A 144179-nucleotide genomic window follows, 5' to 3' on the forward strand; every position below is an offset into this window, starting at 1 on the left:
GACATCTTTCAGAGCCTGCAGTGACCATAGGTGCAAATCAAGACCTGGTTATTTTTCACTTCCCTTCAAGGCCTGTCAAGACACAATCTCTACCTGTCCTCAGGAACTCTGATTGGCTGACAGAGCAGCCTACATCTTCTAGTTTCACAAAGTAAAGCAGGCCGCTTAGTAGGAGCTGTGAATATGTTCGCAATTAATTATGCATACAGAACTAAGTCACTAAATCAGATCTACGGACCACTTTAGGGTAATGCCAAAGAATTTAAAACTCCTGTCCTTGCCTTAAAGCCCCACTAGAGAAGGGCTGTTATTTCACTTTTCCAAAGATGTACAAATCTTCATGGGTAATGGAAAGATAGCGGCAAGAAACAGGTGCAAGAATCATGATTTGGAAGCCAAGGGGTAATATGTTAATAATTAAGATGCACCACTGTCACTGACTAAAGTCAAAAAATGAAGGAATCATTTTTAGAAATGTAGGCTCCCTAATCATACAGCCACACAAACCCACACATGTCAGCCTTGTGCCCTGTGACAAGATACCTCTGGATTCTTGGCTCAGATGCAGTGCAATTGTCTGCAGCCTGGAGCATTCCAGAACTGCGATGGATCCTGAAGTGACTCCAGCCACAGGTGATGAGAAATCACAGCACCCTGGCCTCTGTCAGAGCTGCTGGAGGTGGGACAGGTCACATTACCCATGCTCAGTCAGCTGAGATGTGTTGTATGGTTGAGCATGCCAAGCACTGGCCACAGGCTATAGTTTGGAAATTACTACATTGTTTAATGTTTGCTAATTCCAATACATGGATTGAATGACTGATATACTGTTTGTCAATTTAATAAATTTGCCTGGGGAATTTTTGTCTAAGTGTTTGGGTTTCATGTGTACAATGCTTAAAGCACTAGGACTCCTTGGGGAAGGGGGAGGGGGAGGGGGGTGGGAAACTGCAGAATTAGGTGAATTCTGAGCCCCTAGAATTGCTTAATGAGCAATTCTCATTAGAGGGAATCATTGGCAAGCACAATCTCTTTGGAGAAAGGAGGACCATCATGTTGGGTTTTTTTTTTTTTTCCCAATATGGAAAATATAAATCAGGGAACAGACCCATGCATTCCAGCAGAAATAGTGCGCATAATGTACCTGCCCCCCTGGGTCCCCACTCCTGTGTCTTTCCAAACCCCTATATGGGGCCACTCTGCCCTTCCTCAGGTCCTGGGGCATATCTGTGGCCTACAAATGAGAAGGAACACTGGAGCCCATGGATTTGCATCCATTGGGTCTGGGGCCATTCCTGTCCCCTACTGTAGATCCCAGACCCAAGGCTGGGAATCCTTGCCTTGCTTCCTGCAGCAAAATCCTGCCTCATCTACCAGCATTTGTATCATTTTCATTGCTCCTGAACTCTTGCCTTCATGGCCTCCAGTTCCTCTGGGAGCTGGAATCAGCCTTGCTTGACCATCTATACTTGTTCCCCTAGAAACTAGTGTCTCATCCTTCAAACGTACTGCCAATAACAAGGTCAGATGCTGTGATGTGGCCAGATTGAATGCCTGCCTTGGCTGTCCTGTGGCTCCCAAGGCCACCGCTAGGGCTGGCACCCGTTGCCTCTGCTGAAACTCCTCAGGGTCTGTTTTGTCCCCTTTCCTTCTACAGGGCTGGCCCAGCCTCACAACAGCCTCCCAGATCTGGTAACTACACATTGTAGTTTTCCCTCTGCTCCATCCAACAAGCCTGATTGACAGCTTTTGGGGGACTTCTGACTTCCCCAGCTGCTAAGCCTGCTCCTCACCCAACTCTGTACTCTCCTGCTCAGATTAATCTAGGCAGGAGCTGATTTGGCTTGTAATGTGACATTAATTACAGAAGTGATAACATTTCTAAATAAAAAGGAGTGCCTCCATTTTCAAAAGTTGAAATTAAAATAAAACCAGAAGGAATCATTTTTGGGTACAAACAACAACCCGAGTTCCCGACTCTTATGAGCACTTCTGCCAGCAGGGCTTGTCCTTTCTAGCAATGCCAGCTTCATGGACATACAAACGGAGCAATTACACAGGGCCCTGGCCTCAGAAGGGCCCTGCAATTGGTTTAATGCTCTGTTCTTTCTGCCTAGAAATTCTTAATTTTAATTGTTTTGCTTGTGAAACCCCATGGGACAATGGAGCACAGATGTAAGCAGAGGAAATGTGCTTGACACACATGTTCTCTGTCGTTCCTACTGCCCCATTGGCACAGAGCATTCCCAATGCCCCATGAGCCTAGAATTTCTGTGGACCCATGATATGGCCCAAAGTGACAAGGGCACATGTGACATCTACAACTGAGTGTGCAGAGGGACACTCACAGTCCCAAGAAGCCACACTTTCTGTTCAAATTAGAAAACATTGGTGCTAATGACACAAGTGGGATGTCCCGCTCCAGAAGGGTTTATGAGGATAGGTACTCCAATGCATGTGACAAAGCTTCTGTGTCCCCAGAGTGAGCCACAACTGCCTCCCACCTCTGCAGAAGACCGTCCAAGATCATTGGGAAACACCTTATATTAGGACAGTTGTTCTCAAAAGCATGACCCCTGGCCCAGTACCATCAGCATCACCCAGATCTACTAGCTGAATAAGCCTTCCTGGTGACTCTGATATATGCTAAAGTTTGAGAACCACGCTAGCAGTTGCTGGCAGTGTGGACCCTGAATTTTGGTTCTGTTGTTTGTTTGTTTTTGCTTTTTAGGGCCACACCTGCAGCATATGGAAATTCCCAGGCTAGGGGTCAAACTGGAACTGCAGCTGAGGCCTATGCCACAGCCACAGCAATACCAGATCTGAGTCACATCCACAACCTACACCACAGTAAGGACAGGGATGGAACCTGAATCCTCATGGATGCTATGTCAGATTCTTAACCTGCTGAGCCACAACAGGAACTCCTGCCTCTGTTATTAAAAGCCTGTATGACTCACTCTAAAATAAATAAATAAATAAATAGCTCACTCATTTCAAATGCAGAAAGAAGGCAGCGGTATTCAAAGAAACACGAACGTCCAAGGAACCCTATCATATCCTTTCTTCCTGGTGTGACTTTTACCCACATCATCAATGAAAATGATGATGGAAAAAAACAGGAAAAGAGAGCAAGGCCTAGTTCTCCTCCTTTCAGCCCTTTCTCACTCCTCAGCAAGACAGAGGTAGAGAGTGCTGGTTGAATGTGCACATATCAAGAAGTGAGATTAAAAAAAAAACAGTTGAGTTCATTTTGTGCAGTGTTACCACTGTTCTGGCCAGAACAAAATACAAATGCATTATTTTTCATGCAATACAAACTGTAATTCTGGCAATTTGCCATATGAGTTGAATACCCCTGTATTTGCATTGAAAACTGGCATTGCACAATATAAATATGAACAGTCAAATTCATGCTGATAATCTAAATTTTCAATTTGTCTTTACTTAGAAATTATCTGTAGAGCAAGTAAAAATCACCATGACAAATGGTAAGAGAGACCATGGGAGAAAGGAAAAAGCTTTGGATTTTAGTAGTTTAAACATCATTATTTTTTTCTGTTTTTTGGGCAAGGGGTCCCACATTTTCTTTCTGCATTGGACATTATATGGCTAGGAGCAGGCTGGTCAGACAAGGAGAGTAACCTCCATGCACAGCCCAGACTGGTGGGGGTGGTCTGGGTGGACTGCTTCTCCAAGTGTGTGTGTTCCTCTCTGTGTTTGAATCTTCCTTCTGAGACCCCAGTGCTGTGGCTCCTCTGCCCTGGAGTTGGACAGTTCTAACCTGATGGACTGACTGTGAGCCTTACACGGCTGATGCCAGTGTGGCACAATTTTGGCCACTACATCCTAACTCTCAGACCACTGCTGCCTGAGGCCCAAGCCCCACACCATCTCTCCACTTCTGCTCACCTCCATCTCCCTGTTCACCCACTTAACACCACTCTTCTGCATCCTCCAGCTTGCCAAACTTACTCTGGAGTTCTGCTTCCTCCAACAGTCCTGTCTTATCTCAAGGGGTAGGGGGGAGTCCTCTAAGCAGCAGGGAGAGTTCTGACCCTTATTGGCTCAACTCCTCTCTTGGGTTTCTTGTCACCATGGATCTGCTACTTGGTACCGCATGGCTCTCTATCAAACTACTGACCCCTGCAGATGATCAGATTGAGGGGACAAGAGGGCATTGGTAGCTAGGATCAGTTACCATGGCAGGGGAAAGAAGCCCTGCCCAGGGAAAGCAGCCTCATAGCTCCCTCAAATGTTACTGGGTTGTCTTTGACAGAACAAAACTCCAACCATTCAAGATGGCTTACATCAGAGGTTCTCCACCTCAGTTCATTAGAACCCTTCCGGAGGAGTTTTTAATAAAATCCAACAGCGGGCTCCCATCCCCAGAGTTCTGGTTGAATTGACATGGGGTCAATCCCAACATTGGTTATTTTTTTTCACACCTTTCCCAAAGAATTCTAGTGCACAGCCAATGCAGTGACCCCACCTAACAGAAACAGTCAAGCTGGTTCTAAGGAGCAGAACTAAAGACGGAGGACAGGACCAACATTGTTACCTCAAGAGCACTGCCTGGTTCCACCTGCCAAGTGGCTCTGGTGAATCACGTATGGCATGAACATCACTTTCTTCCTGTGAAGAAGAGAAATAATTTTATATAATCCTACCCTCTGTGCTATAAAATAGGACTAGAACAGGGAGTTCCCATCATGGCCCAACAGAAATGAATCCAACTAGGAACCAAGAGGTTGAGGGTTCGATCCCTGGCCTCACTCAGTGGGTTAAGGATCTGGCATTGCCGTGAGCTGTAGTGTAGGTCATAGAGATGGCTCAGATCTGGCATTGCTGTGGCTTGGCATATGCTGGCAGCTTCAGCTCCAATTAGACCCCTAGCCTAGGAACCTCCATATGCCGTGGGTGTGGCCCTAAAAGACAAAAAAGACAAAAAAAAAAAAAAAGACTAGAACAATAATACACTCCTTACAAGATTTGCCTATTAATTTACAATTTCTAATGCTCTTCCGCAGTTACCAGACCCTAAGAGACATTGGGTGGTACTATAGACTGAATGTTCTTGCCCCCCCCCAAAAAAAACAAAAATTCTTGTGGAAACATAATCCCCAAATGTGATGGCATTTAGAGGCTGGACCCTTGGGAGGTTATTAAGTCGTGAGGGCTCTACTCATAAAAGAGACTCCAAAAAGTTCTCTTATCCCTTCTGCCATAAGAGAGCTGTCTGTGTTACAGGAATCTGGGGCCCTCACAAGACATCAAATTTGCCAGTGCCTTAATCTTGGACTTCCAGCCTCCAGAACTGGGAGAAACAAATTTCTGTTCTTTTTTTTTTTTTTTCAAATTGAAGTATAGGTGATTTTAAATGTTGTGTTACTTTCAGGTGTACAACAAAGAGATTTGGTTATATGTATATATATATATATATATATGTGTGTATGTGTATCTGTATATGTGTGAATATGATATATATGCATGTGATATATATATATGTATATGTGTATACATATACACACATTTTTTTCAGATTCTTTTCTATTATAGCTTATTACAACATATTGGATATAGTTCCCTACGCTATACAGTTGGCCCCTGTTGGTTATCTACTTTATATATAGTAATGTGCATATGTTAATCCCCCCAAAATGTCTGTTCTTTATAAACCACACAGTCTATGGCATTCTGTTATACCAGCCCAAGAAGATTAAGGCAGGAGGGGAGGTGGGAAATGGGTACATAAGCACAGACTACCTGGTTAGTGTCATGAACACACCTGGCTGGTGGACTCTGCTCCTGTGAAAACAAACGTGACAGATTTTTTTTTTTTTGTCTTTTGTCTTTTTAGGGCTGTACCCATGGCATAGGGAGGTTCGAAGGCTAGGGTCAAACAGAGCTATGGCTGCTGGCCTACACCACAGCCACAGCAACTCAGGATCTGAGCCTCGTCTGCAACCTACACCACAGCTCACAGCAACACCAGATCCTTAACCCACTGAGCGAGGCCAGGGATCGAATCCACGTCCTCATAGATATTAGGCTTGTTAACCACAGAGCCGCAACAGGGACTCTGTGACAGATATTTTGATCAATGAATATGTTAGTAAGGTGCAAACCCAAACTTACCATCAATGTTCTGTTATTATTATTTACCCAAATTTTTATCTACTTACTTATTCATAGTAATTTCTTTAATTTTTTTTAAAGTATGGTTGATTTACAATGTTGTGTCAATTTCTGGTGTACAGCAAAGTGACCCAGTCATACATATATATATTCATTTTCTCCTATTATCTTCCATCATGTTCTATCCCAAGAGATTGGATATAGCTCCCTGTGCTGTATAGTAGGACCTCATTGCTTATCCATTCTAAATATAATACTTTGCATCTACCAACCCCGAACTCCCAGTCCATCCCATTCCCTCACCCTCCCCCTCCCCCTTGGCAACCACAAGTCCATTCTCTATTTCTGTGAGTCTGTTTCCATTTTGTAGATAGATTCATTTGTGCCCTATTTTAGATTCCACGTATAAGTGATATCATATGGTATTTTCCTTTCATAGAGAGATATTTCTATCAAAGCATAACGATCTCTTGCCCGATCCTATCCTTTAAAATGTCCTAGTCAAGAACTTTAATGAGACTGTGAAATAGAAATGCCTTCTATCTTGTCATAGGGTTCTCACTTTTTTCCCCTTTTCCTCTTCCTCCCTCCCCTATTTTTCTCTGACTTCAGCTTCCTTCCCCTCCTCTTTCATCTTCTCTGAGTGACACACATGAAAAAGATCTTCTCTCAAGGTATCTATTCCAATTTCTTTGCTGATTCTGCTATTAAGCGATCTTTGGAAGGCATCAGTTGGCACCTCCAGGCAATATTATCTCTCAGCCTCTCATACGACCTGAGAAGCTTCAGACTCCACAACACAAAAATTTCCCTGCAGCATCTAATAGGTTGGCTTCTCTTTCGTCCATGAGGATAACTCATTTCCAGGCTGCTTATAATATCTCATTGGAAATCTAGAGGAGGTTTTCCCATTTCCTTCCACCCTCCTCTTACCCCTGAACCTCATGTCTTTGAAACACATACAGTTTTTCTCAGTGTCCTCACCTGTAGTTTTCTTATGGGCAGCACATGAGTGGTTGAGGGTATTGGCCAATACCTAGCCACCAATCGCTATCTGCAGGTGGCCTGAGCCCTGCCTACCTCCTGAAGTTGCCTGCTGGTGAGGTAGGCATTGTCCTGCAAATCAAAAACACTTACAATAAACAGACCTCAGGGCAGGCTTGGGCCTTGGCAGGCAGTTAATGGGATCAGAAAGAACCTTTTACTCTGATAGGCACCACATCCCTAGCCCAGACTGCGCTTAGGGCAAGAATAAAAGAGTGATTCTTTCCCTTTTATACTTGCAGTTGAAAATGCAGAATGTTGTTATCAGACAAGGCCACAGGAAGGGTATTTGTTTTTCTTGTGGTGCTTTCTTCCTAATTCACACACACACACACAGTATCTCTTTATAATTTTCCCTCCTCAGCTTCCTCTATTCCTTTTCCTTCCCATGTCTCTATGCCCTTTAGAAATAAACACTGACTTTTTAAAACTAAAGTATATACATCTTCATCAAGTAATTGGCGAGACATCTTAAGATAATGAACTGCAGTCACTGAGGAAAATAAAGACATTTAACTTTATCAGGATCCACTCTTTATTCTAACAGACTGTTTTTAATATATTTTTTAGGACCGCACCTGCAGCATATGGAGCTTCCCAAGCTAGGGGTTGAGTTGGAGCTGCAGCTACCGGCCTAAACCACAGCCACAGCATCGCTGGATACAAGCCGCATCTGCAACCTACGCTACAGCTCGTGGCAATGCCAGATTTTTACCCACTAAGTGAGGCCAGGGATGGAACATACATCCTCACAGATACTATGTCTGCTAAGCCACAATAGGAACTCCAGACTTTGTTTTTTAGAACAGTTTTAGGTTTACGGAAAAATCAAGTGAAATGTATAGAGTTTCTATGTACCTCCAGCCCCACCTCCACACACAGACTCCAGCACTAGCAACATACCCCCACCAGAGCAGTACATTTGTAACCACTGATGAATTTACACTGATACATCATAACCACCCAAAGTCCACAGATAAGATTAGGACTCACTGTTGGTGGTGCATGTTTTATAGGTTTGGGAAAATGAATAATAACATGTATCTACCATTATGGAATCTACAGAATAGTTTCACTGCCCTAAACATCCTATTCATCCCTCCATCTATTCATCCCTCCCTTCCTGTCCACCCCTGGCAACCACTGATCTCTTTACTGTCTCCACAAGTTCTGCCTTTTCCAAAGAGTATTTAACACCCCTCCATATCTTGACAAGGCTTGATATCTCATTTTTCAAGCTCTTTCTTTTTAGTGGAATAATATTCCATCATCTAGATGTACCACGGTTTATCCATTCGCCTACTGAAGGATATCTCCATTGCTTCCAAGTTTTAGCAATTATGAATAAAACTGCTACAAACATCCGTGGGTGTTTGTGTGAACATAAGTTTTCAGTTCCTTTGGGTAAATACCAAGGAGCACAATTGCTGGAGCTTATGGTAAGAGCACATTTAGTTCTGTAAGAATATACAAATACCTCTTGCAGCTCATTATCAAAAAAAAAAAAAAACCCAATCAGAAAATGGGAAGATCTAAATAGGCATTTCTCCAAAGAAGACATACTGATGGCCAAAAAACACATGAAAAGATGTTCAACATTGCTAATTATTAGAGAAACGCAAATTAAAACTATAGTGAGGTATCACCTCATACCAGTCAGAATGGCCATCTTGAAAGAGTCTACAAAGAATAAATGCTAAAGAGGCTGTGGAGAAAAGGGAACCCTCCTACACTGTTGGTGGGAATATAAACCTCCTACAATGTGGGTTCAAACATTGTGGAGAACAGTATGAAGATTCTTAAAAAATTAAATATAGAACAACCATGTGATCCAGCAATCTCACTCCTGGGCATATATCGAGAGAAAACAATAATTTGAAATGATATATACACCTCAGTGTTCATTGCACTATTTACAACAGCCAAGACATGAAAGCAACCTTAACATACATCAACAGAGGAATGGATAAAGAAAATGTGGTACATAAATATACATAAAAAAATAATATATGTGGTACATACATAAAAAATAATAAAACAATGCCATTTGCAGCAACATGAATGGAACTAAAATCATCATACTAAGTGAAGGAAGTCAGCCAGAGAAAGACAAATATCATATGAGAGTTCTAATATGTGAAATCTAATAAAAAATGATAAAAAAGAACTTATTCACAAAGCGGAAATAGACTCAAAGATTTTGGAACCAAATTTATGGTTACCAAAGGAGAAACATGGGGAGGGTGTGGATAAATTAGGAGATTGGGATTAACATATACACACTAATATATAAAAAACAGATAAGAAAAATTTCCCTACAATGACAGGGAAATCTACTCAATACTGTGTAATAATCTATATGGGAAAAGAATCTGAAAAGGATTGGATATATGCATAACTGATCCATTTTGCTGTACACCTGAAACTAACGCAACATTTAAGTCAAATACCTGCCCATAAAATTTAATTTAAAAAAAGATACCTTGGGATTTTGATTGGGATTCCATTTAAACTATAGGTCAAGTTGGGAAGAACAGACATCTTGTCATATCGAGTCCTCTTATCCATCTATTTCATTCCTCTTTGATAACTGTCATCAGAGTTTTGTAGACTTCCTCATGTAGATCTTGTACATATTTTGTTAGATTTATACCTAAGTTTTTCATTTTGGGGTGCTAACATAAGTGGTGTTGTGGCATTTGTTTTAGTAGTTCTTAACCTTTCTTATTTAGTTTTTATTGAAGTATAGTTGATTTACGATATATTAATTTCAAAGTTATAGCACAGTGATTCAGTATTTTTACAGATTATGCTCCACTAAAAGTTATTATAAGGTAATGGCTATAATTCCCCATGCTATACATTATATCCTTATTGCTTATCTATTTTATATATAGCAGTTTGTATCTTTTAGTCCCATATGCCAAACTTGCCCTTCCACTCTTCCCTCTCCCCACTGGTAACCCCTAGTTTGTTTTCTATCTATGAGTCTGTTTCTGTTTTGCTATATACATTTTTGTATTATTTTTTAGATTCCATGTATAAGTGATAACATAGAGTATTTGTCTTTTTCTGTCTCACATATTTCACTAAGCATAATATCCTCTAGGACTGGCCATGTTGCTGAAAATGGCAGAATTTCATTCTTTTTACGTCTGAGTAATATTCCATATATACCTCATCTTCTTTATTCATTTGTCTCTTGATGGACCCTTGGGTTACTTCCATTCTTGGCTACTGTAAACAGTGTTGCTATGAATATTGGGGTGCATGTATCATTTCAAATTAGTGTTTCTATTTTTTCAGGATATATACCCAGGAGTGGGATTGTTTCTATTTTCAGTTTTTTAAGGAATGTCCATTCTGTTTTCCATAGTGACTGTACCGATTTACATCCCCACTGACAGTGTGCAAGGGTTCCCTTTTCTCTACACCCTCTTCAACATTTGCTATATGTAAACTTTTTGATGCTAGCCATTTTGACAAGTGTGAGATGATATTTCACTCTGGTTTTGATTTGCATTTCTCTAATAATTAACAATGTTGAGAATCTTTTCACATGCCTGTTAGCCATCTGTATGTCTTCTTTGAAGGAAGGAAGTAACGTATAATTGAATCACTTCATTGTAGAGCATAAATTATCACAACACTGTAAATCAACTATAATTCAATAAAACTTTTTTTAAAATCATAGAGGAAATAAATAAAATAGAGATCAAGAACAATTTAAAAAATCAATAAAACCCAGTGTGGTTTTTTGAAAGAATAAACAAAATGACAGACTTTTAGCCAAGCTCACCAAGAAGAAAAGAGAGAGAATCCAAATAAACAAAATAAGAAGTGGGAGTTCTCATCATGGCTCAGCAGTAACAAACCCAACTGGTATCCATGAGGATGTGGGTTCAATCCCTTGCCCCACTGGAGTGGGTTAAAGCTCCAGTGTTGCCATGAGCTGCAGTGTAGGTTGCAGACATGGTTCAGACCTGTATTGCTGTGGCTGTGGTGTAGGCCAGCGACTGCAGCTTTGATTCAGCCTCTAACCTGGGAACTTCCATACGCTGTTGGTGCAGTCCTAAAGAGACAAAAAGAAAAAAGAAATGGGAGAGGGGGAAATAACAACTGATAACACAGAGCTATAAATAAATCATAAGAGAATATTATGAACCACTATATGCCAACAAATTGGACAACCTAGAAGAAATGAACGAATTTCTAGAAATACACAACCTGCCAAGACTGAATAAAAAAGAGATAAAATAAATAGACCAATCACTAGCAATGAAATTGAATTTATAATAATTTAAAAAAAAAAACCTTCCAGCAAACAAAAGTCCAGGAGCAGAGACCTTCACAAGGGAATTCTACCAAACATACAAATAATTAATACCTATACTTTTCAAACTATTCCAAAAAATTGAGAGGAAGGAACACGCCCAAATTCACTCTATGAGGCTATCATTACCCTGATACCAAAACCAAAGACACTGTAAAAAAAAAAATTACAGGCTAATATATCTTTGATGAGAGTAGATGAAACAAGTCTCAACATAGTATTGGCAGACTGAATCTAACAATATATAAAAAGGATCATACACCATGATCAAGTTGGATTCATTTCAGGGCATAAAAGTGTTCAACATTTGCAAATCAATCAGTGTGATACACCACATTAATGTAAGGCAAGAATAGAAATCACATGATCATCTCAATAGATGCAAAAAAAGCATTTGACAAAATTCAACATCTTTTCATGATAAAACCTCTCATCAAAGTGGGTATAGAGGGAACATATCTAAACATAATAAAGACCATGTTTGACAAACACACAGCTAACATAATACTCAATGGTGAAAATGTGAAAGCCTGTCCTCTAAATTCAGGAAAAAGACAAAGATACTCTTGCCGTTTTTATTTAATATACTATTGGAAGTCCTAAGCATAGCAATCAGACAAGGAAAAGAAATAAAAGGCATCCAAATTGGAAGAGGTAAAACTGTCACTATTTAAAGAAGACATGATATATTATGTACAAAACCATGAAATCTGTATCCCAAAACTATTGGAACTAACAAAATTTCCCCCCCACACTCACACCATGTGGAAGTTCCTGGGTCAAGGATCGAACTTGCGCCGCAGTTGCAACCTGCGCCACAACTGCAGTAACACCAGATCCTTAATGCACTTTGCCACAAGGGAACTTCCTAGAACAATAAATTAATTCAGCAAAGTTTCAGAAAAGAATATTAATATACAGAAAGCTTACTTTTTAGAAATTCCCTTGTGACACAGTGAATTAAAGATCCAGTGTTGCTGTAAGCTGTGGCATAGGCTGCAACTATGTTTGGGGTTGAATCCCTGGTCTGGGAACTTCCACATGCCACAGGCAGAGCTAAAAAGAAAAACAAAACAAAAAAAAAGAACTCTGCTACTTTTCTGCACACTAATAATTAACTATTATAAAGAGAAAGTAAGAAAACAATCCCATTCACGACTGAATCAAAAAGAATAAAATAACTAAGAATTAATTAAACCAAGGAGGTGAAAGACCTCTATCATGAAAACTATAAAACATTGATGAAGGAAATTGGATATAATACAAAGAACTGGAAGGATACTCAATACTCTTGGATTGGAAGAATTACCATTATTAAAATATCCCTACTACCCAAAGCAATCTACAGACTTAATGCAATCTCTGCAAAAATGCCCATGACATTTTTCACAGAACTAGAGCAGATAATCCTAAAATTCATATGGAACCACAAAAGACCCTGAATTGCCAAAGCAATCTTGAAAAAAAAAACACTTGAGTCCACTAATCATGGAGAATAATCAGGACTTGCACACACACTCCATGGTATAAAAAGTCAGCTTCAGTTTGTAAATCATAGATTAATGTATGTGATAAATACATATGGACAGATCTGAGTCTGTTAACCAACACAGTCTATTCTTATCTGTGTGACCAGAGCAAGGATTTTGTGTTCCTTCAACCCCTCCCCATCTTACTTTAGGAAACATCATGGCATGGTCTACTAGCTCCTGCTGAGGACTCAGGTTTACCTAGAGTGGGTGATAGGCTCTGTCTGGCCACCAAGAATTCTGGATGTTTGGCTGTTCCTAGGAGACACTGGATGAGTGAACCAAGATGAAGTCACAAGCCTATTGCAGGCTTTAGACAAGCCTCCATTTTCTCATCCATAAAATGAGAAAGGAGGAGAAAGCGGGGAATAAAAAACTTCATAGTTTGTTATGAGGATTAACTACAGTATTATAAAGTACTTTGTACAGCCTGGTACTTAGTAAATGCTCAAAGTGGCAGGGAAGTGTCTCCCTAAAACTGCTCATTAATTACAAAGGAGAAAATAGTAACTTAATGGGAAAAACCTGAAAGATGCTGCCTTAACCAAGTGATCAACATTAATGTCACCAGTAATGAGACAATCTGACATCAGGTGCCTCCTGATGTGGTGTTCTTTTATTATATTCCTGCCCAAAATGCACAAGAATCTAACTATGAAGAAACAGCAGACAAATCCAAACCCAGGGACATTCTACAAAACAATTAGCCTGTATGCTTCAAAAATGTCAGTGTCATAAAAGACAGACTGAAGGACTGTCCCAGATTAAAAGACTAAAGAGACATGACAACTAAATGCAATGTTGATCCTGTATGAAATCCTGGACCAGAGAAAACAACAGCTATAAAAAAACATTATTGGACATTTGGGGAAATTTGAATATGGGATGTTTATTAGGTTATGTATTATTGCAGAGTTAAATTTTATGAATGTGATAATTGTGCTGTGGTTATATAAAAGAATATCCTTGTTCTTGAGAAATCTATGCCATATTGTTTAGAGAGAAAGAGGCATCATATCTACAGCTTATTATCAAATGGCTTAGAAAAAATAATTATCTTATGTAGATGAGCAATTGAAAGTGAAAGCCCAATGTAGCAAAATACTAACAACTGGCAAATCTGGATACAAGATATCCAGGAGGATTTGGTGCAATTTTCTGTTTTGTACATTACAAATTTTCTGTATGTTTGAAATTATTTCAAAATAAAAAGGTATTAAATGGCAGAAAAGATAACTTTTCAGTGCTATTTGGAAAGAGAAATCAAGGTACACTGCCACACTGCTGAAAAAGAGAGGGAATCCCATGGAGAAGAGCTTTTAACTTTTGTAACCGTGTTCCCAGACCCACAGCATCTGAGCAACCCCATCCAAGGAAACAATGAGATTTCTGCTGGAGAAGCACTTTCCTGAGGAGCAGTGTTCCTGCATGCATGTACACACACAAACACAACACACACAGACCCAAACATACACTAAGATACACTAACAAGTATACACATAATATAAACTCAGAGAGACAAGCTGAATATAACTGGCAGTTGACCCTTAAGATTACTCTTCTCCTTAAATTTCAATTTATATGTTCTATCTCCAAGTTGAAACCTTATACTATCATCCTAACTGGTCTATCTTCAATCTTTACCACCTCCAATTTATCCTTTACACTATCTCCAGAGTACCAGTAAAGCATAAATGTGATCATGTGAATGCACTTGCTTAAAAAACTTCAATGCTCCCAAATGCTGAGTAAATCCCTTCTCCTTACTTTCATCAAAACAACTTTATTGTTTTTCTTTTTTATGGCCACAGCTACAGCATATGGAAGTTCCCGGAATAGAGGTCAAGTGGGAACTGCGGCCATGGCAGCATGGTATAGGAGTCGAATCTGTAACCTACACCACAGCTTGCAGCAACACTGGATCCTTAACCCAATGAGCAAGGCCAGGGATAGAACACACATCCTCACAGAGAAAACATCTGGTCCATAACCCACTGAGCCACAACGGGAACTCCTCATCCAAACACCTTAGCTCAAACACCAGGCAGCTGGGTGTAGAAAACTCCCTTGGAAGACTGGAGGTAATTGGAGGGGCATTACATCACATCACAGCAAACCATGTAAAATTTAAATATGGTACCATTTATCTTTCTCTTTCTGTTGTTTACATACTTTAATGTAGACAAAGAGATTAAAGAAAAATTATCAGAAAATGCAATAGGGTAGAAGTCCTCAGATATTTTTTAGAGTCACTGAAGCTTGAACATACCTAAGATAAAATAAAATTTAAATCCAGTTACAACACTGAGATTTACCATTTGTTTTTCTTAAAGCAGAAAAATTCAATTTTTTGTCCCTTGACCACAACTACCTTGGGACACCATAATTCAGAGTTTCTATCCTTTCTGCAGTGACTGTCACCCCAGCTGTGCATATGAATGAGCTGGGGAGCAGCAACCACACCCCAAACCAGATTTGGAATCAGAACAATGGACAGGGCCCCTCCCTCATCTGCACACACTATGAGTGCCTATAAATGCCAGGAAAACAACATAAAGATGCATTGTCCTCCAGAGCAAGCAGCATGGGCTGTGGTGATGTTATGCATTCTCGCTTTGGCCTATCAGCATCTGGAGAACCAGAGTTCTGGGCTATCTTTCTGGGTTTTTTTTTTTTACTTAATGAATTGTACTACATTTATAGGTGTACAACAATCATCACAACCTAATTTTACAGCATTACCATCCCAAACCCTCAGTGCATCCCCTCACCCCCAACCTGTCTCCTTTGGAAACCGTAAGTTTTTCAAAATCTGTGAGTCAGTATCTGTTCTACAAAGAAGTTCATTGTGTCCTTTTTTAAGATTCCACATGTAAGTGATAGCATTTGATGTTGGTGTCTCATTGTCGGACTAAATTCACTTAGCATGATAATTTCTAGGTGCATTCATTTTGCTGCAAGTGCCGTTATTTCTTTCCTTTTAATGGCTGAGTAATATTCCATTTTTACTGTCTTTATCAGGTATCATGTTGGACTTTAGGAGACTTGCAGTGGGACCTCAAAATGTAACATTAGGAGTTACACTTTTTTGAGTAACACATATAGAGTAGGCATTTTATGTCTTATTAAATTATAACCCTTCAAGTTAGGGGTTTTTTTTTTTAGATTTTATTTGTAAGTTAAGTATGAAATTGGTTCTGTAGTTCCAACTGTTATGAATTTGTAAATATAAATAATCCTTGTTTTTCTTCATGCTGGTAAAGTTAGGTATTTTTATCCCCATTTTATAGATGATGAAACTGAGGCTCGAGATAATAAATGATGTGTTCCAATTCACAGGCTAGTAAGTGATGCCAAAAGTTGAATTCAAATCCATCTAATTCTCAAACCTTTGCTCTTTCTACCAGCCTCTCCCATGATGTCTCATGTTTATCTCAAAGAAGGTAAAATCTTTGACATCTCTTCTGTTATGAAATTCCCAGCTCTTTCAAGTGATGAACAAGTTCTGGTTGGAGTTTGTATATTTCCTCAGAACTAACAGCATAGGGAGTTTCCTGATAGTCTACTGGTTAGAAGTCAGTACTTTAACCTCTGTGGCCTGTGTTCAATCCTTAGGCTGGGAACTGAGATCCCACATCAAGTTGCTGCACACTGCAGCCAGGAAAAAAAAAAAAAGAGAGAGAACAGACATCAGAAAAAATCCTGGCATGTGGACACTACTCTCTGCAGCTCTGGCCACCAAGCCTGAGTGTCCCAGTGCATCATCCTTGTCCAAACCCGCATTTCATATGACTGGGCAAAAGAAGGTCTGGGGTAGATCACTTCTGAATGTCTAAGTGAAAATATCTCAAATAGCATGGGATGGTGAATGTCCTAAAATGCCCATTACCATGCAGAAATTCACAAGTTCTCACATAGAATTGTATATGCTCCAAATCTTAACTGTGAGCCATAATGGTGAAAGTAACCTGTTAATATTGGAAGCTTTGGGGAAAAAATTATTATTCTCAATGTGCTTCAGAAGCTTATCTATAAACATTTTATCACCTCAGAACTCAGGCAACACAAGGTCATGGCTGATGCTGTGAAGGTTGTCAACTACCAGAATCTCATGAGCACTAAACATAAAACTGTAAATCTGTCCAAAGATTAATTCGTACCTGTGGCAAAGGATAGCCTTGCAATAGGTGATAGCTTACAGTTCTAAAATCACTAATGTGGAGAGAAAAAATGGAACATTCCACTCCATTAAAGAGTTACAATAAACATTCTTCAGTGGGGGTGAGCAAGTGCTTCTGCATTAGTCACCTACTGCTGAGTAACAAATTACCCCGATATGGAGTTCCCGTCGTGGCGCAGTGGTTAACGAATCCAACTAGGAACCATGAGGTTGCGGGTTCGGTCCCTCCCCTTGCTCAGTGGGTTAACGATCGATCCGGCGTTGCCGTGAGCTGTGGTGTAGGTTGCAGACGCGCCTCGGATCCCGCGTTGCTGTGGCTCTGGCGTAGGCCGGTGGCTACAGCTCCGATTCAACCCCTAGCCTGGAAACCTCCATATGCCGTGGGAGCGGCCCAAGAAATAGCAACAACAACAACAACAACAACAACAAAAAGACAAAAAGACAAATTACCCCAATGTTTATCCATTCAAAAAACACACATCTATTATGTCACAATTTCCTTGGGTCAGGAATCCAGGAGAGGCTTAGCCAGGTCCCCTTTCTCAGGGTCTCTCACAGTCTAGAGTGATCTTGAGGCTTCCCTAGAGGAAGAAGAACATCCAGGCTCACTCATGTGGGTGCTGGCAGGATTTTGTTCCTTGAGGGCTGTTGGACTGAGGGCCTTGGTTCCTCCCTGATGTTGACTGGAGGCCTCTCTTAGTTATTTGTTTTGTGGGTCTCCCCAGGGACAACTCACAGCATGGCATCTGGCTTCTCTGAGAATGAGCAAGCAAGAGAGCAAGGAAGAAGGAGCAAAATGGAAACCAGAGTCTTTTTGTAACTTCAGAAGTGACAGCCTTTCCTCAGAAAACTAAAAATAGAATTACTATTTGATCCACCCATCCCACACCTGGGCATCTATCCAGAGAAAACCATACTCGAAAAGATACATGTACTCCAAAGTTCATTGCAGAACTGTATACAATAGCCAAGACATGGAAACAACCTGAATGTCCATTGACAGAGGAGTGGATAAAGAAGATGTGGTACACATACACAAGAGAACATTACTCAGCCATTAAAAGGAAAGAAATAACGGCACTTGCAGCAAAATGAATGGAATTAGAAATTATCATGCTAAATTAAATTAGTCAGACAGTGAGACACCAACATCAAATGCTATCACTTACATGTGGAATCTTAAAAAAGGACACAATGAACTTCTTTGTAGAACAAATACTGACTCACAGACTTTGAAAAACTTACGGTTTCCAAAGGAGACAGGTTGGGGGTGGGAGGATGGGCTGAGGGTTTAGAATGGAAATGCTCTAAAATTGGGTTGTGATGATCATTGTACAACTATAAAAGTAATAAAATTCATTGAATAATTTAAAAAAAGAGAAGTGACAGCCTATTACTCTCACTCATCTATCAGCATTTTACTCTTTAGAAGCAAGTCACTAGGTTTAGCCCACACTCAAGTGGAGGAAATTACTGAAAGTCTTTAACACCAGGGATCAGAGCTTACTGGGAGCCAACATAGAAGCTGCCTGGCCCAGTATCACTGGACTTGGTACCACAGAAGCATCCAGGTCAGGCCTAACAATGACCCTCCCACTCTTGCTACATAAACAGTAGCTCCCACTCAGTTCTGGATGATGCACAGGTGTTCCAGTGAGATCTGTTCCTGAAGAGGTGGGCTTTTGTTTCCCTTGGGTTGATTCTACTTTGCAATATTCCCCAACAACCTCTGCTTCAGCCTAATAGAGAATACTATGGAAAAGCACACATTTGGAGCAAGCACACACAGACACCCACACACACAACAGCTTTTTCTCAGTTTTTTGAATGCAGACTGAGGATCATCTCTAAAGAGGTGAAAGTGGTGAAAAAGAAAAGGCCCTTTAAATAGCAGACCAGACATCTGAGTTCAAGTGGTGCCTTCAACAGGAAATAATTGTATGATATTAACACATTATTTAACTTTTCCTCACCTACCATAAAAGAGAGAGAGGGAGAAAAAAGGGGGAACAAAGATGATTCTAGTCTAACTCCCTCAAAAGCCCCATTCAGCTTCTTCCCAAAGAGAATTCTCACAACCCCTCCCTTAGGGACCCTAGGTCAAAAGTTGCCATTTGCCCTATTTTCTTTTTTGTTTGTTTTTGTTTTTGGCCATGCCCCTGGCATGCAGAAATTCCCAACTTGTGGAGTTTCCCAGGCTAAGGATCAAACCCGTGCCATAGTAGCAACTCGAGCCACTGCAGTGACAGCACCTGAGCCTTAATGCACCAAGCCACATGAGAACTCCGTCTTTTGCCCTATTATCGCTCCCCCCAACCCAGGCACCCCGGAATCCTGGTCACTTAGTTGCTTCTCTCAGTGCATTTACATTCCCTCAGTAGCCACAGGATTTTTCAGTTTACATGAATTTTACTGATGATGAAATTGAAGCACTGAGCGATTCAATACTTTATAGGACTACTCAGTAGCAGAAGCCAGACTACGATAACCCCAGGAATTGTGCTACGAAGCGTCAGGCCTCCTGTAAAATGACAGTTACAGATGACATAATTGCACATGTGGATATAGAACAACCTCATTATCAATGAATAGTCTGAAACGAAAGCTGTTTTCTAAAGAAGCTCGGTCTATTTTTTAAATAATGCATTGTACACAATCAGCACAATACCATTTAGCTTACGTGTGACTTTGGGCAAGTTACTTACCTCTCTGAGGCTCAATTTGCTCATGGTAAAATGAGGAAAAGAAATATTTGTTGTGAGTACCGAATTAGATATAATATCTAAAGTGCCCATTATAAAACACTGTACCTATAATTATATATATTTTATAATTATATTTTTATTGTAATTATTCATTCTCTTGACTGGCTCTGAAAAAAAAATCACATACTATGTTTAAGGTGATGATATTAAAATTTGAGGCCAGGAAATCTCGTTGTGGCTCAGTGTAACAAACCCGATAGAATCCATGAAGACATGGGTTCAATCCCTGGCCTCACTCAGTGGGGTGGCTCAGACATAGCGTTGCTGTGGCTGAAGTGTAGGCCAGCAGCTGTAGTTCCATTACTCCCCTAGCCTGGGAACTTCCATATTCCACAGGTGCAGCCCTAAAAAGCAAATGAAATAAATAAATACAATTTGAGGCCATAATGAAAAGGCTTTAAATAATTTCTCTCCTCAAATGATCACCTATCAGTTCCTATTTCAAGGATGAGTCAGAGAGTTAACCTAGAAACATCTGTGATCAGTTCCCAAGAACTTCTGAGGGCTAAGGAGTCTGGGACCCCATTAAGCACAGGAGTTTTGTAAAACCTAGATTTCTCTTTCCTTAGTACAGGCCACCTTCATAAATTTGTATTTCTCTAAATTCTTTAAATTCTTTTCTTCTTTCTATTTGTCATCAAACTTCTGAATGCATATTTTACATTTTTCAATTGTAGGTTAACATAATTTCAGTCAGCCCTTAATAATTAGCTCTTTTTCCCAAATCTTTCTATGTAATACCTTGGAATGTATCACCAGGTCTTCTGTATCATTTTTATTTTATGACAAGGAACCTTCTGCTAATGAATAAATGAAATGTGGTTATAACAGTGCCTGGCACAAAGTTCCCAATGAATGTTAGTGTTAGTATGGCTGAACAAATAGGCAGCTAATATTTATTGAGAACTAACTTGGTGCAGCACTGCTGGCCAAAGACTTTTTTGTTGGGGCCAGATTATTCAGGATCAATGCATTTACCAAGATATCTTTAGCCATTTAATCGGTATTTAAATTGATGGTCCAGATTCTTTCTCAAAAAAAACACAGACACTGGGAGTTCCTATTGTGGTTCAGTGGGTTAAGGATCCAGTGTTGCCAAATTGTGCAGATGTCACTCGGATCTGGTATTGCTGTGGCTATAACGTAGGCCTCACCTGCAACTCCAATTCAACTCCTAGCCCAGGAACTTCCATATGCTGCAGATATGACCGTAAAAACAAAACAAAAGACAAAAATTAAACAGATTCTGGATGATGCCCAGAATGCCAAGGTAGTCTTGTGGAGGGTGTGCTTTGAAAAAGTCCTTTCAATCTCTTCACTCCCAGCAGTCTCAGACACTACCACAAGTTTTCAATAGCTGGCAAGGTTACACATCCAACCAGAAACAAATCATTGTTGTTAAGCATCACTGATTGGCCATCGCCTAAGCAGATGCTTAAGGATTTGGGTTATACTTACCTACAGAAAAGTTGCCAGCAGCTCTTTCTCCAGAAAAAAAAAAAAAAATTAAGCACACAATAGAATTTCATATAAGGAGTTCCCATTGTGGCCCAGCAGAAACGAATCCCACTAGTATCCATGAGTAATTTAACCATATGGATTCAATCCCTGGCCTCACTCAGTGGGTCAGGGATCCAGTATTGCCATGAGCTGTGGTGCAGGTTGCAGACAAGGCTAGGATACTACATTGCTGTGGCTGTGGTGTAGGCCAGCTATTACAGCTCTGATTCAACCCCTCACCTGGGAACTTCCATATGCTGCAGATACAGCCCTAAAAAACAAAAAAGAAAAAGAAAAGACAAGAAAAAGAGTATTTTATATCTATTGTCTAATATGCCAGAAATCAAAGATATTTTAGCAGCAGTATTTTAGCAATCCAACTATCTGTAATAACTTCTTTGTGCCCTGGGTCTCAAACCAGTCCTCTTCGAAATTACTCTCAAGTCCTAAAACTTCACAGCTCATCTTTTGTTGCAACTGTATTTCTGATCCATCAAAACTTGTGTAGTGAATATTAAATGGTCCACTTCCCTACCTCTAGTGGTAGCACCCCATCTCATAAAAAAATATCAATAAAAGTTCTGCCCTTGTATTACCAGTGTATGTAGAATCCTTCGGACCCATGCTGAAACCCTAGAATGGGATAAATTATATTAATTTGTCCAATGGTAAGTAGGCAAACTCCTCTCCATGTTGCCCACATTTTTACCACTGCTACCTGGCACAGCTATCCAGCCTCTTTGCCCCAGTGACATACAATGATGATCCTAGACTCAAGTCACTGCACATTCTTCTTTCAGACTCCATTCATCCCTATCTAGCTCTACTTTCCCCCTCTCCAGACTGAATGAAGCCTTCCCTTCTCTGCACCATGTTCAAATCAGAAGAAGGATTCTTTGACTCAATTTGCTTCTCATCCCCACATCTTCCCCCTTTTCACTTTGTCTCTTTCATTGAAACCCATTTTCCTCCTTCACCATGTTCTCCAGTAAAGACCATTGCTTCTCTTTCTTACTCTGACCCAAGGACACAAAAGGAGGGATTTGTGTGTATTTCTCTTTCATTAGTCCACTGCACCAGTTTCACTCATGTCCTCATGAGTCAATTATTCCACCTTCTCCTCTTTCCCATCACCACTGTATACTGACCTTCAGAACTCTCTGCTGCTTTCCCCAACCTCATTGGCATCCCTATGGCCAGTAGCCCCTTCCATTATCCGCAGAGTTGTGAACATCACCCATGGCCTTTAAACACCCAATGGCCACCTCTTCTCCCTCAAAATCAAAACCTCAATGGAATGAGGAACCCCTGTACTGTTTTCCACAGTGGCTACACCAATTTACATCCCCGTCAGCAGTGCACAAGAGTTCCCTTTCCTCCACATTCTTGTCAAAACTTTTTATTACTTGCTATTTTGATAACAGCCATTCTAGGGGTGAGGTGATGTCTCATTGTCATTTGATTTGCATCTCCCTGGGGATTCGTGATGCTGAGCCCCTTCTCATGCACCTGGTGACTATATCAACATAAAGCTACTTTTAATTCCCCTCCCCATCCACCCCCATCTCCCTCCACCCCACCACCTGTGGAATTACTTCCCTGTGTGGTATTTTTCCAAGACAACTACATAGTTTGAACTGGCCCTGCTTGTGCCTCTCCCTAGCCCTAGCTGGTTGAGTTACAGAGCAAGTGCCAAGGTCATTGCTGCAAAAGAAAGACTTGAAAGAAGAGAGTGCACACTTCTGGGTAAAATGTAAGGAGCATCTCCTACCAGACCTGTCTTTTTCATCTCGCCCTATACACCACTGCCACCACAACAGAGGATCTTCCAAAGCAGAGACTAGACCTACCTTGGGATATGGTAAGAGATAGATGTTGTTTTGTGGTTATTGTGTATTTGTTGACCAGGGAAACATCCTGGGTTTATTACATAGATTTTTAGTTTATTCTTTGTTATTATTGCTGAGAATTTGCTGTCTGGTTTGTGCAAGTTTGTTCCTCTTTGACTCTTGTTTTATTTTACTGTCTATCCCTCTCAGTTCAATCTTTAATTTCTTTTCAGAATATTTTTCTCTTAATCCTCTTTGTTAAAGTATTACCACTCAAAGGAGCATTCTTAATTCCTTAATCTTGTACTTAAGCTTCAAATCCATCTACTTCTATATTTTTTGCATTTTTTTCCATAGGTTTTAGTCCATTATTCTCTTAATATTTTATCTCTTTTAACTCTGATGTGTTTAACCTTCACCTTGTTGATTTGTGCTATTGTATCTTTCATCTTAAATCTGATTTATTACCTTGTTATTAATTGTAGGTTCTTCATTTTAATTTATTAATTTTATTATTAGCTAGTTTTATTTTTCAACTCTCATTTGACTTTCGCTTTATTTTTTAATGATTTTTATTTTTTTCCATCATAGCTGGTTTACAGTATTCTGTCAATTTTCTACTGTACAGCAAGGTGACCCAGTCACACATACCTATACACATTCTTTTTCTCACATTATCATGCTCCATCATAAGTGGCCAGATATAGTTCCCAGTGCTACACAGCAGGATCTCATTGCCTATCCATTCTATAAAAAAGAACAAAATAATGCCGTTCACTTTTTTTAACTCCTCACTTTCTTTCAATGGTCCATTCTCCTAGTTCCTTTATCTTAAAACTTATTTATTTCTCATGATTATTTTAAGTCTTAACCTTTTATCTGTATTGGGCTTTTATTCTACTGTTATAACATTTATTCTACTCATTTTCTTTCAACTTTCTCTTATCCAGCCTCAAAGTTTTCATTTTAATGTTCTCTTAGCCTTCTACCTTTCTTTTTTTTTTTTTTTACATAAGTTTTCCGTCCTTTCTTTCTTCTCCTACATTTTTATCTATTTTATAACCTGGTTGAAAATCATCAGTAGGAGTAGGTGTGTGAAAGAAAATCCCACCTTCCTCAGGCAGTGATTAGAAAGCTTCTGCCTGAAGCTGCTGGGCAATGCCCCCTTCCATGGATCCCCAACCCTTTTAAAGACCCTGATATAACTCTATCCAAGGCTAACATTCTCTGGGGGGTTGGGGTGTCACAGTAGACAAGATGTGTTTACTAAAGGGCATTACTTCCTGACATCTCATGTTATTCATATATATTTGGGGGGGGGTATATTTTTAAGGCCACACCCTTGGTGTATGGAAGTTCCCAGGCTAGGGGTCAAATCTGAACTATAGCTGCCGACCTACATCACAGCCACAGCAAATGCCAGATTTGAGCTGTGTCTGTGAACTATACCACAGCTCTAAGGAATGCTGGATCCTTAACTCACTGAGCAAGCCCAGGGATCAAACTCATGTCCTCTTGGATACTAGTTGGGTTCGTTACTGCTGAGCCACAGTGGGAACTCCTATTTATATTTTTTAAAATCCTTGTTTGGATTTGGGGACTTCCCAAGCCTCAGCCTACACTGAGGCATATTAAAAGAGACGGACCTATGGACTCAAACCCACAGGGACCTCTGAAGATGAAGCTTGCTACATTTTTGAGGACCCAAGAGAGGAACAGTTTCCTGAGCTTGGCATTAGGAATAAGGAGAGTGACACAGGTTCCTCTTTCTCTCTCCCTCTGTCTCTCTCTGTCTCTGTTTCTCTCCATCTCTCCCTCAGTCTCTCTCTCTTTGTCTCTCTCTCTGTCTCTCTGTCTCCATGTCTCTCCTGCCTGTCTCTGTCTGTCTCTGTCTCTCTGTCCCTGTCTCTCTTTGTCTCTTTCTCTCTTGTCTCCTTGCCTCTCGCTCTATCTCTCCCTTTCCCACCTTCTCTCTGTCTCTGTGTCTCTCTCTTTCTCTCCCTCTCTCTCACTTCACTCTCTTTCTCATATGAACTACTCCCAGCTCCCTCCCTGTGTTGGCTACCAGCTGTCTTAATACCAAACGTGGAGCTTACCCCAGGCAAGTCCATGGACCTGAGGGCAGGTACTGTGTGCTCTAACCTCCCTATAACTTCACCTACATTTTTCCCATCTGCACCTTCCTAGTCCACTTATTTTATGCTATCGTGTGTTCTGTGTATCTTTAAGTGTCATAAATCCTTTCTGAAACAAGGCCAATATGAGTTACTACCTGGCAGACCTCAGGCAAGGTAATTCACTGTTCTCCAGGTACTTCATTTTCCTCATCAGTGAAACGGAGATGATAAAATCTACCTCCTGGGTGGTTGTGAGGAGTCAGTGACCAAGTACTTAACAAATTGTAGCTAAAATCAAGAGAGGAGCCCTGAGAAAGAATTGGAACCATCTAACAAGTTGAATAAAGGGCTACTAGAATGATTTGCAACAGGTTGTATTTTCCAAAGTTGGCAGCAACACTATTTTCCATCTGACCTGCTCTTCTGCAGTGTGAACTTGAGGTGTAGTCTGTGTCCCCACCACTTGAATATGAACTGCTATGAGTTGCTTTGACCAATAAAATACAGCAGAAGGGACTTTTTAGACAGAGGCTTTCACTTCCTGGCAGCTTCTGCTTCATGCCTTTAGGGAGCCAACCACCATTAAAAAGTGCTACTACCCTGACTCCAAAACACTATGAAGACCCCCAAGACATGTGGAGAGGCCCTGGGGATGAAGCCATGCAGAGAAAGAGAGGCCATGGACCTCCAAGGCCCCAGACATCTGAGTGAAGGGACTGTCTTGCAAATGGATCCTTCCAGACCCCAGCCAGCCAACCCCCCAAATTCCTGACCCACAAATTGTGAGCAAAATGAAATGGTTGTTTTAAGCCACTGAGCTTTGGGGTGACCTGTCATATGGCTATAGATAAACAAACAGAAATGGGAGTTCTTGTCTTTTTTTTTTTTCAGGGCCACACCCATGGCATATGGAGGTTCCTAGGCTAGGGGTTGAATAGGAACTACAGCTGCCGGCCTACACCACAGCTACAGCAGTGCAGGATCCAAGCCACATCTGCTACCTACACCACAGCTTACGGCCACATTGGATCCTTAACCCACTGAGCGAGGCCAGGGATTGGACCTGTGTCCTCATGGATGCTAGTCAGATTTGTTTCCACTGAGCCATGATGGGAACTCTGGAAGTTCCTTTTTAAAATATGTAAATCTCATTGGATCCTCAAACCAACTCTTAATAAATGAGTAACATCAAACTGAACATATTGTTTTGGTCGTATGCTAAAAGTCAATCTCCCCATGGACAAAGACCCCAACTAACATGCCTTTAGGCATCTTTACAATTCCTAAATTCAGAGTAGGGCATTTTGTTATACAAGCTTGATGTCCAGTTATTCATTCATTCAACAGACATGTATTGAATACTTATTATGTTTCCAGTGCTGCTCCAGATGTTGGAGATACAGTGATAAACAGTTAGATGAAGTCCCTGGCCTGGTACAGACACTTCTCTGTGCTAGTTACTCTTTGTCCCACCCACCAGACCCATCCTTCTCCCTTCCCTTCCTGGCAGTCAACCTCTGTGGCCTGCATCACCTGCGCTCCTTATCCTCTGGCTTCCTTATTAACCAGCAGATACTTCACTGCAGGGGCTGCTCAGTACATAGAGCTCAGACACTGGAAGGTACCGAGAGATTGAGTGGTAGAAGGAAAAAAGGGTCAGGCAGTTAACTGCCCCAGCTCCCTCCTTGCCTTCACCTGCCTTGGGGGTGTCCCTTAGCCTAAGGCCACAGTTCCTACATAGTGAGCCCCCAGGTCTCCAGTTCCCCCCAGGATTCCATGTGCTGCCCATTCAGGCCAAGGGATGAGAAAGGCTTCTCTCTTTTGCTAGTACCTGGATGCTTCACCATGCCTTTTAGGTACCCTTGGCCTTCCCTGACTCTGTCCATGGCCCCTTCAATAAATTCTCTGCAGTTCCATAACTTTAGGTATGCTATCTGTTACCAGCCAGGATCTTGACAGGTACATTCTCATTTCAAACACTCAACCACATTAGGCCTTTTTTATGGAACGCATTTCTAATTTTGGTCTGAAAAGTGTAGTCAACATGGGCATCGTGGGCTTCCAGAAGTACTGGCCACTCAGTAACCAACTTTACCACAGCTTTAAAACCCAACTTTGAATCCCAGTCATTATTGATTGTGCATAACGATGATAAAAGAGGTCTCATTTCATATACCAACACCAATTAGTTGGAAGAAGCTGCCTAGAGCACTGTATTGAGAATTGTAGAATCTGGGCTCTATAGAAACGAGTTCTGTGATCAATTAGCAACGTCTATTGTGAGCACAGGATGGGGAATGGCAGCTTCTGAAACAAATATATGCCATTTCAGGCCATGGTTTTAGTACCGCTGCTATATCCATGCATGCCACTGGTGTCTTCCATAAATACAACTTATAAACAAAAATTAATAAATGAAAACACACAATAAGTAAATCCTATACTTTGTACAAATATATTTCTTTTTTTTTTTTTCCTGGCTTTTTAGGGCCACACCCACGGCATACGGAGGTTCCCAAGCTAGAGGTCTAATCGGAGCTACAGCTGCCAGACTATACCACAGTCACAGCAATGCCAGATTCTTAACCCACTGAGCAAGGCCAGGGATCAAACCCACAACCTCATTGTCCTAGCAAGTCTCCACTGCACCACAACAGGAACTCCCACTTTGTACAAATACATTTCCACGCATCAGAGATTTATTTTTTCCTAGTCACCTGAGGATCAAGGAACTGAGCTGAATTGAGGCCTATGGCCTTGAATACATAAATATAGAGATCTGGCTAGATCAAACTAAGCTTCAACCTACAAAGACTTCATATACTCATAAAACCTGTATTTCTTTGACCTTGACCATGGAACTATCACAGTGATTTTTTAAATTTCTTTAGCAACAGAACACTTCATTTAAATTATATTTCACACAGAACACTAAACAAATATAAGTACAGTGGCTCTGAATAAAGATAGAAAACCCAAAGGCCCCCTTGCTCTTGACCACCTCAAACATCTAAGCATATCTCTGAGACCAGCAGGTCACAGCTTGAAGAAAGAGGCAATCTCCATACCAAGAGGAAATCCTGTAGGTCCCTTGGGCCCTATGTAATCATGGCAGTATCATATTTGATGTATTAACCCGCTGTTTTCACTTTGATATTCTCAGTTACCCTGTGAGTCAATCCCACTCATTCATCCAGACTCGAAGCATGCACACCTCAAGGAGGGGTCATCCCATGGAGCTGCAGAACCAAAGGGTCCTGTGCTTAGCTTTTGTTTGTAAAAGCCAAGGTCCAGATTGAATGAGCCTGCCTGATTAACATGAGGTTATCCCACAGCAAAAATGGAACCAGGAATATCAGTGGCTTGGCATAAGAAAACTTGTTTGGATTGAGCCTTCCTCCTTTATCTTTTAGCAACATCATCTGGAATGCATGACCTTGAAAGTCAGTGCAACAGAGGAAGAAGGAGAATGAAGAGTCCACACTCAATCTAAAACTCTTCAGCTTATGCATTTTTCTGCTCAGGCTACCATTACAAAATACCACGAACTGGGTAGCTCGAACAACAGAAATTCATTTCTCAGAGCTTGAGAGGCTAGAAGTCCAAAATCAAGGTGTCAACAGATTTGGTTTCTCCTGAGGCCTCTTTCCTAGGCTTGCAGGTAGCTGCTTTCTCTATCCTCACATGGTCTTTCCTCTACGCACACATCCCTGTTGTCTCTTCCTCCTCATAAGGACACATTTTGGATTAGGGCCCCACACTTTCTGACCCCAACTAACCTTAATGATCTCTTTAAAGTTTCTTTCTCCACAGACAGATGGCCAAAAAGCACATGAAAAGAGACTCAACATCACTAATTATTAGAGAAATGCAAATCAAAACTACAATGAGGTATCACCTCATACCTGTCAGAATGGCCATCATTAATAAGTCTACAAATAACAAATGCTGGAGAGGGTGTGGAGAAAAGGGAACCTGCCTGCACTGTTGGTGGGAATGTAAATTGGTACAACCACTACAGAGAACAGTGTGGTGATTCCTTAAAAAACTAAACTAGGAGTTCCCGTCGTGGCGCAGTGGTTAACGAATCCGACTAGGAACCATGAAGTTGTGGGTTCGGTCCCTGCCCTTGCTCAGTGGGTTAATGATCCGGCGTTGCCGTGAGCTGTGGTGTAGGTTGCAGACGCAGCTCGGATCCCGCGTTGCTGTGGCTCTGGCGTAGGCCAGTGGTTACAGCTCTGATTCGACCCCTAGCCTGGGAACCTCCATATGCCGCGGGTACGGCCCAAAGAAATAGCAAAAAAGCAAAAAAATTAAAAAAAAATAAAAATAAAATCCCACCAATGAGTGGTTACTGCTAATATTAAAAAAAAAAAAACTAAACTAGAACTATTATATGGTCCAACAATTCCACTCCTGGGCATAAATCCAGAGAAATCCATAATTTAAAAGGATGCATGCACCCTTATGTTCATTGCAGCACTATTCACAATAGCTAAGACATGGAAACAACCTAAATGTCCATCAACAGAGGAATAGATAAAGATGTGGTACATATATACATTGGAATACTATTCAGCCATAAAAAGAGTGAAATAACGCCATTTGCAGCAACATGGATGGACCTAGAGATTATCATATTTAGTGAAGTAAGTCAGAAAGACAAATATCATATATCACTTATATCATGGAGTGGAATATAATTTAAAATGATACAAAATAACTTATTCACAAAACAGAGACAAACTCAAATATTTTGAAACCAAACTTATGGTTACCGAAGGGGAAATGCTGGGGGAAGGGATAAATTAGAAGGTTGGGATTAACATACACACACTACTATACATAAAATAGATAATTAACAAGGACCTACTATAGAGCACAGGGAAATTTACTCAATTCTGTCTAATAACCTATATGGGAAAAGAATCTGAAAAAGAATGGATAAACATATATATATATACATACATATGTATATATATATATGTATGTATATATATATATATATATATAACTGATTCCCTTTGCTGTACACCTGAAGCTAACACAACATTGTAAGTCATTTATACTCCAATAAATTTAGTTTACCTTTAAAAAATAAAATAAAGTCTCTCTCTCCAAATATAGTCACTTTGGAGGTTAGGGCTTTAACACGTGAATTTGGGAAGGTTGGAGGTGGGGGAGGAGACACGGTACAGTCATAACCACCTAGAATCAGAAAATGCCACTTCCATTCACATTGCGTGGAATAGAACAATTCAAACGGCCCACCTAACTACAAGGGAGACTGGAAAGCTGCATCTTCACAGGTGCCCAAGAAGAAAAGGAGAACCAGATGTGGGTGAGCACCAGCAATCTCTAGCTCACAGAGGTAAAACCAAAAGATTTAGAAAAATCTGTGATTGGGGACAGTCTCCCCCATCCCTAGTGTGAATGATGCAGAAGGAGGAGGGGAGGGTGAGGAAAGGGGAGTAGTAAGGGAATCAACAAAGGACCTCACTTGGAGAGACAGTGTAGACAGCACAGGAGCCATCCAGAGACACGCCCCTCACTTCCCCTGCATTCAGGCGACAACGCCCATCACCAGGAAGACAAATGGAAGCCCACCTCTAGCTTACAGATGGTCCTACTCCATTCCATGGTGGAGGCACTTTACACCCCCAGGGCTGAGCAGCCATGCTAGTCCTCATGCCCTGTGACATCTGGCGAGGGTCTTTTATCAACAGACGGACTGCCCACTGACCATCCAGATAGACTGCTCCCCTTGTGCCCCAGACTTAGTATCTGACTGTCCCATTATCAGACTACTCCAGTGGACAATCCCCTACACACACAAACACACTGAGGCTCTCAAAAGATCCAGGCACCGAGGGTCGAGATGATGATGGGGGCCAGTGGAAGAACCTTTATTCGTTATTCTCCTCACCTGTGGGACTGAACGAAGCAGCTCAATATCCCCTGCCCAGCCCCATCCTCAAGCCAGGGGAAAAGTGAATGAACTTCATAAAGTGGCACCAAACTAATGTGTCAGATCAAGGAACGTCATAGAGCCATCTACTGGTGACAAGTGAAAAGGGACATCATCTGAAAACGGGGAAAAATAAAAATAATCAAATTTGACTCGAACAACTTCATTATAGAAATGTGATGGGAAGTGTCATCTCGTTCCCTTCAATGCAACAAACTGTAAGAGACAGTAAGGAAGTTAGATATGCCTTGAGTAAATGTGTTTAGGGAATTAGAATTGTAATATACTAGCGGGTCCTCCAGCACACAGTTCTAAGGTGCTTTTCAATTCTTTCAATACTACGTGTTCGAATTCCATAAAAATAAGACAGGGGTTCATTTTATGAAATCTGAAACCTCCATGTTTAATTAAGGAATTTGCAATTCTGCAGCTCCGCAGACAAATGATACGTCACCCTGCTATTAGGTGCTCTGCAGTACATCATCACAGCCTCCATAACACTGCAGATGGACTCTCCTGAACAGCCTGGAAGGTTTTTAACAAAAAAGAGCTCCGAAGACTTGGGTCTGGATGCGGGCAACTAAGGCTTCATTCAAGTAGGTCCCACTTTAAAAGGCAATCTTGGGTATAGAAATTGAGCTTTGTCAGCTCAAACACTAAGTAGACTTGCTGCTTAAAAAGGAAGCCTGTTCCCTATTTTCACAAGCTTAGAGTGTAACTCTAATGTAGTCCCTGCTTCCACGTACAAAACCCAGAAAAGACTGCCCAGGCGAAGACTCGGAAGAAACACCTCAGGGTCATTTTCACAGCCTATGGCATAATTCCAAAGCCCAGCCCAGGATATGATCCAGCCTATGGTGAATGCTACATCTGAGCACAGAACGGCTGACCTTCCGTTTAGGGTCAGAAATTGGCTAATCTGTTTCTCAGATTTGCTCCACAGAAGCTGAGCAGATAGATCAAGTTTAACTAAAAAGATGCCAGACACCATGTCTTCTCCAAAAGGAAATCTTAGTGCTACTCGGACCACGGAGCACTGGGTACACAGCGCCACCTACAGTACTACTAGTGCAATTCATCACAGCCCTCTTCAAAGCAGCATTGGAATGAATAGTAGAGCTCCTCGGGAACCTGCACAGGGCAGAAAGAATCTAACCCAGACTTCAAATTTGGCAGATATTATGTTTATTTGGGGGTGGAAAAAATATACAAGTTTGATAACAGGGAGGAGGTTGGACTTATTGGTTATAGGGTTGTCTGTTTTTTTGTTGGCATTATGCTAAGAGCATTGTATCCTGCATGAGGATACTTTTTTCTAAAATGTGTTGCAAGAATCCACCAAGGCATAAAATCAATCAGAGGTAATTGTCAAGAACAGTTGACATTGAAATCTGATGTGAAACAGCCAGTCAATCATCTGCCAGCTCTGAATTTAGAAAATATAACCCTAGAAGAAGTGCTCAAACTTACAGAAGCTGGTGTGGATGAGATCACAGTTGAGCATCCTGAAAGGGGTTGCCACAATCATCCTCCCAAAATAATTCGTGAAAGGGCGAGGACAGAGTGGGGGGGGTGTCTCTTGAATGACAGGTGAGAAGCTTGGATTTTTTTCCTGCTTCTTCAAAGCTGCCAGCTTGATCAAAAGATAATGACAGTAGCTAAGATTTTAGAAGATTAATCTGGTGAAAGTAGAGGATGAATCTGAGGGGAAAGAGATTGGAGGTGAAATGAGCAGTTACTTTTAAATAAATAGTGATAGTGGTGGATTACAAACATTGAATAAAATGGAAATCTATAAGGCCTTAAAGATATAAATAAGTAAATGAGTACAAGCAACAGTCTAGAATATCTTGTTGTGTCAGAAAGTAAGGAATCAATGCAATCCTTATCAAGATTACAATGGCATTTTTTTATAGAAGTAGAAAAAACACTCCTAAATCTATATGGAACCACAAAAGACCCTGAATAGCCAAAGAAATTCTGAGAAAGAAAAGCCAGCAGAAAGAAAAGTCACTCTTCCTAATTTCAAGTTATACTATAAAGCATTCATTCAAAAAGATACATGCACCCCTATGTTCACTGCAGTACTATTCACAATAGCCAAGACATGGAAACAACCTAAATGTCCACCGACAGATGAATGGATTAAGAAGATGTGGTACGTGTACACAATGGAATACTACTCGGCCATAAAAAAGAATGAAATAATGCCATTTAGAGCAACTGGATGCAACTAGGGAGTCTAATACCATGTGAAGTAAGTCAGAAAGAGAAAGACAAATACCATATGATATCACTTATATGTGTTATATATGTGAAATCTATAATATGGCACAAATGAGCCTATCTATAAAATATAAACAGACTCACAGACATAGAGAGCAAACTTGTAGTTGACAAGGAGTAGGGGGAGGAAGTGAGATGGGCAGGAAGTTTTGGGTTGGTAGATGCAAACTATTACATTTAGAATGGATAAGCAATGAAGTCCTATTGTACAGCACTAGGGAACTACATCCAATCTCTTGGAATAGAACATGATGGAAGATAGAATGAGAAAAAGAATGTATTTATATGTATGACTGGGTCACTATGCTGTACAGCAGAAATTGACATAACGCTATTAAATAAACTATACTCTAAAAAATAATAAAATGCTAGGAATGTAATGTACAATTTTATGACTATAGTTAACACTGCTGTGGAGTATATATGAAAGCTGTTAAGAGAGTAAATTTAAGAGTTCTCGGAGTTCCCATCGTGGCGCAGTGGTTAACGAATCCGACTAGGAACCATGAGGTTGCGGGTTCAGTCCCTGCCCTTGCTCAGTGGGTTAGCGATCCGGCGTTGCCGTGAGCTGTGGTGTAGGTTGCAGACGCGGCTCGGATCCCGCGTTGCTGTGGCTCTGGCGTAGGCCAGTGGCTACAGCTCCGATTAGACCCCTAGCCTGGGAACCTCCATATGCCACGGGAGCGGCCAAGAGATAGCAAAAAGACAAAAAAAAAGAAAGAAAAGAGTTCTCACAACAAGGGAAAAAATTTTTTCTCTGCATTGTATCTATATGAGATGATAGATGCTAACTCAACTTTTTGCAGTTATCATTTCACAATAAATGTTCAAACCATTATGCTATACACAAACTTGTATAGTAATATATGTCAATTTTATCTCAATAAAATTGAGGGGGAAAAAACAGCATGGGACTGGCATAAAAACAGATAATAGAGCAATAGAATAGAATCAAAGAGCCCAGAAATAAACCCAAGTACACATGGTTAACTAATATTTGATAAGAGAGCTGAGAATACTCAATAGGGGAAAAAAGTCTCTTCCATAAATGGTGCTAGAATAATAGAATATTCACATGTAAAAGAATAAACCTGGACCCAAATCTTACACCACTCACAAAAATTAACTGAAATGTATTAAATACTTAAATATAAGACTTGAAACCATGAAATTCCTAGAAGAAAACATGGGAATAAATCTCCTGGGCATGGGTCTTGGTAATGATTTTTTTGGGTATGACATCTAAAGCATAAGCAACAAAATTAAAAACAAAGTGAGACTCCATCAGACTAAGACTTCTGTACAGCTTTTTAAAATCATTGACAAAATGAAAAGACAACCTATGCAGTGGGAAAAAATATTTGCAAACCATATCACTGATAAAGGTCAAAATATATTTTAAAAACTCGTACAACTCAATAGAAAAAAAAGTCCAAATAAACCAATTTTTAAAATGGCAAAGAACTTGAATAGACACTTCTTCAAAGAAGATATGCAAAAGGCCAACAGGTACATGAAAAGATGCTCAACCTCACTAGTCATTAAGGAAATGCAAATTAAAACCAAAATGAGATACCACCTCGTGTCTGCTGGAATGGCCATTGTCAAAAAGGCAGAAGATAACAAAAGCTGATCTGGAAGTAGAGAAAAGGGAATTCTTGTACATTGTTGGTAGGAATGTAAATTGGTGCTGCCACTATGAAAAACAGTACAAAGATTCCCCAAAAAAGTAAAAATAAAATTACCAGACTTGCCATGAGACTCACCACATAACCACTCAGCGTTGCTTCTACAGTGGTTGTGGCTGATCCCCTGGCTCAGGAACTTCCATATGCTGCAGGTGTGGCCAGTTAAAAGAAAAAATTAGAATTATCATATGACCCAACAATTATGAGACTATATCCAAAGGAAATGAAAACACTTAGCTGGAAAAGATATCTGCACCCCCATGTTTATAGCAGCACTATTTATAATAGCCAAGACATGAAAACCACCTAAGTGTCCCTCAATACTTGTATATTTCAATGAAATATTATTATTATTGTATTAATATTATCATTGTATTAATATCATTATTATTATTATTCAGCCATTAAAAAACAGCAACAAGGAAATTCTACCATTTGCAATAATATGAATGAACCCTGAATGCATTATAAGTCAGAAAAGACAAATAGATAAATATCGTCTCACCCATATGTGGAATCTTAAAAAAACAAAAACAAAACAAAAACACCAAACTCATAGAATAAGAGGTGGTTGCCAGAGGCAGTGGGTGTGGGGAAAGGGAATTGGAGGAAGGTGGTCAAAAATTGCAAAGTTCTAGTTATAGGCATATCTTTTTTATTGTCCTTCACTTTATTGCACTTCAAAAATACTATGTTTTTTACACACTGAAGGTTTGTAAGCAACCCTGAAGTCGACAAGTCTATCATCTCAGTTTATCCAGCAGCATTTGCTTGCATCATGTCTCTGTGTTACATTTTGATAATTCACACAATATTTCAAACATGTATGTTATTACTCTATTTGTTAGAGTGATCTGTGATCAGTGACCTTGATGTGACTATCCTAATTGTCTTCAGGCACCATGAACCATGCCCATATAAAAGGGCAAACTTAACTGATATATGTGTGTTCTGACTGCTCCACCAGCCAGTCATTCCTTCCTCTCTTTCCCTCCCCTCAGGCTTCTCTGAGATACAACATTGTTGCAATTAGGCCAATTAATAACCCTACAAATAGCCTCTAAGTGTTCAAGTGAAAGAAAGAGATGTGCATCTCTCATTTTACATCAAAAGCTATAAATAATTAAGTTTGGTGAGGAAGGCTTGTCAAAAGCCAAGATGTACCAAAAGCAAGGCCTCTTGCTCCAAACAGCCAAGTTTTGAACGCAAAGAAAATATTCTTGAAGGAAACTGAAAGCACTACTCCAGTGAACACACGAATGATAAGAAAGTGAAACAGCCTTATTGCTGATAATGGAGAAAGTTATGGTGGTCTGGATAGAAGATCAAATCAGCCACAACATTCCCTTAAGCCAAATCCTAATTCAGAGCAAGGCCCTAACTCGTCAATTCTACAAAGATTGAGAGAGATGAGGAAGCTGCTGAAAAAGTTTTGAAGTCAGCAGAAGTTTGTTTATGAGGTTTAAGAAAAGAAGACACCATCTCCATAATATCCAAGTGCAAGGTGAAGAAGCAAGTGCTAATGTAGAAGGTTCAGCAAGTTATCCAGAAGATCTAGCTAAGATCACGAGTGAAGGTGACTCTACTAAACCACAGATTTTTGGTGTGGGTGAAACAGCCTTATATTGGAAGAAGATGACATCTAGGACTTGCATAGCTAGAGAGGAGAAGCCAATGCCTGGCTTCAAAGAGTCAAAGGACCAACTGACTCTTTTGTTAGGGGTTGATACTACTGCTTATTGACAATGCACCTGTTCACCCAAGAGCTCTGGTAGAGATGGAGGACAAGATTTATGTCTTTCTCATGCCTGTTAACACAATATCCATTCTGTAGCCCATGGATCAAGGAGTTATTTCGATTTCCAGATCTTATTATTTAAGAAATACATTTTGTTGGCCAAAAAAGCACATGAAAAGATGTTCAGCATCACTAATTACTAGAGAAGTGCAAATCAAAACCACTATGAGGTACTACCTTATACCAGCCAGAATGGCCATCATCAAAATGTCTGCAAACAATAAATGCTGGAGAGGGTGTGGAGAAAAGGGAACCTTCTTACACTGTTGGTGAGAATGTAAATTGGTGAAACCACTATGGAAAACAGTATGGAGGATCCTCAAAAAACTAAAAATAGAATGGCCATATAATCCAGCAATCCTCCCATTCCTGGGTGTATGTCGAGAAAACCATGACTCAAAAAGATACAGGTAATTCCAGTGTTCTTTGCAGCACTATATACAATAGCCAAGATATGGAAGCCACCTAAATATCCATCAACAGAGGAGTAGATAAAGAAAATATGGTACATATATACAATGGGATATTACTCAGCCATAAAAAGGAATGAAATAATGGCATTTGCAGCAATATGGATGGACCTAGAAATTATCATGCTAAGTGAAGTTAGACAGTGAGACACAAACATCACATACCACCACTTATATGTAGAATCTAAAATAAGGGTACAATGAACTTGTTTGCAGAACAGAAACAGCCTGACAGTCTTTGAAAAACTTAAGTTTACCAAAGGAGACAGGTTGTGGGGGGAGGGATGGGCTGGATGTTTGGATGGAAATGTTCTAAAAATAGGTTGTGAGATAGTTGTAGAACTATAAATATAACACAATTCATTGAATTTAAAAAAGAAATATGTATCATAAAGTTATATCTGTCATAGATTCCTCTGATGGATCTAGATAAAGTAAATCAAAAGCCCTTTGGAAAGGATTCACCATTTTACATGCCATAATGAACACTCATGATTCATGGGAAGAGGTCAAAATAGGCGCATTAATTTGAGTTTGGAAGAAGCTGATTCCAACCCTCAAAGACGACTTTGAGGGCTTCAAGACTTCAGTAGAAAATGTAACTACAGATGTACTGACAATGGCAAGAGAACTAGAATTAGAAGTGAAGCCTGAAGATGTGACAATTGCTGCAATCTAATGATAAAACTCAAATGGATGAGGAGTTACTTCTTATGTATGAGCAAAGAAAGTGGTTTCTTGAGATTGAATCTACTCCTGGTAAAGACGCTGTGAAAATTGTTGAAATGACAGCAAAGGATTTAGCCTATTACATAAACTTAGTTGATAAAGCAGTGGCAGGGTTTGAGGGAACTGACTGCAATTTTGAAAGTTCTACTGTAGGTAAAATGCTATCAAATATCAAACAGCATTTTGTGCTACAGAGAAATTATTCATGAAGAGGCAACTGTTACAGTGAACTTCACTGTTGTCTTATTCTAAGGAATAGCCACAATCATTCCAGTCTCCAGCAACCACCACCCTGATCAGTCAGCAGCCATCGAAACAGAGGCAGAAGCCTCCACCAGCAAAAAGATTACAACTCACTCGAAGATCAGATGCTGGTTAGCATTTTTCAGCAATAAAACATTTTTAAATTAAGGTATATACACTAGATCTTTTAGACATATTACTATTGCACACTTAATAGATTATAGTAGAGAGTAAATAAAGCTTTTATATGCCCTGGGAAACCAAAAAAAAAAAATCATATGACTTGCTTTACTGCAATATTTGCTTTATTATTGTGGTCTAGAACTCAACCTGCGCTAGTTCCAAGGTTTGCTGCATAACATAAAGGGGTACAAAGGAAGAGCAATAGAATCACAATAGAAAACACTGCTATATGATGTATAGAAAAGTTGTAAGAGAGTAAATCCTAAGAGTTCTAATCACAAGGTGAACATTTTCCCCTTTTTTTTCTTCTGTTTTTATTGTATCTATATGAGAAGACAGATGTTGGATGAACCTGTTGTGGTTTTCATTTCATGATATAAAAATCAAACTATCATGCTGTACACCTTAAATTTATACAGTTATGTACATCAATTATTTCTTAATAAAACTGGAGAGGGAAGAAAGAAGCAGATTTGAGCTCTAAAAAAAGTAAGGAAGTGCTCAGAAGTTAATGAAGACATGTTGAAAGAGCTCAGGATTCCTTGGTATATATCTAGACAAAACTATAATTCAAAAAGATACATTTGGGAGTTCCTGTCATGGCTCGGTGGTAATGAATCCAACTAGGGATTCATTAGTTATGGGTTCCATCCCTGGACTCATTCAGTGGGTTAAGGATCCAGCATTGCTGTGAGATGTGGTGCAGTTCACAGATGTGGCTCAGATCTGGCATGGCTGTGGCTGTGGTCTAGGCTCGCAGCTACAGCTCCCATTTAACCCCTAGCCTGGGAACTTCCACATGCCACAGATGCAGCCCTACAAAGAAAAAAAAAAAAGATACATGCACCTCAATGTTCATAACAGCACTATTCAAATAACCAAAACATGCAAACAATATAAATGTTTGACAGATGAATGGATTAAAAAGATGTGGTACATATACACAATGGAATACTACTCAGCCATTAAAAACGAATGAAATAATGCTATTTGCAGCAACATGGATGCAACTAGAATTTATCATGCTAAGTGAAGTAAGTCGGACAGAGAAAGGCAAGTACAATATATCACTTATGTGTGGAATCTAAAAATATGGTACAAATGGACCTATCTATAAAACATAACAGATTCACAGACACAGAGAACAGACTTGTGGTTTCCACGGCAGAGGGAGGAGGGAGTGGGATGGACTGGTAGTTTGGGGTTAGTAGATACAAACAATTACATTTAGAATAGATAAGCAATGAGGTCCTTTGTATAGCACAGGCAAGCATACCCAATCTCTTATGATGGAAGATAGTATGAGAAAACGAATGTATTTATATGTATGACTGGGTCACTCTGTAGTAAGCAGAAATTGGCACAACATCATAAATCAACTATAATTTTAAAAAGAAAAGAGAGAACAGCTTGAAGGGGGTCCCACTAGCCAAACCTGGAAAATTTGAACTTCATACAAGTAAAATGATGATAATTGTTTAGAGTCCACTGAATAAAATGAGAATCCATGAGACCCTAAAGATCTAAATTAATAAATAAATGAGCAGGGAATAAGGGAAAGCTCTGCCTTAGAGTAGAATGCCAACTAGGAAATGCAGATGGAATAATGAAAATAGAAACTCACCACTTGGCAACCATCACAAAGAAAGTGATCAGTAACTGCTGTGGCTGTAAAGGCTTGATGAAAAAGAGGATATTTCAAAATATCTCCCCACAAAAATAATAACAAATCACAATGGGGGGAATGGTGGCTTTATAGTAGAGAAATCTGACAGAAGCTTTCTGACAGGTGGTCACAGTGAATATCACTAGCAGTGGGAAGAGTTATCATCAGGAGTCTGCAAAGGCGATGCAGGGAGAGGAACAGAACCTCCTGTCTGCAGAATTCCTGCCAAGACTGCACAGCCTGCATCTGGCCCTGAGAACACATCAGACAGACCCAGATTGAAGGTCAGCCCCCAAAATGGAAGGTCACTGCTCTATAAATCTTTCTAGGTCATGCCAGACCAGGGAATATCGAGGAAATATTCCAGACTGAAGGAGACCAGAGAAACATGCTAACTAAGTTCAATGTCATCCTGGGCTGGGTCCCAGGCCAGAAAAGTAAATATGAGATTATTGGGACAGTTGGAAAAACTTGGATGGAAGTGTATCAAGGTTGATGTTTTTCATTTTGAGGCTGATATGGTGGTTATTCAGGAAAGTGCTGTTTTGGGTGGGAAGATCCACTGTAGTATTTGAAGGTGTTGAGGCATCCTATCCACAGCTTGCTCTTAAGTAGTTCAAAAAAAAGGGAGGAATAATCATGACTCTATATAATAACAATTTTTTTAATTACAATAAGATGATGTGTGTAAAGCACCTGGCACGTGGTAGACCTTCATTTCAAGTTAGTTGTCTCCCCCAAGAAATTCGGAGGAAATGATAAGGCTGTGTTTATGCACTATCTGAAATAAAGGCTGACATCACATAAATTCTCCCCTTAACATACCAAGGGGAGGCCCTGAAGAAGATGGCTGTGATAATACCTGGTATTTAGCAACGCACTGTATAATAATAGCTTCTTTTGGATTACAAAGCGCTTTTGAGTTCATTATCTTATTTTGTCCTCACAGTACCCCAGAGGGCCAGGCAATTATCATCATTGTTGCTGTTTTTTATAGTATTATTACAGTTTTTATTATGAAGAAATGACAGTTCAGAGGCCTCAGAGTGAGGCTAAATAATATTTTAAATGATGGTTTACCTTTTCGAGGAAAAAGAAAATTGTACTCATAACTTCCGTATACACAAACACACGCACAACCACAAGCCTAATATCCTGTGGACCACAGAGTCACCTCTCAGTGCACTTACTACAAAGCTGTTCCAGCCTGACTTAATATTCCTGAGAAGGGGCTCAATGACCCTCCACGGAGAACTCTCCCACGCTCATGCCTCCTGCCATGCACCATTTTCCCACACAGCTCACTTGCTCTAGGCCTTTAGTTCTTGAGCTTAGGTTGAAGAATTGCATCTACAGAGGCCAGAGGGGACACAAATAGAAAAATCAAGTAATTAAGTCCAAGACTGTATGACATCGCTTATATCTGGCATCTAAAATGGCAGAACTCAGGCGTTCCTGCCATGGCTCAGCAGATTACAAACCCAACTAGTATCCATGAGGATGCAGGCATAACCTCTGGCCTCGATCAGTGAGTTAAGGATGTGGCACTGCCACAAGCTGTGGCATAGATTGTAGATGTGGCTCAGATCCCGCATAGTGTGGTACAGACTGGCAGCTGCAGTTCCAATTCGACCCCTAGCCTGGGAACTTCCATATGCTGCAGGTGTGGCCCTAAAAAGCAAAAAATAAAAATTTAATAAAAATTTAAAAAGCCAAACTCATAGAAACAGAGACCTAGGATGACAGGTACCAGGGGCTGGAGTGTGGGGAGGAAGGAGAGACAATGTTTGAAGGATACAAACTACCAGTTGGAAGGTGAATAATTTCTGACCTAATGCAGAGCATGGTGATTCTAGTCACCAAGGCTCTGGTCTAGAATTGAAAGTTGCTAACACAGTAAATCTTAAATGTTCTCACCGCAAAACAGAAATGGTAATTATGTGACAATGCCAGAGTTAGCTAACGCTATGGTGGTAATCATTTTGCACTATATGAGTGTATCAAATCAATACTCTTGTACCTCAAACTTACATCACATTCATCACATTATGTCCATTATATTTCAATAAAGCTGGGGGGAAAAAGTCAATGTTACAAAAGACACAAGCTGTGGAAACGTTCCAGATTAATGAACACTTAACAGACAGGACAGCTAAATAGAATACTTGACACTAGACTAGATTCTATACTAGAGGGAAAAAAGTGCTGGAAAGCACAGCTATCAGAATTGGAATATGGACAGGAGACTGATAAAACAGTGTATCACTGTAAATATGTGAGGGCAATAACTGTACTGTGGTTCTGTAAGAAACTATCCCTATTGCCCTACTCAGTACTCTTGGTATTGTGGTTCAGTATTTAGTGTAATGTAGTATTTACGGTTAAAGGCAGGATGAGTAGCTTACCCTTAAATTATTCAGAAATATACACACACATATATAAACTAAGTATAAATATATATATAAGAACATGTATTTACAAAGATTCTATATATTTGGAGAGAGAGGAAGAAAGATAAAGGCCACAAACGATAATGCAAATGAGAGTAAAATGTTCCAACAGGTGACTCTGAGTGAAGGGTATAAAGGGCTACTTGCATTATAGTATGTTTGCAACTTTTTGTAAGTTTGAAATTATTTCCAAACAAAAACTGGAAGAAAGAAAAGGAAAAACGGGGTCATCCTGGCCCCAGGCCTGGATTCCGGAAGAGCTAAAGGGCAGGAAGAATTCAGGTATGTCTTTGGCCTTCATCAGAGCCTTTTCTGTGCCCCAAATATTTTAACAACAACACTCATTTACACTGAAATGGCTAAGGCTTTAATAGTGCTCTTGTGCTTATCAGACACTGTTTTACATGCCTTATGTATATCAACTCCTGTAATAATGGTTCACACACTCTTCCTATTTGATGTCATAAGCCCATGGGAAAAGAATACAAACAAGTAAGCCTGCAACTCTCTGTGACAGGAGGTCACCGTGGGCAAGTGGTAAAACCAGGACTCACATCATCTTTCTGCACCATGATCCATCCTTTTTCTACCCGTATATGATTTCCAAACCATATGTTCCCCAAAGGAACGGGTTCCCTAGTCCTTCCTCAAATTCACTGGACAGAGCCATCAGGGAGAGAATCCAGAGACCTGTTTCTGGGTTTTGTTTGTGTGTTTGCCACCCTCCTCTGCCCCCGGCGAGCTCCCCCATCACCCCTGCTCCTGTACATCCTGTGCCCCCCTGAACACACCCTCTCACATCCGCTCCTACTCAGCTGGCCTCTGGCCTCCTCTATGGAAACACCAGCCCCACAGACCCCGGGTGCCTTGGAGGGCCCTGTCTCAAGGACGTCTGAGGCCAGTTGATTACAGCTGAAGGGTAAAAGGCCCCAGGGGCCATTCCAGCCTTCTACGTGGCTCCCAGGGGCTGTGGTACATGGTAAGCCCAAAGAATTCTGCGCTCATATGCCCATCATCACACCTCCTTCACTGTAAATTGAGGCCTCTGGTCCAAAAAGCCCTTGTATGGGATCTCAGGTCAGTAAGCAGGCACATGGTGAAATTTTGAATGATACTAAAGAGGTACAGGAAAGGCCAATGAATATCTGGCGGAGTCAATTCCAAAAAGGATGAATCACTGTAGAAGGGGAAAAAGGCCCAATGGCCTCAACTTGGCAACAAATGTCTCCCTGGCCTTCTTGAGCAATGGTGCTGAAGCAGAGTAATGAATAATGATTTAGGTAGTTAGACACATGTGCTTCGATGTATTCTTTGATATAGCCATTGATTGATATCTGCGATTTGGGAGTTCCAAGAAATAATATCCTCAGGTCTTGTTTTCTGTGGAGAGTATATGTGCTTTACATCTAGGTGGACATTAATCTCTAACTCACCCCTTGACTGATGGGGAGGGAATGAGAGGAATGGTAACTCCCAGTCTAGGGGAAAGAAGAACAAAATAGCCATAAAATTTATGGGGCATAGCCATCTCTAAGTCCTCTATTGGACAAGGCCTGATATAGATGCCTGGACAAGGCCAACGGGAAAAAGGAAAGATATCTGGACCCCATGTTGGTATCCCCATCCTTAAGAAATAAAAACCTCCATAAAACAATAGGAAAGGGGGACTCCCCCTCCCCCTCCCAGTGTCTGTGCTGGGAGCTCTTTGCTTTCCTGTAATAAAGATCTTTACTTGCTTGCTGCCTGTGTGTTCCTGAAGTTCATTCTTCGGCTCCGTGAACAAGAACCCGAATTCCAATAACATTTTTCCAGTAGCAGTGCCATATCAAAGGATCATCTTTTGTCTCTGCATTAACATATTGGGCATTCACCATGACGATATCTGGACTAGCTCTGGTCAGAGGGAACCCAGGCAGAGCCTTCATCCCCACTCCTCCATGCACAGGCCTGTTGTGTGAGCACCAGGGTGACCAATAGCAGAGGCTGACAGACATCTACCAGACGAGTCATCTTGCCTACCTGGTTGCTGAGTGACCCCTCTTCTGGGTATTGATCATCAGCAGAAAGATCTACCCATTCCTGCAGGTTCCATCACATGCTTCTTCCCCAGACTCCTGGAAACTATCATAGGCCACCTCTCCCCCCATGCAAAATGGACAAACAGGGGTACCACTTACAGCTCTGCCCACTGGGGGTATTTTCCTTACCGCTGTCCTTAAGGCCACCCTTGAGTGGTGGTAATAGTGTGACAGCAGTCCATTTCCAACCCCTGCCAACAGACCCAAGCTCTTTTCCCAGTGTCATAAAGAACCCACACCCCACCACACCACACCCCACAGAACCATGATGAGAGCTGAGGGAGATGTCAGTGCAACAGAGGCAGATGTCACAGGAATGAGGGTCCCCTGTTCATGTAACACAGATTGCCAAGCTTTGGCCCAAAGTAGTTTAGACAGAATCCCCAGGCAAAAGCTTTTACAAGAAAAAAAACTTTTGTTCATTGTAATGTACCATCAGCTTTGGGAACCCAGCGTCAAGACCCAACACAGGTACCTAGTAAGGCTTCAACACACAAAATGGAGAGGACTTGCCCTCCAGAAGCTGAAAGCCTGGTGGAGGTAATCAATGGATACAAACTTCTTTTTCTTTTTTTACAGCCATCCCAGGCCGAGCGTTGAAGTGGAGCTGCAGCTGTGGCCAGTGCAATGGCCACGGCAACACCAGATCCAAGCTGCATCTGTGACCTATGCCACAGCTGGCAGCAACGCCGGATCCTTAACCTTTGGGGAGAGGCTAGGGATTGAACCCACATCCTCACAGAGACAGCATTGGATCCTTAACCCCTGAGCCACAACGGACACTCCAGATACAAACTTCTTTAATGAAGGTTTAAAAACTATCGCTTTAAATTGATCGATAATTAGAATCTAGAGTGGTTACTTACAATTAGAAACAGCCTGTTGAAATAAATCAATCAGAAATGGCCTATTCCGGTACCAATATTCCCCTCTATAAAGAATAAGCAGAATTTGGATGTGCAAAACCCTCAATCAGACCAAGAGTCAGGAACAAGGAGAAATTGGGAGAGGGAAATGGAAAAAGGAAGACTGGTGCCTTCAGGTTATCTTAAAGGAATGCAGCTGCTACAGACTTTAATCCTAAGTGTTGTCAGGGCAAGGGAGCACCTAGGACTGGCCTGCGAAGAAGCTCAAGCTAAGTGTACAGCTTGCATACATATGCACATGATGTGGATTGCCAGCCATAACTCACATAGGCCTCTCCCACCTTTAGTGTTTCTGGTATCGATAACCATACATCCTAAATTGTACAAGACTCCTAAATTGACAATTTCTGCCTCCTGTCACACCAGATGTAGCCTAATGTAAGATTCCAGAAATGTACTCATCCTACCTACAGTTTATATCTCAATGTCATCCATTTCCTCAAATACATCCATACATACATATATACATATATATGTACGTTGTGTATGTGGGTTTTTACATTTGTCAACATATAATGTGGGTTTCCCCCAAGGAAAAGCATAACTCATAGAAAAAGCAGGAGCTCCCTCTTGTGGTTCTGGCCTGACCTTGTCACGTCTCAACTACAGAGTTACCTCTAAAACCCAGTCCTTTGTAAAACACAAGTAAATTGCCTTCCCATACGGTGATCATGAAGATTAAATAAAAAATTGGGGAGTTACTTTCATGACTCAGTGGAAACAAATCTGACTACCATCCATGAGGAACGCAGGTTCTATCCCTGGCCTTGCTCAGTGGGTTAAGGATCTGGCTTTGCAGAGAGCTGAAGTGTACATCGCAGACACTGCTCAGACCCAGGGTTTCTGTGGCTGTGGCGTAGGCTGGTAACTACAGCTCCGATTTGACCCCTAGTCTGGGAACCTCCATATGCTGCTGGTGCAGCCCTAAAAAGACAAAAAAGTAACAGAAAAGAAATTGGATGCAAAGCCCTATCCTCATGCCTGCCTCAAATTACTCAAAACTGTAGCAATTAATTTATTTTGATTATGATTACAATCATGGCTGAGCTGACTCACTTCTCAGGAAAGAGAGATAGCACGGCCCCTGTGTGTTGTCAGGTTGTGGGGAAGGCTGCTGGACAGAGGGCAGGAGCATCCTGTGATACAGAGCTTGGGCTCCTTTGCTCAGAGCTTACCTTGCTGCCAGTTTATCAGGTGTCACCAATAAATACACACAGCTTGGCATCACTTCAAACCAAGCACTTGAAGTCCCAGTCTGTAAAAGAATCACAGGCCTCCAGGGCTTGCAGGGATGCCCACAGCCCAGCTCCAGGATGGAGCCATGCACACTCTCCCCTTCCCCATGGCCTCTCTGCAGCCAGTTTGCTCTGCCCCAGAGCCCACTGAGAGGCCCTGAGAAGTTGAGACAGACCTTGTTGGCAGGTCCCGGCAGGAATCCTTGGTGTCAGCCAGCATCCCAGAGAAGCTGCAATTCCCCTTCCTGGTCAGGAGGATGCTTTGCAAGTTGTCAAAAAGACCCTTCCTGAAAACTCAGGCTCCCTTGGGGTCTAAACTCCTCCTGCAGAGGAACTCAATTTACACACCTGAGGATCCTCAGCAGCCAGCCAGAGAATGAATGAGTGAAGATTAATGTTGATAATGGAGAAGGTAGGATGAGGTATTTAACCTCATCTCACTGGAGAATCACACCATCCATCACCCCAACTCTCAAGTCCAAATGGCTCCCACAGGGCCAACTCAATCCTCTCCCCCACGAGTGGTCACATGATGGGTTCAACAAAAGTCACAAACAGTGTGGACCATCAAATACTTTCCCAGATTTTAAAAAAGAAGGAGTGTGGGAGTTCCCTTGTGGTGCAGCAGGTCGAGGATCCTGTGTTGTCACTGCAACAGCTCTAGTTGCTGCTGTGGTACAGATTCTATCCCTGACCTGGGAACTTCCACATGCCATGGGCAAGGCCAAAAAAAAGAAAAGAAGGACTGAGCGCTCTAAAGTGGTATGCCTGACTCAACCTGGGGCAACTTTGTCAGCAAGTGAAGTGGTATACCTGAGGAAAAAATCCAACACAAAGAAAGATAGAGCAACACCAAGAGAGGAAGAAATTGGGCCCCTGGGTCCAGCCATGCCTGATCTTCCACAACTGCTAAGTGCAAAAGCCAATCAATTGCTTTTTTGCTACTTGGAAAATGAGAGTACTTGGACTAATACATTCTTCCTTTTTATTTTATTCCTGAGCAGAAATATGATACCACTAAACAAAGAGAAACCTTCCAAAGTAATCCTGATATCAACAGTTTTTCTAAGACACTGTGAGAACAGACTGAGATTCAAATCCCAGCTCTGCTTCTCATTTGCTATGTGATCTTGAAAATCTTTTGGAACTTTTGACAATGAAAAGATACCTCCTGGTCACAAATAACAGCTATTTTCTAGACATATAAATTGGATTTTAGAAAAATTTCATTTTAATCACAACCATTCAAATTACTGTTATTTGTAGTTATTGATGTTTAGGCACATACAGTATTGTATTTGCACATAAAAACCATAAGGAGGTATCACTTATTCAGAAGGGACCACTAATTTAGTCAGATATTCAGTGGGTTAACAGGATGGATGGATGAATTTACAACCTGGCCTATTACCAATTTGGAGGAGGGGCCCCCATCAACAGTAGGGCACATACTCTGGGAGGAAAGGCCCTGAGTGACCGCAGAGATAGTAAACAGGTGGGGGCAGAGGCCTAGGGCTGGTCAGAACTGGTCCCTTTCCCCATGTCCTCCCATTGCCGTTGTGCAGGGATTAAGGGACCTCGCACCTTTGTAAGGAAGCCCTCCCAGATGCACCCCTTTCTCTCCTCTCCACTCTCTGCTCCTCACCACCTCTCCCTCCAGTCTGCTCTTTTCCCCTCATTGCTTTACTTCAGGCCTCCCTCTGCCATTTAAAGGACTACACATGCCAATAGGATCCTTGGGCCAAAGAGATAGCCAGCATTTTCCAACTCCCAGAAGGTCTCCTTTAAAAGGAATACTTAAGGAGTTTCCATTGTGGCTCAGAGGTAATGAACCCAATTAGAATCCATGAGGAAGAGGGTTCGATCCCTGGCCTTGCTCAATGGGTCAAAAACCCGGTGTTGCCATGAGCTGTGGTGCAGGCCAAAGACACAGCTCAGATCTGGCGTTGCTGTGACTGTGGTGTACGCCGCCCTTCAATTTGACCCTTAGCCTGGGAACTTCCATGTGCCACAAGTGCAGTCCTAAAAAGACAAAAAATAAAATAAAATAAAAGGAATATTTCCAGCTGCTTTAGCCTGTAAGCTTGGAAAGATATGTTAATCCCAGGCTTGGAAATCCAATATTCTTACATCCAAACAATTTTATGGTTTCATTCCATGAAGCCTCATTGTGGAAGGTGGCTGAGACTCCACAGTGGGCAGGAGTTTATGGAGTCTAACCACGTGGCAATACCTCTCTTCCTGTCCAGAATCTTCTCTGCTGCTCCCCTCCCTCTCCCTGGCAGCACCGCCATCCATTACTGTCACCCCAAGGCTGGGAGTTGTCCCAACCCCCAAGCCCTTACCCACTGTAGTCCTCCCAAAGCCCTGGGCTTGTGTATGCTTGCTGTTGCTATACGCACCTCGGTATCAAGGAGGAAAGCCAGCCGGGAAAGGATGACCAGTTTCATCTAGAGTGTGCCAGTGAGGGAGGGGCACCTGCAGCAAATTGAAGATAGAAGAGAAGCCCTTTCCCTTTGGCAATGGCCTGCATATCAGTCTGTAGACACAGGTGTGCATAGCTTGCAAGCAATCACCTGCTTTGTGGTTTTGGTTTTGGTTTTTTTGGCCACAGCTGGTACGTGGAGGTTCCCAAGCCAAGAATCAAACCCACACTACAGCAATGACCAGAGCTACTGCAGTGACAACACCAGATCCTTAACCCACTGTGCCACACAGGAACTCCTCTTGCTTTGTCGGATCTAGTATTCCTACAATTTCTGCAAGCCTCTTGACCCTCTGAAAACCAGCAGTATTTGTCCATGTTGTTTGTTTCCCCACCCAATCCTACAGTCCTGTATGTACCAACCTCTGAGTTTTCCAAGAGTTTGTAAATCTTTTCTGTAAAGGGCCAGCTAGTGAATATCTGCGCCTTTGAGAGCCGCATGCAGTCTCTGTCACAAAGGCTCCATTCTGCCACTGTAGTGGCAAAAGCAGGCCTAGACAATGCAGAAATGGAGGAGCAAGGCTGTGCTCCAATCAAACTTTATTTCAAAACACAGGCAGTGGGCTCAGTCTGGCTCATAGGTCAGAGTGTGCCAAACTCTGCAATTTTCCTTACTGCCTAAACTATGCCATGCCTTCTGCTTGCCTGCCTTATACGGTTTCCTAAATATCCATTAATGCCCCCCCCCTTCCCTCCTTCCTTAGCACCTTAATTCAAGCCCCCGCCATCCCTTGCTGAAGCTAGTTGGCCCGGCTTTGGCCAGTCCATTTGGAGACTTTTCAATCCATAGCTCCCCCACACTGTGAAGGTCTCCTGTCATATCCCCCTTTAGGTTACCTGGTATCAGCCCCCAACAGGAAGCAGATGACACAGTTAAGTCAGGATAATTCACGATGTGTTTATGAACCAAGTGGACCAGGTTAGGGGAACCACAGGCACAGTGAGGTCCCTCAGGGTTTGTATCCAGGGGCCTGTTTCCACCCTTGTGCCCGTCCAGGTGGGTGCAGGGAGAGGCCATCAGAATCTAAAAGGGGAGCAGGGGTTCGCCAGCCATCTGTGTTGAAGGGCCAGATTTGTGGGGTTTGTTTTCATTTTGTTTGATTTTTTTTTCTAAATCAAATTTTTCTCCAACTAGGACTTTCATAAAATACAATAAAAATTATTAGAAAAACTCCAAAGAAGATATACAGATGGCCAACAAACATGAAAAAATGCTCAACATCGCTGGTTATAAGAGAAATGCAAATCAAAACTACCATGAGATACCACCTCACACCAGTCAGAATGGCCATCATTAATAAATCCACAAATAACAAGTGCTGGAGGGGCTGTGGAGAAAAGGGAACCCTCCTACACTGTTGGTGGGAATGTAAACTGGTACAGCCACTACGGAGAACAGTTTGGAGATACCTTAGAAATCTATACATAGAACTTCCATATGACCCTGCAATCCCACTCTTGGGCATCTATCCGGACAAAACTCTACTTAAAAGAGACACATGCACCCGCATGTTCATTGCAGCACTATTCACAATAGCCAGGACATGGAAACAACCCAAATGTCCATCGACAGATGATTGGATTCGGAAGAGGTGGTATATATACACAATGGAATACTACTCAGCCATCAAAAAGAATGACATAATGCCATTTGCAGCAACATGGATGGAGCTAGAGAATCTCATACTGAGTGAAATGAGCCAGAAAGACAAAGACAAATACCGTAGGATATCACTTATAACTGGAATCTAATATCCAGCACAAATGAACATCTCCTTAGAAAAGAAAATCATGGACTTGGAGAAGAGACTTGTGGCTGCCTGATGGGAGGGGGAGGGAGTGGGAGGGATTGGGAGCTTGGGCTTATCAGACACACCTTAGAATAGATTTACAAGGAGATCCTGCTGAGTAGCATTGAGAACTTTGTCTAGATACTCATGTTGCAACAGAAGAAAGGGTGGGGGGAAAATGTAATTGTAATGTATACATGTAAGGATAACCTGACCCCCTTGCTGTACAGTGGGAAAATAAAAAAAAAATTATTAGAAAAAAATGAAATTTGAAAACACACATAAAATACAAGCCCCAGTTTTTTATTATTAGATTCAACAGCTAACAGATATAAAATATCTCTGCCAAATTGCTATAAAAATTTATAAACTCTTACTTTTAATGTCTTTTCTTACCTCTTTCTAGGGACAAAACAGCCCCGCAAGGACAGAGTCAGAGGAGTGAACGCCCCAAGCTTCCTCTCCTCCCTCCTTCCCTCCATCTCCTACCAATCCCCACCATCCAGACCCAATCAGAAACCAGACAGCAGAGGAGACTGGTCACAGAGCCCCTGCTGGGCAGCAGCCCAGGGCAGTGAGCAGAATGCAGAAGGGAGAGGGGCGCAGGAGGACAAAAAGTGACATCGGAGGTCCCAACCCAAGATCCTCCAGAAGCCCATTTTCCACCCTGTCCTCCTGTCCTCCAATATCCTTCCTATCCAGACCAAATTACACATAGTCCTCAACCCACCCAACCCCACTGCATCCCTTTACACATACTGTCCTCCATGCCCGAGAAGTTTCCACTCCTCTGCTCAAGGCTAAATCTTCCTCGTGTTTCATGACCACAGAAGTCATCACGATTTGGGGTGCTCAGAACATCTGTCTACCAATCTCCTTCTTTCGGTAGCAAATCCCACTCCTGTAAATAGGAAGTGGGCACATGGCCAAAATGTAGCTGGTTCATTCAGTTAACAAATATTTACTGAGAATTTACAATGTTATGTTCTAGGTCATACTGTTCTAGGTACTACTAAAATGGCACTGAACAAAGAGCACTGGTTCGGACAGGGGAAACACAGTTATTTGTTTATCTCCTGATAATCATAATCCTTCCCCTAGAACTGGTCTCTGGACATTGAGAAAGCCAAGTTCTCTTTTCCACTAGGGAGGCCAAGCCAGGAGGACATGCATGAAGCCCTCTCCCCTGGCCACAGTGACAAAGCTTGTTTGTGACAGAGAGTGACTCAGAGGGGGAAAGAATTGAGAGAAATGATAGAAAAAGGAAAGCCCCTAGATTATATCATTGGATTCCTAGATCTGGCCACACCTGAAGCGTACACCTGAATTTCCCAGTTACATGAGCCAATAAGTTCCCCTTTTTTCCATTAGGCTTATTTGGGTTGGATTTCTGTCACTCAGAACCAAATGAGACCTGGCTGATACAGAGACTCAACTCAAACTTTACCTTCTGGATATTTTCCCTGAGTGCCTGGTATAAATCAACGGCATATTCTGAATGCTATAACCACTTACAGATGAGACGTCTATCTTGGCTTCTCATATAAATAACCAAACAGTGAAACTAACACAACTTTTTAAGTCAACTATATTCCAATAAAGTTTTTAAAAATTAAAAATTAAAAAAGAATCAAACAGAACCCATTGAACACAATAGCTTTCAACTCAGAATCCCCAGGGCCTGTGTACCTTAGATGCCCCAAAATGTTTGTGGGAGTGATAATGAATTCTTACAGCTAGTGAAGCTCTAAAAACAAGTGTATATCTAGGAGTGCACACCTAACATTTGTGCGGTGAGGGACTGATTGAGATCAAGAGAGACTGAATACAAACGGCCTTCTAGGATCTAAATTGACCAGGGGGCCCAAGAGAGTGTCAGTGACTTGCCCTCAGTCACACAGCCAGTGGGAGGCAGACCGAGAGTTCAAACCCAAGCAGGCTGGGTCCATATCTGTCCTTTTAGCTACTTCCCTACATGGGCTAATCTGTTATGCTGGCAATTTCCCACTGCTGAAATGGGGCAGGGAGATGAGTGGTGTCAAGTAATGAAATCTACCTGCCCTCTTAGAACAAAGATATTGGAAAGTCTTGTCATGACCCCATGTCTCCCAGACAAGCAGGAATTTCTAGTCTAAAGGAAAGTGTGTTTCTGAGCGATCATTCAACTACTGGGAGTTAAGGACAACAATCACAGCCAGTCTATGTGCCAAACTGCTAAAAGCTGTATGTGGATTCATTTCATGCTTGCCTTAACTCTGTGAAGCAGGTATTGTCACACACTCTACAAGTGACAAAATGGTGATGAAAATGCTTGAGTGGGACCCTATAAGGCACTATTCAGTGAAAGAGCCAGGACCCGAATCCTGGTCTGTGGCTCCAAATCCCGTGTCCTGATCAGCTCTTCCTGGACGAGAAGATGTGAAGCCAGCTTGTGCCAGGACGGCTGCAGGGTTTCTGCCTTTCTGCACCTGCGTCCCACAGTGGGCCTGGGAGTGGCCCCAAATTATACCTGAGGGATGCAATTACAGGCATTTTACTGCTTGCAAATATAGGAAGTTATGATTTCATCTAGAGTTGTTCACAACATGCGCTACTCTGGGGAAGTTACTTTTTAAAAATCAATATTGGGGGAGAAAACTGCTCAATATTTCACCATCTGTGTTTCTCAACTGTCTCCTGTGACCTTTCTACCTATCTGTTGCAAAGTGTTAACCTTGACTTTCTCCAGCATATAGACAAGCAATCCCCTTAGCTACTTGGCAGTAGTGAGACCTGGTCATCCATCCTTTTGGAAATCATCTTACCCAAAGCATTGCTCTTGTTCCTTTCTTCCCTGAAATGATGACAATGAGGCTATCCCAAATGAAATTTTCATCTGTGGTCTTAAGGCACAAAAGGGGGCCTTTGCTTCAAAATTAGACAGGAGTTATTCAGTGCATGAAAAACAATCAGAGAAGCTACTTTAAAGTGTGCATTATAGGAGTTCTCCTTGGTGCTCAGCAATAATGAGCCCAACTAGTATCCATGAGGTTTCGGGTTCGATCCCTGGCCTTGCTCAGTGGGATAAAGATCCAACATTGCTGTAAACTGTGGTGTCGGTTGAAGATGCAGCTAGGATCTGGCATTGCTGTGGCTGTGGCATAGGCCAGCAGTTGCAGCTCTAATTCAACCCCTAGCCTGGGAACTTCCATATGCTGCAGGTGCGGCTTTAAATAAAGTGTTGTGTTACAAAGCCACCTTCCTCAAAAAAAAATAATATTCTGGAGGTGCTTTGTGGCTCAGCAGATTAAGGATCTTGTCTCCACGAGGATGTGGGTTCAACCCCTGGCCTTATTCAGTGGGTTAAGGATCTGGTGTTGCCACAAGCTGCAGTGTATCTTGGATCCAATGTTGGCATGGCTGTGGCAGAGGTCTGCTGCTGCAGCTCCAATTCGATCACTAGCCTGGGAACTTCCATGTGCTGCAGGTGCAGCTGTAAAAAGAAAAAAAAATTAAATAAATGATGATATTGCATGTCTGTGCTAATTCTATCCACAGGATTGTTGAAGGATTTTATAAGAAAACATCTAGTGCTAACTACATACCAGTACCCTCCTAGGCACATGACATGTGTTTGTTCCATTAATTAATTAGCAGTTTTCTCAGCCAGCACAAATGATCAGTGTGCCTTGAGTAATTACTCACCGACCTCCTCCTCCTCTCTATCAGCAACCATTGGGTCTTCAACACATATCAACTGTAAAACAGGACTTACAGTATGATCCTATTTGTTTTCAGGAACGTCACAGGTAATAATATAAGGACACTAGAGAAAGGACACCAAGATGCTATTAGTTGTTACAACTGGGTGATAGATTTGGGGTGACTGTATTCCTTCTATTGACCTACGTTCTCTAAATCTTTGTAAAAACTAGACATAAGGAAAAAACACACTAAAAATGTTCCTACCAAAAAAAAAAAGGCAAAAAGCAGAAACAAACAAACAAAAAAAAACACCCTACTAAATCTGCTGACTTAGATCTCACTTCCCTCCCTGTATCTCAGTGGTCCCAAGCTGCCACCTGGCTCTGTTTTTACTATACCCACAGCTCATCCAGGGCTGACACCAAGGCAGAAATTGAGAAGGAAGAAGCTCTGGGAACAAGGGGCAGGAAAGCATTTTCCAAGTCAGCTCTCCTAGCCCTGTGTCACTTCTGGACTCAGGATCCCCCTATAGGGTGGTAACAGCAGCCTCACCCCGACCCAGGCCCCACCTTTGGAGAAACCACCACCCTATCCTGATCTCACCCCTCCCCACTGCCCTTACTGCTGCTGATCTGGGTAAACAGATGCAATGTCAAAGGCAGGCCTGTCCCTTGGCCAACCCCATATTTGTGGTTAAGGACATATGGTTTCAAAGGTCAAACTTTTCTGGAGTTCAGCACATTTCTGATCTTTCCCAGCTCAGAGGAGTGAGAGCTAGAGACCAATGTACCAGCCAGGAGTGGCTACTGCTCCATCCACCCTCAGCAATAAATTCCCCCCAGCATAATGTGAACCACTGAAGCAATTTCCTGATGCTTGGAGGTTTATTCAGAATGCAGGATCATAAACAGACCCAGGAGGCACCCGTTCACCCTATGAGGGATTTCAAAGTGACTCACCCCAGAGCCTCAGCCATTCCCAGAAATACAGCCTCACTCTTTGAAGATGCATTTTTGTCCACATTTAGGGAGACAGTTGTGGCTGGTTATTCCCAGGACTTCTTGGACCTTGCAGAGAAAGATCATTTGGGGTGAACTGCCCCCAGCTTTCCCTGACTCGGCAGCCCACCCGGAGCCAGGCTGCAGCCAGCTCAGGCAGGAACTCTGTAATGGCCAGGGATGCCACAAGCAGGGCAGAATACCCCATCTCTGCCTGTTTCAGGAGCACCACCTAGTGAAAAATGGTGCCACCTTTTGTAGCACTGTTCTCCCATTCTAGAATTGAGGTCAGGTGACAGGAGTGAATGTGCTCACTATAGTGGTAGACTCTATCATCCAAACAGGACATTTTAGAGAATGAAAGGGGGCACTATTAATAGCTATGCCAGGATAAGAGATGTTAGGAACATCTCAGACCCACCAGGTGGGGTGGTCATCCAGAAAACATCTCCCACTTCCATGGACAGACTAGGAATCTGCTGCTAGGGTGATGGCCTCTTCCTCCTCAGAACATGTGCCACTGAAGAAAGTCTACTTTCAAATCCAACCAAGGCCTCCTTTGACAAGCCCCCTAGCATCCTAGGGAACAGAGAAGAAACTATCACAGAAACCACAGATATGCGGCAGGGCCCTTATCTGTCTGGTTCACCAAGACAGTGTTTGGCAGCTAGGAGGTACTCAATAAATCCTTTCTGAATGAATGGACAAATGTATGCCTGAGCAGAGGTTCTAAAAATATCAGGGAACTTCAGGAAACCAGAGATATACTTGGCAACCCTAGGTAACACTGTCACCTAAATGAAGTAACGGTGTAGGTTTGAACTCGTTGGAAGTTCCCTGACAGTCTAGTGGTAAGGATTCAGAGCTTTCACTGCTACATTATGGGTCCAATCCTTCATCTGGGAACTGAGATCCCACATCAAGCCGCTGCACACCATGACCAAAAAAAATTTTTTAATTTTTTAAAAAAAATCTGGCATTGTATAGACTGCTATGCAATGCCCTTTGCTGGAGTTTATCAATAAATACAAAACATGAAAAGCTTTCAAATACTAGATTGAACTGAAACTGTAAGCTTCCAAATATACTGACTGAGGAGTGCCCATTGTGGCTCAGTGGTAATGAACCAGACTAGTATCCATGAGGATGCAGGTTTGATCCCTGGCCTTGCTCAGTGGGTTAAGGATCCAGCATTGCCATAAGCATGGGGTAGGTCAAAGATGTGGCTCAGATCTAGCATTGCTGTGGCTGTGGCGTAGACCAGACCCCTAGCCTGGGAACCTCCATATGCCACAGGGGATGGCCTAAAAAGAAGATAAACAAACTGATTGGGAACAAACATCCTGAAGCAACTGCTCGACTTCAACTGGAAGTACTTCCTGCAATATTTCCAAGGTGATCACATTCAAAATATTACCAGCCACAACTGGGACTGAACCAATCCCATCCTCACTGTGTGCATGTTCTCCTCAAATCAGGGACCATGAGAGAATTAGATTTGCAAGAGATTTACTGGAGGGGAATGTCTGTCAAGGCTAATGGAGAAGAAACCAGAAAAGGCAAGCTGGGGCTGTCAGACCATGATCCAGGAGGGACACCTGGGAGAGGAAGAGGGGAAGGAAGGGGGGGTGATGCAGTTCTAAAAAAGTTTCCACCAGGCTGAGGGGTAATCCTGAAGCCAAAGTTGCTGAGTAGAGGAGGTCCCCATCCTACACGAAGGAGTCAGCATGGGCACCCCAGGCATCAGTCACTGGCTGGGAGAACATAGTGGTGGAGCAGAGGGGCTGCAGCAAGGCTCTCGGTCCACTGTGTCCCACAGCATGAGCTTAGGCCACACACATTTGGGGCTTTCACAGACACTATCTGAAATAATACTCCCCCTGCGATAACTCTTGTTTTCTGTAAAGCCAAACGGGCTCTGATGAACTTATGTCCACTATCAGTTGAATACTCAAAGCAGCTAACAGGTAAGTTATCCTACCACCACCATTTTTTCCTCCCAAGGGCTGTAACTTTTTCATTCCACTGGGCAAGATAAAAGTTTTCTCCTAGGATCTCAATCAATGGCAAGCTTTTATTTAAAAATTTTGAAGTCTATTCTTTCATTTAAATGTTTCCAAAGAATCAGACGCATCCTGGGCAGCCCGCAAGGTGGCTGTCCAGAGGGAATGAAAAGACAGGCATTTGGTCACCATTATCCAGAAGTAAATTCTTTACAGCGTTAGGTTTTGAGTTCTTCATGCTGCTCTTGGTCAATCAGTGGCTGTGATTTTGGATCCAGAAGTCATCCGAGGACAGCAAGAGTCGTGCCATCCTTAGCTCATACCAAGATGGAACAACTTCCGCAGAAAAGCTGGTCCTCCCCAGTAACCCCTGGGAGAAATGACACGAAAAAGTTATTTGCAGGAAAAGATGGGGATGACTTCAGCCAGCAGGATATTTAAAAGGAAGTCAGGCTGCCTACAGAGGATGCTTGTCAGGCCATAAAGCAAGATTTGTCTAGTAAGGCAGAAAGATCCCATGACTAGGAGGGGACAGGCCTTGGCTTTGACACAGATTTGCTACATAAGCCTGAACAAGCTGACTCAATTCAGCAAATCTGTACCAAGCCTCTACTACATGCAAACTGTAGTCCTACTTTCAATTTTTCATAAATTAAGTGCCGGTCAGGGTTTGTCATCTTCAGCCCTACTGATATTTTGGACCAAACATTTCTCTGTGGCAGGCCTGTCCTGTTCAGCAGCATCCTTGGCCTCTGCTTACTAGATGCCAGTAGCATCTTGTCCAGTTGTGACAACAAAATAAATCTCCAGGTAGTGTGAAATGTCCCCTGGGGACATCAACCCTGGCTGAAAAACACTGCTATCAATATTTTGACTTACTTTACTCAAAGGGTTTGGGAAAGTCAAATGAATTTTTTTCTGGGAACAGAATTATTATATGTGTTATTCTGTTTACTTATTGAATGCCTACTATGAAGCTGTCTCTTTATGTATTGTCTTTTTCATCCCTATCCTATGAGGAAGACAGTATTACTTTCACTTTGCAGGTAAGACACTTAAACACAGAGTGTTTGAGCAACTTGCCCTAGGACACACAGCTAGTAAATGACAGACACATGATTCAAACACAGGTCTGACTCCAGGTCTGACTCCAAACTTATGCTCTTATTCAGTATGTTTCCTTTGTCCTACAACATAAAAAAAAAGGAAAAAAAAACAGGAATTCCCATTGTGGCTCAGCAGTAATGCATCCGACTAGTATCCATGAGGATGCAGGTTCAATCCCTGGCCTCATTCAGTGGGTTAAGGATTCAGTGTTGCTGTGAGCTGTGGTGTAAGCCGGGAGCTGTAGCTCCAATTCCTCCCCTAGCCTGGGAACTTCCATATGCCGCAGGTGCGGCCCTAAAAAGAAAAAGAAAAAAAATAATAATGTAGCCCATTGATAAGGTACCTGGCAGGTCCAAGTGATTTACTATGATGATTACTATTACTTATCCAGGAGGAAGAGAGAGCCAGAACTCAGAAGACAGAAGATTTGGGCACTGTTGATAATGAAGAGAAGAGGCTGCACCCTGGGTAGGCGGTAGCTGTGCCAGAGATCCCTCCCCCTCCCCCAGGATAGTCCCTCTCCCATCACACCCAGCTGAGGCTTCAGAACCCTCCACAGGCACCATCACTAATTAATCTAGGGGACATGGCACAGCAAGGAGGATCCCTCTGGCCAGTCCCACTCTGGGTCATAGCTGCTGAAGCAGGAGGGCCTCCTGCTAATAGGTGTGCCTGTCCCTGGGGCAAGGTGCTTACCTTAGCATCCCATTCCAATATAAGAACGGCATCATGTTAGCCTTCATGAGGTACATGGAAAGTCTCTCTTTGCTCTGGTCAAAGGGGAAGGTTTCCAGGGGCTTAGCGTTGTAGTCAAACTCCGCAAGAATCACGCGATTGTAACCAGTCACCAGTGGACACGACGTGTAGCCATCATACTATAATTGGTCATGAGACTGAGTTGGAAAGTGGCTTTTTTTTTTCCATGGTGCTATCTAAACACTTAAGCATTTATTATTTACTCTGAGAAGTTGCAAAATTTTGTATACTCTAATTTTTTGGACAGAGAAAAATAGAAACTATAAGCAAAAAATATATTAAAGGCAAAAACTGAAGTGCCCATACTAGAGAAGCTAAGAAAGTGGCAAAATTGTGGGAAAACACTGATTCAATGCTGAATGGGAGATGGTAAATTAAGACAGTGATCCTTACAAGGCATACAAACCTTCTTCGTTGGTGTCTGATTCTTCATAATCAGAGAAATTGTTCTGTCAAGGACTCCTGACTGGGCAGCTATGTGAGAAATGGAAAAGTCAGAAAAATAGAAGCATCTAGATTTTTCTACGAAAACTAATTTGTCAATAAGTTTAATATGAACACGTTAAGAAGCCCCCAGCCTCACCAAAAGGTACAACCTAAGTCTGATCATAGAAAACTACTAGATGGTTCTAAATTGTGGGATAGTCTAAAAAACAACTGGCCTGGACTCTTTAAAAAAATGCCAATGTCATGAAAGTAAAAAAACAAATGTAAGAGGCTTGTTCTAGATTAAAGGGAACCAAAGAAACACGACAACCAACGCAGGGTGTAGCCCTTAATGGGCTCATGGATTTAAGGTGGAACAGGGGTGGGGGGAAGGACAGGGAGAGCTATAAAGGATACTTTTTTAGGAAAACTGGAGAAATTCAAATTGGATTTTATCAGTGAGTTTATAATTTAATGTTCAGTTTCTTGGACATGATAATGGCCTTGTGGATATAGAGAAGAAAGTCCTTTTTCTTAGAAGACAGAGGTTGAAATATTTGAGAGTGAAGTATCATGACTTTAAAACTTACTTTTAAAGGATTCAACAGAAAAATGTATGTAGAGTGATCAAGCAAAATATTTTATTGGTTAATTAATATATTGCATCACAAAATATTAAAATTTGTTAACATCTGAAGGACATATAGGTATTCATTTGTACTTTCAAATTTTTCATAGGTTTGAGGGGTTTTGTTTTTTGGTTTTTGGGTTTTTTTTTTTTTTTTAATCTTTTTAGCTGCATCCACAGCATGTGGAAGTTCCAGGGCCAGCAATCAAACCTGAGCCACAGCAGTGACAATGCCAGATCCTTAACTCACTGCACTACCTGGGAACTCCAGTTTGAAATTTTTGAAATGAAAGGTTGGGAGAGGGAGGGAGTGGGAGGGATTGGGAGCTTGGGCTTATCAGACACAACTCAGAATAGATTTACAAGGAGATCCTGCTGAGTAGCATTGAGAACTATGTTTAGATACTCATATTGCAACAGAACAAAGGGTGGGGGAAAAATGTATACATGTAAGGATAACTTGATCCCCTTGCTGTACAGTGGGAAAAAAATAAATTTAAAAAAAATTGGGGGGAAATTATTATTAATAATGAAAAAGACATTCATTGGATTTCTTAGGAAATCTTTCTTAGGCTGACGTAGTCAGCAAAAGTAATACAACATGTTCCTCAGATGTGTAATTCACACCAAGCATTACCATACCCAGCACCGGCAGAGAGGTCCGTGCTTTATGGCACCTAGAGAAGACAGTTCCTGTCTACAGAAAACAGAATCTAAAAGGTAATTCTCCCCATCACTGCTAGAGCAGAACATCGACATGAAGAATTTAGTTTTCCAGGCTGAGGCCTTAATCGTGTACCAATCAGGGCACTCTCCACTGTATCTGTATTAACAGAACAATTTTCTGCTCTGCAAGCTTTCATTGACTTGCATGTGTTTTCCAGGGAAACAAATGCTTCCCTAGTTTTACGGTATATCGGGCAGAAGAAAGATAGCCAACTGCCTGGCATCAGGGACAAAGGTGGCCAGGGATTCGAGCATGGCAGTAGAGAAGTAACAGAATCCCAGAAAGCTAGGAAAGAGGTACCTCTCTCTCATGCCCCCTCCCCTGATAACCACCCCTCTGACCAAGAAAAGGCAGAGGAAGTCACGCTACTCGGGTGCAAAGCACTCAACGCGTACTTTCTTCTTTAAACACAACACTAGGTTTGTTGACAGCCTGTCTCTGCATCAGCAAGGCCAATGTCATTTTCAGACCACAAAAGCTGCTTCATGATTAATGAAGGTAATGAACTATATCTTCATTAATATAATGAACATGTAAGGAAATGTCATTTGTGTACAACCTTTGTTCTCTGTTATGACAGTACTTTAGGGTGACATCACTCTGAGCTGGGAAGGAGCACAGCTCGTGACCCTACCTACAGCAGCAGCAGTCTTGGATGTTGGCAGGTTGGTGCAGTCCCCAATCCCAAACACATTTGGGTACCGCTTGTGCTGCAGAGTGTCTTTATCCACGTCCACCCAGCCAGCAGCATCAGCCACAGGACTCGTCTTGAGGACATCTGGTGGGCTCATGGGTGGTGTAACATGAAGCATCTCATACTACAAAAGAGCAGACCATCCAAAAATGTGTGTTCTGCTGTTACTTCTATAGCCCCACAAGCTCTCACCCACACTCTGCACCACAGCTGCTCGAACAATCAGTGCTCACGCTGGTCCCCATCTCCTCCCAGATCTGTGCAATGCAGTGATACATAACTGATGTGGTCTCCCCAGACATAGCCCACTTGACCCCTTGGAAGGATGCACCAGGGAATCTGAAACACCAGAGTGAACCTCAGCAATACTATGAAAGAACCCAACGTTATGCGGGTGCTGGATCTCAGCTGCTCTCTCCCTGATTCTCAGCTATGGACTTGGAAAGTCTGGTACTTCAGTTTTATTCCTCAAAGAGGAGCTCAGAATGCCCAAAATGTGTAAAGGCCATGTTAGGGGCTAATAAGTGAGCATCGTTCCCAAATGTGGGTCAACTCTCAGAACACATAAAGGGAATCATCAAAATATCAATTGAAGATGAAATAACAGGTGATAAGGACATTGGCCAGCACTTTGGAGAAGAAGTCTGATTTAGTATTGGGTTTAGTGAGCAGGGTAGTTTGTTTGTTTTTTTGTTTTTCCCCAAAAAAACCTATATCAAGGCTACCTTTAGCAATAGGACACTGACCATCCTAGTCACTTTCTTTTTTAGCTTCCTAGGAGCTGCAGCCTATGCCACAGCTACAGCAACAACAGATCCTTAACCCACTGAGCTGGGCCAGAAATCAAACCCATGCCTCCAGAGACAAGCCCAATCATTAACCCACTGAGGCACAGCAGGAACTCCCCCATCCTGGTCACTTCCAATGGCTCATTTAACTCTTTTGTTTATGTAATGTTTTTTGGCTGTTTATATAATTTTTCATAATTTATCCTTCTTATTCTTCTCTTTTTTTTTTTTTTTTTTTGGCTTTTTAGGGCTGCACCCACAACATATGGTAGTTCCCAGGCTAGGAGTCAAATAGGAGCTGCAGCTGCCAGCCTAGGCCACAGCCACAGCAATGTGGGATCTGAGCCACATTTGCAACCTACACCACAGCTCACAGCAACCCCTGATCCTTAACCCACTGAGCGAGGCCAGGAATTGACCCTGAAACCTCATGGTTCCTAGTTGGATTTGTTAACTACTGAGCCACAAAGGGAACTCTGATCTTTCTTGTTCTTGTATTTAATTTGAATAAGCTCCATCCAGTAATTTCATATTGACTTAAATGTTCACAAAACATTTCATTACAATGAAAATTTACCATCTTAGGGCCATCCTAACTTTGTGATCATCAACAGCGCCTGGTTTCCATAAGGAGGTCAGTACCTTCACCAGGGCCTGGCAGTCAATGATGGCAGAAGGAGTTAGGAAGGTGACTTGCATTTATTCACATCCTCAGACAAGCAAAAGCTTAATCAACCTTATTGCAGGAGTGGGGCAAATGGGCAGTGCTCTGCAAAGTACTCTAGGTGCTCTTTAGGGCCCTCGATCTGTTAATGAAGCTGGAGAATGAACACATATCTGTGGGACAGCTAACAGAATCCATCATCCACCAAATTAGGAAGACTATGTCTAATTCTGCCATTAACCAGAACCACTTTTTTTTTAGCTGAAGGCTAAATCTTATTAGAGTCACCTCTATCTACTAGAGGTAACATGCTTGGATTTCACAAATACACATGAATTTCACACATCTTTTCAAGAAGGAAAGTCAAATGTTTCCACATAACCATCATAAAGGCATGGAGTTATACTTGAGCAGGAGGACTACTGCTTCATAGATTTATGGAAAATTGGCATTGGCATTTAGTTGTTGCTTGTTCTTTTATCCATTATTTCCTTAAACTGAATCTGATAAACAACCTGGCTCTCCCTCATTTACATAAAATAATCTATTCAGAATAGTGGTTTTTGAACTTGAATGTGTATAAGCAGCATTTGGGAGACTTGTGGAAAATGCAGGTTCTTGGGCCCCCTCACCACAAGATCCCAATCCAGTGGGTCTGAGAGAAGAACAGGAATGTGCACTTTAACAAAACCCCCTAGTGATTCTGACACATGAAACCTGCAGGTGACAGTCTTAGAAGGACTTGAAGGAACAGGTTCATTTACAATGAAGAATGAAGTGCTGTTACCTGGGTGGATCACTTCACTTCTCCTGTCCTCATCTATAAAGAAATGCACTACACAAGATAATCTCAGAATCTCTAGTTCTGGGACTTTGTGATATACAACAAGTTTAGATTTGTTTAAACAGGAGACTTGGACCAATTCACAAGCTCTCTATGAAGAATCAGATTAGAGGCTTTGGGGTACATGCAATTCTTTACAGCAGTGGTTCTCAATCATTAGGGGAACTTTTGAAACTCCCACTCCTCAGTCCATACCCCAGACCAATTAGCTAAAATCTCTGTGGGTTAGACCCAGGCATCAGCACATTTTAAAAGCGTTCCAGGAGTTCCTGTTGTGGTGCTGCGGGTTAAGAATCTGACACAGTCTCTATGAGGATGTGGATTCTATCCCTGGCCTCTCTCAGTGGGTTAGGGATCAGGTGTTGCTGCAAGCTGTAGCACAGGTCACAGATGTAGCTTGGATCCACCACTGCTGTGGCTGTGGCGTAGGTCTCAGTTGCAGCTCTGATTCGACCCCAAGCCTAGGAACTTCCATATACCAAAGGTTCAGAGAAAGAAATGGGAAAGGAAAGGAGAGGAAAGGAAGAGAGAATGGAAAGAAAGGGAGAAAGAGAGAAAGAGTGAAAAAGAAAGAGAAAGAAAATAAATAAACAAATAAAAGCTTTCCAGGTGATTTCAATGTGCAGCCAGGGCTGATAGGCATTGCTCTAAAGCCTTTTGGTAGACTTTTTGAAATTCATATTTTAAACAGAATCTGATAAATAACCTGGTTCTCCCTCATTCACATAAAATAATCTATTCAGAATAGTGGTTTTCAAACTTGAATGTGTACAAGCAGCATTTGGGAGACTTGTGGAAAATGCAGGTTAGGTCTGGAGAGAAAAATCTAACCTAAAATCCTATACTTCAAAAAGGACGCAAATAATCTTCTTTCTTTATAAACCTTTTAGAAGAACAGTCACCAATTATTTATTCAAGTCCCTATCTGCAGCCTCAACTATCCACAGCACAGCTGAGAACAAAAGCAAAAATGACCAAATTAACAAAATTAAGCTCGCCCACTCAAGCACATACATTTTGCTCATAAAAGTATGCCATAGGCCTTCACACATAGCCTATGTGCTTTTACTTTTACACGGAATTGAAGAAGTGTGGCTATCTCACTTTCCAGCCAATAAAAAAATATAGGCAGTAGCAATTTCAAGGAGCTGAAGATAGAAGGGCCTTCCAAAGTTACTCAGGACTATCTGACAGCCAGGAAAGAAGAAAACTGGAAAACTACAAAGAGGACACACACAAAATCAAACAACAGAGTAGCCTGAGACCCTTTTGTAAAATGATAACTAGCCCTAAAACAACCCAGTAGGCTCTAGGAGATCACTATGTAAGAGCTGTTCAAAATTATGACCCTGAGCTAGGGCAAGTAGATACTAGATGAGCCTGGGACATACTCAGGCATGACACCACGAAGCAAGGAAGTGCTCCAAAGTATGATAGGGACATGTCACAAGGACAGAAGAACCATTCTGAAAGGACCCCTACTGACCAAATCTGAAACAACTTGAGCACTAAAATAATTAAGGACAGTGATGAATTAGAAACCACTTTGGGAGGAGTCCCCTGGTGGCTCAGTGGGTTAAGGATCCAGGGGCTTGGGTCATTGCCATGGCTTGGGTTCCATCCCTTGCCTGGGATACCACAGGTGAGGCTAAAAAATAAAATAAAATAAACCACAGTGGGGGGGAATAGGGATTCACGAGTTCATACTAATGATTAATTAATTGAGAAGAGAGGGCTTTTGCTGACAGGATGTCAAGAGGCTATGAGTAAAGGTGGTGGAAGGGAATGCTGGATCGGAACATCGGAACATCGTTCTGCAAACACCATAGCAAAGACTGGATTAGTCAAAAATCACCAACGGATGCTAAATCTAGTGGGAAATGTTAATGAGTAGGGTATTCGCATGGTCTTAAAGTGCACCCCCTTCTTATTGGCAGCAAAGAAGAAAAAGAATAATTGTTCAATGCAGAAATTGGACCATATCTTGACTGATGATCAAAGTGAGCCTCATCAATGAGAGGCAGATGAGCACTGTGTGTCTTCCAATGTGATACTCTGGAAAGACACATTGTTTATGTGGTGTTTCAGTCCAAAAAGCATATCCTGAAGAAAGAAAGCATAGGCAATTCCAACATGGGGAACATTCTATTAAAAAATAAAAGTGGATGGAGGGGAGCTGTATTATCCTAAAATATCAGTGTCACAGAAGACAAAGTAAAGCTTCCACATTAAAGGAGGCTAAAGAGACATGGCAATTAAATTCAGGACTTGCCTTTTTAATTTCAGACTGGCTTTTGTCCTGGAGGGGAAAGTACTACAAATGCTATTTGCTAGCCAACAAAACTAAAACATAAATCTTAGATTAAGATATTGCTAAATTTACTGAACTGAGAACTGTACTGTGGTTAAGAGAATACTCTTATCTCTTAGGAAATTTACATTGAAATATTTAGAGGTAAAGGGCCATGATAAGTAATATACACAACTCACCTTTAAATGCTTTAGGGGAAATGTGTTACATTACATTTAGAGTGAGAGAGAGAGGAAAAGCAGAAAGAAAAACAGATAGAAATCAATGATAATACAAATGGGCTAAAACTCTAAAAGGTGAATCTAGCTAAAGGCTGGATACAGTTTTTGTTGCACTACTTTTATTTTTGCACCTTCTCTAAGTTTGAGATTATTTCCAAATAAACCTTTTAAATTATGATCTTGAGTCATTAGCTACTTTTTGGTCCCACCTGAAGAATGCAAAAGTTCCCGGGGCCAGGATGTAAGCTGAACCACAGCAATGACCTGAGCCACATGACAATGCTGGATCCTTAACCACTGGACTACAAGAACTCCATCAACATTTTAAATGATAGTCATTACACACCATTTAAGAAAGGAAAGATATGTGCAATACATTTTGGAAAGAGCTTGCACTAACAAGCTTAAAATGTGAAGTTTTGGTATTTAGAAAATTAATCTTTAGTTCACTTCAAAATTTCCTTTTATGGAATCCTTCATTCCTTTAAAGATGCTAAATGAATAAAATGTGACTGTGTACTGTCTTCTCATGGCTAACAACTCCTGCCAGAATAACATAAACAAATGATGCTTTTCTCCAGTTGCCTTTACATCTTCTTCTTAATGTACTATTCCCACTTCACAGAAGAAGCAACGGACACATAGAAACCAAGTCCATACACAAAGGCTAGATCTTTCCAAGAAGGATGTGGCTCCACCAGAGCTTTCAAGGATATTTAAGCATTTCTTTGATCCACAGGTGGAAGACACCCATCACTCCTGAACTACCCACACGCAGGGCTGACCCTCACAAACCACAAATTGAGACAATAACCAAACTTGCATTTAAGGGGCTCTTCTTAAGCTCTGGGCAATAACTGAAGTTGTGAGATATTTTTCACTGCTTCAAGGACCTAGTGCCAAGAAAAGCAGACACGAAAGAGAATAAAAATTCACTTGGTACCTGTAGATGAAACCTCTTCACCTCCCATGGGAACAGCCTCTAATCTCTTTCTCTTCCCCATCCATGTTGGTCCACCTTCTCCCCATCACAACCCTAAGATGCTCATGGTAACCAGCCTCCTAAGCACGTGATGATGGTGGACAGGGAAGTGGGGGTCTGAATGACACCTGTGTCTGTGGCTCTGCTCAGTTGACAGCTTCACCTCAACACTCACCGAAATCACTTGAGTCTCTCCAGGTTTGTCCAGATTCTCAAAAACAGCCTCTTGTTTATCAGCTCGGACTTCAATGAGGTTTTGCTTGTAGTTAATAGTGAGGTTCCTCTCCCGGATAATCTCCTGCAGGGCATCTGCATACTTCTTGACCCCAAAAATTGCTCCAAGGGATGTGTTGAAAATGATATTGGCCTTGGATCTCCTCCCCGTCTGAGAAAAAGGATAGAAACAACCAACATCAAAATATTTCTCCAGCCACTTTTTTTTTTTAATTTGTAACATAAATAAGAATTAAAACCTGAGAAGAGACCTCACCAGCTTTATTCATCACTATGGACTGGGGAGTGGGGGGGCGGTGAGGTGTGGACCAATCCACTGCCTCCTCCTGACTTTCTGTCAGTGGCACAGCAACCAAGGGCACACTTGAGTCAGGGGTCAAAGTGGGCCCTGCTCAGTGAGGGCCAGAGATGAATGCCAAGTCCAAGGAAAGATGGAGCCGAACTGTTTACTGCTATATTCATTTGCTGATTCACTCAGTGAACATTCAGTGAGGTCCTAGAGGGGGCTGGGTGCTATCTTAGATGCTGAGGGGACGGAAGTAAACAAAACAAAGTTCTTGTCCCCTTGGCCCACACACTCTAGTATGGCTCATTGTTTCAGAGAGGCCAGTCTTCTCCCAAGGGCCCAAGATCTATGGCACTTGAAAGAGAAAGTTCCTCTCAGACCATCTAAGACCTAGGAGATGTGATGCAAAGAGAATTCCAGGTGGGAAGAAGGCCAGCATCCTACTCTTTTCCTCTGTTCCGCTCCTTTTAAGATTTACTTACCTGGATCACAGTATTTGAAAGAAGTTGGGTAGGTAAGAACCTCAAAAGGCTGTGCCAACTCAGAATTCTCAGAATGACCTTTCTTAGAATCAGCAGTGATGGTGGACCTGTTCCTTAATTGCCCACCCTACAGGGTCAGAGCAGGTTTACATAACTCAGGAGAAGCCCTCCCAGGGCAAGGTTCCAAGCACACATTTAACACCCCTTCAGTTCTACCTTCCCCTCCCCTCTGCCTACCTGTCCCTTTACAGAGCCAGAGGCTGCTTTGAATCCTGACACTGTGTCATCAAACCATCCGTGCTTTGGTAACCCAACCGTGACATCCCACACACCAGAAGGAGGGCAACAACAGCTTCCTTGCACCTTCTTGCCAGGTACACCTGAGCTGTGGAAACCTGAGGGTGTCTGAGGAATGCTGAGAAAACATCCCCACCTAAACATCTCCTTCCACTAAGGTTTGAAGTTCTATGTGAACTTTTTTTTGCCTTTAGAATTGGCATTTTGCCTATTATACATCCAAGTGTCATTAAATATTCATCACATTGAACTTGAGTGGGAACAGGTGAGGATATTATTATGTATAAAACTGAACAATGTGCAATTAATTGTGCAACTACATGTAAATACTTAATTTCTAACATACATCCCCAGCAGACTTTTAGATACACACTTAAAAGTTTATTACAAAGACTATTTAACAACCTGTAATACATCCAAACTTGTATTACAGTATAACTATAACCATGTTATTTTTTATGGCCACTCCCATGGCATATGAAAGTTCCCGGGCCAAGAATTAAATCCAAGCCACAGTTTTGACCTATGCCACATGCCAGATCCTTAAGCCACTGCACTGGGCCAGGGATCAAACCTACAACTCTGTAGTGACGCAAGCAGTGGGATTCTTAACCCACTTCACCATAGCAAGAACTTATAACAATGTTTTTAAAAACATGTATGGGGGGAAAAAAATGGTAGGACATGCATGTCAAATTGGTGACAGCAGCTATATTAAAGAATTTGGATTATGAATGACTTCTTCCTTTTTTCCATTTTGTAAATTTCCAATTATATAATTTTATATGCATGTAATACAAATTTAGAAAAAAAGAAAAGGTATTTTGACATGGATGAAAATGGAATTCTGGCAATCACTGAATTGGCACTTTCTGCCCTCCTTGGCTCTATCCCCAGAAAAGCATACCTTCCTGAAATAGGCTTCTGATAAATACATGATCTTCTGTGGGGCTCCGGCACACTTTACTGGAGTATTGGGGAAGGTAAAGATTGCATTACCCTCCTTGAAGTCCTGCAGCGCTTTCCATGTCTTCTCTACTGTCCTAAATGAGTAATTGGACCCTATTTTGGGATGGTCAAAACCCTCAGGGAGGCCTTTGATCTGCAACAAAGTACAAAAGTTATTCTTTTTAACAAAAGTGCAAATGGAGTCTATGTTTTTATTTTTTGTTTTTTTGTCTTTTTGCCTTATCTGGGGCCATTCCCACGGCACATGGAGGTTCCCAGACTAGGGGTCTAATTGGAGCTATAGCTGCTGGCCTACGCTAGAGCCACAGCAACTCAGGATCCGAGCCATGTCTGAGACCTACACCACAGCTCACAGCAATGCCAGATCCTTAACCCACTGAGCAAGGCCAGGGAGGGAACCTGCAACCTCATGGTTCCTAGTCAGATTCATTTCCGCTGTGCCACGATGGGAACTCCTGAAATCTGTGTTTTTGTTTTTATTTTTGGTTTTTATGGCCACACCCATGGCATGTGGAAGTTCCCAGGCCAGGGAATGAACCCATGCCACAGCAGCAACCCAAGGCTCTGCAGTGACAATGCTGGATCCTTAACCAGCTGTGCTACAAGGAATCTGTGTTTAGAGTCCTTGTTCTCATATCATTTCTACAACCTCTCAAGCATTTCAGCACAATTATTAGCTCCCGGGCCTCATACACAGTCGAACAGGCAGGTGGTTGAGGCATCTACTAAGCCAGAATTACAGTGCCTGAAGTCACCGGTCAAACTGCAGAACAGGCTCAGCCCAGAAGGAGCCCTTGGCCTCCCTGGCCTAGAAACCATTATTTGAGCATATCTCTTCCCACCATCACAGTGAGGACAAGAAGCCAGCCATACTTCCTTTTTGGAGAACCAGATGACTTAATGGACAGAAGAATGAGCAGAACCAAAAGCCACATTGGCAGTAATCACAAATGTAAATGACCATATATCAGGTTGGACCAGATCAAGCTCTTGGTAAAGGCAGTAAAGCAGGTAATTAAAAGCATGGACTTGGAAACCCTACTGCCTCAGCTTGAGTCCTAGTTTTTCCACTTACAAGTGTGACCTTGGGTAAATTACTCAGTAAATCAGCTGGTGGCCCTCAAAGTGTGGTCCCCAAAGTGTAGTCCCCAGAGTAGCACCACCCATGAATGTCTTAGAAATGCAAATTCTCAAGCCCCACCCCAAACCTATTAAGTAAGAAACAGAGGCAAGCCCAGAAATCTGTTTTAACAGGCCCTCCAGGTAATTCTGCCACACACTGATAAGCTTACGGTCATCATCTGTAAGGTTGGGATAAAAGTAATTACTTCAGAGTTCCCGTAGTGGCTCTGTGGAAATGAATCTGATTAGCGTCCATGAGGATGCAGCTTCAATCCCTGGCCTCGCTCAGTGAGTTAAGAATCCAGCATTGCTGTGAGCTGTGGTGTAGGTGGCAGACTTGGCTTCAATCCTGAGTTGCTGTGGCCGTGGTGTAGGCCAGCAGCTGTAGCTCCAATGGGACCCCTAGCCTGGGAACCTCCATATGCTGCAGGTGCGGCCTTTAAAAAAAAAAAAAAAAAAAGTAGCTGCTTCATGGGATTGTTGGCAGAAGTAAAGGAGAACATTCATGGAAGATGATTAGAAAAATGACATTTACACAATAAGTGCTCCATGAGTATTAGCATTTTCCTCCTAGGAAAATTAACTGGGTCTTTGTCTTAAATGTTAGAAAGTTCATGCAGTGCAATGAGATGGCACAGGGTGAGTTAAGAGATTCAAGCATGAACAGGGAATCATCACAAAAGTCATCAAGATGGGCTGTCCCTTCAGAACCTCCCCAGGCTGTTCTCCAGGCTATAGGCACCCACCCGCAGAGTGGCTGGACTCCTAGTCCTCAGGCCTCAAGGAAACAAAGTCCTGTGGTCTCCTCCAATACAGCCAATGGAGTTTTTTTGCTTTTGTGTGTGTGTGTGTGTGTGCGTGTGTGTGTGTTTTATCTTTTTGTCTTTTTTTACAGCTGCACCAGTGGCATATGGAGGTTCCCAGGCTGGGGGTCAAATCGGAGCTACAGCTGCCAGACTACACCACAGCCACAGTAACATAGGATCTGGGCCGAGTCTACAACCTACACCATAGCTCAGGGCAACACCAGATCCCTAACCCACTAAGCAAGGCCAGGGAGGGAACCTGCAACCTCATGGTTCCTAGTCAGATTCATTTCCGCTGTGCCATCGAACCTGCGTCCTCATGGATGCTAGTCACGTTTGTTAACCACTGAGCCACGACAGGAACTCCCATTATAGCCAATGTTAAGAGCAACTATTCCTTTGATTACTGACCACGTCTTCTGCTACAGTTTAAGTTATTAGCAGTCTCAATGATAATAACCATTTCTTATTATAAAATCACCTTGCACCCTAAGGTTTCTACAGTTTCACATCTATGCTAATATTCCCTATTCTCCTCTGAGGGAGGAAGTGGAATATTATTGGCTCCTAGACAGAGATAAGGGAACTGAAGAAGAGCAAGGATGAGAGACCCACCTAGAATCTTACAGAACTAGATACTGAAGCCCTAAACACTGCCTAGGGCTCCTCCTCCAGGAGCTCCGTCCTTGCTGGCTCCCAAAGCAAAACTCAGTATCCAAGAGAGAAACAGCTGATCTCTTACTGCCTTCATCTTTCTCTAGTCTGAAGAACCAGTTGTTAAGGGAAAAGGTACCATAAAGTGGTAACCAAGTTCCTATTAGGGAGGTGTGGTCATGAAGGGCATTATATGATTCCCACTGAGTCCACACTGCCTCCCTGAGAGCCCTGAAGGACAAAGAACAGAGTCAGAGAAAGAGATGTGATCTGACCCCCACTCTGGCTGCACAGGAACAGGCTGCATGCACTGGGAGCTGTGGACTGTCCTACTGCACTGAGCAGACTAGTGAGCAGGGCACCAAGCTGAAGAGACATCCTCCCCCACACCAGAGCTGCTGGGAACAAGAGGCAGAAGCAACAGGGCAGGGAGAGCCTGCCTGGGGTCCAACCAAATCCAGATCAGAGACCCAGCCCTTCTGGTGGCCCAGCCACATCCCTGCCCAAGAGACCCACACACCTTGGAATCTTCGTCAAAGAAACCCCTGCTTTGTTTACACTACCCTGAGTAGTTTTCCAGCATCTGCGAAGAGTGCTAAGTAGCACAGCGGCCCTGGTTACATTTCTCACATTCTCAGTTTCCTCATCTATTAAGAGGAAATAAAAATACCTACTTCACAAGTAGCTATGAGGAATCAATATTAGATTCCTAGCATGGTCCCTGGCACCTAGTAAAGACTCCATAGTAACAGCTACTTTTTTTTTTTTAGGGCTGGACTCCAGGCATATGGAGGTTCCCAGGCTAAGGCTCAAACCAGAGCTGCAGCTGCTGGCCTACACTACAGCCAGAGCAATGCCAGATCCGAGCCGCATCTGTGGCCTGCACTACAGCTTGCGGCAATGTCGGATCCTTACCCCACTGATCAACACCAGGGTTGGAGCTCACATCCTCATGGAGACAACATCGGGTTCTTAACCTTATGAGCCGCAAGAAGAACTCCGAAGAGTCAACCTCTTGGTTGACTGCAAGAGGATGCCAAGAATTTTCAGCACCAGTCTCTTCAAACAGTTCCCTACGCACTGCATAGGGCTGTGGGAGCATCAGGACCCTAGAGATGGGCTTTCTTTGCTAAGTCAACACTAATGGGGCTTTTTTGAGAGGCCTGGACCTCCCAGAAACTGTAACCTCTCCTTCCTCCATAGAGTCTCATCCATACTTTGTGGTTATATGAGACTCACAAGCCATAGCACAAAACTCATCAAACCTTCACACCAGTTCACGGTCTCTTTGAACCTTCACAGAGCACGTCCCAGATCATTCTCACTACCCCCTACCCTGGACATGTTATGGAAACACACTTCAAAGACCCTGCTGATCCAACCCAGATGAGGCTCTTGCCCAGACCATATTCCTAAAACTTGTGACATGGTCATCACTGTGCTTTACGTCCTCCAACTATTTATCCAAAGTCCCCAATGAGCTTCTGGAAATCATAATTACTAACTTGCTTCATAACATTTTAGAAAACTACATTTGAATTTCACATTTTTCAGAGGGCATCTGACACCCTAGCTTACTGAAAAGAGAGGTCTAAGGAACTTCCAGGGTAGCATTTATATTGTAGCGGTCACTTCATATCAAAAAGTGCAGCCTCTATGCAAGGAAACTCAGATATCCTTCCAGTGCATGATAAACAAACTGCTAGTATTCTACCCTGAGAGTCTGCTTAAGAATTCATAATCTAAATATTACTTTCAAAGGAAAATTTAATCTGTAATAAGGCAACTCAGTCCTACATAGAAAGATGGGGTTTTTTTTTCATAAGTGTGGAAAAGTCTGCTGTTTGGTAAGAATTACCACTCAGCTGTACACATGCTGAACTCTGGTTAAAGCTTAAAGCTAGAACATGTCATGATCACTGACAGAATCTTAGACTTTTTTAAAACCATAAAGAGACCGCTAAAAAATAAAACTAGAAGAGGGTTTCTTAGTACTCTTTCTTGCCAAAATGAAAAGAAGGCAACATAATGAAGTTTTGATCATAGCCTAAGAAAGCCAGTGTAACCCAGAAGTGGTTTAAACAGTACCTTCTCATAGTCCAGCTGGATTCCAAGGGCAATGATAAGGTATCTGTAGGAGATCTGTAACACAAAACAACATCATTTTAGACCAAGACCCACAAAGTGGCAGCCCAAGGGCCAATTCCAACCCCAGATGTGTGTATCCAACACTGCTTCCATTTTTTAATGTGACGGAGCAAGGATACAGGAGCTGAGCAGGAATGCACGCTCCAGGGTGCCATCACACCCACCATTCTCTGCTGACTCACCCCTTACTGCTTCACAAATATTGATTGCACAACCTGCCTGGTCTCTGGGAGTTTGAGGCCACTGCAGTTTTATGCACTGGAGAACTGGAGAATGACAGCAAAGAGGCCAAAGCTATTTGCACAGTGCTTGTGTTAACACTTTTTATGTTGAAGGGTCAGGGAGGAAGACTTTCTAATCTTAAAATATCTTTTTAATACTACTCAGCCATAAAAAAAAGAACAAAATAATGCCATTTGCAGCAACGCAGATGGAACTAGAGACATACTAAATGAAGTCAGAAAGAGAAAAATACCATGTGATATCACTTATATCTGAAATCTAATATATAGCACAAATGAACCTATCTACAGAAAAGAAACAAACTCATTGACTTGGAGAACAGACCTGTGGTTTCCAAAGTGGAGGGGGAGTGAGTAGGATGGACTGGGAGTTTGGGGTTAGTAAATGCACACTATTGCATTTGGAGTGGCTAAGCAATGAGATCCTGCTGTATAGCACAGAGAACTATATCTAATCACTTGTGATGGAACACAGTGGAGGATAATGTGAGAAAAAGAATGTGTGTGTGTGTGTATGACTGGATCACTTTGCTGTACAGCAGAAATTGACAACATTGTAAATCAACTGTAATAAAATTTTTTAAAAAAAAAGACAAAGCCATTCTCATGAGAAAAAAAAATTTATCATTATTTTTTTTCCGTTTAAGGGCCACCCCTGCAGCATACGGAAGTTCCCAGGTTAGCGGTTGAATCAGAGCTGTAGCTGCCAGCCTACACTACAGCCACAGCAACATGAATTCCAAGCTGTGTCTTTGACCTACACCACAGCTCAGGATAACAGCGCCAGGTCCTTAACCCACTAAGCAAGGCCAGGGATCCAACATACATCCTCATGGATACCAGTCGGGTTCTTAACCTGCTGAGCCACAATGGGAACTCCACAACCAACTTTCTTTAAAATCAATGTGGTAACATGTGAATCCCAAGCAAATCTGACCTGTCACATGAATTGGAACAATATCGTAACTGAGAAACTGCTTTTTCAAGGGTCACTGACAAGGACGTGTGTGATGTAACCTACCTGATCTTATTTACTGATCTGTTTGGAATATAAAGCTCTTCTTTAAATATAGACGTTGTGATTTTTCATGCTGAAGGCAAAAGTATCCATTTTTTTCTTTCTTTTTTTTTGTTTTTTTTTTTTTTGGCCATACCCAAAGCATGCAGAAATTCCCAGGCCAGGGACTGAACCCACACCACAGCAGCAACATGAGCCACTGAAGTGACAACACCAGATCCTTAACCTGCTGAGCCACAAGAGAATTCCCAAAAATATCCATTTTTATCAGGGTGGAAATGTCGGTTTTAAGACCAGGAGAAAGACATGATGAAGCACAAAAGGGTAAGCAAGAAGGATATAAGATCAAAAGACTTGCCTAGAAAACTGGAGAGTGACTGCAGTGAATGTCAGGAGGCCAGAATGGAGCCAAGGCGGTGCTGCCACAGTCTTATACCAAACAGAGAAGCAGGGCAGGGAGCTGGGCAGGCCACAGTGGGAGAAAGGTGACTCCAAGACCTAAGAGTGCTCGGCTTGGACTGCAGAGAAAGTCTCTAAAGAGGTCCTGCCCTGGGATCCAGGAGACTCAGCTCCAGGTCACCCCAATTCAGCCTTCTCATGACTCAGTCCCTCTCCCTGCTGGCCCCTCCTAAGAGCTCCCTTAGCACAGAGTCCATAATGCTTTATAGCCCTTGTCATGTTATACAGAAGCCACATCCTCCCCCACTACACTGAAAACTCCTAGATGATAAAGGTTATGTCTTATTCCTCATAGTCCTAGAATTTAGCAGTCACTAAATTAAAGTGAGGAAGCCAGGAATGCTGGATGAAGGGATGGGTGGAAGATTGATTTCAGCTGCTTGTGTGGTTGGATGAAGGGATGGGTGGAAGACTGATTTCAGTTGCTTGTGAAAAACATCATTTTTTTATCAAAGTGGATACATAATATATACAGCTTCATCTGTATGATTTGCCTACCCATGGAAACTGGGTGTACTAAAATTCCTTGTTCTGTAGGAAAGTGTACTGGGCCCTTTAAATGGCTATGTGAACAGGGCTGTCTTTAGAGTGTGAGGTCAGAGATAGCACGAGGCCTGGGGGTGATGACATAAGGTAAAACATATCAACTCTAAACAAGAAAAGCTTTGGGGGAGTTCCCATTGTGGATCAGCAGGTTAAGACCTTCACGTTGTCTCTGTGAGGATATGGGTACAATCCCTGTCCTTGCTCAGCCGGCTAAGGTCTGGCATTGCCTCAAGCTGTGGTGTAGGTTGCAGATACGGCTCAGATCCCCTGTTGCTGCAGCTGCAGTGTAGGCTGGCAACTGCAGCTCTGATTCAACCCCTAGCCTGGGGACCTCCATAAGCTGCAGGTGTCACCTTAAAAAAAAAAAAAAAAAAAAAAAAAAAAAAGGAGTTCCCGTCGTGGCGCAGTGGTTAACGAATCCGACTAGGAACCATGAGGTTGCGGGTTCGGTCCCTGCCCTTGCTCAGTGGGTTAACGATCCGGCGTTGCCGTGAGCTGTGGTGTAGGTTGCAGAAGCGGCTTGGATCCTGCGTTGCTGTGGCTCTGGCGTAGGCCGGTGGCTACAGCTCCGATTCAACCCCTAGCCTGGGAACCTCCATATGCCACGGGAGCGGCCCAAGAAATAGCAACAACAACAACAAGACAAAAGACAAAAAAAAAAAAAAGGCTTTGGCATAAGCACGGCTTGATGGTTCTATTAGAGAATAACACTGATTTTGGGGCGCGGGGGGGGGGCAGAGATCACACCCATTGCATATGAAATTCCTGAGCCAGGGATTGAACCTGTGCTCCAGTAGTGACTCAAACAGCCCCAGATATGATGCTCCAGCCTCAACCCACTGCACCACAGCAGGAATTCCTAACACATTATTTTTAAGGACTAGTAACAGACAAGCTTAAAATTAGGGGGGGGGGGAATAAGAGAGAATAAACCCTAACATAGCAAAAAACATAAAGTTTCAAGCCTTTTAAATGAGTTCAAGCTTCCAGGCCAGATGATCTCAACTCTAAGGAATTGCAAAGTCTTGCAGACAAAACTTTTGAGGAGTTCCCTGGTGGCTCAGTGGGTTAAGGATCCAGTCCTGTCACTGCTGGCTCTGGTTAATACTGTGACATGGGTTCTATGCCTGGCCCAGGAATTTCCATATGCTGCAGGTGCAGCCAAAACAAAAACAAAAAAAAAAACTTTTGAGCAATTTCAGAGGCAAGTACAGACCTTGCCAGAAAGCTTAAAAATGGGCAAGTGTTCTAATTTTATGCAGGGAGTGGGGGAAATAAATTCTGACACTAACAATTTATGAAAATAGGATGTTCATCCATTTCAAAATTCCAGACTCATATACTAAATAAATGTCTCAATAATTTAGAACAAAAGAGCATCAGCATGTGTTCACAGATTGCAAACCTGCTTTCCATCGTCAGCAATCAAGAAAGAACTCTTTGGGCACAGAGTAGAAACTCATTATATACCTTCTTTTCCTTTTTCTCATGTAGTCTTTTTTTTTTTTTTTTGGTCTTTTTGCCTTTTCTAGGGCCGCTCCCATGGCATATGGAGGTTCCCAGGCTAAGGGTCTAATTGGAGCTGTAGTCGCCGGCCGACACCAGAGCTGCAGCAACACAGGATCCGAGCCGAGTCTGCAACCTACACCACAGCTCACGGCAACGCCGGATCCCTAACCCACTGAGCTAGGCCAGGGATCAAACCTGCAACCTCATGGTTCCTAGTCAGATTTGTTAACCACTGAGCCACGATGGGAACTTCTCATGTGGTCTTTAAAAAATAATAAGTGGGATTTTCCCAGTTGCCTAGTGGTTAGGACTCAGTGCTTTGGCCTTTCCATCCCTGGGCTGGGAACTAAGGTCCCACATCAAGCTGCTGCACACGTCAGCCAAAGATTCTTTTAAAAGAACATTAAAATAGGAGTTCCCATAGTGGCGCAGTGGTTGACAAATCCGACTAAGAACCATGAGGTTGCGGGTTCGGTCCCTGCCCTTGCTCAGTGGGTTAACGATCCAGCATTGCCATGAGCTGTGGTGTAGGTCACAGATATGGCTCGGATCCCTCGTTGCTGTGGCTCTGGCGTAGGCTGGCAGCTACAGCTCCAATTAGGCCCCTAGCCTGGGAATCTCCATATGCCGTGGGAGCGGCCCAAGAAATGGCAAAAAGACCAAAAAAAAAAAAAGGAACATTAAAATACCAGTAATAATAATAATAACAACAACAACATTTCTTGAGCATTCACTCTGTACAGGGCACTGTTCTGAATGTTTTACAAGTCTTAATTCATTTAATCATCACAACAACTCAATGAAGTAGGTATTATTATTAGTACCATTTTACAAATGAAGAAACTGAGATACAACTTGATCACGAAGATTTACTAAACACTTTCTACGTGACAGATATTGTAAAAGGTCCTGGACATACAACACTGAACAAGAAAGACCCAGTTTCTACCTTCTAGGAACTCAGTCTAGTGAGTAAGACAGGCATTACCAGAAAAATCACACAAATAATTACCAAACCACAGAATGTGGTGATGGCATGGCAAGGGGGAATCTGCCTAGTCTGGTAGGACCTGGAAGACTTGACCTACCAGAGGTCATCTGAGGTCATCTCTAAGCTAAAGATGAGGAGTTAGCTAGGGGACAAGATGGAAGCAGCATGTGCAAATGTCCTGCGGGGAATGGAGGCCTCAGTATTCGAGGAAACTAGAGACCCTGTGCTGGAACAGAACAAGAAGAGATCAGAACCAGGTTAGGTCTGGAGAAGGAGCAAGGGCCAGTCTACCCAAGGCCTCTGGGACACATTCCAAACAGACAGACCCTTGGGACAGGGGAGAGTCAGAGACACAGTGAATCTGGATTTCAGCAGTCCCTTGACCCAGTCTTGCACGTTATGAACAGGATAGGAAAGTGTAAACAACAAATAAAACAGTTCAGTAAGTTTTTTGTCTTGTTTTGTTTTGTTGTCTTTTTATGGCTGCACCCTGGACATATGCAAGTTCCCACTCTAAGGGTCAAATCAGAGTTGCAGCTACCAGGCTACATCACAGCCAGAGCAATGAAGAATCCAAGCTGTGTCTGTTACACCACAACTCATGGCACTAAGCGGATCTTTAACCCACTAAGCGGGGCCAGGGATCAAACCCACATCCTCATGGATACTAGTTGGGTTCTTAACTCAATAAGCCACAGCAGGAACTCCTGGTAAGATTTTTTACATTTTCAAAAAAAAGAATGATTGATATAAGCTAGAAAAAAGTTCTCTAGGGACATGTTAAAGAATTAAAACCTTGAACTGATGAAACCATTATGGATATTGGCAAGGAAAAATTGCTGCCTGGATGACAGAATCACAAATCCAAAAGATCCAGGCAAGGTGGGAAGGTGAACAAAAACCAACAGGATGAAACACAGTATGTGGATTTCTGAAATCCAGCTGTGGAATACTTTTGCTTAAAAATCTTGGACAAAAGCCTCACCGGTTTGTACCAACTTCTGCCTCGAACCTAAAACAACACACTACAACTCTTCTAAGGGTCCAGGCCTTAGATGTATAAGCAGGGCTCAGAAGCGATGAGAGTGTCTCAAGAGATGAGACAAGTTTATATTCCTCAAGATACATACAAACCCAGTCACAGAGGACTCTGAGCTAGTCCTGCCATGCAAATGGGTCTGACTAGAAGCAGGCACTGCTATACCAAAGGGGTGATGTATAGTATAAGATATAAGTTTGCTAGCCCCAAGAGCTGGCAGCAGATGGCAAGGGAAATGAGCCTCAAAGCTCAACCTTGTAAATGGAGAACAATCTTGTGTTTAATGCAGTCTGCTCTCCTGGAGATGCTGGGGAAGATAAGGAAGTCTGTCAATGGGGAAAAATAATATATAAATTTTTAAATTTAATGTAAATAAATAAGTACATATGTTATATATTTTAGGATGGGGTATGCCTTATTTGACAGTGGATCAAAAGACCCTGTGAAAAAAAGACCCCAGTAGTTTGAATTGACCACCTGCCCAACACAAATCAGCACTGTGGGAACTGCCATTTGGCAAATGCTAACCTGGACCATATCCAGACATAGGAGCAGATGGTCCCACTCAATTCTGGGCTGTTCTATGGCCCCAGCTACTCCTCCAGTCACCCCTTGGGGCCATGGGTCATGGGGACACTAAAAAGCCAGAGGATGTCTAAAGCAGGGTAAAGGGGGTAGTAAGGGGACTGGAGACCAAGAAATATGAAGAAAGTGGGGACAGCAGGACGAGTCCACCTGAGAAGATGGACACAGACTCTAAGAGCCATGTTCCAATAGTCAAGGGTTTCTCCACAGAAAAGAGAGAAGACCTTCCTTCCCATAGTCTAGGAAGACTAAGGAACAGGAAAGGTATTAAAGCCAGTAATATCCCTGGAGGCCAAAGAGAGAACAAAAGAGAGGTTACAGGAATGTGGACTCAGACTCATGAAAGGCAGAACTTTCCTACCACCTGTCTTTCTAAAACAAGGGAAGGATAACTTGTCAAAGAAGTCCTTGGCCCTGGGATGTATAAATACTAACCTATTTTATTGATTGATTGATTGATCAATTGATTGTCTTTTTAGGGCCGCACATGTGGCATATGGAGGTTCCCAGGTTAAGGGTCAAATCGGAGCTATAGCTGCCAGCCTATACCACAACGTGGGATTCAAGCCGTGTCTCCAACCTATAACACAGCTCACGGCAACGCCAGATTCCTGACCGTCTGAGTGAGGCCAGGGATCGATCCGCATCCTCATGGATACTAGTCAGATTCATTTCTGCTGCACCACAATGGGAACTCCCCCCAGCCAATTTTAAATTCAACACCCTACCCCTGTGTGCCCCAATCCCAGTAACTCAGCTCTATTTCCTTAAATATCCATCACCTAACACACCATATAACCTACTTATTATGTCTATTGTTTATTGTCTGTTCCCCTCCACTAGAATATAAAATCCAGGACAATAAGGATTTTCGGTCTGTTTTTGTTCACTCGTGTATCTCTAAAACTGTACCTAGTTTATGGAAGATGTTTAATAAATATTGAGGAAGGGAGGGAAGAAAGATGGGAAAAAAGGAAGAAAGGAAAAAAGGAAGCAAGGCCCACCAGAAGGTAGGCAGGTAATCTTGATCAAAGATTAAGGCTACAAAGAATCTCTGAACTCCTTGAAATTAAATGTAAAATCTGACATATGTGCATTTTTCTAGAGTGAGCTAATATCCATGCTCAGAAAGATCCATGACCTAAGAAGGAAAGGCTGAGAATGCCCTCAACCAGTGGTCCCTGCTTACAGCAAAGGGTTGGATCTGAAAACCTTTCAGATTCACACCAACTCTCGATTACACAGTTCCATGAAAACGCTAGTGTGCCCAATTTGGAGGGAGACAGGTAGAGTATTAAGGCCAGTAACATCTATACATATGTGTATATATAAGTATATGAGGACCAAGAACCACGGAGCCTGGAACAGGCTGGGTGCAGTCTGATGGCTGCCCTGGGCTCAGCACAGCATCAGAACATAAGGCTGCTGATGGCTTCTGAGCCTGTGTTCTCACCATCCTGCCCTCATCCCTTCCATCAAACACAGAGGCTGCAGCTGCTGAAAAGTTTTGATCCCTGGGTAGTGGCGATGGGAGGAAACTTCTAAATGTCACTGAGTAATTCTGAGCCTTAAGCTGCAGCAGCAGCAATTCTTAACCTCCCCCCGCCACCCACCTAACACCAATTGCAGTCACATGGTTCCCTTACAGCTCTGGAAGAGCGCCCCCTAGTGTGACTGGGATGGATACTTTCCAACATCCCCTTCTGGGGGGCCAGCTGTCAGATGGAGAAGCTGGCTGCCCCAAAGGGAAAAGGAGGGAGGTGCCTGGTACTTTAACATAGAGCAGTGTATTTGTTCAATAAAAATTCAGGTGCAAGATACTGTACCAAGTAATAGGGCAGAGTGGTATTCAACAAATACTTCTCTGTTCATTGATTCAACATCCCCCAGTCCTTCCACCTATCCCCACACCCCCTCCCATATCTCATGTGGTTTTCAGCCCAGGCACATATATACCACCTTCTCACCATGAGGCTGTTTAGTATGATCATGGCTGCGCACTCAATACAAGCCCTCAGATTAACAAAAGCCAAAGGACCCTAATGGTTACCTCCTTGCCATTGTCTGTGTGGATGCAGTTCTTGTCTGGGTTCAGATCAACCACTCTAGCTTTGATCCATTCTACACCAGATGGAATCACACTCGCTGTGGGTCGGCCAGATGAGGATAACTGCTTGATACCGGCACCCACCAGGGTCCAGATGGGCTGGTAGAAATGTCTCTAAGAAACAAAGTATTTAGAGAATCATTTCAAAATGAGGCTGATCGAAGGGTCATAAAGGTATCTGAGCTAGACTCTCTAGCTTACTCCTTCCTGAACCATGGATCATCACATAGAAAAGTTTCAAGAAGGTTCATTCCCCTGCACCCCCTCCCCAGGTCCACTGGTGTCTCCTACCATGTTAAGCTCTGAAGGGCAGTTACCTGCAAAAGGACTTTGTGACAATATCAGCAAAAAAAAAAAAAAAAAAGCCATAAACTATCTTTAGTGATTATTGTATTATTTATTGATGAAAGTTGATTTGGTATTTAACATGCACATGTTACATATATGTGCATATATACACACATTATGATGCATTTATGTGCACAAATATAAAGAAAAAATAAGCCCGGAAGCCTAAATACAGTTCCTCAGAAATTTGGGAGATCGGATATAGGGAAGAGATTGGTAGTTGCCTGAGAGGAGGGGTGAGGGGGTTGGTGAAATGGATGAAGAAGGTCAAAAACGTTCCAGTTATAGAATGAATAAGTCCCTGGGGAAGTAATATATAGCATAGTGATGACAATTAATAATATTGTATTGCATATTTGAAAGTAGCTAGGAGAGTGGACTCTGAATGTTCTCATCAAAGAAAAAAAATGTTTTATAACTGTGTATGGCGATGGATGCTAACTGGATGTATCGTAGTGATCATTTTGCAAGGTATACAAGTATCGAATCGTTATGTTGTACACCTTAAACTAACACATTGTTATGTCAATTATACCTCAATGAAAAATAAACCTTTTGAGGTGAGCCTGAAAAGTTTATAGCCACTTTGGGATGCTCAAAAAACTTCATTAACTTCTAACTGTGTTTCCAGGCCCATGGGGAGGGCTACAGAATCCCCTCTCAGCCTGAGGAGCCCCTCTTCTCCTTTCTCAGGGGTTTTACACCCAAAGCTAGGATGCACCAGATCCTCTACCCTATTTTCTAGAAAATACCTAAACTTCCCCTATTTTCTACAGTTCTCTTGCTTCGGATGGTCCATTCTGGATCTCAGTTAGTTGTGGAAGTTCTAGACTCAGGACCAAAGGTCAGATTGGTTTATGGCCTCTGAGAATTCCAATTCATCCATGGAGTAGATCAGGAGACCAAGAGATCTCAATACTGCCAAAATGCCTCACGCTGGCTGGGAAGAGTTGCCGACACCCCCAGAGGGTGAAGAGCACATAAGGAATGGCTCTGTAATCTCCCTACAGCCAGAATGCATGTGATCAAAAAGGAGGCAGACAGAGGTCTCCAGTGGGGAGAGCTCAATCATTTCAAGTCCCTCTTGCAACAGCAAAAAGAATGAAAACAACAAGCTCCAATTGGTTTGTGTTTGTTTAGACTGCACACAAGCATGAGTGCCAGCAATCACTAAACCAGACACAGAAGGGAAAGTGCCGAACGCCTGAGCCACTGGCAGCTCCCCCTAGAGCCCCTGTCCTGCGCTTCCTCACGAGGCAGGATAGACTCCTTCTCAATCACTGTGTCCAGTGCCTCAGAAGAGTCTGTCCCATTACAGAGAATAGCCCCACTGGAAGACCTTCCAATGGGTTAGCTACAAGCCACCACAGGCCACCTGATACAGTTCTTAGACCACTACCATTTAAAATGTCCCTGAATTCAAGTCACTTTAGAAAGTGACAGACAGCACCCTCTAGTCTCCCTTCAGATTACAGCATATCAATCAGAGATTGCAACAAAGCCCTGGGAAACCTTGTTTGGTCTTAAAAAGGAATGGGCCTTTCTTGCCCTACCTTCTCCACCCAACAAGCACCAGATCCATTTTGCTTTTTCCCGCCCAAGGATACAGCTTCTCACTGGTGCATTGCCCAGTTCCCTACGTAACATCAGGCAAACCACCAAAAATCTTGACTATTTTTCTAAAGCTTTTGAACAAAGATTTTCATGAGATAGCACCTTACAAACACATCCCAACTTCCTTGCTTTATCATCCCTTTATAATACCTTGTCCTCAAATTTCTCAAACCCACTCACACATTTTCAGAGGTCTCCTGCCCTTCAACTCATAATCTTTCCTCCAAACTGGAACAGGGACAGGAAAGTACTGAAGTACTGAAAGCCACTGGGTTTTCTCTGGACCTGAGATTCAAAGTGGAGGATGACGTGAGTTGCATTGTCTCTCTATGCTGATGTCCCAACCCTGGACCTGTGAACATGACCTTATTTGGAATTAGGGTCTTTGCAGATGTAATCAAGTTAAGATGAGGTCATACTTGAATTAGAGTGTCCTTGACTCTCTAATGTCCATCCATTAGCTTGTCTCAACATCTAATCCAATAAGCGATGTCCTTTTAAGAAGATCACATGAAGACACTAGAAAAAGAAGGCCATGTGAGGACAGAGGCAGAGATGGGAGTGCTGAACGACCAGCCAAGGAGCACCAAGGACTGCCCACGACCACCAGAAGCTGGGAGAGAAGCATGGGACAGCCTGATCCTCCCTTACACACCCTTCAGAGGGAGAACAACCCTGCTCATACCTTGTTTGGGGACTTCCAGGCTCCAGAACCGTGAGAGAATAAATTATCTATTGTTTTTAAGCCACCCATTTATGGTAATTTGTTATGGTGGCCCTAAGAAACTGAAACAGAGAAGAACATTCGAAGCCAAGAGATCTGTCCCCAATCTCTCCCTCCCCCTACCTTTTCCCAGGTCCTTAGGACAGCCTGCTTTTCACGCCCAGAAAGAGAAGCCTGAGAATATGGTGACCCTATGCTTGACAGTCATCCCCACTCCAGTCCCCTAACCTGTGCATGCACATACACCACACAAACAACCAAACCCACACACACACTCTCTCTCTCTCAAAAGGGGGGAGACTCACCTCACTGGGCTCAACGATGGCCACATTCTCTGCACCCACTCTCCTCTTCATGCGGGCGGCCATGGTGATCCCACCACTGCCCCCGCCCAGCACTAGCACTTCATAGTGGTTCTTGGCTGCGAGGTTGGTCCCTGTGTGCAGCTGGAGTGGACTGACCTGTTGAGTGCCCAGCCTGAGGAAGCAGGCAAAGAGCCGGGTGCGGGGGCCAGATGCCACAGTGGCCAGCGAGGTCATCTTTGGGTTGGATCAGGCTAGAAAGGAACAGGTAAGGATGTGTGTAAGGAAGGAACCGCTATGGGTCTGAAGCATCTTTTTTCAGGGAGGAAGGGAAGGCTGGTCCCCACCATTTCAAGACTACCTTCCCGCCTGGCTGTGGTCAAGAGTCTGCTGGGAAAGCTCCATTGATGGTTATCAATTGGCTAAGCTTTCCATTTCTTCTCTTCCTTGTTTCAGAAAAATCTCAGCCTTTGAACCAGGTAAGCCTCATCTTCTAAGTCCTCTCTAATAATGCACCTTTACCCATCCTTGTCCATCCCTAATCCTAGGGCATCACATATGGTTTCATACTGTCACTCCTTCTCCTCTCAAGCATGCTCCTCAACTCTTTCTTTGGCTTTTATTCAATCTGTCAAAAATGTTTGAGTCCACAGACAGGCACCTGTACAATCCCTTGCCACAAAGGGCACCCAAGACCCTGCAGAAACAGAGTACAGCCAGAAACCCACCTTCTGCAATGCAGAGTTCAGGCCAAGGTAATCAGAGCCTTGGCTCCACTCAGAAGTACCCGGATCTGCCTGTGCAGGGACGTGAAACTTCATCACATCACTGGCTACAGAAGCAATGGCTCCCCACACCTTTGGCAATTTCAACTAGATGATTAAAAAGCCATGAAAGAAGCCCTGCCTTATATCATAAAAGTTATATTTTATGTAAAGAATCTGCATGTGCTGCTGACCAGTCTTTTATTATATCCAACTTAGTAAATAATCTCCCCTTAACAGTTTTTCCAAGAGACACTTTTAGGAAAAGGTGTTCCTGCTCTGAGCCATTAGTGCTTTGGCAGTGAGGAAATGAAGGCTTCTCAAAAACTGGCCTTGGAGTCAACCCATCCATAGACCAGGTCTTGCACTTTAGATACCAACTGTTGTATAATGTGAAGGGCACAGACTCAAAATATCTTCCTCCCTGTGTATCAGAGTACCCCAAATTCCACCATCAAGTTCAGATCTTTGGGTTCCACAATGCTCCAGGAATAATTTATTAACATGCAAATACCCTGCTGGGGAAGCACACTTCTAGGTGCTGAAGTCACTGACTTCTTGGAATTTCCATCGTGGCTCAGTGGTTAACGAATCCGACTAGGAACCATGAGGTTGCAGGTTCAATCCCTGGCCTTGCTCAGTGGGTTAAGGATCTGACATTGCCGTAAGCTATGGTGTAGGTTGCAGATGCGGCTCAGATCCCACCTTGCTGTGGCTGAGGCCGGTGGCTATGGCTCTGATTAGACCCCTAGCCTGGGAACTTCCATATGCCATGGGAGCGGCCCAAGAAATGGCAAAAAGACAAAAATAAAAATTAAATTAAATTAAAAAATAAAGTCACTGACCTCTTAATGGAACAATTTAATTATGTGATTTCCCCCGACTGGATAAGAGGAAGGAAGGCTACATGAGGGGGTTAGAGAAAGCTGAGAGAGAAAAAGACCATGAAAGGTGGAAGGAAGGGCCCTGGAGGAGGGAGAAGTGACTAGGAGTGAAAAGGAGTGGCCAGAACGATGACTCTAATTAGGATTAACTCTATTGCGGTGTTTTGGCACGCCTGACAACTTCCTCAATATTTCGGATCTGAGAAGCAACCCAGAGCTAGGGGAGGGGACATGGAGGCCACAGAAAGTAGGGCAGGCTCATACATTGTTGCCATAAATCTTAGTCGATATAGTCCCTATAGAAAATATTTGTCATCCTCTGACCCTGCATTTCCATTCATGAGACTCTAGTCTAAGGAAATAACCTCTAATACTGAAGAAGACAAACCCTTACAAAGATCTCATATTATTAGTCATAATATGGTCAACCAACCCTGAGTGAACTGGTTTGTGGATTGGATCTAATTACATCCTGGTTACAGGAAAAACTGTGAGCTTCAAACTGGCCAGGGTTCAGTGGTTCAGGCCCCAGACTATTCTAAACGAGGCTAATTTATGATTACTTCTATTTAAAAATGGGGAGCTGGGTGGGCAGGGAAGCCACCAACATGTCAAGATCCTGAGGAAAGGTTAAGTAACATATGTATACAAGATGATCTATGCAGTCTTTTCAAATTATGTCCTCAAAGAGTATATAAAATACTACGATCAAAATATAAACTAGAAATACAACACTAGCTCAATTATATGTAAGAGAAAATGCATTTAAAAATGCAAAATGTTAACACTGGATAAGTCATTTTCTCTGGGTTTTAGAATAATGGCTGGTTTTGATTTCTTCTTTTCTGCATCTTATAAAAATTTCTACTATATACATACATTAATGTATGTAATGTAATATAGTAAAATCTATTTTGATGATAATAACAAACATGTACTAATGTACAGAAGCATTTCACTTGTGAGTTGGCTGTCACTATCATCCACATTTTACAGTTGATAAAACAGAAGCAGGGCACTCACACATGGCAGACTGTGATTTGAATCCCAGACATTTTAGTGTCAGAGCCTTTTCTCTAAGACACTGCATCTACTATATCTGTGATCTTCATCAACAATGGAACAATGCTTATATGATAACATTAAATGAAAAAAAAAAAACAGATATATTTTCCACTCTTCCCAGAATAGGGAAATCACTTCTCCACAGTACTGACCCCTAAATATTAGCAATGTTTTGATATAACCATCACTGATTTTTTTCCTCTTCTTTGTGTGTGCTTTTCTCAAGTTTAATGAAATTTAAATTTTAAAATCCCACAATCGGGTTTTCCTTGTGGTTGGGTTGTTTTTTGTCTTTCAATGATTGAGGAGTCGGGGAAACTATCAAGGAGGATGTTGCTGTTGGATAGGGAAAAAAGACATTTTATGGTGAATAGACTTCACATTCCAGAGAAAGACAAAATCACAGCAACGTTGCCTTTTCAGGAAACTGTTTTTTTTCATGGTCCTGACACAACATCTTACTCCATGAAGAGTTAAAAAATAATGACCTAGAAGGAGGCTTGGCTAAGTTTCTGATTTCCAGCCACAGAGTCTGAGGCTCTTAGACCTCCTAGTTCCCTTCCGGCCTAACACCCCTTGGCTCTTCTCTTGAGAGAGGAAGACTTTATGCAAATATTTCCTTTTTCAGCCAAGAAGGCTAGTTCTGCTTTATTTCAGCAGTAACCCATACCCTACTTCTGGATTCAGTATTTATAAACACAAAGTCCTCTGAATCAGTTCTATCAACTTCGCTAATAATAGTCATCAAGCAGAATGTCCTAGCCCTTGCACTCAAATTTCACTTATGAACTATCGACAGAAGTTTTTTTGTTTTTGGGGGGGGTTTTGACTATTTTAGGGCCCACCTGTAGCATATGGAGGTTCCCAGGCTAGGGGTCTAAATGGAGCTACATCAGCTGGCCTACGCCAGAGCCACAGCAACACCAGATACAAGAGGCATCTCCAACCTACACCATAGCTCATGGCAACACCAGATCCTTAACCCACTGAGCGAGGCCAGGGATCAACCCCGCATCCTCATGGATACTACTCTGGTTTGTTAACCGCTAAACAATGAAGGGACCTCCCTGAAGTTCAAAAACATAAAAGAATGTGTTAGAGGAAATGTTCCAGGTTTCAAAATACCTGATCATCTCGGAAACACTCCCATTCTAACCCTGTAATGTCATCCTAACTTTCAGATCAGAAAAATCAGGACCATAATCTATTTGTGGAGAAGGTAGGGCATGATATAAAGACCAGAAAAAAAACCCAGAACAATAATGCATAATCATAATTTTTTAATATCCCACTTTAGAACTGCAGTATAATAAAATATATATGTTTAAGCTTTATTCCCTTTTTGTGGTACAAAGCTCCTAAAACCCTTGGAATTTCCTGGGTGGTAAGAGTTGTTCTGCAATAGCAAATAATAAGGACCCCCTTGCAACCATAACAGAGCTTATGTTAATCAAGTCACTCTGGGTGGGATCCCCAGACAGATTCACTAATGGGGGTCAATCACCAGAAAGACCAAACATGATGAGAGGATTGGAACTTTCATTCCCACCACCATCCTCTGGGAGGGAAGGGGAGCTGGAGATAGAATTCTATAATAAAACTCCTGAGCAATGAGATTCTGAGAGCTCCCACACTGGTGAACACACTGAAGTCCTGGTACAGTGGTGCCACACAACCCCTCCCATACTTTGCCCTCTTGAATCTCTTCTAGTGGCCATTCCTGAGTTGCAGTTAGCTTTAGTTAGAAACCAGTAAGCATAAGTGAAGTGTTTTCCTGACTTCTGTGTCTCATTCTAACAAATGATCAAACATAAGAAGGGATCCTGGGAATCCCTACATTTGTAGTCAGCCAGGCAGAAGTGTGGGTCAAATAGGACCTCATCTGCAGCTCTGGGAGCTAACATCAGAACTGAATTGCTGGATACCAAGTTGGTATCAGAGAACTGTTTGGTATTGGAAAAGTCAAAAATCTGGTGTTAGAAGTAGTGTCAGAAAACATACACAGGAACCAAGAAATTTCTGACATTGACCTGGACCAAGTCTATTTGGAGCAACAATCAAAAAACCAGATAATGAAGGAAACAAGCCACTTATCTTAACCAGAATGGGGGATGGTGCAGGAAGAAAGGCCAAACTTGACCCTAAAGTCAACAGAAAAGAAATAAAAATTTCTGTCAACAAAACACCTAGGGAACATAAATCCAAGTCTCTGAGTATCCCTAGAAGGTAGCCTGTAGCACACATACCTGTGAGGTGCAGAAGATGCAGAAGAATGCAGGTGCTTTCTCTCTACACTTTTACAAAGTGTGAAACACACACTTTTTTTAAAAAATCATTAAATAAGGTGAAATTCACTTTTGTTTAACAAGTGGCACATTTATTTCATTGAAATAAATGCATCTCATTTAACAAATACGTGTTCTAATTAAACAATATCATGCTTTTAAGTGAGACAAAATTTCTTCAATTAATCCTAAATCAACTGAGTGCTTCCTTTAAAGGATCAAAATAAATCCTTTGCTGTACCTGTTGTTTGACTAAAGAAGAAAAATCTTTAGTCAGACACATCCTACTTACCTTGCTGGCCACTGATTCTGGCCCCTGGTCTAGACAAGTTTTGGGGATGCCACATCCGTCCACTGCCAGCCCTTCTGAGACAAGTAGCGCTGACTGCCAGCCTCAGGAGCTCCCTAATCTTATGCCATGTGACATGCCACTCACAGGGTGTCAGCTAGGACACTTGGCTGAGTTCAAACAGAACTGGCCTCTAAACAAGGATTATTCAGAGCATCTTAATGAAAGACCCATCAGGCCAGCAAGCCTTAGTCAGTCTTCCAGCTATTTTTGCTCTTGAGGAAACAGTGGGGTCTTTGTACGGGTTCACAATTGTTTTATTTCAAGCCCATGTCAGGCTGGGTCCACTCTGCTTTGGGTTTCACTAGCCACAAGGCCAACCTTTAATATATCTATCACCTTTGTAGAAAACTTCCAAAATCCAGAGGAAAACAGACAACAAACAGCCTCCAGCTCTTGCCACCCACCCCCTTCTTCCTACCTGACCTCTCAGCTCCCAGCTTCCTAGCCCAGATTCCACTGAGCTGTGATGTCCTAAGGGTCTGGATCCCTGTGAGTGCCAGTCTCTGAGACACAAGTGAACCTTGCTTACACAGCACAGGCTGGGCTTACATCCAGTGTCCAGGTGGTAAAACTCCTAGAAGGCTCCTCCTCCTCCACTAGCTCCTCACCCTTAGGCTTGCTGGGCCTTTTAACTTAAATCAGTCAAGGCCATCATCAGTTATTTGCATCTCTCAACCAAATTACTTCCAAAATACAGGATTTTATATGGGAAAATAGGGAGAAACTGTCATAATAATAACAGCTAACACTTACTAGTTGTACTTTACTAATTCCATCTCAGAAACTCCTTACAATAAGTTTGTAAAGGGAGTGTTAGATGAAAAATCTGAGGTTAGGCATAAGGTTAGAACACTTGCCTAAGGTTACATTACTAATTGAAGCAGCAGAGTTTAATTCAAACTGACTCAATTGAGTTCTCATAGCATTAGACCTAAGATATAATTCAGGGAAAATGCCTACCAGCTGAATTTTATTTACATTCAAGTATAAAGCAGCTTGGGTCCCAAAGAGTGAGGTAGGAAGGAACATGCGGCATTTAGCTTGCTACCTGAAGAATTCCTGAGAAAGAAAAATGGAGCTGAAGGAATCAAGACCCCAGAATTCAGACTATACTACAAAGTTATAATCATCAAAACAGTATGGTAATGACACAAAAAAACAAATATAGATCAACAGAACAGGACAGAAAGCGCAGAAATAAACTCACACATCTATGGCCAACTAATCTATGACAAAGGAGGAAAGAATATACCATGGAGAAGAGACAGTCTCTTCAATAAATAGTGCTGTTAAAACGGGACAGTTACATGTAAAAGAATGAAATTAGAACACTCTCTAACACCATACACAAAAATAAAACCAAAAACAGATTAAAGACCTAAATGTAAGACCAGATACTATAAAACTCTTAGAGAAAACATAGGCCAAACACTCTGACATAAACCTCAGCAATATCTTCTCAGATCCACCTCCTAGAGTAATGACAATAAAAACAAAAATAAACAAATGGGACCTAATTAAACTTAAAAGTTTTTGCACAGCAAAGGAAACCATAAACAAAACAAAAAGACAACCTACTTAATGGGAGAAAATATTTGCAAATGGACTGACAGGGGATTAATCTCCAAAATACACAAACACCTCCTGCAGTTCAATACTAAAAAAAAAGAAAAAAAAAAGGAAATCAAAAAATGGGCAGAATATCTAAACAGACAATTCTCCAAAGAAGACATACAGATGGTCAAAAACACATGAAAAGGTGTTCAACATCACTAATTATTAGAGAAATGCAAATCAAAACTACTATGAGGTACCTACCACCTTACACCAGCCAGAATGGCCATCATCAAAAAGTCTAAAGATAATAAATGCTGGAGAGGGTGCAAAGAAAAGGGAACCCTCTTACACTGTTAGTGAGAATGTAAATTGGTGTAACCACTATGGAAAACAGTATGGAGATTCCTCAAAAACCTAAAAATAGAATTACCATATGATCCAGAAATCCCACTCCTGGAAATCTATCCAGAGGCAACCATGACTCAAAAAGATACATGTACCCCAATGTTCACTGCAGCACTATAAACAATAGCCAATACATGGAAGCAACCTAAATGTCCATCAACAGAGGAGTGGACAAAGAAGATGTGGTATATATACACAATGGAATGTTACTTAGCCACAAAAAAGAAGGAAATAATGGCATGTATAGACTTAGAAATTACCACACTAAGCAAAATTAGTGAGACAATAAAAGACAAACATCATATGCTATCACTTACATGTGGAACCTTAAAAAAAAAGGATGTAAATGAAGTTATTTGCAGAACAGAAACTGACAGATTTTAAAAACGTGATAGTTACCAAGGGGACAGGTTGAGTGGAAGAGAGGGGTAGACTGGCAGTTTGGGATGGAAATGTTTTAAGATTAGATTGTGATAATGGCTGTACAACTATAAATATAAAATTCATTGAATTAAAATAAGTAACTTTCAGCCTGCTAAGCAAATTGGAAAAAACAAATCTAAGTTTTGGGGAGATAGGTGAATAGAATAATAATACTGACAATTTTTAAGAGATTTTAAATTTTAAAAATACATACTAAGATTCTTACAGTTGAAATTATTTGGAATTTGCTCTAAGTTATTATAGGAGGTGAGAAGATGAAAGCGTAAATGATGCAAGATTGGCCATGAGTTGATATTTTTTATTGAAGTATAGTTGATTTACAGTATTCCAATTGTACAGTAAAGTGATTCAGTTACATTATTTTTTAGACTATTTTCCATTATAGATAGGTTATTACAAGATATTGAATATAGTTCCCTGTGCTATACAGTAGGACCTTGTTGATTATCTATTTGATATATAGTAGTATGTAACTGCTAATTCCAAATGTATAACTCCCACCCCCCCTTTCCTCTTTGGTAACCGTAAAATTGGTTTCTATGTCTGTGAGTCTATTTCTGTTCTGTAAATAAGTTCATTTGTACTGTTTTTTAAAACTGCACTATAAGTCATATCTTATGATATGTGTTTTTGTCTAACTTCACTTAGAATGATAATTTCTAGGTCCATCCATGTTGCTACAAATGACATTATTTCAGAGTTGATAATAATCTGAAGCCAACTTATGGATAAATATAAGCATTCCTTGTGATAATCTGTGTATTTTTGCATATCCTGGAAAGCTTACATAATAAAAAATTAAAATGAATGAGCAAAACAAAAAAAAAAGTCAAAAAACAGTGTGTCAGGGTGGCCATTAGCTTCACAGTTTAGTCACTGAAATGTTAAGGTCTGAGCATATTTCAAATAATAGCATATAATAGAAATACAAGTAGTAGCAACACAGTTATAGTCCTACTTCCCCTCCCACATACATGGTGCCTTACAATTCACAGGGCCCACAGCTAAGCCCACACTGGAGGCACTAATACTTTACAAATGAGGAAACTGGGAGTTCTTCTGTGGCACACAGGGTTAAGGATCCGGTATCGTCACTACATCAGCTCTGGTCACTGGTGTAGTATGGGTTTGACCCCTGGCCCAGGAAATTCCACATGCCATTGGTAAAGCAAAAAAACAAAACAAACAAACAAAATCACAAATGGGGAAACTGAGGCTCCCAGGAGGTGAGGTGACCTTTCAAATCTGCAGCAGAGCCAAAGCTACAGTAAGTCCTTTCTGTAAACAGCAACTTTTTCTGAACGCTCTTTGGAGCCACAACGCACATATTAGGCAGGAGCTAGCAGTCCAGAGGTGGAGAAGCTCCCAATCTGGACCTTCTCCCAGCTCCAGACCTCAGGATGGCCTCTTTGCTGGGCCAGGCAAGGCATAGGAGTCCTGCAACCCCAAGTGGCCCCACATGCCAGCTCCCAGAAGAGCAGCCCTCAAGGCAGAGGCAGATCCAGGATTTACTGGCCCTAAAACCTATACAATTTAAGACCCTAAAATTATAAAACCAGATACAGTAGTTAATATTAATTTTGACTGAGAAAATAAGTCACAATAAATGTCTGGATCCTTGGTGATTTAGGACTCTTCTGAGGTCTCTTTTAGGCAATGAATCAGACATACAAGCATAGAAATGTTTCCTCGTTATAACCTGGCTACATCTCCCGCCTCTGCTCCTGGAACTCCCAGCACCCACAGAGACCTGTGCAGGAGAGAGGCCCTGAAGCTTAAATTTCATTTGCTTCTGGGTAAATCCACCTCTAGTGCCTACAGTACTCCTCTAGGGCACTGTGTCCGCCCACCCCTCCAGAAACTCACTGAACTGGCCCTGTCCCTCCCTCTACCAGTCCTGGGCTTTGTCAAAGCCCCTCCCAGCCCTTGCCAGCTTAACATGGCTATAGAACAATCCGAAGCTAGATCCTAATCCCTAGTCTAAAGCTGGCTCATGACTGCCCCAGCCCAGAATCCTGTGTGCCAAGCACAGCGCTCAGCCCTTGAGGTAGATGTAGCATCTCCATTTGACCACCTGAAAAAAGTGAGGTTGCAGGAGATTGGCTATAGCCTCAAGGCTACACAACCAGTAAAGGACAAAACCAGGATTTAACTGGAGGCAATGGAAAGGAGTAAGAGAGAAAACTAAAGCACTGTCCCTGTTATACCAAGGATACTCCTGGGAAATGGCTCACACCACTGTGGAGGCTGACAAGTCCCAAAATCTGCATCAGCAAGCTGGAGACCCATGAGAACCAATGCTGTAGTTTCTGTCCAAAGGAGCAGCAGGCTAAACACCCTGGAAGAGGAATTCCTGTTGGGGCTCAGTGGTTTAAGAACCTGATATAATGTCAGTGAGGATACGGGTTCGATCCCTGGCCTCACTCAATGGGTTAAGGATCCCACAAGCTGTGGTATAGGTTGAAGGATTGGCTCAGATCCAGTGTTGCTGTGGCTGTGATATAGGCTGGCAGCTGCAGCTTCAATTCAGCATCTAGTCTGGGAACTTCCATATGCCATGGGTGCGGTCCTGACAAAAAAAAAAAGGACCCTGGAAGAGCTGATGTTTCATTCCAGTATGAGCAAAGGAGAACACCAATGCTGGACTGCCTGTCTAGACAGGAAGGACTCTCTCTTATTCGTGGGAGGGTCAGCCTTTTTGTTCTATTTAGACCTTCAGCTGTCTGCATGGGCGTACCCACACTGGGGAGGGCAATCTGCTTCATTCAGTTGACTGATTCCCCCAGAAACACCCTCAGAGATACACACAGAATAATGTCTGACCAAATGTCTGGGACCCTGTGGCCCAGTCAAACTGACACATGGGATTAGCCATCATACTCTCTGATTTAACCTATAAAAGGGCATGTCCAAATCTGGAAAAATCTTGGGAAGGAGACTGTCACTATGATTAGATAGCAGAGAAAATGCCAAAAGCTGTCCCCCAAATGCTAAGGTTTCTTAATGAGTTCTCATCTTAATCTGAAGTACATGCAAGTAAAGTATGTGGGTCTATTAGTGGCACTTCTCAACGGCACTGGGTAAGACACTACATGAGTCTTTCCTGGAGATATTTTGAATCCTACATATTAAGCATGTTTTTAATTTCTGTATTTTATGATGATTTGACCTTCTGGGGCTTTGTTCATCCTAAAGAGACTGTCCCTTCCAGAGCTAGCTAACTCCTGAAGACAGTAAACCTCTCTCATCTGGGAGCACACCTTTGATAAGCAAACCAGCCAACCCAGAGCCCATACCTAGACCACTTCCTCTATCTGGCTTTGACATTTCAGAAGGCAGTATTCCTCTACCCTAATCATCCCAGGGCCAGACATCAGACAACCAGGGCAGCCTCTATACCCCAGAGCCTACTAAAAATTTTCAAATTAGCCAATCCCAAACCCATCATCCTGTTCCCCCTGCCTCCCGAAATCCACATTATAGGTTTTGCCCCATGCTTCCCCCTCAATTTTTCTATCTCCTGACCAATGCTGGTGCTTCCCCATGTGGCCCCACAGGATGTACCATGCCTCCCGTCCCTAGAGAACTGGGAGTCAAAACTTCTTTCTTTAAGGCAGACATGTCCTGATATGTTGGCTTCACCATATCTGACTGAAAACAAATCCAAGTACATTTAAATACACTTATGTTAAAATACATTCATTGTGCAGCCAGACCAAAGATTTTACATATTTATCAAATTTTGCTCTGCACCGTTTCCTTACATATCCACATCTCAAAAGCAATTTAATTACATATTACTGTCTAAGGTTAAAATTATGTGAATGAGTGGGTCAACCTTTGCAACTAAATAGCATAGCTACAGTATGATTTTTTTTTTGTCTTTTTGCTATTTCTTGGGCCGCTCCCATAGCATATGGAAGTTCCTAGGCTAGGGGTCGAATCGGAGCTGTAGCCACCAGCCTACACCAGAGCCACAGCAACGCTGGATCCGAGCCGCGTCTGCAACCTACACCACAGCTCACGGCAACGCCGGATCGTCAACCCACTGAGCAAGGGCAGGGACTGAACCTGCAAACTCATGGTTCCTAGTTGGATTCGTTAACCACTGCGCCACGACAGGAACTCCCAGTATGATTTTTTTAATGCAATAATTACTCCTAAAGAATATAGCTCCAGGCCTTCTTTCGTCACACTCTATCACCTCTTTGTATTGAAACTTGAGATAGCTTCTCCAACAAGATAAGTTTGGAGTTCCCATCGTGACTCAGTGGTTAGCGAATCCAACTAGGAACCATGAGGTTGTGGGTTCGATCCCTGGCCTTACCCAGTGGGTTAAGGATCCAGCGTTGCTGTGAGCTGTGGTGTAGGTTGCAGACGCAGATCGGATCCTGCACTGCTGTGGTTCTGGTGTAGGCTGGCGGCTACAGCTCTGATTAGACCCCTAGCCTGGGAACCTCCATATGCCGCAGGAGCAGCCCTAAAAATGGCAAAAAGCCAAAAAAAAAAAAGATAAGTTTTCACATCTCTTTCATCCATTTAACTAAGGAATGGATCAGCAGCCAAAAGAGCTCAAAAAACATCATCTGAGCTATATTTTTATTTACAGATTTATTTCCCACACAAAAGGCATGCAGATTAAATTACATTTAGCTGTGCTAAATGTGTGAGTATATCTTCATGGAAAGCAAGAGTTACATGAAATCTGCACAGTCACAATTCTACTTCATCTAAAAATGTTTCCACAAGTCTTTATTGCGTACCTACTACATACACGGACCTGTACAGATGGACAGAAATTTCCCCATCCAGTCCTGGTCCCACTCCCAGTCTATTCGCTTTAGGTGCTAATGGAAGAACAGCAGACCATGCCAGCTATTGATAACACAGCCAAGAATAAGGTGAGCCAAATTCCAGGGGAAAGTTTCTTTCAGTGTGAGAAGGTCTAATTTAAATATTGGAATGTTAAAGGTAGTGAGATGCGTGCACATCTTTCTTTTTCTAGCTTGAGTAAAGAAGCATCCCAGTGCTCTGTCTTTTCCTCCACCCTGATAGGTTTCTTTTTTGAATGAAGTTCCACCTTTATTCACTGTGTACACATCTGACATGTAAAGGTATCGAATAAACCCTTCTATCTGCTAAGTCATTCTATGATCTTAATATTTCATGCCCATCCCCAAACCATAGATTGAAATCCTAACTTCCAAAGGTTACTGTATTAGTAGGTGGGGTCTTTGGGAGGTGATCAGGTCCTGAGGGTGGAGCCCTCAAGAATGGAATTGGTTCTTTCTTGCAAAAGAGGATGCAGAGAGATCCCTCACCCCTTATCATCTCTGGGGTCTAAACAATTGGTGGCAACAGGCGCAAAACCTCTGCAGCCTACTGAGAGTGCAGCATTCTCTAGCCACCACCTCAGGTATAGCTGCCTCAAATTGGGGTACCTGCATTTTCTAGCACCTATGTCATCTCTGGATTAAGAGAAGGAAAGTTGGGGTTGGCTTCCAAAAATCTGGGTTTATATTCCAGCTCTTAAGACTTAACTAGCAGAAGCAAGGAGCAATATAATCAATGTGAGCAAAACACCCTGGGAGTTTTAAGCAGAGAAGGAATAATCAATGACAGCTTGATAAAACAGAATCCGAGCAGGAGTTAAAAGACTGGCAGCATTTGGACAAGTGGAAATGCTATGGGGAGGGGGGGAGGGGCGGGCAGGGGAGGGGGGAGAATACTGAGGGAAGAGAGTAGCACAAGTAAATGAATCAGAAATGGTGACTGCCCTCCAGACCCCTCTCCAGCCTTCTCTGCCCTCCTTTAATCCCCAAGAGCTGAACAGTGAGGTGGTGTCAACTGGCCTTTGTCCTCTGGCTTCCAGTTGGATTCAACCAATGGGAGGCACCAGGAAATTAAAGGATGGGAAAAGAATGACATTAGGATATTTATCACCCAGACCCCTTTGAGCCAAGCCTCAGCTCAGCAGTGCTATAGTCCTCCAGCCAGACGCCTGGGTCCTGGGGGGTGCCCCTCCCTTAGCTACAGCTCTTACTCAGAGTTCTTGTCACCACACCCTCTGCTTGCTTCTTCAGGCCCTGAATCAATACCACTGCTTCACCAGGCTTGTTGGTTCCCCTTAACCCTGCCCACACCTTTGTAAATAGTTATTTCATCAAACCCTTCTTAATAACACTATTTGAGCATGCCAACTGTTTCTCAAGACTCTGATAAGGTGGGAAGGCCAACTGGATTTGACAGATACTGAGGGGAGTAAATGACAAAGGAATGTCACAGCCCAATTATAAAGGGCCAAGCAAAAAAAGACTTCCTGTTGTGGCTCATCGGGTTAAGAACCTGACTAGTGTTCACCATGAGGATGTGGTTCAATCCCTGGCCTCACTCAGTGGATTAAGGATCTGGTGTTGCCACAAGCTGCAGATGAGATCACAGATGCACTGCTGGATCCAGTGTTGCTCTGGCTGTGGGGTAGACCAGGGGCTGCAGCTTTGATTCGACCTCTAGCCTGGGAACTTCCATATGCCACAGATGCAGCCCCAAAAAGACAAAAATAAAGGGTGGGGTCACACTAGGGAACTGAGGCGTTAGATCGACAAATCTAAGTTTTGAGAGGTGATAGAATGAAGGGGGGGGCAGCTTTGAGAAAATGTATCAGGGAGGAAATTAAATTGGAGGAGAGACAAAATCAGTTCTGGAAGTCAGGAGACGAGTGCAGAGGTCCAGGTGTGAGTGATAAGGCTTGGTTAGGTGCTAGCATTAGAAATACAAATAAAGAGAATCAGATAAAACCGATGTAGGGGAAAGAGAATGACTGGATAAAAGGTAGGAAGGGCCCCTCAGAGGAAAAAAAAAAAAGAGCCAAAGTTGAAACCCAGGCAGCAGAAGAGAGAGGAGTTATGTGGGCAGAAACAAGGAAGTCTCACATATCTTGCTTAATTCTGAATTAGTGTCAACATTAAAAACTTTGGCTATTTCACTCCCAAAATTCCAAATTGTTGGCCCCTCTGACAACACTGAGCCCACGTTCTCCCATATCAACAGTTGGCCAGAGCTGAGCAGTCACTGCCCATCAGACCCTGCACAAGGTCCCAGCTTGCCCAGCACCACACGGCCTCCTCATTTGTTACCTGCTCAGCTCTGGAGGCCTGTGAGCCATAGTCCCTGCTGAAGGTTATGGAAGTTCTTAGTGAAGCTCAAGACGACCCCCTGGGGGGAGAGGAGAGGATGAATCAGAGCAATTCAGTTGAGTTCAGCATTTTTGAGTGTTTACTCTGTGCCGGGCACTGTCCTAAACTGGGACTGGGGAGCCTGGGATGAGTAAGAGTCATCTGTCTTGAGTTACAAGAAAGACCAGGAGCATAAAGATGTGTGAAGTGGCTGTTTCAGAAATTCAGGCACCAGCAAATGCTTGGAACAGACATGAGAACAGAAATGAAAGTGTGGATGCAAAACACATGCCAAAGGAAATTTTGTGACAGATTAGCCATGGGGGAGAAAGAAGGAAGAATGTGAACTGGGGCCCTGTCCAGGTGACTCCACTGAAGAGCATATGTAAGCAACCAGACAGAATTACTCCAAGTGCAGTAAAGATCCAAAGCCGCCAGAGAGAAAAGGAAACCACACCCCCTGAGAATGGAATGGGCAGGGTCCACCAAGGGATTAGGCAGGCAGCGCCCTTCCTCTTGGCTCACCTCCCCCGTGAGTAATGGTAGCGCCTGTTGTATTCAGGAACTGGATTACTACTGTGTTAACAAAGAAAATGAAGCAATCTCCATTTAGGCCTGCGGGGCCATGTTAGATCTCTACCTTCGGAGCTGTTATAATAGCCAATATTTGTTTAAACACTTAAACTGTGAAGCTAGCACTCTGGGAATGGGCCAGGGTAAATTATCCAGGAGACAAAAACAACCCCATACAGCTCCCTGATGATTCAGGGTTTAGAGCCACACTGGGGCTCTTTAGTTCCCTAACTCTTTAGGAGAACACTGGAAGCACTTCTTTAAAGAATTACTGATTAACTGTGATAGAACATGATTGAAGATAATATAAGAAAAAGAATGTATATGACTGGGTCACTTTGCTATACAGCAGAAATTGACAGAACATAATAAATCAGCTATAATTAAAAAAAAAAATTTAAAGAATTACTGATTGGAGTTCCCATTGTGGCACACCAGAAATGAATCCCACTAAGAACCATGAGGTTGTGGTTTTGATCCCTGGCCTCGCTCAGTGGATTAAGGATCCGGCGGTTGCCATGAGCTAAGGTGTAGGTCGCAGACACAACCTGGATCCTATGTTGCTGTGGCTGTGGCGTAGGCTGGCAGCTGTAGCTCTGATTCAACCCCTAGCCTGGGATGCTCCATATGTGGCAGCCCTAAAAAGCAAAAAAAAAAAAAAAAAATTTAAAAAATAAAAAAGAGGAGTTCCCATCATGGCTCAGTGGTTAATGAACCTGACTAGCATCCATGAGGATGCAGGTTGGACCCCTGGCCTCCCTCAGTGGGTTAAGGATCCAGCATTGCTGTGAGCTGTGGTGTAGGTCGAAGATGTGGCTCAGATCCAACGTTGCTGTGGCTGTGGTGTAGGCCAGTGGTTAAGCTCTGATTAGACCCCTAGCCTGGGAACCTCCATATGCCTCGGGTGTGGCCCTAAAAAGACAGAAAGACAAAAAAATAAGTAAGAATTACTAATTAAGACTTACTAATGAGGACGTGGCAATCAAACAGTGGCTCCCTTTGCTGCTGAGAAATTTCCTACAAGTTTCCCTAGTCTATCCTCTTTTTACGATCAGAAAGCCTTATAACAAGGAGGGACCAAACCGTGCATTTGCTAAGCAGATAATAAAAATTCTATTTACATAAGGAGAATTCGCTCACATTAGGGCTCCAGAAAAGGAAAAAAATAAGCCAATCAGTTGGATTATTCAATTGAAAGTGAAAGATTTTGATTGAGTTTATAGGGGGAAACGCCTTGTGCCTCCACTTGCTTTAGCCAGTGAGAGGTTGACCACGCAAGTTTCAGTGTGCAGATCATCACAATTTAGCTCTCCTTCAACCCCATCACAGTTGGTCTCTTGTCAAGTATACTGAAGATTTCTTTTTCCTTTTTTTTTTTTTTTTTTTTTCCCGCTTTTTAGGGCCACTCCCTCAGTATGTGAAGTTCCCGGGCTAGGGGTAGAATTGGAGCTGCAGCTGCCAGCCTATGCCGCAGCCATAGCAACACCAGATTCAAGCCGTGTCTGCAACCTACACCACAGCTCACGGCAACACCAGATCCTTAACCCACTGAGTAAGGCCAGGGATCAAACCCACATCTTCATGGATACTACTTGGGTTCTCAACCTGCTAAGCCACAACAGTAACTTCCTAAAGTTTTTTTTTTGTTTGTTTTTGTTTTTGTTTTTTTTTGCTTTTTAGGGCTGCACCTGTGGCACATGGAAGTTCCCAGGCTAGGGGTCAAATTGGAGCGACAGCTTCTGGCCTACACTACAGCCACAGCAACTCGGGATCCAAGCTGCATCTGTGACCTACACCACAGCTATGGCAACGCCAGATTCCCCAACCCACTGAGCAAGGCCAGGGATCAAATCCACATCCTCTTGGATACTAGTGAGATTCGTTTCAGCTGCACCACAACAAAAACTCCCTCCCTGAAGGTTTCTTTTCAATGACCACACAAGCCGATGTGTGTCCATCCCAAGAGTGTAGAACAAGACACACTGGAGAGGGAGGCCTAATGTGGAATTAATTTCCTTCCAGGCACACAGCAGGGATCTAGCTCATGCAATGGTCTCCCACAGCCATTAAATGATCAAATTAAAATTACTCATCAGCCTCAGGAGTGCTGGGATTCCCACTCAGAGTATTACCAACAAGAAGACTCCGAGGATCGAAGTTTCACTCTGAGGACTGGCCAATCTGTCAAGCCTATTGTTGCCGGGAGTCCAGCATGTGAGGTCTGAACACAGTGAGAAGAGACTCTTTTAATTACAAACTATACATCTGTTGCCTGAACATGACTGAAGATCAATCCTTTAATGCTTAGGACAGAATGAGAGGTAGGTATGGTGACTTGCATACCACGTTCCTTAAGCTCATATCTTTCCTATGTCTAACTAGAACAGTCCCCATTCCTGCAGAAGCCTTGTCTGAGGACACGTCAGCTGTCAGGAGACCCAGGTCCTCATTCCAGGTAGAGCCAGAGGGCTCATCCTTAACTATTCTGGGTCATGCTTTAGTCACCAATGGGATAAAGGACTGGATAGAATAGCTTCAAAAGTCCCTTCCTTTTCTAAAACTCTGTGATCCTTGAAATCACAGGGGGATTTCAAGGGAGAAAGGGAAACAGAGGTTCACAAGCAGATACCTGAATGGGAATCCTTACTCTACTAATTCCTTAGACTGACTGGAACTCTGAAATACTGCAGCAAATGACAAGGGTTTGTAACCAGGCATAGAACATAATCAGAATGGAAACCCTTCTCTTCCCCCAGGTCCAACACCTGGACCATTACTGACCATGATTCATTGGGCAAATGCTGTGCACTACCTCAGACATAATTTTTAAAAAATCAGAAAACAACTGTTGAAAGTTTGCTATTTGACAAGCACTGGACTATGAACTTTACATAATTTCTTACAAGCTGAGAGGTTGGTTTTACTATTCCCATTTTTTACGTGAGAAAGTAGACATTGTGGAGCCATGGTCAAGTCACAACCACTTTAAGCCCATTTTCATGAGTGTAAAATAAGTGGATGTGTCTAGTTGACTTTAAAGGCCCCTCCTGTTCTATGACTCAAGACAGGCTTTGGTTTGATCACCTAGACCTTGAAAGGCTCACAATGATGCAAACCTAGATAGCCCCTCACCCACCTCAAGCACCATTTCATGCTCACAGAAACCTCCTTGGGATGCACTCACAATCTATCCTGTAAACAAGGTGGTTGTTAAAATACATCATTTTCCTATGGAGACATCATGGGCTTCCTTAGAGCAAACTGCCAAGGGAAAATGAAAATGTCTAGAGTGAAATCACCATAGGCCCCACCACTGAGGCCCTCTTCCCTTCCAGAAGTCAGGAACTGGTCCCAGAATAAAGATGCAGATATTTCCTCTCCATTACTGTGTATGGAGCTGGGGCTGCCCGTTCCCAGCTATACAGAATGAAAGCTCCCTGAGGGAAGGACTAGGGTCAAATCTTGGAAATTCATTTGATTAGAAAGGAATCGCCCCATGGTGCTTAAGGATGAAGACCAACAACATCTTCCCATCACCCACCATGCATTTATAAAGCACCCGCTCTGTATAAGGCACAGCAGCTACCCTGGTCACTGTTCTGTTTCTCCTAACAGTCAAGATCATGAAGGTAAAGAAGGCCTTAATGACCTCAGACAGGATCCAAGCAATAATGCAGGCTGTCTGTACAAAGAGAGTATAAGAATCTCCTTGGTGGGTGAGGTGAGAGACAGCAATGGAAGTGTTAGGATCATGATTTAGAATACAGTGCCCCAGTATTAACTTGCTAGAGCTGCCATAAAAAAATATCACAGACTGGATGGGCCAAACAACACAAATGCATTTTCTCCCAGTTCTGGAGGCTGAAAGTTCAAGATCAAGGTAACTTTGGGCCTAGGTAATTACAGCAGTATCATATTTGATGTATTAACTCACTCTTTTCACCTTGATATTCTCAGTTACTCTGTGAGTCAGCCCCACTCATGTATCCAGACTTGAAGCATCCACCGCCTCAAGGAGGGGTCATCCCATGGAGCAGCAGAACCAAAGGGTACTGTGCTTAGCTTTTGTTTGTAAAAGCCAACATCCAGGTTGAATGAGCCTGCCTGATTAACATGAGGTTGTCCTACAGCAAAAATGGAACCAGGAATATCAGTGGCTTGGCACAAGAAAACGTATTTGAATTGGGCCTTCCTCCTCCATCTTTTAGCAACATTATCTGGAATGCATGACCTTGAAGGTCAGTGCAACAGAGGAAGAAAGAGAATGAAGAGCTCACACTCAATCTAAATTTCCTCAGCTTTGAGAACTATGTCTAGATATTCATGTTGCAACAGAACAAAGGGTGGGGGGAAAAATGTATACATGTAAGGATAACTTGATCCCCTTGCTGTACAGTGGGAAAATAAAAGAAAAAAAATTAAAATAAATAAATAAATAAATTTTCTCAGCTTATGTATTACTCTGCTCAGGCTGCCATAACAAACTACCACGAACTGGGTAGCTCAAACAATAGAAATTTATTTCTCATTGTTTGAGAGGCTAGAAGTCCAAGATCAAGGTGTTAGTATGTTTGGTTTCTCCAGAGGCCTCTCTCCTAGGCTTGGACCTCCTAGTGCCCTCATATAGTCTTGCCTCTCCCACACCACTAGTGTCTTTTCCTCTTCTTACAAGGACACTACTCATGATGGATTAGGGCCCCACTCTCATGATCTCATTTTAAAGGCCCTGTCTCCAAATAGATTCCGAGGTACTGGGGGTTAGGGCTTCAACATCTGAATTTTGAAGGGATACAATTCAGTACATAACACTGGTATTTGCTTTTCCCAAAGTTACAGACAATGTGCTCTATTTTTTTTTTTTTTGTCTTTTTGCCTTTTCTAGGGCCACACCTCAGCATATGGAGGTTCCCAGGCTGGGGTTCATATCAGACCTGTAGCCGCTGGCCTATGCCAGAGCCACAGCAATGCCAGATCCGAGCCGCATCTGCAGCTTACACCACAGCTCACGGAAACGCCGGATCCTTAACCCACTTAGTGAGGCCAGAGACCAAACCCACAACCTCATGGTTCCTAGTTGGATTCCTTAACCACTGAGCCACGACGGGAACTCCAAGCAATGTGCTCTAAACTTAACCATTCTTTACAAAGTTCTCTCTCATCTTTCTGCCCCAAGGTAGAAAGTAAATCACAGGGATAGCTGGCTGGATCTACTTTTCTTCTTCCTATCACCATCCATGATTGTTGGATTACGTAGACTTTTAAGGCTGGGAATGAAGAAGCAACCAGCTGGCTTCAGGTCTAGTCTGGGCAGCTTCTAGCAGTTTGCACCTACTGCTCCTGTTTACCAAATATTCAGGGTCAGAGAGGAGTTATGTAGTAGGTAGTGGGGCAGGCAGGGAGAGGTGAAAAGAAAAGAGGAAAGAGTAACATGCATCTGTCCCCAGAACTGCCTCATCATGAGTCTGTCTCCACTCCCTGTAAGACATTTCCTGTGTTACATCACATCAGATTAGCAAGCCCAGACTCAGGCAAGATGGAGGAGAAACTGTTCTCCAAAGGAATTCTAATTTGCCATCAACACTCAGTTTCATTTTCTCTGGCAGAACACCAGCCACACAGACCCTCCACACAAACACACACACACACACACACACACACACACACACACACACACACACACACACACGCCCTGACTGATATTTCAAGCACTCCAACTCCAGATGTGTTTATACATTGTTCGGCCAGTAGGAAAAAGAAGCCCAAATTTTAAGCAGAGTCATTTTGCAAACCACCAGCTGTCTCCTGGATGAATTTGGGAGGTTTTTTTTAGATGTACTTTCAAGCAATCTTCTCCAATACACTTACTCATTCAAAAAGTATTTATTGAGTACATTCCATCTACCAGGAATGGAGACACAATGGTGATGGCTATAAACTTGGGGTCTAGGAAGAGAGAAAAACAAGTTCTAATAAATGGGATTTATTTCACCCTCTCTGTAGCAGATGCAGTGCTGGACACCTTAAATAAGTGGGAAGTCATGATTATCTCTACTGTACAATGAAGAAGTCAAGGTGGAAATAAGTCCAAGAGACAAGCTCATGCTACTAGTCAATGGAAGTGTCAAGACCAGAAGCCATGTGACCTGACTTCCTGTGCACTACCCTTTCCACTTAACCATGAACTTGGGTGGAAAATAAAAATTCACATCTTTATTTTCATTAATCTCTAACTGAAATTTAGGACTTTCTTCAATTACATATACAGGCGACAACCCCAGGAATACTGACTGTGCCCACCACTTTGTCACAAAAAGAAATCACAGACATATTCTTATATTACAAGGATTTTCTAAATCTTGAAATCTTATGTTCATTATGACTTCGAAATTTCAGTAGCTATTATATCCACTGCCGGATCGTGTTATTTAATGCATTCGTTTTTGTTTTTTTTTTAAGAACATATATTACAATATCATAAATTCTTTTAATATTGTGACAAGTTTTTTGGAACTGGTTTCCTTGATAATACTTTGCCTTTTGCTTTTTTACCTTTAAGAATATTGCCCTGAGAAAGGGTCCTTAGTCTTCCCCGAACTGTCCAAGGGATACAAGACGCAAAAATTGGTCAGAAGCCTACATTACAGCAGTGGGCCGCACAGGCAAACCCGGAGGCTCTGCTCACTGTGTCTTTGAGTATGAAGCTAGTTTGGGATTTTTATAATTAAAAGAGAGAAACGAATGGGAAAGGAAAGGACCAGAGGACTCTTTCCACCAATTCCTGTTGGGCACGGCCCTAAACGCTCTCCTCTGTTGCTTCCAGCAGCAGCTGAAGCTGCCTCCTCTAGCACTCCTCGGTCCCCTGAGCTCTGGCATTGGAGAAACGTGCCCCACTATGGGCAAAGGAGCAGACGTCACCTCCCACCCCACCGGGGCAGAGCGCTCACTTGCGACCCAGGAAACATGCTTAAGAATACAGTCAACAGGTGAAAGGAGCCAGAAATTCCCACACACTATAGCAAAAAATCCCCATACACAAGCCAACAGATACTTCAGTATTTAATCGCTCCTCACAGGTCCGGTCTCTCAGCGACCCCGAGGCCTGACACTGGGAAGGGGTCCCAAGACCCGGGTTCCAGCAAGGGCGGCAAGAGGGATGTGTGGGCAAGAAAAGTGTAAAGAGGGATGGAACAGTCCCAGCTGCTTGGACATATCTAGATAAACAACCGGCCTCAGAGCGATCTCTGTCCCCGCCTGGTCCCCCTCCCCTACGGGCCTGAGATCGGCCGAGGGGTATGCCTCTTACCCAAAGGCGCGCAGAGCCTCCGGCCACAGTGTTGGCACAGCAAAACCTGCCGCTCCCCGCTAGGGCTTGCAGCCTCAGCAGGGGCACCACCCGCTCCCCGGACGGAGGCTGGAGGCGGGGAGAGCGAGCCCCACCCCGCCCCGACCCCCCAGAAAGTTCCGGAAAGGTCCCGCCAGCGCCCCGCCCGGCGCCGCAGCCCCAGCACCAAGGCCAAATTCAGACTGCACCCAGGCTTATGAGCACGCACGGGGGACAGCCAGGGACGTGGGTCCAGCGGGCCGGGGCTCCGCCGGCGAGGCAGACTCGCCCCTACCTCCAGCGCACCCTGGAGTGTGGCTGGGCGCCCTAGGCACAGAGTGGGCACGGAGGGCACCTATCGCTCTCCCCCATCTGGGTGCCTACTCTGTTGCGTAACTGGGAGGGACAAAGGTGAAGGCGGGGCTGTGGGCAGAGGCCCGGCGGTTGGCGTCTTCTGGTCCTCCAGTGGGCCCTGTGCTTCTCATCTGGTTCCAAACATTGTCCAGAGAGACAGCTGTTCCCATGCACATTTCTCAGCTAAGGCAACCGAGGCTCAGAGAAGCCCCAAAACCTTATTAAGCGTTGGAGCAGCGCTTTTCCCTCAGGGGTGGAGGCTAAGGTCAGCTGGCTTTCACCCGCTCGCCTCCAAACCATGTTCAATCATACTTTCATGCTGGACGTTTTCAACTGGCTGCTCTAAGTAGGTAAGTGTAGGTGAGTGGTTTTCCACCACATCAGATCTAGAGAACATTTTCATAGCATGCATTGGGTGTCCAGAAGTCTTGCTGCAATTTTAAGCTTTAATAACTTTAGATGTGAGTTACAAACTTTCCTGTAAAAAGTTCCCTGAAAGTATAACTACTTACATTTGTTTTACATTTATTTCATTTTGCAAATTTTGAAGAACTAGTTTTTTGAATTTTTTGTTTCAGTCAACTTTTTTCTATACTTTTTTTTTTTCTTTTTAAAGAGGAACACTAGCAAACCAAAAATTATTGAGGTAACCACAAAGAGACGGTTGCCTCAGGAAAGCAACCTAGTAAAGTTGTTAACAATTTCTGAGCTCCTCCCCCTGGCTTGCTTGCTTTCTTTCTTTTTTTTTTTTTAGGTTTATTTTTTATTGAAGTAACTTTGGTTTATAACATTTTATATTCCATTTCTACTTCATTATACCCTACAGTATGCTTACAAGCAAATACTTAATTTCCATCCCTCACCCTACAGTTGATCCCCTTTACTCATTTCATCCTTCCCCTCACCCCCTCCCCTCTGGTAACCACTATTCTTTTCTCTGCACTTGAGTGTTTTTGTTTGATTTGTTTGATTATTTTGTTTGTGTTTTATATCCCACATACAAGTGAAGTCATACAGTATTTGTCTTCCTCCATCTGAATTAATGCACTTAGCATAATACCATCAAGATCCATCCATGTTGTCACAAATGGCAAGGTTTCATCCTTTTTTATGTCTGAATAGTATTTCGTGTATATATATATATATATACACATACATACTATATATGTAATGAATATACACACACATATATATACATATCCCACATCTTTATCCATTCATCCATTGATGGGCATGCTTTAGGCTGTTTCCAAATCTTGGCTATTGTAAACAATGCCATAATGAACTTAGGAGTGCAAGTATCTTCAAATTAATGTTTTCCTAGTCTTTGAATAAATACCCAGAAGTGGGATAACTGGATCATATTGTTCTATTCTTAATTTTTTGAGGAATCTCCATACTGTTTTCCATTGGACTATACCAATTTACATTCCCACCAACAAAAGGGTTCCCTTTTCTCCACATCCTTGTCAATACTTATTTCTAGCCCTTTTGACATTAGCCCTCTTATAGGTATGAGCTAACAAAACATTGTGGTTTAATTTGCATTTTCCTAATAATTTGGAATGTTTAACATCTTTTTATGTGCCTGTTGGCTTAATGGGAAAAACCATCTCTTCAGATCCTCTGTCCATTTTTTTTTTTTCCGTCTTTTCTAGAGCCACACCCCTGGCATATGGAGGTTCCTGGGCTAGGGGGTCTAATTGGAGCTGTAGCCGCCGGCCTAAGCCACAGCCACAGCAACACAGGATCCCAGCTGCATCTGCAATCTACACCACAGCTCATGGCAATGCCAGATTCTTAACCCACTGAGCAAGGCCAGGGATCGAACTCGCAACCTCATGGTTCCTAGTCTGATTCGTTAACCACTGAGCCACAGTGGGAACTCCCCTCTGTCCATTTTTTAATCAGGTTTTTTGTTGTTGTTGTCAGGTTGTATGAGTTCTTTGTATATTTTGGATGTTAACCCTTCAAAGATCATATTATTTGCAAATATCTCTTCCCATTTGGTAGCTTGTCTTTTCATTTTGTTAATATTTCCTTTGCTGTGCAGAAGCTTTTTAGTTTGACTAAGTCCCATTTATTTATTTTTGGCTTTGTTTCCCTTGCCTGAGGAAGCATATTTAGAAAGATACTACTAAGACGATATCAAAGAGCATACTGCCTATGTTTTCTTCTATGAGTTTTATGGTTTAAGGTCTTACATTCAGGTCTTTATTTTGAGCTGATTTTTGTGTATGGTGTGAGACAAGTCTAGTTTTGTTTTTTATTTTTTGTTTTTGTTTTTTGCATGTTGCTGTCCAGTTTTCCTAACACCATTTGTTGAAGAGACTATCCTTTGTCCATTGTATGTTCTTTGCTCTTTTGTTATATGTTAATTGTCCATATAGGTGTGAGTTTATTCCTGGGCTTTCAATTCTGTTCTACTGATCTATATATCTGGTTTTTTCTGTCAATATGCTGTTTTGCTTACTATGGCTTTGTAACATAGTTTGAAATCAGGGAGTGTGATACCTCCAGCTGTTTTCTTTTTTCCTTAGGATTTATTTGGCCTTTCAAAGTCTTTTGCAGTTCCATGTAAATTTTAGAATTTTTTTATTCTACTTCTGTGAAAAGTGTCTTTAGGATTTTGATGGGGATTGCATTGAATCTGTAGATTGCTTTAGTAATATGGACATTTTAACAATCTTAGTTGTTGCAATCCATGAGCATGGAATATCTTTCCATTTATTTATGTCTTCAATTTTTTTCAGCAACATCTTATAGCATTTATTGTTTTACCTCCTTGGTTAAATTTATTCCTAGGTATTTTATTCTTTTTGTTGCAATTGTAAATGGGATTATTAATTTCTCTTTCTGCTAGCTCATTGTTAGCAAATAGAAATAACAACAGATTCTTATATGTTGATACTGTATCCTGCAACTTAACTGTATTTCTTACTTTTAATAGCTTTTGGGGGGATTTTTCAGAGTTTTCTACACATAAAATCATATCATCTGCAGATAGTGACAGTTTTACATCTTCCTTCCAAATTTGGATTCCTTTTATTTCTTTTTCTTGCCTAATTTCTCTGGCTGGGATTTCCAATACTCTGTTAAATGAGGGTGGCAAGAGTGGACATCCTTGTCTTAGTCCTGATTTTAGAAGGATAACTTTCAGTGTTTCACCATTTAGTATGAGATTAGTTGTGGGTTTGTCATATATGGTCTTTATTACGTTGAGGTACATTCCTTCTGTACCCACTTTATTGAGAGTTTTTATCATAAATGAGTGTTAAATATCATCAGATGCTTTTTCTACATCTACTGAGATGATTATATGGCTTTTAGCCTTCATTTTGTTAATATGGTGTATCACATTCATTGATTTGCAGATGTCAAACCATACTTGCATCCCTGGAATAAATTTTCCTTTATCATGATGTAAATCCTTTTAATATATTGTTGTGTCCAGTTTGCTAATATTTTACTGAGGATTTTTTCATCTATTTTCATCAGATATACTGGCCTGTTATTTTATTGGTTTGGGTCATGTCTGTATGGTTTTGGTGTCAGGGTGATAGTGGCCTTATAAAATGAGTTAGAAAGCATTCCCTCCTCTTCAATTTTTTAGAATAGCTTGAGAAGACTTAATCTTTAAATGTTTGGTAGAATTCACTTGTGATGTCCTCTGGTCCCATACTTTTATTTTTTTATTTTTTTATTTTTATTTTTTTTGTCTCTTTAGGGCCGCACCCATGGCATATGAAGGCTCCCAGGCTAGGGGTCAAATCAGAGCTGCAACTGCTGGTATACACCATAGCCACAGTAACACCAGATCCAAGCCATGGTCTGAGACCTAAACCACAGTTCATGGCAACACTGAATCCTTAACCCACTGAGCAAGGCCAGGGATCAAACCTGTGTCCTCATGGATGCTAGTCAGATTCGTTTCCACTAAGCCATGACAGGAACTCTCCATACTTTTATTTTGAAAGAGCTCTCTGATTACTGTTTCAGTCTCTGTACTAGAGACCAACTACTGGTCTATTCCGATTTTCTGTTTCTTCATGTTTCAGTCTTGGAACATTGCATGATTCTAAGAATTTGTCCATTTCTTCTAGGTTGTCCAATTTGCTGGCATATAGCTGTTTATCATATTCTCTTATAATCCTTCGTATTTCTGTGGTATCCATTGTTATTTCTTCCTTTTAGTTTCTTGTTTTATTTATCAGAACCTATGCTCTTGTTTCTTAGTATGTCTGGCTAAAGATTTGTCTATCTTATCTTTTCAAAGAATCACCTCTTAGTTCCACTGTTCTTTTCTATTATCTTTTTAGTCTCTACTTCATTTATTTTGGTCTAAACTTTCTTTCCTTCCACTAACTTTGGGTTTTATTTGTTATTTCTCTAGATCCTTCAGGTTTAAGGTTAGAATGCTTATTTGAGACTTTTCTTGTTTCTTGGGCCCTAAAACAAAACAAAACAAAAAAGCTTCCCTCTTAGCATTTTTGCTGTATCCCTCAGATTTTGGTATGTTGCATCTTCATTTGTCTTCAAGTAATTCTTGTTTTCTCCTTTGATCTCTTTAACCAATCATTGTTCAATAGCATGTTGTTCAGTCTCCACATATTTGTGATTTTCCAGGTTTCTTCTTGTCACCGATCTCTAGTTTCATATCATTGCAATCATAAAAGATGCTTAGTATGATTTCAATCTTCTTAAATTTATTGAGACTTGTTTTGTGTTCCAGCATATGGCCTATCGTTGATAAAATTTCATGTGTACTGTTGCATTCGGATGGAATGTTCTGTACAAATCAAATACAACTCATCTAATGTGTCATTTAAGTCCACTATTGCCTGGTTGACTTTCTATCTGGATGATCTATCCATTGATATAAGTGGATGTTAAAGTTCTTTACTATTATTGTGTAGCTGTCAATTTCTCCCTTTAGGTCTGTTAATAATTGTTTTATGTATTTTGGCACTCCTATGTTATGTCTTCTTGATGAATGTCCCCTGTATCATTATACACTATTTTTGTCACTTGTTAGCTTTTTTGGCTTAAAGTCTATTTTGTCTTATATGTGTATGGCTAGACTCACTTGTTTTTTTTTGTTTTTGTTTTTTTTTTTTTGGCCTCATCTGTAGCATGCAGACATTCCTGGACCAGGGATTGAACCCACACCACAGCAGTGACCCAAGCCACAGCAGTAACAATACCAGATCCTTAACCTGCCATGCCACCAGGGAACTCCAATATCCACTTTCTTTTGGCTGCCATTTGCTTGGAGTGTCCTCTGCCATTCCCTCATTTTTAGCTTATGTTTGTCCTTAGAGCTGAGGTATGTCTCCTAAAGTGGCATGTAGTTGGGTTTTGTTTTTAAATCCATCCAGGCATTCTGTGTCTTTTGATTTGTGAATTCAGTCTATTTACATTTAAGTATTAACAGATTAAAATTTAATACTGCTATTTTATCTTTTGTTTTCTGGTTGTTCTATATTTCCACTGTTTCTTTTTCCTTTTGTTTCTGTCTGGCATGTTAGTTGGGTGGTTTTCTATATTTTTCTCGGTTTCTTCTTTTTTTATGTTTCATGTCTCTGCTTTTTGTGGTCACCATGAGGTTTGTATAAAATGTCTCATGGGTAAAATATTCCTTTTTCTGCTTATAGCATCTTATATTCATTTACATATGCGTATTTCATCCTTTTCCTCTTCCCCTTTCTTGTTTTTGTTATCTCACCTTGTTTCTTTATGTTGAACGTGTTATAGAATTGAAGTAGTTATGGTTATTTTTTCTGGCTCCTCCCTCCTTTAAACTTTATGCTATAATAAAGTATTAAAACCTGTTCTGGAGTTCCCGTCGTGGCGCAGTGGTTAACGAATCCGACTAGGAACCATGAGGTTGCGGGTTCGATCCCTGCCCTTGCTCAGTGGGTTGACGATCTGGCGTTGCTGTGAGCTGTGGTGTAGGTTGCAGACGCAGCTCGGATCCCGCGTTGCTCTGGCTCTGGCGTAGGTCAGTGGCTACAGCTCCAATTCGACCCCTAGCCTGGGAACCTCCAGAGTGGCCCAAAGAAATAGCAAAAAAAGACAAAAAACAAAAAATAAATAAATAAATAAATAAAACCTGTTCTGATTGAGAGTTGCAGTTTTCTCTTTTTGTATGTTTATCATCCTACTCAAAGTTTTATGTACTTTTGTCTTTTTGTTTCTGGTAGGAGAGCTCCTTTCAACATTTCTTGTGAGGCAGGTCTAGTAGCGATGATCTCCCTCAGCTTTTGTCTGATAAAATGTCTATTTCTCCTTTGCATTGGAATGATAATTTTGTTACTGTGGTTCTTCATGATGTTTGATGAATAGTTCCTCTGCCAGTGCATTTGAAGTAGCCAACACCTGCTTGATTCTAACAATTCAACAGGTTAAAAATTAGAGGCTTTTCTTTTGTTTTCCAGTAGGTGGCACTATAGCACAGGTTTTTTTTTTTTCTTTTTATTTATTTATCTTAACCTGTGCTGCCTCTGGTTATGACAATCAGTACTTTCCATCCTCTACCATCTGTCACAGGTGGGGCTTCATGCTCTCCTTATCACTTCTGTGTCTCTGGGGTCATCGGTGCCTTGCTTCTGCCAGTGTTGCTGCCTCACACACAGAGATGGTGGGCGCTTCTGTTGCATCCAGGACCCTGTGAGTGGCAGGCTCTGTCACTGTTGGGGGAGGGGGGCTGGGGTCATGAGGGTGCTTCTGCTATGTCCAGGGAAGTCAGGTTCAAAGGGTCCAGCACTTAAGATGGCAGAGCAGGGAACTGGAGTCGGAGGCACCTCAGCAGCTGGTTGGCTGATGTCCCAGGTCCCACCACTGCAGCCCAGTTACGTGTAGTTGCAGGCACCACTGTGGCCAGGAAACCTGAGTCCTACATATTGCCTCCTCTGCTACTACTGGGTTCTCTGGGGCTACAGGCTCAGATGCCATGTCAGAAGGCCAGGATTACAGAGAACATCTCACTGTTTCCTCAGTTTTGACTTTTCAAGGTGGTCCAGTCAGCTCACTTTTTTTTTCCCTTGCATACTTAAATGCTGGTACAAAAGAGGACACCAGAAATCATGCAGGATTTGGGACAGTTAATTGTTTATGGCAAAATCCACACAGCACTGGATGTTGCCATCTCTGACTCCCCCACTCCCCAATAGATTATGAACAAATCATTATGACAAATAAAAGTGCCCCCATTTATTTCTAAAATGTCCCACTCCACCTCCCAGTCCCACCCGCCCCATTCCAGTTAAGAAGCCCTGGTTTAAATGGGAAGGATGCAGGCAGAAAGAATCACAAGAGATGTGCTACTTGCTGGGTGGTTTGAGATTGGTGGGTGTGGACTCAGATTCAGAGTTAAGAAAGGTGTCCTGAGCAGAATCCACATGCTGGTGGCTTCTACCAGTATTCATCCTATTATCTCACTTAAAACCTCTTTTTATCCTTTGAAGAAGAGCTGGGACTGTAATATCAGACAGCCAGGAAGAGAGCTGACAGTTCAATCACTCACTCATGTAGTGATTCTTTCACCTGATGGATGATCTTTGGGTCCCCGCCTGCTATGCACCGAGCAAGCCCTGTGCCTCCTGCCTGATCATACACTGTTGAAAAACTCAGACTCAATTCCTAACCATGTGGGGCTTGCCAAGTAGTGAAAGTGCACTTGGGGAGATGGGAAAGTAGGAGATGAACCATTAAAGGGAGGGAAGAGGGAGTAATAGGAGGGGAGGCACTAAGTGGAACAAACCCCAATTCAAGAACATCCATAATGAGAGATGGGACTAAGATGGCAGAATAGAAGGACTAGAGCTCAACTTCTCTCCTAAAAACAACAAAATTCACAACTAAAGACTGAACATTCTTCACCCAAATGGACCAGAAACCTTAAAAAAGGTATCCTGCTCCAGAAGAAAAAGAGGAGGAGGACACATCAAGAGCCTCCAGGAAAAAGACTTTAGATTGTTGATGCTGAAGATGATGCAAGACATTGGAAATAAACTGGAGGCAAAGATGGATAACTTACAGGAAACACTGACCAAAGAGATACAAGATATAAAACTTAAACAAGAAGAGATGCAAAATACAGTAACTGAAATAAAAAATTCACTAGAAGCAGCTAATAGCAGAATACAGGAGGCAGAAGAATGAAAAGCGACGTGGAGGACAGATTAGTGGAAATTATGGATGCAGAAAAGAAAAGAGAAAAAAGATTGAAAACAAATGAAGAGAGTCTCAGAGAACTCTGGGACAACGTTAAATGCACCAACATCTGTATTATATGGGTGCCAGAAGGAGAAGAGAGAGAGAAGGGGACAGAAAAAATATCCCAAGAGATAATAGCCAAAAACTTCCCTAACATGGAAAAGGAATCACTCACTCAAATCCAGGAAGCACAACGAGTACCATATAAAATAAACCCAAGGAGGAATACACTGAGACACATATTAATCAAAGTGACCAAAATTAAAGACAAAGAGAAAATCTTGAAAGCAGCTAGGGAAAAGAAACAAATAACATACAAGGGAACCCCAATAAGGTTATTGGCAGATTTTTCAGCAGAAACTCTGCAGGCCAGAAGGGAGTGGCATGATATATTTAATATAATGAAAGGGAAAAAACCTCCAACCAAGATTACTCTACCCAGAAAGGCTCTCATTCAGATTTGAAGGAGAAATCAAAACCTTCACAGATAAGCAAAAGCTGAGAGAATTCAGCAACACTAAACCAACCTTACAACAAATACTAAAGGAGCTTCTATAGGCAGAAAAGAACAAGAGAAGAAGAAAAGAAAAAAGAGCAACAAAAATAAATCCAAAGCAATTAATAAAATGGCAATAAGAACATACATATCAATAATTACTTTAAATGTTAATGGACTAAACACACCAACCAAAAGACATAGACTGGCTGCATGGATACAAAAACAAGACCCATATACATGCTGTCTTCAAGAGACCCACTTCACTTCTAGGGACACATACAAACTGAAAGTGAGAGAATGGAAGAAAATATTTCATGCAAACAGGGATCAAAAGAAAGCTGGAGTAGCAATACTCATAGCAGACAGAATAGACTCTAAAATGAAGAATATTTTAAGGGACAAAGAAGGACATTACATAATGATCAAAGGATCAATCCAAGAAGAAGATATAACAATTTTAAATATCTACACACCCAACATAGGTTCACCACAATATATAAGGTAACTGCTAATGACCTTAAAAGGACAAATCGACAATAATGCAATCATAGTGGGGGACTTTAACACCCCACTTACAGCAATGGACAGATCAACCAGACAGAAAATCAATAAGGAAACACAGGCCCTGAATGATGCATTAGACCAGATGGACTTAATAGATATTTCTAGGACATTCCATCCAAAAGCAACAGAATACACATTCCTCTCAAGTGCACATGGAACACTCTCTAAGACTGATCACATCCTGGGCTACAAATCCAACCTCGGTAACTTTAAGAAAATTGAAATCATATCAAGCATCTTTTCCAACCACAACACTATATGATGGGAAATCAACAACAAGAAACTGCAAAAAACACAAACATGTGGAGATTAAACAGCATGCTACTAAACAACCAATGGATCACTGAAGAAATCAAAGATGAAATTAAAAAATACCTAGCAGCAAATGACAACAAAGATATGACACTCCAAAACCTATGGGATGCAGCAAAGCTGTTCTTAGAGGAAACTTTATAGCAATACAAGCTCACCTCAGGAAACAAGAAAAAGCTCAAATAAACAAGCTAACTTTACATCTAAAGCAGCTCGAGAGATAACAGATGAGACCTAAAGATAGAAGAAGGAAAGAAATCGTAAAGATCAGAGCAGAAATCAATGAAATAGAAACAAAGAAAACCATAGAAAAGATCAAGGAAACAAAAAGCTGGTTCTTTGGAAAGATCAACAAAATTGATAAACCCCTAGCCAGACTTATCAAGAAAAAAAGAGAGAGGACTCAAATCAATAAAATTACAAATGAAAAAGGAGACATAACAACGGACATCACAGAAATACAAAGGATCAAAAGAGACTACTACATGCGACTATAGGCCAATAAAACAGAAAACCTAGAAGAAATGGACAAATTCTTAGAAAAGTACAATCTTCCAAGACTAAACCAAGATGAAATAGAAAAGATGAATGGACCAACCACAAGAACTGAAATTGAAACTGTGATTAAAAAATTTCCAACAAACAAAAGTCCAGGACCAGATGGCTTCACAGGAAAATTCTATCAAACATTTAGAGAAGAGCTAACACCTCTCCTTCTGAAACTATTTCAAAAAATTGCAGAGGAAGGGATACTCCCAAACTCACTCTATGAGGCCACCATCACCCTGATACCAAAACCAGACAAAGATTCCGCAAAAAAAGAAAACTACAGGCCAATTTCACTGACGAACATCGGTGCAAAAATCCTCAACAAAATACTCGCAAACCGCATCCAACAATACATTACAAGGACTGTACATCATGATCAAGTGGGATTTATCCCAGGGATGCAAGGGTTCTTCAGTGTCCACAAATCCATCAGTGTGATACACCACATTAACAAACTGAAGAATAAAAAACCATATGATCCTCTCAATAGACATGGAAAAAGCCTTTGACAAAATCCAAGACCCATTTCTGATAAAGACCCTTCAGAAAGTGGGCATAGAGGGAACCTACCTCAACATGATAAAGGCCATATATGACAAACCCACAGCGAACATCATTCTCAATGTTGAAAAGCTGAAAGAATTCCCGCTGAGATCAGGAACAAGACAAGGATGTGTGCTCTCGCCACTACTCTTCAACATAGTTTTGGAAGTTCTAGCCACAGCAATCAGAGAAGTAAAAGAAATAAAAGGAATCCAAATTGGAAAGGAAGTAAAACTATCACTATATGCAGATGACATGATACTATACCTAAAGAATCCTAAAGACTCTACCAGAAAACTGTTAGAGCTCATCAATGAATTTGGCAAAGTCGCAGGATGCAAAATTAATTCACAGAAATCGATGGCATTTCTATACACTAACAATGAAAGACAGAAAGAGAAATTAGGGAAGCAATCCCATTTACCATCACATCCAAAAGAATAAAATACCTAGGAGTTAACCTACCTAAAGAGACAAAAGACCTGTACTCTGAAAACTATAAGACACTGATGAAAGAAATCAAAGATGACACAAATAGATGGAAAGATATACCATGCTCGTGGATTGGAAGAGTTAATATTATCAAAATGACTATACTACCTAAGGCAATCTACAGATTCAATGCAATCCTATCAAATTACCAAGGACGATTTTCACAGAACTCAAACAAAATATTTCAGAGTTTGTTTGGAAGTACAAAAGACCCAGAATAGCCAAAGACATCCTGAAAAAGAAAAATGGAGCTCGAGGAATCAGGCTCCTGGACTTCAGACTATACTAAAAAGCAACAATCATCGAAACCATAAGGTACTGGCGCAAAGACAGAAATATAGATCAGTGGAACAGGATAGAAAGCCCAGAATTAAACCCACATACCTACAGCCAACTAATCTATGACAAAGGAGGCAAGGATATACAATGGAGTAAGGACAGCTTGTTCAATAAGCGGTGCTGGGAAAACTGGACAGCCACATGGAAAAGAATGAAATTAGAACACTCCCTAACACCATACACTAAAATAAACTCCAAATGGATTAAATACCTAGATATAAGACCAGATAGACACTATAAAACTCCTAGAGGAAAACATAGGCCAAACACTCTCTGACATAAACGACAGCAACATCTTCTCAGATCCACCTCTTAGAGTATTGACAATAAAAGCAAAAATAAACAAATGGGACCTAATCAAACTTCAAAGTTTCTGCACAGCAAAGGAAACCCTAAAAAAAACCCGAAAAGACAACCCACAGAATGGGAGAAAATCTTTGCAAGTGAATCAACTGACAAGGGATTGATCTCCAAAATTTATAAACACCTTATGCAGCTCCATACCAAAAAATAAATAAATAAATAAACAACCCCATCCAAAAATGGGCAGAAGATCTAAACAGACAATTCTCCAAAGAAGACATATAGATGGCCAAAAAACACATGAAAACATGTTCAACATCACACATTATTAGAGAAATCAAATCAAAACCACAATGAAGTACCACCTTACACCAGCCAGAATGGCCATCATCAAAAACTCTACAAACAGTAAGTGCTGGAGAGGGTGTGGAAAAGGAAACCTAGTACGCTGTTGGTGGGATTGTAAATTGGTGCAACCACCGTGGAAAGCAGTATGGAGATTCCTCAGAAAACTAAAAATAGAACTACCATTTGATCCAGCAATCCCACTCCTGGGCATCTATCCAGAGAAAACCACAATTTGCAAAGACACATGTACTCCGATGTTCATTGCAGCACTATTTTCAATATCCAAGACATGGAAACAACTGAAATATCCATTGACAGAGGAGCGGATCAAGAAGATGTGGTACCTATACAAAATGGAATATTACTCAGCCGTTAAAAGGAATGAAATACCGGCATTTTTAGCAACATGGATGGATCTAAAAATTATCATGCTAAGTGAAGTCAGCCGTACAATGAGACATCAACATCAAATGCTTTCACTGACATGTGGAATCTTAAAAAAGGACAGACTGAACTTCTTTGCAGAACAAATGTTGACTCACAGACATTGAAAAACTTATGGTCTCCAGAGGAGACAGTTTGGGGGTGGGGGGGTATACTTGGGCTGTGGGATGGAAATCCTGTGAAATCAGGTTGTTATGATCATTATACAACTACAGATGTAATACATTCATTTGAGTAATTAAAAAAATGAAAAAAAAATGTATATATATAGGATCTTTAACCATCATCCTGGGACTAAAGGACTTGTGAAAGGCAAGCGGCCTCTTCCCTAGGCTTCTGTGCCTGGAGGTTTCCTGTGTGACTCCCACAGCTGACCTGCCTGACATCTTGTGTTTGCATCCAAGACATTACAAAGGTGGAAATTTCATTAAACGAGGCTCACAATAAAAAAAAAAGAAAAGAAAAGAAAAAAAAAAAGAACATCCATGAGTGGTCAACTGACAGGGCTCTGGGAAGGCACGCATGCTCCTGAGCTGGAAGAACTGGCAGCAGGAATGGGCAGGACTGGGGAATGGAACAAAGAAATACACTCTCTGGAGAACAGGAAAGGGAAGGTACAGGAGGAAGAGCATTGTAAAGAGACTGTTCCTGAACACATGCAGCTTTAAACAGGACCCTCAGCTTTGCCCATCAGCAAGCCCCACCCTCACCCCTTCCCACTAGCAAATTCTCCCCTGGTGAGTGGGTAGCTAGCGAAGTTGTCTCACCTCCTGGTTCCAGCAAACCCTATGTGGCTTCTCTGACTTCCACCAGGACTTTTATGATGAGCATTTCCCCTAAATAGGAAAGGGATTGAATACTGGCATCCAAAAGAAAAAAGAAAAGATGTCAACTATAGGCTTTGCAAATATTACATCTTAACACAGACAGTTCTGCTAAATCCACACACATATATATTTTTACGGCCAGACCCAAGGCATATGTAAGTTCCTAGGCCAGGGACTGAATCTGAGCCACAGCTGTGAACTACTCCAGAGTCAGAATACTTAACCCACTGCACCATGGCAGGAACTCCTAAATCCATGTCTATGAGAGCACTGTAGAATGAAGGTGTGGCTCACACAGGCTCAGACTTCCCATCCAGAGGGGTCTCTGAGAACAATAAGAAAAAAACTTGGATCTAGAATCCAGTCTTTCTCAGAAACTTAGCCTCAAACTCAGTTTGGGGAGATTCCTACTGCCTGAATGTCCTCATCTATATGATAAGAATGAATCTGTCCTCCTCCCTCAAGGATATGCTGCAGGAATATCACTATGTCTTTTGGCTGACAGATGGCTCAGAGGATGGGGGACTCTGAAGACCACAAGTTATCTTTGTATTTGTACACCACCACTCTCAGAGAGAATAAATTGATGTGCCTCAGTTAATAGCATTGGTAATAAGTATTTTTATGAGTACCTACCTCATGGGACCCTTATAAAAATTAAATGAGTTAATACATATAAAGTGATTGGTACCATACCTGGCATAGATTAAGCATTCAGTAAAATGATAGTTACTAACATAACTATCAGATTATAGGTATTGTCGTTACCCAGTGTTCAGGCAAGCATATACTAAATGAAGCAGTATGGATACTGGGCCTAGTATATGAATATTACACCTCATTTCTCAAAGATGGGAATGATCGGGGAATAGGCCGATATACTGCACTGCAAAGTGCCTCTCAGACATGAAATTGAACCTGAGAGTGGGATTGATATTCCCAAAAGATGAAGCAAAAAGTGAGGGAGGTCTTGACCTACCCTCTGTCTTGTATTCCTTCTATCTCAAGAGCAAGAGCTGGTGGGTAGCAGGGGCTCTTTTTTAGCTGGCAGTTGACACTTTGTCAGTGCTAGTTCCTTCAAAACACTTCTTACCAAACCTGCCTTTGTGCCAGCAGTGAGTCCCATCATTCCCACTTGCTATTCCTTTGGTATTCTGTGCCATGGTGACTTATTACCCCCTTTACTAAAGTCATGCATAATATGACAAACCATGTCTAAGAAAAACATGAACTCCTTGAGGGCAGGAACTGTCTCCTCCATCTTATCCCCAGGGCTTAGCAATGTATTTTACCCAACGAAAGTGTATTGGGTCCCATGGAAGTGTTCCTAGATAGGAGTGTTAGCGTCAAAACAGACTCCCTTAAAGGACTCTTAGACAACTGGTCAAGTTATAACCCACATTTGATAAGCACCTGGAGAAAAGTATTCAAGGAAAGACTCAGGAGTTGGGGAGGGGAGAATATGGGGGATTGAATGCCTTCCTGACCCCTGGAGCAGATGGCAATTCTACAAGTTCATCTATCTCTTTTCCACATATGTTTGAACACCACAGGAAGAGCCCATATAGGAGGGAGGGTAAGGAGGTTATGGAGGTGCATAGCTGAGGTCCAGGAGCAAGCACATACCTGGCGGGGCTGGGAGCCATGTCCTCCTGTCCACCACAGTCACCTGGGAGTCATGTAGAGCAACCGCTCCACACAGACAAGAAGCAACTCTTCATGACCTGTGGGCATTCCCTCCTGAGGGGCAACTCAGAAGAAGGAGTAATTGGATTAATAACAGTCCCCAGAGCAGATCCTAATTTGTACTCACCATCCCCCCTCTCCCCTCTGCACTGTATTTGTGTTAATTAGTTCAAGTAGTTTTGGGGTTGGGTCCTTAGGGTTTTTTATGTATAATATCATATCATCTGCATATAGTAACAGTTTTATCTCTTTTCTTCCTATTTGGATGCCTTTTCTTTTGTCTAATTGCTGTGGCTAGGACTTTCAAAACTATGTTGAATAAAAGTGGTGAGAGTGGGCATCCTTGTCTTGTTCCACATTTTAGCAGAAAGGCTTTCAGCTTTTCTCCATTGAGTATTATTGCTGTGGGTTTGTCATAAATGGCTTTGATTATGTTAAGGAATGTTCCCTCTATACCCGCTGTGGTGAGAGCTTTTATCATAAATGGATGTTGGACTTTGTAAAATGCTTTTTCAGCATCTATTGAGATGATCATATGATTTTTGACTTTTCTTTTGTTAATGTGGTGTATGATGTTGATTGATTTGCGTATGTTGATCCATCCTTGTGCACCCGGAATGAATCCTACCTGGTCGTGCTGTATGATCTTTTTGATATGTTGTTGGATTCGGTTGGCTAGAATTTTTTTGAGAATTTTTGAGTCTATATTCATCAAAGATATTGGCCAATAGTTTTCTTTTTTGGTGATATCTCTGTCTGGTTTTGGAATGAGGGTGATGGTGGCATCATAGAATGTCTTTGGGAGTATTCCTTCTTCTTCAACCTTTTGAAAGAGTTTAAGGAGGATGGGCACCAATTCCTCTTTATATGTTTGATAGAATTCGCCTGTGAAGCCATCTGGTCCTGGACTTTTATTTGTAGGGAGTGTTTTTATGACATCTTCCATTTCATTTCTAGTGATCGGTCTGTTCAGTTGGTCTGTTTCTTCTTGATTCAGTTTTGGCAGGCTGTAAGTCTAGAAAATTGTCCATTTCTTCCAGATTGTCAAACTTGTTGCCATATAGTTATTCATAGTATTCTCTTATGGTTTTTTTGTATTTCTGCTGTATCCGTTGTGATTTCTCCTTTTTCATTTATAATTTTGTTTATTTGGGTTCTTTCTCTCCTCTTCTTGGTGAGTCTGGCCAGGGTTTTGTCAATTTTGTTCACCTTTTCAAAGAACCAGCTCTTGGTTTTATTAATTTTCTCTATTGTTTTTTTTGAATCTCTATTTTATGGATTTCTTCTTTGATCTTGATAATTTCCTTCCTTCTGCAGACTTTAGGATTTTTTCATTCTTCTTTTTCTAATTCATTTAGGTGGTGGGTCAAGTTGTCAATTTGGGATCTTTCTTCTTTTTTGAGGAAGGCCTGTATTGCTATGAATTTCCCTCTGAGCACTGTTTTTGTGGCATCCCATAGATTTTGAGAGGTTGTGCATTCATTATCATTTTTCTTGAGGTATTTTTTAATTTCCTTCTTGATTTCCTCATTGACTCATTGGTTTTTTAATAGCATGTTGTTTAGTCTCCATGTAGTCAGTTTTTTCTCATTTCTTTTCCTGTGGTTGATTTCTAGTTTCATGCCATTGTGGCCATAGAAGATACTTGAAATAATTTCTATGCTCCTAAATTTGGTGAGGTTAGCTTTGGGCCCCAGTATGTGATCAATTATTGAGAATGTTCCATGTGCACTTGAGAACAATGTGTATTCTGATTTTTTTGGATGAAGTGTCCTGAAGATGTCAATTAAGTCTAACTTTTCTATTGTTTCCTTTAGGATCTCTGTTGCCATATTGATTTTCTGTCTAGAGGATCTGTCCACTGATGTGAGTGGGGTGATAAAGTCTCCTACTGTGATTGTATTCCCATCAATTTCTCCCTTTATATTTGTCAATATTTGTTGTATATATCTAGGTCCTTCTATATTTGGGGCATATATGTTAACAATAGTAATATCCTCTTCTTGAATGGATCCTTTAACCATTAAATGGTGTCCCTCTTTGCCTTTCTTTATGGCCTTCATTTTAAAGTCTATTTCGTCTGATATGAGTATTGCAACTCCTGCTTTCCTGTCATGCCCATTGGCATGAAATATTTTTTACCACCCCCTCACTTTCAATCTATGTGTCCTTTGTCTTAATGTGAGTTTCTTGTAGGCAGCAGATTGAAGGTTTTTGCTTTTTTATCCAATCAGCCACTGTGTCTTTTGATTGGAGCATTCAGTCCACTAACATTTAAGGTGATAATTGATAGATGATTATTTATTGCCATTTTAAACCTTGTTTCCCAGTTGATTCTATGATTCTCCATTCTTCCTTTCTTTTTTGGTTGGATGGTCTCCAATTATTTTCTGCTTATTTTTCTTTTCATTGTTTGTGAATGTAATGTTTGGTTTTGATTTGTGCTTGCCCTGTTTTTTAAGTATGTTAACCCCTTCCTATAATTGTGTGTTTTAGCCTGATAGTCCTGTAGGTTCAAACACTTCATTACCATAATAAAATTTAAAAAAAGAATATATTTATTTCCTTACTTCCCTTGCCCATATTTTGTGATTTTGATGTCTCTTTTTTTTTCTTTTTGTTTTAAACATCTTCATGATTAAATCTGTATCCCAGCTTATTTGAGTGAGTGCTCTCTGATTGTGGTTTCCTCCATCCTAGTTTTTTTGTTTGTTTTTTGTTTTGTTTTTTGTTTTTATTTAGAGAAGCCCTTTCAGTATTTCTTTTAGAATGGGTTTTGTATTGCTGTATTCTTTCAGCTTTTGTTTGCTGGGAAAAAAAAATTATTTCCCCTTCCATTTTAAATGATATTCTTGCTGGATAGAGTATTCTAGGTTGCATATTTTTTTCTTTCAGTGCTTTAAATATCCCTTGCCATTCCCTCCTGGCCTGTAGAGTTTCTGTAGGGAAATCAGCTGATAGCCTTACGGGGGTTCCCTTATATTTGACACTTTGCTTTTCTCTTGCTGCCTTTAGGATGCTCTCTTTATCATTATGTGCCATTTTTATTGTAATGTGTCTTGGTGTGGGTCTATGTGGGTTCAACTTGTTTGGGGCCCTCTGTGCTTCCTGTATCTTGAAATCACTATCCTTTAGATTTGGGAAGTTTCCAGCGATAATTTCTTCAAATATATTTTCAATCCCCTTATCTTTTTCTTCTCCTTCTGGAATTCCTATTATGCGTAGATTGACCCACTTTATATTATCCCATAGGTCTCTTATATTGCTTTCACATTTTTTCATTTGGTTTTCTGTCTGCTGTCCTGTTTGGGTGATTTCCATTATTCTATCTTCCACATCACGAATTCATTCCTCTGCATTATTCATTCTGGTTTTTACTGCCCTTAGCTCAGTTCATATCTCTGCAAATGAATTTTCTAGTTTTTCTTGGCTCCTCTTTATATTTTCTAGTTCCTTTCTGAGGGAGTCTGCATTAATGTTCATATCTTCTCTTAATTACTTCAGTATTTTCACTATCTCCCTCTTGAACTCCAAGTCTGTCAGATTGCACAGCTGTTTCATTGTTGACTGCTTCAGCTGAGTTCTCCTGTTGGTTTAACTGGGAATGGTTTCTGAGCTTCTTCATCTTGCTTGTTATTTTCTTTTTCATGGTGGAGGTGCACTCCCCGTGTAGGGACAGGGTTTGCCCTGGCACTGCTGTGGAGTGTTTCCTGAGGGCTGGCAGTATTGGCTGGCCTTCTTTGAGGCAGCAGGGTGTTTCCTGAGGGTGGGGGGGCTAATAGGGTCACTCTGACGCAAAGGAGGACTTCCCAAGGGTGGGCAGGACTGGCAGGTCCGCACCACGATGGAGGCAGACTTCCCCTGGCTGGGCAGGGCTTGCCTCACGCTTCTGGGCCACAGAGCTCTTCCGGGGGTGGGTGGTGCTGGGCAGCTGTTCCATGGGAGTGTAGCCCCTCCAGAGGGTGGACAGGCCAGGCTGGGGAAAGCCCCAGAGGTGGTTGGCTTCCCGCGAGTGGTGAGGCCAGCCCTCCAGGATGGCAGGCAACCTCAGGTCAGGCACACGTGTTGGGTAGGGGAGTGGGGATGCACTGGGAGGCACTGCTCTCTGCTAGCTGGCAAGCAAGCATGCTTGCTGGGGTGCAAGGAGTATTCTATAGCAGACAGGCCCTTCTCCTTTCGCCTCCCCAACACTGGCACCTTGTCTCTCCTGAGGGTCCAGATCTTCTCCCAGGTTCCCTCTGTTGTGACTTTCCACCCCCCAGCCCTTAGCATATTGCTCCCTCCACCCACAATGCACCACTTCCAAGTCCCTCAGGCTGTCTCCACACTGCCAACCCCAGCCTGCTCCCAGGGACTAACCTCTGGAGCCTAGGTCTCGGTGCCCAGCCCCTACCCGAGCGTCTCAGTTTTTGGTGACTGTGCCAGTAGTTCAGATGATCTGTTCAGCTCTCACTCTGCTTTTCAGATCTCAGACCTACTGCTGCACTTTTCTCGGCATCTGGAGATCCCTCCAACTCTGTTGATCTTTCCATTGATTTCCAGGGTGTGGGTTCCATTTCTCCTTTGGAGTTCCCTTTCGGGAACACCAGTCCAGTCCTGATTCCCCTTCTCTCACTCTATTTTCTCTTGTTTTACCCAGTTATGTCATGAGATTCTTGCTGTTTTTGAAGGTTTAAGTTCTTCTGCCAGTATTTAGTTGCTGTTCTGTGCTAGTCGTTTAACATGTAGATGTGGTTTTTTTGTTGTGTTTGTGGGAGAGGGCGAGTGCATCCCCCTACTCTTCTGCCATCTTGCTTCTCCTCCATCTGTTTTATTTTTTAATAAAGATCAGCAAACATGGAAGTTCCCTGGTGGTCTGGTGGTTAGAATTCCACGCTTTCACCACTGCAGCCCAGGTTCAGTCCCTAGTCTGGGAAATGAGACCCCACATCAAGCTGTTGCACACCAAGGCAAAAAAAAAAAAAAAAATTAGCAAACATGGCCCTATGGGCCAAATCCAGACAACTAGCTGTTCTTATAAATAAATTTTATTGAAAGACAGCTACATTCATTTACATATTGCTTATGGCTGCTTTTATGCTACAACAACTCACTTAATTAAGCATCTGCAACAAAGAACATGTGACCTGCAGAGCCTAAAATATTTACTGTCTAGCTCTTTTTTAAAAAGCTTGCTGACCCCGTGATAGATGCAAAGCAGCACTCTTGTCAACTGTCTGCCTATTTTGCCACTACCTGTAAAACCAACACCATGTCCCATTAACCAGCTGCACAACCCCTGATGGCAGAGCCCACTGACGGCCCTCCCTCCAAACCTGCCTTTTGGTAAGTGAGATAATTATGGCCTCCTGGCTTCTGTGAGGTAAGTGCCACCTCTTGGCCTCTTTCATCCCTACAGATGCTAATAATCCCAGTTGTCACTGCTTCCCCTTCCTTCATTCCTGGCCTACAGAACTTAATAATGTTGGTGCCTTTCTCATCAGTGGGTTTTGATGGCTTGGTGACTGGAGTGTCCTCTCATGAGATACACCCTCGGGTGGGTCTTCTGTCTAACATAATAGAGCCCTTCCAGCATGTCCACTTCCCTTAACCTCTTTATTCTTTCCTCCACTGAATGCTGCAGTGAAGAAGAGAAGGAAAGGTTGGGGGAAGCAGCCTAAACTGCTGAGAAGAGTTTCATGGAAGCCAATGGGGAGTCCTTGAGCCAAAGCTGACCTCAGAGAGGTCCTGTGTCTCCCAGGAGCGGACCACTGGCTAGAAGCAACCTGTAGGAAGTGTGCCTCAGTGAAAACACAGGTAGGTCTCAGGGCACTGCAGCAGGGACCCCTGGTCAGCTACAGCCCCTCTAGTTAGAGGTGTGTGAGACAGCTCATGGCCATGATAGCAGCCCAAAACGATCAGGGTGGGTGTATCAAAGCCTGCTTTAAATGCCAGTCTGCATCAAGAGGTCTGACCTCTAAGAGGGCGCAAGCTTCTGCCCAGAATGACACCTCTCTTGGGAGAGGAGGGTGAGTCAATAGAGTAAGAGGCTGCAGGCTGGACTGCAGAGGGCTAAAGTAGCCCCGGTGTGGCCTCTCCTCCTCTTTCCTCACTGTTATTCTTTCAATCCAGAGAGAAAAGAAATATCTGCCCTTATCCAGAAGTCATCTCTTCCCAGCTCCCCCACTGTGCGAGGGTCAATTCACAGACTAGGACTCTTCTGACGCCAGGCTGTGAGGGAGTAAAAGGCTAGAACATCTCACCTGAGATGAGTGCTTTTACCTGGAGGCCACCACTACACCAAGCAGATGGATTGGCGCTTTAGTAAGTGAAAACAACAGCCCTTTAGCCAACACTCCTTGGCCATGGATACAAGGTGTCTCATGATGTTAACACTCAGAGAGTCTTAGGGATCATTTCCTGTCTGCGTGTTTACCCTGGAGGGAAACTGAACCATTCAAGGGCTGCCAGTGAGAACACCTGGCTGCTCATCCTAGCTGTGTTCTTCCCCCAAAGCTGTAAAGGTGCCAAAAGAGATGGAGACCCAGAAATGCAGACCCAGCAAGGAGACATCCAGGACCACTTTCTCAAGGAGATGGTGGTGATGAAATGTCTCAAAACAGCCATAATGGGACTGTCTTAGCCCTTCCAGAGTCACTCACATCTTCCAGCAGCTCTGCCTTTCTTCTGTCTAGTCCGGCAGCAGCAGCATCTGAGGGGAGGCTCCCAGGCCACATCTCACCCAGCTCTCATCTCAAGGTCACCAGTTTCTTTCACGGTCAGTCTAGAATTAAACCAGCCTTGGAGGAAAATCAAAGAAGAGTTCTGTGCATTCCTTCCGATAGGCTCTCTCCTAACATGGAAACCTATGTCTCCTCCACTTCTGTTCTTCCAATATTATCAGACTGGATTAAACATATTAGCAGACAAAATGGTGCATCCACCTAATTCCCTATTATTGGTATAGTTTTATCAAAATGTGTAAAGGGACTTCTCTTGTGGCACAGTAGGTTAAGGATCTGTCGTTGTCACTACAGCAGCTTGGGTCACTGCTGTGGCACGGGTTCGATCCCTGGACTGGGAACTTTTGTATGCCATGGACTTCTGTATGCCTAAAAAACAAACAAATAAAAACAACACATTTTTTAAAAAAGATTTAAAGTAAAATTCCTAAGCCTATTTCTATCTCTGGATCTAGAGTCCCCAGCCTAAAAAAATTCCCAAGCAATGTGGTAGCTTTGCATTTTTCCCAGAATCAAATCCAGCTCCACCACTTGGGAGCTAGGGATCTGGGCAATTACTCAGACTCAATGCATCTCAGCTATCCTCATCCATATAATGCCCTCATTTATAAAATGGTGATAAGGATATGGTGCTAGGGTGATAACTCCTAAGGCAGCTATTATGAGATGATGTGTATAAAGCACTGGCAAAGAACAGATGCTCAACAGAGCTGGGGCTCTGAACTTCAGGATTGGGAATGAGCTAGAAGTAGATGTGGGATTCAACCAGAGAGTTCCTGTTGTGGCTCAGTGGGTTAAGGATTCAGCTTTGCCACAAGCTGCAGCATAGGTCACAGATGCAGCTCTGATCCCATGTTGCCGTGGCTGTGGTGCAGGCCAGCAAATGAAACTCCAATTCAACCCCTAGCCCAGGAACTTCCATACACCATGGGTGTGGCCCTAAAAAGGGAAGAAAGAAAGAAAGAAATCCAGCCAGAGATAAGAATACTCTAAGAAACTGGAGAAAACAAGGGGAAAACCCCAGGAAGCAATGAGAACAAGTGCATGGCTGGCAGTAGGACTGCACCTGGATGCAGGTTAGTATTATCTTCTTCCCTGAATTCCTAGATTAGCAGGCATAGAAACACAATCTCTTAAGTAGCATCCTTACTATTAAATTAGATAATGCACATTAAAACATTTGAGGAGCTCCCTTGAGGCACAGTGGGTTAAGGATCCAGCATTGTCCCTGCAGCAGATCAGGTCACTGCTGAGACAGGTTCAATCCCTGGCCCAGAAACTTCCACATGCCATGGGCATGGCCAAAAAAGAAAAGAAAGAAGAAAAAAAACAACACTTTGAAAAAGATAACATGCTAGAGCAACCTAAAAGATAATGACAACATTAGATGCTTAAAGTTGCAATAAATAGAAGTTTACCTTATAAATGGGTAGGGGACAGGAGAGTAGTACTGTAAAATGTTTGTGGAAAACAGGAATCCTAGCCCAGGAATCAAATCTCAAAGAAACCTAGAAAAGTCCAGTACCTGGGTCATAGAGACACTTACACAGAACAACTGTTCAGGGTCCAAGACATTTTGAGGGGTCTATGACCCTGCCCCCCTCCAGAAGTAGAAGTTCATGGATCCCTACTCCTTCGCTCTTAACACTCGGCTATTCTGTCTGCTTCTTGTCGTCTCATTTCTTCTTCAGCTACTAAAGTGCTGATTCTCTCTGGGTGAGTATTCTAATATATACTCCCAAGACAGTGACTAAACCAGTGAGATCCTCTATGTCCCCATCCTGGTAGAGTTTTTCTTGTCAGGCTAATTTTTCACCTCTTGGCCCACAGGCTGACCGCCCTTGGGTCAGGTTTCACTCCAGATCCTATCTGCAGAGACCCAATGGAGAAGGTCAGGTGAATAAAAAGCACACAACTCCTGGGGCCGTTGCCACAGCAAAATCTTAGGCCCGGAAAGTTCTTCTTAGAATTCTGAGCATGGTTAATGATGACAGATTATAGCATTAGAGAAGGGGGGGGAACTTAAGCCCAACATCGTACTAAAATGCTCAAAAAGTTAGAAAAATGTAGTTTTAAACCTTATCAAATGTTTCACAGATCACTTTCAAACTTCTCATTGTTTAAACAAAAGTTCAGACCATGTGGTCTTACCAAAAGCACTATGGTTAAAAACGCATAGGTCAAACTTCATCAAACTGATTGAGACAATACAGAATTTGTAGGCTAGGGAGCAGAGCACAAGATGACAGCATTGTCCCTTCTGTGCTTCCTCAAGTTTTAAATCTAAGATGTGCTCATCTGTTGAGCCTGCTCTACAACTGCCCACCTTTTCCTTGAAGTTCTTTTTAAGAAAACTGAACAGCCCCTAGCTGATAGAGAAGGTATAAAGCTAAAAAAGATGTGGCACCTATTTTTCTACATGCGTTACCTCTGAGCTCATTTTATGCCCAAGATCTTGGGACTGGCTACCATTACTTTTTTTTAGTCTAAGAGTATGTAATCAGGGATGGAAGCAGTGGCTAAGGATTACAGGCTCTAAAGCCATGTCTGAATTTTAGAAATTTACTGCAATATTCCTTTTTTGGTGTATATACATATAATCCAGTTTTTTTATCATAGCTATTTTTAATACCTATCTTTCCTACTAGATTTGATTCAGTCTCAGCCATGATGGCTAATTGTATGTGGCAATTTGGCTAGACCATTGTACCTAGGTATTTGGGCAAATACCAGTCTAATGTTGCTGTGAAGATATTTTTTAGGAGTTCCCGTCATGGCTCAGAGGGTTACGAACCCAACTAGTATCCATGAGGACACAGGTTTGATCCCTGGCCTCCTCAGTGGATTAAGGATCCCACATTGTCATGGGCTGTGGTGTAGGTCGTAGCCGTGTTGCTGTGGCTGTGGCAGAGGCCAGCAGTTTCCAGTTTGACCCCTAGCCTGAGAACTTCCATATGCCACAGATTGGGCCCTAAAAAGCAAAAAAAAAAAAAAAAAAAAAAAAGTTATTTTTTTTAGATGAGAACATTTAAATCACTAGACTTCAAGGAAAGATTACCCTCCATAACACAGGTAGACCTCAATCTACCAGTTGAAAGCCTTAAGAAAATAAGACTGACAAAGTCCCCTGAGGAAGAAGGGATTCTGTCTCCAAAAGGCCTTTAAACTCAAGCTGCCAACATCAACTCTTCCCGCTGTCTCCAGCCTGCTGGTCTGCTCTGATTTTGGAATTGCCGGCTCCCACGATCACATAAGCTAATTTCTTAAAATAAATCTCTCTCTCACATAAACACACACACGCATACACACATAAATTGGTTAATTCATTCTGTTTCTCTGGCAAAAACTGCTTAATATACAAACTAAAGGTCAGACACTAAAGCAACATGGAAGAAAAAGATGACTAGGAAATATCCTTCATCTTGAGAGACACGTTAACACACAACTAATACAGTAAATGCTAAGGCAGATGTATTAAGTACTAAGAGAACAAGAAAAAAGAAATTCTTTGAGAAGTAATAGCTGTCTAACAGGAAGACATCATAGAATGAAAGACCCTAGTGGAAACTCTGTGAGCAAAAACAGACATGCACAAAGGGGCAAAACAAGCACCACCCCCTTATGTGGATATTTGATTCAAGATACTGACAGAACACCCAACATTTCTTGAGCTCTTTCTATTCTCTTAAAGGGCTTTTATATGAATATCATAAAACCTCATAACCTTATGAAGCCAGAAACACTTACTTTTACTTTGCAGTTTAGGAACTGAGAGGTGCACAGGGTTTAAGCAAGTTCAAGCTCCTAAATAAAGCAGGAATATAAACCACAGCAACCTGACTTTAGAGTCCACAATCATAACCACTCTATTACTCAGGAGGTCCTAAATACTTTAAAATTTATGATCAAAGCAGAGGCCAGGAACCTTCAGTTCTACATACATGTTTTTGTTTCTTAGCATTATACTAAGTGTTCAATATACTTTCAGACTTTTCTCCAAAGTCCTAATGAAAGTCAAACCTGGAATAGGATAAGCAGCACCCATACATGCTCACCTGGATTTCAGTATCACGGGCATTCTGAAGCACTTGAGGAATGTATGTGATGGAAATTGGAATAAACAGTTAGCTACAATCTTTTTTTCAGTTTCCAATGAAGTGACAGTAGGGGGCGACCTTACCGTAAAACAGGTGGACTTCATTAATTTATTATTCTTCATACACCTGCAAGCCTCTCATTCAGGATACACAAAATATACATCACTTTTCCCTTCTACTTCAGTCTCTGCCTCTCCTTTTCTCTTTCTCAATTACCACCTCAAAATTTACACATAAACCCACCCCAAATTTTACCTAGCTTTTCTTTGACTGTGCTTCCTTCATATTGTGTTTCTTCAGAATTTTTGCTTTAAGTGCTTTTTAAACTAGTCATTAGAACCATCTCCCCTGACTACTCCTTTCACTATTTTTGGCTTTGTCTATGGCATGCAGAAGTTCCCAGGGCAGGGATCAAACCCATGCCACAGCAGCGACCAAGCCAGACCTTTAATCCACTGAGCCATCAGGGAACTCCTTCTTCCACTATCTTAATGGTTTGAAAATAAACCTTGTTTCATCCAAATGTTAACCCGAAGACTGGATGGCATCTGACCTCATACATGCAAGGGGAGCTAAAACAATATGAATAGGCTATCAATAGAACAAACTTAATTAAATACCTGATTAATCTGTGCAAACATAGTATCTCAACAAATACGTAAAGTAGGAACTATCTTGATCTAAAATGAAAGCTTAGAGGCTAAGTGCACAATGAAGTTTGGGGTTTAATGATTAAGAATCGTGGTTGCTGGGAGTTCCCGTCGTGGCGCAGGGGAAATGAATCCAACTAGGAACTGTGAGGTTGCGGGTTCAATCCCTGGCCTCACTCAGAGGTTTAAGGACCCTGCGTTGCCGTGAGCTGAGGTGTAGGTTGCAGACATGGCTCAGATCTGGTATTGCTGTGGCTGTAGTGTAGGCCGGCGGTTACAGCTCCAATTCAACACCTAGCCTGGGAACCTCCATATGCCGTGGGTGCAGCCCTAAAAGGACAAAAGACCAAAAAAAAAGAATCATGGTTGCCAAGAGGGAGGGAGTGGGATGGTCTGAGAGTCTGGGGTTAATAGATGCAGACTACTGTGTATGGAATGGATAGGCAATGAGATCCTGCTGTATAGCACTAGGAACTATGTCTAATCACTTGTGATGAATCTATACATGTATGTGTAACTGGGTCACCACGCTGTACAGTAGAAAATTGACAGAACACTGTAAACCAGCTATAATGGAAAAAATAAAAATCATTATTAAAAAAAAGAATCATTGCTTTTGAGGAAATTTCATATATATGTAAAACATACTTATTTAGAAAAGAATCTAATGAAATCTATAGACTCAATCCTGAGAAACATACATAACAAATTTCTGTGAGAACTTTATAAAGAGCTCACATCTCCAAAGGCTACTATCTACAGAAGTCCCTCCCCCAGGGTCCCAAGTTAAAAAAAAAATTAAAAATTTGACCTAAAATATTCTATTAGTTAGAAGTTTCCATAGGCTAGCATGGTCCTGGTGAAGCACTTTTTATCAAACCACTGTAAGTAGTAGCTATACAGATGGCCAATAAGCACATGAAAAAATGCTCAACATCCCTGATTATTAGAGAAATGCAAACCAAAACTACCACGAGCTACCACCTCACACCAGTCAGAATGGCCATCATTAATAAGTCCACAAATAACAAATGCTGGAGGGGGTGTGGAGAAAAGGGAAACCTCCTGCACTGTTGGTGGGAATATAAGCTGGTACAACCACTATGGACAACAGTATGGAGACACCTTAGAAATCTATACATAGAACTACCATATGACCCAGCACTTGGGTATATATCTGGACAAAACTTTCCTTAAAAGAGATGCATGCACCCGCATGTTCATTGCAGCACTGTTCACAATAGTCAAGACATGGAAACAACCCAAATGTCCATTGATAGATGATTGGATTAGGAAGATGTGGTATATATACACAATGGAATACTACTCAGCCATAAAAATGAGCAAAATAACGCCATTTGCAGCAACATAGATGGAACTAGAGACGCTCATACTGAGTGAAGTAAGTCAGAAAGAGAAATACAAATACCATATGATACCACTTATATCTGGAATCTAATATAAGGCACAAATGAACCTTTCCACAGAAAAGAAAATCATGGACTTGGAGAATAGACTTGTGGTTGCCAGGGGGGAGGGGGAGGGAGTGGGGTGGATTGGGAGCTTGGGTTAATAGATACAAACTATTGCTTTTGGAATGGATTAGCAATGAGATCCTGCTGTGTAGCACTGGGAACTATGTCTAGTCACTTATGATGGAACATGATAATGTGAGAAAATAGAATGTGTAAATGTATGTGTAACTGGGTCACCATGCTGTACAGTAGAAAAAAATTGTATTGGGGAAATAACTATTAAAAAAAAGTAGTAGCTATTATTTTTACTTTCAAACAGTGGAGAACTTTACGAAATTGGGTTATTTCAGCTAGAATTTTTTCACAACACTTTCTATCACCTTTGTGATATATTCCCTATGAAAAGGAATTCATAAGTGTCATTCATTTTATGACACAATCTATGAAGAACATTAAGATGAAGATGATAGGAAAGGAAAGCAAAGGAAGAGAATGTCAGAAATAAGGTACATAAAGAGAAATACACAGTGCTGTGAGCACACCCATGTTTGATAAATAACATCGGATAATTCAGAAACTTTTTTTCTTTATTAAATGTGTAAAAAGTAGTCATTTTACAGGCTCAAAATCAGACAAGTGCATGAGGGTATATAATTGGCATATTTATAAACTGCATCCACCCAAAACCTCACTGTGGACACAGTCCATACTACATTCAATGTCTGCATATTTACATGATACCGTCTCAAAGTAAATACAAAATTAACTCCCATCATTTTAGTTCAAGACATATGTGATATAGTTTCAAAATGTAATTCTTTTCAACCAAAATGCCAAAGGCAATTTTTTTAACTCAGTTATTAATTCGTTATTTTGTGCAAAATTACAGCAAGACTAATTATAAGGGTTCCGTTCAGCTTTGGTAAGATATGTTTGAACACTACTGAAATACAGCTAAAGTTTTAGATTTTAATTAACAAGATTACAGTACTTCTGATTTACAACTGACCTAAAAATAGTGAATGGTAATACATATTGTTAACATTTTTTAAAAACTTCAAAGTCTAAATAATACGTCTCTAAAAGTACGTGTGCCTTGCCATTCGATCAATAAACATGATTTAATACAGATCACAAAATTTCAATTAACCCAGATTCTATACCTATCTCCTGCCTGCTATCTATTTCAGTCTTAAATCTAACTGTATATCAAAAACAACAGTTTAAGAATTTATTTCATAGGATTAATCCCAACAATTACTGGGTAGCTTTCAAACTACTTCACTCCTTATAAATACGAATCACTAGAAAGTCTAGACCAGTGGTTCCTTGCATCAGACTTATCAGAGGGGCTCTGTAAAATGTGCATGGAGGAGTTCCCATCGTGGCACAGTGGAAACAAATCCAACTAGGAACCATGAGGTTGCAGGTTCGATTCCTGGCCTCACTCAGTGGGTTAAGGATCCGGCATTGCCGTGCACTGTGGTGTAGGTCGCAGATGAGGCTCGGATCTGCCGTTGCTGTGGCTGTGGCGTAGGCCGGCAGCAACAGCTCCAATTAGACCCCTAGGCCTGAGAACCTCCATATGCCATGGGTGCGGCCCTAAAAGGACAAAAGACAAAAAAATAAAATGTACATGCGCCCCGACGAAGAACTAATGAGTAAAAATCTCCGAGTTTTTTTTTTTGTTTGTTTGTTTTAAGTTTCGAAGTGATAATACGCAGCCTACTAACCTCTAACTTAGACCACTAGACCAGTGGTCTCAACTTTTAAGGTGCCTCACTTGAGGAAACTTTTTTAAAAAGAAAAACAAACATTTGTTTCAATAGACTGAGAGTGGTGTCCAGGCTAGGGATCCAACTGCAGCTGAAGCTGCCAGCCTACACCACAGTTACATCAATGCCAGATCCAAGCTTCATCTGTGCCCTACACCACAGCTTGCAGCAAACTCTAGATTCTTAACCCACTGACTGAGGTCAGGGATCAAACCCGCATCCTTATGGATACTAGTGAGATTCTTAACCTGCTGAGCCGCAATGGGAACTCTGGAACCAGCATTTTAGATAATCGTTGCAGTTGGACCTCATACCACTCTGAGAAACAATGCACAGCCTTTGTCAGGTTATATATAAATGACTACATTCAGCAGTTTAGGTGACACTGTCCTGCCAGTACTAATGATCTGCCCTAGCAGTTTTAGCTAGAGTTTGGGGACAACACAAAGCCTTTAAAAATAAAATATATTTATATTCTTAAACATAAGATCAAAGTCAAGCAAATTGTGAGATCATAATTCATTCACTAAAGAAGGGAAAGGCTTTCAAACAAACTTTTTAAACCTTTAAACAGACCAGTTCTAAGCATTCAACATAAATTTAATGCCTTCTCCATCATTACTTAGTCTGATATGTTATCAGAGGTAGTGATTCCAGCTAAGCAAAAATGTAATATAGATTGTAAAAGATACACATTCTAGTCACACACCTTTATAGGTTCTGTATAGTCTCTAAGTAAGAGACCAGATATCAGTTGGATATTAAACAATACTAAAACACTAAATAATATTCTCAATTTAATACAATGAAACTTCATATTTCCCTCATGTAATACATTTCTACATATAGTATGGGGGTGGGATCTAGAAAACACTAAAGGTATCATGCTGCCTCTTTTGTGAAGAAGCTATTTTCCCATTTTCCACCATTCTTGTCATTATCTATAAAATGGGTAGTTGGTATATATCATTCTACTTTTAAGAATTTTTTTAAAAGCACAGAAAAAGCAACCACATGTGAAGCTACACAATAAATCAGAGGACAGACAGAACTAGTGATAAGACTTCCCACGTGGAAAGTTGGGTTCATTATCTTATCTACTTGACAACTGTATCTCACAGACTGTGATGACTGTAACCAAGAATTATAAATATTTAAGCACATTTGAGGGTGTGAAAGCTACACCACCCCCGCCAAACTTTAGGAATATATATAATCTACTTTGAGCCCAGAAGCTACATAAGAACTAAATAGCAACAACAAAGCTAAGAAGCAGTGAGAGTATATGGTTAGTGGAATCAATATAGCATCTTGCTCACCTATCCTATGCCTAAGATGCTAATATTTCCTGCATACATATTTTTCTATCATGTTCTTCACAAAGGCTTAAACCACCTCTTTGTCAGTGGCAGTATGTGATTAAACAGGGTGGCATTTCTTCTTAACCAAACAATGTAAAGTTAACTGTCAAAAACCAGCTTTGTATTGACAGAAAGGCAAATGATTTTAAAAGAAACTGAAACTTCTAAATCCACACTTATTAAGAAGCTAAGAGATTCATACTAATTTTTAAGCACTTAGAGTCTAAACTATTGAAACAATCAAACCATTTTCTACTTTATAAATGACTTAGGGCCAAAAAGAATGAATTTCAAAATTAAGTGAAACAAAGTTGAAAAATTACATATAAATATATAAACCAAGTGGCATCATGTCTTCTACTTAGGGAAGAAAGCTTCTTGAATGGCTGAAATGAAGATAAACAGTACTCCTGAGAAAAGGATTTCAAAACACAACACAACGGTATAAGGCACTACCTTAACTTCAGTCTGCACTGGGTCATCTTAAATCAAGAACATGAATAGGAGAAGGACAGATACAAACATCCAACTTCTCAGGTCCTTTTTGCTGGTTTGGCAGTTAACTGTTTTTCTCTTTCAAATTCCTTCTCTCGTTGCTGTTCCCTTTCCAACTCTTCTTTTTGCCTCTTCTGCTGAAGTTTAAGTGCTCTTTTCTATGCCAAAAAAAAAATTAAAAACCAAGAGAACACAAGGCTTATAGGTTATAGTCTAATTTAAAAGTAGCAATGCTTGGGAGTTCCCGTCGTGGCGCAGTGGTTAACGAATCCGACTAGGAACCATAAGGTTGCGGGTTCCGTCCCTGCCCTTGCTCTGTGGATTAACGATCCGGCGTTGCCGTGAGCTGTGATGTAGGTTGCAGACGCGGCTCGGATCCCACGTTGCTGTGGCTCTGGCGTAGGCCGGTGGCTACAGCTCCGATTCAACCCCTAGCCTGGGAACCTCCATATGCCACGGGATCGGCCCAAGAAATAACAACAACGACAAAAAAAAAAAAAAACCAACAAAAGACAAAAAATAAATAAATAAATAAATAAAACCTTTATAAAAAAAATAAAAAAATAAAAGTAGCAATGCTTTTACACAGAGGGCCTCGAACATGATGAACCCAAAGACATAGTATAATTAAAATTGCAAAAGTTAAAGAGAGGATTCTAAAGGGAGTAAGAGTAACAGCAAAGAGTTAATCATAAGGGAGCCCCATAAGGCTATCAGCTATTTCTGTGCAGAAACTTTACTGGCTAGATGGGAGTGACAAGATATATTCAAAGTCCTGAAAGGGGAAAATCTGCAACCTAGGATACTCTATCCAGCGATGTTATCATTTAGAATAGAAGGAGAGATAAAGAGTTTCTCAGATAAGCAAAAACTAAAAGAATATAGCAATACTAAATCTATCCTAAAGGAAATATTGAAAGGCCTTCAGAAAAGAGAAAATCACAATTAGAAAGTAAATCACTTGGGAGTTCCTGTTGTGATGCAGTAGATACAAATCCAACTAGTATCCATGAGGATGCAGGTTTGATCCCTGGCCTTGTTCAGTGGGTCAGGGATCCAGCATTGCCATGAGCTGTGGTGTAGGTTGCAGACACAGCTCAGATCTGGCATTGCTATGGCTGTGGCACAGGCCAGCAGCTGTAGCTCCAATTTGACCCCTAGCCTGGAAACTTCCATATGCCGTGGCTGTGGTCCTGAAAAGCAAAAAAAAAAAAAAAAAAAAAAAAAAAAAAAGAGAGAGAGAGAGAATAAATCACTTAAATAAACCAGGATACAGATTAAAAAAAATAAGAAAAATTTCTGTGAATGCAATGATAATCACAAAGAATGGCAAAAATATGAACCTAAAGGATGTAAAAAAGGACATCAAAATCATAAAATCTAAGGGAGGAGAATAAGAAAATATAGATTTTTTTTTTCTAGAATGTGTTTGAGCTTATATTACTACCAGTTTAAAGCAAGTAGATATAGGAAGGGGTTAACATATTTGAAAAACAGGGTAACCACAAATCAAAAACATGTAATAGATTCACAAAAGCCAAAATGAAGAGAACATAAGCATAATGCAAAAAGAAAATCATCAAACCACAAGAGGAAAAACAAAAAGGAAAAGAAAGGGACAAAGAAGAAATATAAAATCAGTGGGAAAATAAACTCAAAATGACAATAAATACGTGTATCTATCAATAATTACCTTAAATGTCAATGGACAATCAAAAGACATAAAGTGGCAGGTTGGATTAAAAAAAAAAAAAGAGAGAGCCTACAATATGCTGCCCACAAGTGACCCATTTTAGGACAAAAGACATACATAGACTGAAAGTGAGGGGATAGAAAAAGACATTTCATGCAAACAGAAATGACAAGAAAGTAGGGATTACAATATTCACATCAGACAAGAGACTTTAAAATAAAAAAAATATATAAAGAAAGAAAGATATGGTGTGGATAAGCAATGAGATCCTGCTGTATAGCACAGGGAACTATATCTAATCACTTGTGATAGAACATGATGGAAGATAATGTGAGAAAAAGAAAGTATATATATGTATAACTGGGTCACTTTGCTGTACAGTAGAAATTGACAGAACACTATAAATCAACTATAATAAAAAAATTTTTAAAAAAGAATGATAAAGAAGCACACTGTATAATGATAAAAGGAGCAATACAAGGAGAGGATATAACATTCATCAACACACATGCACTTAATATAGGAGCACCTAAATACATAGAACAAATACTAACAGACATAAAGGGAGAAACTGAAAGGAATAAAACAATAATAGAAGACTTTAACACCCATTCACATCAATGGACAGATCTTCAAGACAGAAAATCAATAAGGCAAAAGGGAAACTAAATGACACAATAGAACAGTTAGACTTGATATTTTCAGGACCTAATATCCAAAAAAGGCAGAATACACATTATTTTCAAGTATACATGGAACATTATCTAGGAACCATGACCTAGGGCACAAAACAAGTTTCAACAAACTAAGACTACAGAAATTGTTTCAAGCTTCTTTTCTGATCACAATGGCATGAAGCTAGAA

At 41.8% G+C, this 144179-nt stretch overlaps 2 protein-coding genes across 5 annotated transcripts in view; both read right to left on the reverse strand.

The window, feature by feature from the left end:
* Positions 1-58161: 58161 nt before the first annotated feature.
* SQOR (sulfide quinone oxidoreductase) lies at positions 58162-109689 on the reverse strand. Of its 4 annotated transcripts, none has more exons than XM_047766444.1 (10): positions 109553-109688; positions 86749-86999; positions 83701-83871; positions 75202-75255; positions 70470-70664; positions 68439-68648; positions 62394-62577; positions 60385-60452; positions 59919-60097; positions 58162-58485 (listed from the first exon to the last, which is right to left on the reverse strand). In XM_047766444.1, the coding sequence occupies exons 2-10, from the start codon at positions 86980-86982 to the stop codon at positions 58428-58430; spliced, it is 1353 nt and encodes a 450-aa protein (XP_047622400.1). In that variant the 5' UTR covers positions 86983-86999; positions 109553-109688; the 3' UTR covers positions 58162-58427. The 4 variants fall into 4 exon arrangements, with proteins under 4 accessions (XP_047622400.1, XP_047622402.1, XP_047622401.1 ...); XM_047766446.1 differs by lacking the exon at positions 109553-109688 and adding an exon at positions 92036-92082; XM_047766445.1 differs by lacking the exon at positions 109553-109688 and adding an exon at positions 87474-87607.
* A 30861-nt stretch (positions 109690-140550) lies between these two features.
* Positions 140551-144179, reverse strand: part of BLOC1S6 (biogenesis of lysosomal organelles complex 1 subunit 6) — a 16343-nt gene continuing 12714 nt past the window's right edge. Inside the window, exon 5 of the mRNA XM_047766448.1 lies at positions 140551-141780. Within this exon, the coding sequence (XP_047622404.1) occupies positions 141661-141780 (120 nt within the window). The 3' untranslated portion in view covers positions 140551-141660. The remainder of the gene's footprint in view (positions 141781-144179) is intronic.

The sequence above is a fragment of the Phacochoerus africanus genome, chromosome 2, assembly GCF_016906955.1.
Source record: "Phacochoerus africanus isolate WHEZ1 chromosome 2, ROS_Pafr_v1, whole genome shotgun sequence".
In the NCBI taxonomy this organism is placed as follows: Eukaryota; Metazoa; Chordata; class Mammalia; order Artiodactyla; family Suidae; genus Phacochoerus; species Phacochoerus africanus.

What these genes read in the sequence shown, in the direction of transcription:
- SQOR (XM_047766444.1), bottom strand. Translation starts at nt 86,982, where the DNA reads ATGACCTCGCTGGCCACTGTGGCATCTGGCCCCCGCACCCGGCTCTTT. An exon ending in CAGAAGCCTATTTCAGGAAG is followed by an intron (nt 68,649 to 70,469) that starts GTATGCTTTTCT and finishes CCTTTTTCTCAG; the next exon opens with ACGGGGAGGAGATCCAAGGC. An exon ending in ATCAGACACCAACGAAGAAG is followed by an intron (nt 60,098 to 60,384) that starts GTTTGTATGCCT and finishes GACCAATTATAG; the next exon opens with TATGATGGCTACACGTCGTG.